The sequence below is a fragment of the Oncorhynchus keta genome, chromosome 28, assembly GCF_023373465.1.
Source record: "Oncorhynchus keta strain PuntledgeMale-10-30-2019 chromosome 28, Oket_V2, whole genome shotgun sequence".
Lineage (NCBI taxonomy): Eukaryota > Metazoa > Chordata > Actinopteri > Salmoniformes > Salmonidae > Oncorhynchus > Oncorhynchus keta.
Window position 1 is genome coordinate 57,678,640 of NC_068448.1, and position 122,257 is coordinate 57,800,896.

Here is a 122,257-nt window from a genome sequence, read left to right on the forward strand (position 1 = left end):
AGTGTTCACATTAAATTGCACTGTCCCTTTGTTCTCAACGCACGGTGCTAGGCAAATGGCTTATGTGGATGTGCAAGCGATCATTTAATGTTGATATGGCGCATATGGCTAAATCTTCCTGTTGACCACACCCACCATGATGTGTGTTCAAGATGGAGGCTCACTGCCTAACTCAAGCCTTTAGACCTTAGGCCCCTGCACTTAGGGTTTACAAACTACTGAATTATTAATATTTGATTTATACAAGCGGTGGGTGAGCTTTGAATCTCACTCCCAAGTTTTGTTGATAATTTTACTCTCATCCTCATCTGATAGGTGACTTGCTAAAGATAGCATTGTTTTTTAATTCATCTTTGAATATGATTTTGTCAGGTTTGAAATAAATTTTGCTGCATACGACAGCTGTCTGCAGAGACAGAATAGGGATTTAGTCACATACCATTTAATCCATGTTTAAAGACGCAGTCCTTTCTATAATTCCTTATTGGGTCTAAACACATTTACTTGGCAAACCTCTGCCGGTTTAGAAACCAGTTTGACATTGCAATTACTCTTATAAAGGTGGAGAACATAGAGATAATTTTGCGACCAAACAGATTCGTTTTTAAAATTCTTATATTGATTGATGGTAATTCTCACTACACATAGACATACTGTATGTGTCACCTTTAATTTTGTTATCTGTTTTAGAGAAAATTCTATTGCTTTTAACATGATGAGTTTATTTCATTGTCATGTTCTATTTGTATTCAACAACAGAAATTGGTCTTGAGATGATTTGTAATGGTTTTCATATTTTCAAGGTAAACCTCCTCCGGGGGAGGGGGAGCAATTTCAATCTGAACTTTCTCTCTTTCTCAAAGGAAAGTACAATTTAACACTTCTGATAGAGTGTAACATTAATTATGCATTCATTGGTCTTGCATTCCATTCATATCCATCTGATTCATACTTGATAAACTTCTAGGTTATCTTTGACCAGATCAACCGATCTGACCAACACACAACGCCAAACAGTGACTGGAAACTCTTAACCGTAATTATGTTCAACCAAATGTTGAGAACTGATTGATCTGATGTAATTTCTCTGCCCTCATCAAAGAATAACTTTTTCTTTGGCTTGGTTGAAGTAATATGTACCTAGGGACATGTGCATGTCTGAAGCGCATTGTCAAATCTCCCCCAGAAAAATAAACGGCTCGAAGACTATAGAGGTTGGGTTCCAAAAGCTGGACTTAGAACTCAAGAAAGTAAAACTCTCATGTGGTGTGAGCCGTTTCTTCATGTATTGGACACAGGCTGCTCATGTACAATAACATACAGCTTCTGTCTAGGGGGGATTTTGTAGGCTTGGCCCTAAACTGTGCTCTCTGTCACCTCTGAATGGCAAATGGCCCAAGACATTTAAGAGGTAGTCAGCCCTCCCCATGGAGGGGACAAAATGCCTTTCTCTCCCTCTCTGATCATGCCTAGAATAATGCCTTGTTAAGCTAGTATTGTTTTGTAACTTAACATTATACAAAGGCATAAAGCTTATCATTAATTTTACAATGCTAATTAAATACACTTGCATTTAGAATTCCATTCTCAGACCTCTTGATAGCCAATTCCTTTAACTCCACTATAGTCTCTTGCATATTGCTAAATCATCTTTAAGGAGTCAGATATTCATTTTAAGTGCCTTGCTCAAGGACACCAACAGATTTTTCCATCTCACAAATCAGAAGGACTTGGCCAAATGCACAATGTGCATAGGAACAGAAACTACTAAGAATCACCCACAGAAATCTAACAACTGACTACCACACAAGATTAAAAGGGTTAATGTTATAAACATATGTTAGAGACTACATTGTCGCAGCCTACCTGGCTATGTTAGAATTACAGTTAGTCCAGATGCTCCAGACAACTGCATATTGAGTTTAAAACATTGGGGTAGAGCAGCAGCGTACACTGACAAGTGACATGCTGACCAGACGCCCCTTGTTGCGTGCACAAGCGTTGTGTGCGCAAGCTTTGCAAAACAAATGTACACATACATGTTCTGCAATCATTTCATCCAAACTGCTCGCGGGTGTCTGCTTAGCCAGGCACTAAAACAAAACTAGGATCTATTTCAGACGCATGACACGCTGCAAGTCCTGCCTCTCCCATATACTCATTGGTTTTTACAAGCATATACCTATGTGGGCAAATTGAAAGATGAATGAGGTTCATACTCCAGTCCAGTTGGTGGTAATTCACCTTAACCCTCTACAGACCAAACCCTGTCTAAGCCATGATCTTTTAGCTATTTGATTTAGAATTTTAAGACCCCTTGAAGTACACTACATGACCATAAGTATGTGGACACCTGCTCTTCGAACGCCTCATTCCAATATTATGAGCATTAACATGCAATTTGTGCCCCCTTTGCTGCTATGACAGCCTCCATTTTTCTGGGAAAGCTTTCCACTAGAATTTGGTACATTGCTGCAGGGACTTGCTTCCATTCAGCCACAACTTTTTCCCCCTCAGGAGACTGAAAAGATTTGCCATGGGCCACCAGATCCTCAAAAGGTTCTACAGCTGCAACATCGAGAGCATCCTGACCGGTTGCATCCCTGCCTGGTATGGCAGCTGCTCGGCATCTGACCGTAAGGCACTACAGAGGGTAGTGCCAACGGCCCAATACATCACTGTGGCCAAGCTTCCTGCCATCCAGGACCTATGTAATAGGTGGTGTCAGAGGAAAGCCCATAAAATTGTCAGAGACTCCAGTCACCCAAGCTATAGACTGTTTTCTCTGCTACCGCATGGCAAGCGGTACTGGAGCACCAAGTCTAGGACCAAAAGGCTCCTCAGCAGCTTCTACCCCAAAGCCATTAGACTGCTGAACAATTCAGAAATATCGCCACCTGACAATTTACAATGACCCCCTCTTGTGCACTGCTGCTACTCGCTGTTTGTTTGTTACCTATGCAAAGTCACTTCGCCCCCACCTACATGTACAGATTACCTCAACTAGCCTGTACCTCCGTACACTGACTCGGTACCGGTGCCTTCTGTATATAGCCTCATTATTGTTATTCTTATTGTGTTACTATTCATTATTACTTTTTATTTTAGCCTACTTTGTATTGTCATGCAGAAACACACTGGGCTTTCCCCAAACTGTTGCCACAAAGTTGGAAGCACAGAATCGTCTAGAATTTCACTGTATGTTGTAGCGTTAAGATTTCCCTTCACTGGAACTAAGGGGCCTAGTCCAAATACATGAAAAACATCCCAAATCATTATACCTCCTTCACCAAACTTTATAGTTTGCACTATGCATTGGGGCAGGTAGCGTTCTCCTGGCATCCGCCACACCCAGATTTGTCAGTCGGACTGCCAGATGGTGAAGCGTGATTCATCACTATCGAGAACACGTTTCCACTGCTCCAGCGGCTTACACCACTCCAGACGACGCATGGCACTGCGCATGGTGATCTTAGGCTTGTGTGCATGCGGCTGCTCGGTCATGGAAATCCATTTCATGAAGCTCCTGACAAACAGTTATTGTGCTGACATTCCTCCAAGAGGCAGTTTGGAACTTAGTAGTGAGTGTTGTAACTGAGGACAGACTCAGTGGTCCCGTTCTGTGAACCTGTGTTGCCTACCACTTCGTGACCAAGCAGTTGTTGCTCCTAGAAATTTCCATTTCACAATAACAGCACTTACAGTTGACCGGGGCAGCTTGAGGGGAAAGAAATTTTAAGAACAACCTTGTTGGAACCGGGGCAGCTTGAGCAGGAAAGACATTTTAAGAACGACCTTGTTGGAAAGGTGGCATCCTATGACAGTGGCACATTGAAAGTCACTGAGCTCAGTAAGGCCATTCTACTGCCAATGTTTGTCTATGGAGATTGCATGGCTGTGTGCTCTATTTTATATACCTGTCAGCAACGGGTGTGGCTGATATAGCCGAATCCACTAATTTGAAGGTGTGTCCACATACTTTTGTATATATAGTGTATTTCTAGTCAATGTAAATATCCTATAATTTTATAGAATTTAATTTAATTTGAAGTACAACTTTGCTCTGTGCTTCTCCACCCATGCACTACAGTTAGGCCCTATAGCAGGCCTGGGCAACTATTTTCCATGGAGGGCCACATTAGAATATATTTATGCCATCGCAGGCCAGAATCATATTACAGGATTATATCATGTGTTGACAGATACATCTACTGTAAATCCTGTCCAGATATGCTACTTATTTTACTTTTTTAACATGCACAGAAATAAACCACATCCATGTTCTCCTTTTGGTAGGTATTTTCATTATTAAACATGCAATGAACTACACGGAGGGAAAAGTACACTGTGCATTCAGCACCACGGACAGAACTCTTGTTAATGGGTATGCACAAAAACACAAGAAAGAGAGAGAGCTCAACATTACATTTAAACTATTCAATCCGTGTGAGGAGTGAAGTCTCTGATGGGCGTTGACTAGAGCAGTGAAGTCAGGTATAGTTTCTGATGTCACTATGGGCAATGCTTTTTCCTGTCAAGTTTGGGCACCCATCAGTTGTCACACTGGAAAACTCCAAACTCAGTCCCAGCTTTGCCACACACGTATTAACCTCCTCCAATAAATCTTTCCCTGTTGTTGTGCTCTTCATTTGCTGCACTGAAGCAAGCTCCTCTGTAATTTCAATGTCTGGGGTTATGCCTTTTAAGAATATCAACTTCTGCGTTGTGTCACGTGCATCACTGCTTCCGTTGTTTGCTGAATGCATGTGTTTGTGAAAAGTCAACTAAGAAAGCAACTATTTCGATGCACTCAAAATACATAGTCCTATACTTCTCTGCATGCTTTGTCTGGAAGTGTCGGGACAAGTTGTAGTCTTTCAAGACAGCGATGCTCGCTAAGCACACAGTTTCCTTGAACACGCTACATTCATTATCTACTTTCCTTTTCTTTGAAAAACATTTTTTTTTAGCAATTTCTAGAAGCTACTATTTGTAACTGTAACGTGTGTGTCAGCCTGTCAGTCCTCGTGCAGTTGTTATTTATACGTGCCTTCAAAATAAATGTCCCACACGCGGTGGGAGTTAAGTCATTACACAAAGGTGAGTATTCATCTGGCTTTTAATTTGAATAACAACCCATTTTTAAAAACCTTACTATCGCAAATTCTTTGATCTGAGCATGATTCCGTGGGCCGTATTCTGAAATGGATTAGAAATTTCAGCAAGTTTATTAAAAATAAAAAACTGAAATAATACATTTGCTTAAGTATTCAGACCCTTTATTCAGTACTTTGTTGAAGCATCTTTGGCAGCGATTACAACCTCGATTATTCTTGGGTATGACGCTACAAGCTTGGCACACCTGTATTTGGAGAGTTTCTCCCATTCTTCTCTGCAGATCCGCTCAAGTTCTATCAGGTTGGATGGTGAGCGTCGCTGCTCAGCTATTCTCAGGTCTCTGAAGAGATGTTTGTTCAGTTTAAATTCCTGGCTCTGGCTGGGCCACTCAAGGACATTCAGAGACTTGTCCAGAAGCCACTCCTGCATTATCTTGGCTGTGTACTTAGGGTTGTTGTCCTGTTGGAAGGTGAACCATCTCCCCAGTCTGAGGTCCTGAGCGCTATGGAGCAGGTGTTCATCTTGGATCTCTCTGTACTTTGCTCTGTTCATCTATCCCTTGATCCTGACTGGTCTCCCAGTCCCTGCCCCAGAAAAAAAAACATCCCCACAGCATGATGCTGCCACCACCATACTTCAATCTCGGTTTCATCAAACCAGAGTCTGGTTTCTTATGGTCTGAGAGTCTTTTAGGTGCCTTTTGGCAAACTCCAAGCAGGCAGTCATGTACATTTTACTGAGGAGTGCCTTCTGTCTGGCCAATCTATTATAAAGGCATGATTAGTGGAGTGCTGCAGAGATTGTTGTCCTTCTGGATGGTTACCCCATCTCCACAGAGGAACTTTGAAGCGCTGTCAGAATGACCATCGGGATCTTGGTCACCTCCCTGACCAAGGCCCTTCTCCATTTGCTCAGTTTGATCAGGCGGTCAGCTCTAGGAAGAGTCTTGGTGGTTCCAAACATCTCCAATTTAAGAATGATGGACACCACTGTATTCTTGGGGACCTTGAATGCTGCAGACATGTTTTGATACCCTTCCCCAGATCTGTGCCTCGACACAATCCTGTCTCAGAGATCTACGTATAATTCCTTCGACCTCATGGCTTGGTTTTTGCTCTGACATGCACTGTCAACTGTGGGAAATTTTATAGACAGGTGTGTGCCTTTCCAAATCATGTCCAATCCATTTCATTTAGCACAGGTGGACTCCAATCAAGTTGTAGAAACATTTAAAAAATGATCAATGGAAACAGGATGCACCTGAGCCCAATTTCGAGTCTCATAGCAAAGGGTCTGAATGGTTATCTAAATAATGTAATGTCTGTCTTTATTTTTTATAAAATTGCAACAAAAAAAATTGTCGCTTTATCATTATGGGGTATTGTGTGTAGGTTGATGAGGAAACCATTTATTTAATCCATTTTAGAATAAGGCTGTAATGTAACAAAATGTGGAAAAAGTGAAGGGGTCTGAATACTTTCATAATGCACTGTATGTGTAAGCAAAGTTAGCTATGCAAAGTACCAGATAGGTAACCATTTACAGTAACTGCTGTTCATTTTACTCAGTCAATAAGCATCATCAGCTGGCAGAACATTTAGCTAAGTTAGGGACAGAAAAGCGATGGAGAAATCTAACCTTTCTGCAGCAGGTAGCTCTGGCTGGGCAGCTTCATCTTGTATCAATCAGGTTGATGGACTAACTTACTTCCACTAGCTAGCATGAATATAGCCAGTAACCAGTTAGGGCTAGCTAGTTCACTAGTGCAAGCCAACTTTGTTAAGTTGTTGTTGAGTTTGTTCTATTAACATGCTAACTTCATATTAAGTTCTGCATCTTAGCTAACACAAGTATTTTTTTTCTCCCTGTCACACAGTCTAATAATTTCTTTGTGGTGCTAACATAGGCTGTAAATACACCCCCTAAGCTCATTAATATTCTATGAGTGGGGTGTGCACTTCCACATATAAAAACCCCCAACTAAAATCCAAAATGTTATAAATGTTCTATTATACCATGTCCAATTTTGTCACATATTAAAAAACAAATCGATTCATGAATTTCATGACTTTCATTTATACCAGATCTGACTTGTTAATTTTCAAAATAAATTGTTGACCAATTCACAGACCAAACTAAAGATAAATTAGATATCCAATCAAATTGAACCAGCCAACATCCTCTAGAAAGAGGATTACATCTTTTTTATTTTCTTTATTTCACCTTTATTTAACCAGTTAGGCAAGTTGAGAACAAGCTCTCATTTACAACTGCGACCTGGCCAAGATAAAGCAAAGCAGTTCGACACACATAACAACACAGAGTTGGAGTAAAACAAACATTCAGTCAATGTTGTGTATTTATATTCTAGTTTGTCCCTTTAGGGCACCTGTAACCCCCCTTGCTTACTTACGTTGAAATGCTTGGAATGTTCTTCCTGTAAAACGCATTTAACAATGCCAACGTTAATTTCTACTCTGGTCTCATGTCATGTCCTTATATTAGTTGTATAAGTAATACAGTGTGCTATACAACAAAACTGGCGACGAGGAAGAAAGGTTCTCACGTTTGTGCTCATCATCTTCGGCAGAAAGTCTGAGTTAAATTCGTTATCTTTTTTCTCTCTGTAGAAAGACGCAAACAAAACGTGGAGCTAGCCAGTCGAGTGATGCTAGCTAGCCTTTGATGTCACGGCAACGAGAGCCTCGAGGGATAGGAAGAGTTTCGCTGCGGGAGGAAGTGAAGTCACCGTGACTTAAAAGAAAGAAAAAAAGGGCCTGGGAGTAAGGGACCATCTAAAAAGTGTGAGATAGAAAAATAAACCAAAAATGTCTGCATTGATTGAAAATATAGGAACATTTGATGAATCTGTGGAACAATGGAGTTCTTACACAGAACGTTTTGAGTAATTTGTGTTGACAAATGGAATTAAAGCAGAAGTCGTTGTGCCAACATTTTTGACTGTTATGGGAGGAAAAACCATGATATCGCTGTGGGAAACCAGGGCACCAAGCAAAGGAGTGTTGGTGCAAAGACTTACACTGGAGAAGTTGTGGGGAAAAGGGTCACATCGAACGTGCATGTAAAATCAAAAAGACACAATCAAACAAAAGTACTGAACAAAGGAAAAGCGACTTCAGGAAGTACAAAAAGAAAGTGCATAAAATGGAGCACACAGATGATGAACAAAGTGTCTGAAGGGAAAGAATCTTTGCATGTTATGTCAATTTCAGACAATGGATACGGGTTCTGGGTGACACCACTACTGGATGGAAACGCAGTACGGATGCAAGTGGGCACTGGAGCAGCCATTTCTTTGCTGTCTGAGGCTGTATACAAGGAGAAACTACAGCACCTCACACTACAGCCCACAAAGATGACACTGAAAACATACACCGGTGAGATTGTTCCAGTGAGAGGAAGTGTGATTGTTACAGTGGAGCTCAACAAACAGAAGATAAAGATACCACTCTACATAGTGAAAGGCAACTATCCAGCATTGCTAGGACGCACATGGCTGGAAAAGATCAAACTAAACTGGCAGGAAATTCACATGGTTGCAAACGAGGACACAAACCTACGAGGGATATTGAGGAAACATGCGGATGTGTTCAAAGGAGACCTTGGCAGTATGAAGGACATAACAGTTAAACTGACAGTGAAAACAGACAGCAAGCCAAAATGCTTCAAAGCTAGACCTGTCCCATACGCCATAAAACCAAAGTTGAAATTGAGCTAAACAGACTAGTCGAGAGTGGAGTATTGGATCCAGTGAATGTTAGTGAATGGGCTACACCCGTTGTTCCAGTCGTGAAAAAAAGATGGATCACTCAGACTCTGTGGTGATTTCAAAGTCACCATTAACCCAGTCTTGACTGCTGAAAAATATCCACTACCCCTCATTGACGACCTCTTTTCTGGTTTAGCTGGGGGACAAAAATTCAGTAAGATAGGCCTGACGTAAGTCTATCTACAGATGCATGTGTACCAAGAGTCACAAGAACTGTTGACCATAGTGACTCACAAAGGACTCCGGTACAGGTACCGGAGGCTTCCTTTTGGAATCACCTCAGCTCCGGTCTTGTTTCAGAGAGCTATGGACCAGATACTGAGCGGACTCACTGGGGTCCAATGTTACCTCAATGATCTACTCATCACCGGCAAAGACGAGCTGGAGCACCTGAGAAACCTGAACGCTACACTACAGAGATTGGAGGAGTACGGTCTGAGGGTCCGGAAGGACAAATGCGAGTTTTTCCGGCCCTCTGTTGAGTACCTGGGCCACGTCATCGACAGTTTGGTGCTTAACAAGGCGCCATCGAAGGTGAAGGCCGTTGCGGAAGCTCAATCCCCACAGAACGTGAGTCAGCTGAGATCATTCTTAGGACTACTGACATACTACGCAAAGTTTGTGCCAAACCTAGCTAACATGTTAAAGCCACTGCATGAACTTTTGAACAAAACCAAACAGTGGAAGTGGACAGACAGATGTGAGGAGGCCTTCAAGAAACTGAAAACAGCCTTTGCTCAGTCAGAGGCCCTAACCCACTTCAAACCCAACTTGCCATTACAGTTGGCATGTGATGCATCGCCTTATGGCGTTGGTGCGGTTGTCTCACACAACATGCCATCAGGTGAAGAAAGGCCAATTGCTTTCGCATCACAGACCTTAAATAAAGTCGAGAGCAATTATGCACAGATAGAGGGTGAAACACTCGCCATTGTGTTTGGAGTTAAGAAATTTCATCAGTTTCTGTTTGGCCAACGATTCACACTGCTGACGGACCATAGACCCCTAACCTCCATCTTTGGTCCCCACACCGGCATTCCGTCGCTTGCAGCCAGCCGCATGCAGCGATGGCCATTATTGTTATCTGCTCACCAGTACGAGATCAAGTACAGAAGGTCTGAGCAGCACTGCAATGTAGACGGCCTCTCAAGGCTTCCCTTACCTGTCGCACACACTGAGCACTCCCAGGCTGAAATCTTCTACTTCAAGGAAGTGATGAACGCCCCAGTTACATCTGTCCAAGTGAAAAAGTTCACCCACTCTGATCCAGTGATGTCTGAGGTCGTGGACATTGTCACTCGTGGAAAAGGAGAGATGTCGGACAGCCTACAACCTTACCTAGTGAGGAGAAACGAGCTCACAGTTCAGTTTGGATGCTTGCTATGGGGTTTTCGAGTCATCATACCGCCGCCGCCACTGAGGTGGCAGGTGCTTGTAAGAACTCTATTCAGGGCACTGTGACATGGTGCGAATGAAGGAGATTGCTAGCAGCTATTTTTGGTGGCCAGGCCTGGACGCAGCTATCGAAGACAAGGTCAAGTCATGTTCTGCATGTCAAAAGATGAGGAACATGCCTCAGCTAGCGCCACTACACCCACGGGACTTCCCAGAGGAGCCTTGGCAGCGAGTCCACATGGACTATGCAGGCCCACTGGAGGATTGTATGTTCTTAGTCGTAGTTGACGCACACAGCAAATGGCCTGAGGTCACAGTGATGAAGAGCACCTCAGCGGAGAGAACCATCGAAGAGCTACGGTCAATCTTCAGTCGCTTCGGCTTGCCAACACAACTCATTAGTGATAATGGCCCCCAAATGGTGTCTGAAGAGTTCCGGTCATTCATGGAAGCAAATGGAATTCAGCACATGAAGTCAGCGCCCTATCACCCTGCAACGAACGACCTCGCTGAAAGGTTTGTCCAAACGATGAAGCAAGCTTTAAAATCACCACAAGGGACCGGCTCCCTCAATAGGCGTCTAAACACCTTCCTGTTAACCTACAGAAACACTCCCCACGCTACAACCAAAGTGGCACCCGCGTCAGCCATGATGAAAAGACAGCTTCGCACGCGACTCGACCTCCTAAGACCTCCAAAGACGAGACCGGTTGTACAGACACAACAGAGAGCACAGGTGGAGAGACGGAGCAAAGAAAAAGACAGAAGCTTCATAGCTGGAGAGAGAGTTCTTGCTCGGAACTACTGCAAAGGTACAAAGTGGATACCAGCCACAGTGGTTGCACAAGCAGGGCCTGTGTCCTATACATTTCACACACCAGAAAACATCATCTGGAAGAGACACATGGATCAACTGTTGCCAGGAACCAACCTCAGAGATGACTCATGTCAAGTGACAAATCAAGATCAGCAACTGGAGACCTACGATGACGATGAGCTATCACCTGAACATCCACTGCAGCAACCTACAAATGTGGAAAGTGCTCCAGGGTGCCTACTCAGGGTACTGTTGCACCCCAGTCTGGGCATACACCATCACCACTCAGACTCAGCGATAATGTGACTGTAGACTCACCTGTACGTCGTCATTACCCTGCAAGAGAAAGACGACCCCCTGACAGGTTGACTATTTAGTTCAGACTAACCTCCGACATTGGGGAAGAATACACCCCTGGGTTAAGTCGGGGGACTGAGGCAGTCTACCCTCTATCCCTAGTTTAGAAAAGGTTATTCTGAAAAATTAATTAAATTACATTTAGAGAATTTATATTAAAAATAAAACAATAGGCAAAACAATGAATATTTACTTTTTCCTTATGAGTCATCAAAGGTAAAGGGGGAGGAATATGTTGTGTATTGATATTCTAGTTTTGTCCCTTTAGGGCACCTGTAACCCCCCCTTGCTTACCTACGTTGAAATGCTTGGAATGTCCTTCCTGTAAAAAGCATTAAACAATGCCCACGTTAATTTCTACTCCCGTCTCATGTCCTGTCCTTATATTAGTTGTATAAGTAATACAGTGTGCTATACAACAGTCAATAATACAATAGAAAAATAAGTATATATACAATGTGAGCAAATGAGGTGAGATAAGGGAGGTAAAAGGCAATAAATAGGCCATGGTGGCGAAGTAAATACAATATAGGTGCAGTGATCTGTGAGCTGCTCTGACAGCTGGTGCTTAAAGCTAGTGAGGGAGATAAGTGTTTCCAGTTTCAGAGATTTTTGTAGTTTGTTCCAGTCATTGGCAGCAGAGAACTGGGAGGAGAGGCGGCCAAAGGAGGAATTGGCTTTGGGGGTGACAAGTGAGATATACCTGCTGGAACGTGGGCTACGGGTGGGTGCAGCTATGGTGACCAGCGAGCAGAGGTAAGGCGGGACTTTACCTAGCAGGGTCTTGTAGATGACCTGGAGCCAGTGAGTTTGGCGACGAGTATGTAGCGAGGGCCAGCCAACGAGAGCGTACAGGTCGCAGTGGTGGGTAGTATATGGGGCTTTGGTGACAAAACAGTGGCACTGTGATAGACTGCATCCAATTTGTTGAGTAGGATGTTGGAGGCTATTTTGTAAATGACATTGCCAAAGTCCAGGATCGGTAAGATGGTCAGTTTTACGAGGGTATGTTTGGCAGCATGAGTGAAGGATGATTTGTTGCGAAATAGGAAGCCAAGATTTATCTTTGGATGTTTTATGTGAGTCTGGAAGGAGAGTTTACAGTCTAACCAGACACCTAGGTATTTGTAGTTGTCCACATATTCTAAGTCAGAACTGTCCAGAGTAGTGATGATGGATCGGCTGGCAGGTGCAGGCAGCGATCGGTTGAATTTAAGAGCAGTTGGAGGCCACGGAACGAGAGTTGTATGGCATTGAAGCTCGTCTGGAGTGTTGTTAACACAGTGTCCAAAGAAGGGCCAGAAGTATACAGAATGGTGTCGTCTGCGGAGAGGTGGATCAGAGACTCACCAGCAGCAAGGGCAACATCCTTGTTATATACAGAGAAGAGAGTCGGCCCAAGAATTTTAACCCTGTGGCACCCCCATAGAGACTGCCAGAGGCCCGGACAACAGGCCCTCAGATTTGACACACTGAACTCTGTCGGAGAAGTAGTTGGTGAACCAGGCGAGGCAATCACTTGAGAAACCAAGGCTGTTGAGTCTGCCTATGAGGATGTGGTGATTGACAGAGTCTAAAGCCTTGGCCAGGTCAATGAATACGGCTGCACATCGATGGCGGTTAAGATATCGTTTAGAACCTTGAGCGTGGCTGAGGGTCACCCATGACCAGCTCTGAAACCAGATTGCATAGCGGAGAAGGTACGGTGCGTTTCAAAATGGTCGGTGATCTGTTTGTTAACTTGGCTTTCGAAGACTTTAGAAAGGCAGGGTAGGATACAGTGGGGCAAAAAGTATTTAGTCAGCCACCAATTGTGCAAGTTCTCCCACTTAAAAAGACGAGAGAGGCCTGTAATTTTCATCATAGGTACACTTGAACTAAGACAGACAACAACAACAAAAGAAAATCCAGAAAATCACATTGTAGGATTTTTAATGAATTTATTTGCAAATTATGGTGGAAAATAAGTATTTGGTCAATATCAAAAGTTTATCTCAATATTTTGTTATATACCCTTTGTTGGCAATATTGGTATTTTGGCCCATTCCTCCATGCAGATCTCCTCTAGAGCAGTGATGTTTTGGGGCTGTTGCTGGGCAACAAAGACTTTCAACTCCCTCCAAAGATTTTCTATGGGGTGGAGATCTGGAGACTGGCTAGGCCACTCCAGGACCTTGAAATGCTTCTTACGAAGCCACTCCTTCGTTGTGAAATGCTTCTTACGAAGCCACTCCTTCGTTGCCCGGGTGGTGTGTTTGGGATTATTGCCATGCTGAAAGACCCAGCCACGTTTCATCTTCAATGCCCTTGCTGATGGAAGGAGGTTTTCACTCAAAATCTCACGATACATGGCCCCATTCATTCTTTCCTTTACACGGATCAGTCGTCCTGGTCCCTTTGCAGAAAAACCGCTCCAAAGCATGATGTTTCCACCCCATGCTTCACAGTAGGTATGGTGTTCTTTGGATACAACTCAGCATTCTTTGTCCTCCAAACACGACGAGTTGAGTTTTTACCAAGTAGTTATATTTTGGTTTCATTTGACCATATGACATTCTCCCAATCTTCTTCTGGATCATCCAAATGCTCTCTAGCAAACTTCAGACGGGCCTGGACATGTACTGGCTTAGGCAGGGGGACACGTCTGGCACTGCAGGATTTGAGTCCCTGGCGGCGTAGTGTGTTACTGATGGCAGGCTTTGTTACTTTGGTCCCAGCTCTCTGCAGGTCATTCACTAGGTCCCCCGTGTGGTTCTGTGATTTTTGCTCACCGTTCTTGTGATCATTTTGACCCCACGGGTGAGATCTTGCGTGGAGCCCCAGATCGAGGGAGATTATCAGTGGTCTTGTATGTCTTCCATTTCCTAATAATTGCTCCCACAGTTGATTTCTTCAAACCAGGCTGCTTACTTATTGCAGATGCAGTCTTCCCAGCCTGGTGCAGGTCTACAATTTTGTTTCTGGTGTCCTTTGACAGCTCTTTGGTCTTGGCCATAGTGGAGTTTGGATTGTGACTGTTTGAGGTTGTGGACAGGTGTCTTTTATACTGATAACAAGTTCAAACAGGTGCCATTAATACAGGTAACGAGTGGAGGACAGAGGAGCCTGTTAAAGAAGAAGTTACAAGTATGTGAGAGCCAGAAATCTTGATTGTAGGTGACCAAATACTTATTTTCCACCTTAATTTGCAAATAAATTCATTAAAAATCCTACAATGTGATTTTCTGGATTTTTTTTCTCTCATTTTGACTGTCATAGTTGATGTGTACCTGTGATGACAATTACAGGCCTCCCTCATCTTTTTAAGTGGGAGAACTTGCACAATTGGTGGCTGACTAAATACTTGTTTGCCCCACTGTATATATAGGTCAGTATCAGTTTGGGTCAAGAGTGTCCCCCCTTTTGAAGAGGGGGATGACCACAGCTGCTTTGCAATCTTTGGGAATCTGACGACACGAAAGAGGGGTTGATCAGGCTAGTAATAGGGGTTGCAACAATTTCGGCAGATCATTTTAGAAAGAAAGGGTCCAGAATGTCTAGCCCGGCTGATTTGTGGGGTCCAGATTTTGCAGCTCTTTCAGAACATCAGCTGACTGGATTTGGGAGAAGGGGAAATGGGGAAGGCTTGGGCAAGTTGCTGTGGGAGGTGCAGTGCTGTTGACCGGGGAAGGGGTTGCCAGGTGGAAAGCATCGCCAGCCGTGGAGAAATGCTTATTGAAATTCTCAATTATAGTGGATTTATTGGTGGTGACAGAGTTTCCTATCCTCAGTTCAGTGGGCAGCTGGAAGGAGGTGCTCTTATTCTCCATGGACTTTACAATGTCCCAGAACTGTTTGGAGTTTGTGTTGCAGGAAGCAAATTTCTGCTGGACTGCCTGTGTATATTGGTTTCTAACTTCCCTAAAAAGTTGCATTTAACAATGGCTGATCGATGCAAATGCAGAACGCCACAGGATGTTTTCGTGTTGGTTAAGGGCAGTCAGGTCTGGAGAGAACCAAGGGCTAGATCTGTTCCTGGTTCTAAATTTCTTGAACGGGGCATGCTTATTTAAGATGGTGAGGAAGGTATTTAAAAAAAATAACCAGGCATCCTCTACTGACGGGATGAGGTCGATTTAGAAATCTCACTAGGATAAAGACCTCCATTCCTGTCATTATTGAAAGAGATTGTGATACCTCACATCTCAAAATAGGGCTACTTAATGTTAGATCCCTAACTTCAAAGGCAATTATAGTCAATGAACTAATCACTGATCATAATCTTGATGTGATTGGCCTAACTGAAATATGGCTTAAGCCTGATGAATTTACTGTGTTAAATGAGGCCTCACCTCCTGGCTACACTCGTGACCATATCCCCCGTGCATCCCGCAAAGGCGGAGGTGTTGCTAACATTTATGTCAGAAAATTTCAATTTACAAAAAAAAATGCAGTTTTCGTCTTTTGAGCTTCTAGTCATGAAATCTATGAGCCTACTCAATCACCTTTTTTATAGCTATAGTTTACAGGCCTCCTGGGCCACATACAGCGTTCCTCATTGTGTTCCCTGAATTCCTATCGGACTTTGTAGTCCTTATAGACCTTATAGCAGATAATATTCAAATATTTGGTGACTTTAATATTCACATGGAAAAGTCCACAGACTCACTCCAAAAGGCTTTCGGAGCCATCATCGACTCAGTCGGTTGTGTCCAACATGTCTCTGGACCTACTCACTGTCACAGTCATACTCTGGACCTAGTTATGTCCCATGGAATAAAAGTTGTGGCTCTTAATGTTTTTCCTCATAATCCTGGACTATCGGACCACCATATTATTAAGTTTGCAATTGCAACAAATAATCTGCTCAGACCCTAACCAAGGAGCATCAAAAGTCGTGCTTTAAATTCACAGACAACACAAAGATTCCTTGATGCCCTTCCCGACTCCCTCTGCCTACCCAAGGACGCCAGAGGACAAAAATCAGTTAACCACCTAACTGAGGAACTCACTTTAACCTTGTCCGCAATACCCTAGATGCAGTTGCACCCCTAAAAACTAAAAACATTTCTCATAAGTAACTAGCTCCCTGGTATACAGAAAATACCCGTGCTCTGAAGCAAACTTCCAGAAAATTGGAACGGAAATGGCGCCACACCAAACTGGAAGTCATCCGACGAGCTTGGAAAGACAGTAGCGTGCAGTATCGAAGAGCCCTTATTGCTGCTCGATCATCCTATTTTTCCAACTTAATTGAGGAAAATCAGAACATTCTGAAATTTATTTTTGATACTGTCGCAAAGCTAACTACAAAGCAGCATTCCCCAAATGAGGATGGCTTTCACTTCAGCAGTAATAAATTCATGAACTTCTTTGAGGAAAGATCATGATTATTAGAAAGCAAATTACGGACTAGTCTTTAAATCTGCGTATTCCTTCAAAGCTCAGTTGTCCTGAGTATGCACAACTCTGCCAGGACCTAGGATCAAGAGAGACACTCAAGTGTTTTAGTACTATATCTCTTGACACAATGATGAAAATAATCATGGCCTCTAAACCTTCAAGCTGCATACTGGACCCTATTCCAACTAAACTACTGAAAGAGCTGCTTCCTGTGCTTGGCCCTCCTATGTTGAACATAATAAATGTCTCTCTATCCACCGGATGTGTACCAAACTCACTAAAAGTGGCAGTAATAAAGCCTCTCTTGAAAAAAGCCAAACCTTGACCGAGAAAATATAAAAAACTATCGGCCTATATCGAATCTTCCATTCCTCTCAGAAATTTTAGTTGCGCTGCAACTCACTGCCTTCCTGAAGACAAACAATGTATACGAAATGCTTCAGTCTGGTTTTAGACCCCATCATTGCACTGAGACTGCACTTGTGAAGGTGGTAAATTACCTTTTAATGGCATCAGACCGAGGCTCTGCATCTATCCTTGTGCTCCTAGACCTTAGTGCTGCTTTTGGTATCATCGATCACCACATTCTTTTGGAGAGATTGGAAACCCAAATTGGTCTACACGGACAAGTACTGGCCTGGTTTAGATCTTATCTGTCGAAAAGATATCAGTTTGTCTCTGTCAATGGTTTGTCCTCTGACAAATCAAATGTAAATTTCGGTGTTCCTCAAGGTTTCTGTTTTAGGACCACTATTGTTTTCACTATATATTTTACCTCTTGGGGATGTCATTCGAAAACATAATGTTAACTTTCACTGCTATGCGGATGACACACAGCTGTACATTTCAATGAAACATGGTGAAACCCCAAAATTGCCCTCGCTACAAGCCTGTGTTTCAGACATAAGGAAGTGGATGATTGCAAACCTTTTCATTTTAAACTCGGACAAAACAGAGATGCTTGTTCTAGGTCCCAAGAAACAAAGAGATCTTCTGTTGAATCTGACAATTAATCTTAATGGTTGTACAGTCGTCTCAAATAAAACTGTGAAGGACCTCTGCATTACTCTGGACCCTGATCTCTCTTTTGAGGAACATATCAAGACTGTTTCAAGGACAGCTTTTTTACATCTACGTAACATTGCAAAAATCAGAACATTTCTGTCTAAAAATGATGCATAAAAATGTATCTATGCTTTTGTTACTTCTAGGTTAGACTACTGCAATGCTCAACTTTCCAGTTACCCAGATAAAGCACTAAATAAACTTTAGTTAGTGCTAAATACGGCTGCTAGAATCCTGACTAGAACCAAAAAAAATTATCATATTACTCCAGTGCTAGCCTCCCTACACTGGCTTCCTGTCAAGGCAAGGGCTGATTTCAAGGTTTTACTGCTAACCTACAAAGCATTACATGGGCTTGCTCCTACCTATCTCTCTGATTTGGTCCTGCCGTACAAACCTACACATACGCTACGGTCACAAGACGCAGGCCACCTAATTGTCCCTAGAATTTCTAAGCAAACAGCTGGAGGCAGGGCTTTCTCCTATAGAGCTCCATTTATATGGAATGGTCTGCCTACCCATGTGAGAGACGCAAACTCGGTCGCAACCTTTAAGTCTTTACTGAAGACTCACCTCTGCAGTGGGTCATATGATTGAGTGTAGTCTGGCCCAGGAGTGTGAAGGTGAACGGAAAGGCTCTGGAGCAACGAACCGCCCTTGCTGTCTCTGCCTGGCCGGTTCCCCTCTTTCCACTGGGATTCTCTGCCTCTAACCCTATTACAGGGGCTGAGTAACTGGCTTACTGGTGGTCTTTCATGCCGTCCCTAGGAGGAGTGGGTTGAGTCACTGATGTGATCTTCCTGTCTGGGTTGGCGCCCCCCTTGGGTTGTGCCGTGGCGGAGATCTTTGTGGGCTATACTCGGCCTTGTCTCAGAATGGTAAGTTGGTGGTTGAAGATATCCCTCTAGTGGTGTGGGGGCTGTGCTTTGGCAAAGTGGGTGGGGTTATATCCTTCCTGATTGGCCCTGTCTTCGGGTATCATCGGATGGGGCCACAGTGTCTCCTGACCCCTCCTGTCTCAGCCTCCAGTATTTATGCTGATTGAGGGCATCAAGTTTAGATTGTAGTATGGACGGGGTGTTAAGCATGTCACAGTTTAGGGCACCTAGCAGCACGAGCTCTGAAGATATTTGGGGGGCAATCAGTTCACATATGGTATCCGGAGCACAGCTGGGGGCAGAGGGTGGTCTATAGCAGGCGGCAACGGTGAGAGACTTGTTTTTAGAGAGGTGGATTCTTAAAAGTAGAAGTTCACATTGTTTGGGTACAGACCTGGATAGTAGGACAGAACTCTGCAGTAGATTGCAACACCGCCACCTTTGGCTGTTCTATCTTGTCTGAAAATGTTGTAGTTAGGGATGGAGATTTCAGAGTTATTGGTGGTCTTCCTAAGCCAGGATTTAGACACGGCTAAGACATCCGGGTTAGCAGAGTGTGCTAAAGCAGTGAATAAAACAAACTTAGGGAGGAGGCTTCTAATGTTAACATGCATGAAACCAAGGCTTTTAGGGTTACAGAAGTCATCAAGAGAGAGCGCCTGGGGAATAGGAGTGGAGCTAGGCACTGCAGGGCCTGGATTCACCTCTACATCGCCAGAGAAACAGAGGAGGAGTAGGATAAGGGTACGGCTAAAAGCCATGAGAATTGGACGTCTAGGACGTCCGGAACCGAGAGTAAAAGGAGCAGGTTTCTGGGGGCGATAAAATATTGTACAGACAAAGGTATGGTAGGATGTGAATACAGTGGAGGTAAACATAGGCATTGAGTGATGATGAAAGAGATATTGTCTCTAGAAACATCATTGAAACCAGGTGATGTCATCGTATGTGTGGGTGGTGGAACTGAAGGGTTGGATAAGGTTTAATGAGCAGAGCTAGAGGCTCTACAGTGAAATAAGCCAATGAACACTAACCAGAACAGCAATGGAAAAGGCATATTGACATTAACACTTCTTGGTGACAGGGGACAGTATTTTCACGTCTGGATGAAATGCATGCCCAAATTCAACTGCCTGCTACTCATCCTCAGAAGATAAGATATGCATATTATTAGTAGATGTGGATAGAAAACACTCTGAAGTTTCTAAAACTGTTTGAATCATATCTGTGAGTATAACAGAACTTATGTAACAGGCGAAACCCCGAGGACAAACCATTCAGAATATTTTCTTTGAGATCACTCTCTTTTCAATGAGTTTTCATTGGGAATCCAGATTTCTAAGGGACCTTCTTGCAGATCCTGCTGCTTCCACCGGATGTCACCAGTCTTTAGAAATTAGTTGAGCTTTTTCCTTTGTGTAATGAAGAAGTAGCCCTGTTCAAAACGAGGGTCACTTCAAGTGTACTGTTAGATGGAGGCGCGTGACCAGAAAGGTAGCGTCAGTTTGTTTTCTTCCTGTATTGAACACAGATCATCCTGTCTTCAATTTTATTGATTATTTACTTTTAAAAATACCAAAAGTTATATTACAAAAGTAGTTTGAAATGTTTTGGCAAAGTTTACAGGTAACTTTTGAGATATTTTGTAGTCACGTTGCTCAAGTTGGAACCGGTGTTTTTCTGGATCAAACGTGCAAAATAAATTGACATTTTGGATACATATCGACAGAATTAATCGAACAAAAGGACTATTTGTGATGTTTATGGGACATATTGGAGTGCCACCAAAAGAAGCTCGTCAAAGGTAAGGCATGATTTATATTTTTATTTCTGCGTTTTGTGTCGTGCCTGCAGGGTTGAAATATGTTTTCTCTCTTTATTTACGGAGGTGCTACCCTCAGATGATAGCATCGTTTGCTTTCGACAAAAAGCCTTTTTGAAATCTGACATGTTGGCTCGATTCACAACAAGTGTGGCTTTAATTTGGTATCTTACATGTGTGATTTCATGAAAGTTTGATTTTTATAGTAATTTATTTGAATTTGGCGCTCTGCATTTTCACTGGCTTTTGGCCAGGTGGGACGCTAGCAGAAGATGGAGGTCTGTTTTTAGCCACTATGTGGGATGTCCTGAAGGGTTGAGCCTGATACAATAGAGATGAGAGAATTCCTGAGAGAACAAAAGAGATCCTTGCATAAGGTGTCATCAGTGTTCACTCTGAACAACTACAAGTAACCACAGAGATCATACATCCATATAGATGGCATCGAAGTTCTCCCCAGACAACAAGTTTTAGATAGATAACAAACATGAATGCAACAGCATCACTAACACACAAGCATTTCACTGCACCCGCAATGACATCTGCTAATCACGTGTATGTGACCAATACAGTTTCATTTGATTTAATTTCAGTAATCAGTCTGCTGGATATTGTAACAGAGAGAGAGAGTGTATCTCATCACGGCAGGTCAGTAACAAAGAGAAAGAGACAATGAATCTGAGTCCCTTTTATAACATCTAGGTTGTTTAGATATAAAATCTGAGTTGTTTACCAATAGCATTACTTTTAAATTAACTTCCAATCAGATATCAGACCTACAGGATGTAAAGACAACTGCATCTCTGCTTCAAAGAACTGTGAGTCAATGGGGTTTGGCGAGCAGCACAGAGAAGGCTGAATTCCTGAGAAGATAATAACATCTTCAGCATGCAGTTAATAAGAGTCACTTTGGTGGCTGGGTTACCTACCCTGTACATGAAGTTTCACATGTGAATATTAATTTTGACATTCATATTTTTCATTTGAGATTTCACAGAATACATACACAAACAGTGCTTTTAACATACAGTGTTTTAAACATACATATTTTACATGCTTTGACATACATGATTACATTGTATGTTTATTTATACAGTAATTATTATTCAACGTCCTCACCTTGGATTTACACTCACAATCTCTTGGTTCACGGCATTCTGATCTTCCTGCTCTGCCACTATGTCTGTGTCAATGACTGATTTCACCAGTATTCCTACACTTTCGACTTAAGTAAAGTAAATCTCAGCTTTGTTAAAAATACACAACAAACAAAAAACGATTATATTTATCATAGTGATTCAGGAGTAACATTAAAACAAAATAATATGCCCCACCAACATTAAACAACTATACAGTCAGATTAAGTGGTAACTAAAATAGCAGTGCAGATGGCACTCTTGTGAAGTGCGGAGATGTATTAAAGGTAATGAATGTGTAGAAAGGAATCTTACAGACTTTGCGTCGCAGTAGAAAGATCAGCGTACCCCAGATGGGGTCATATTGAAAAGTCAGTACAAAGTGATCATGTCAAATGTAATCATACTGTCATTAATTAAGGAAGTTGATATTTTGCATGTTATCACATTAACTTCACATAAAGATCACATGTAAATCCGATTTTCACATGTGAAGGTTTTTCCCAGGTGAAAATGCTTTTCCACATGTGAGAGTTCGATTTTCACATGTGAATCTGAAATTCACATAAGGTGAAAACATGTTGTTCTCACATATGAAAAGGCGGTGGTAACATGTGAACTCAAAATGTACTATAATACAGGTTTCACATGTGAACTACTGACCTCATGTGTCTTTTTTTGATGTGAAATTTTCAGCTCAACATTTGAAAACAGCTATTTCACATGTGAAACTGCAAATTTCACGTGTATTTTGTTTGTGAAAAGCGTACCACTTACCCCCCATATCATTTCATTCACATACAAACAAACAAACATGTGAAAAATGTTGCATACCCGTGTTACATGGGATCATGTATTCACATGTGTAGTTTCGTGTTATCACATGTTGCTTTTACATGTTGTGATATTACCACATTAACTTCACATAAGATCACATGGGGGTGTAGAAAATAAACGCCACATTGCTGGTTGCTACTCTTTGTTATATCACTTAATCACGTTAATGTATATGAAATACGACTCCATATTATGGGCCGGGGTAGGCCGTCGTTGTAAATAAGAATTTGTTCTTAACTGACTTGCCTAGTAAATAAAGGTTAAATAAATAAATAAAATACATATTTATGTATGATCAATATATAACTTCCTGTCAAACTGTTCCTCTAATGCATATAACACATTTTCACTGTTTCCACCCATCCATCGTTCATTCATTCATTAATAAATACAATATATGACATATGAATAGCCTTCTGTATCTTATGTGCCTTCACCTAAGATTTTACTATGTTGTAATTCATGTGGGAAGAATAAATCGTACTTAAATACGTTACCATGACTAAAATGCATAACAATATTAATTCAGCCTGGTTGGTGGGAACAGTACAGGGAATACATACAGACAACTGCTGATGCTGCAACCTGGATCTGCCTGCGTTGTTGTTGAATAATGACATCAATTTTCTGAGAGGAAAGGGATCAGCACCACCAAATACACATCTCTTATTTTACCCTACACAAAACTGAATAATTAACAGGAAATGCCACTTTCAATTCCTATGTGTTATTCTCTACAATCCAAAGCTGTCAAACCATCTGTAAGATTTTCAACTACTTAAAGCTGCAATATGTAACTTTTTGGGCGACCAGGCCAAATTCACATAGAAATGTTAGTCATAGATATGTCATTCTCAATGAAAGCAAGTGTAAGAAGTGGTAGATCTGTTCTATTTCTATGCTTCATGTGCTTACATTTAATTTGTGCATCTTTTACTTTCGATTTTGTACACCATCTTCAAACAGCTGAAAATACTATCTTTTTGGTTATGGAAAAGTTATATCACAGCGGTTTAGATGGTACAATGATTCTCTACACTACTTTTAGCAACCAGGAAATGGAGGAGCGATTTCTGCATAGTACATCTTTAAAGACACCCCTCTTTATTCAGGAAAATCATGTCTGTATTTTTGGGGGCATACAAAATGAAAGGTTTTAAAGTGCCAAAGTGCATGTAGTAGGGTAGGAGAGAGAGAGTAATATCTGAAGCAATCTATAACATTGTGGTAGTAAGCCTTGTCCAAGCCAGTGGACAAGGGCAGGAGCCTATTTCCTGTGTCTGTAGCATGTGGTAGCTTAATGCACAAGTACACCACAGGATGCTAGTTTATTGCAGGGCATTTTTCACTGTTTATATAACTATTGTTTATTATCTATTTCACTTGCTTTGGAAATGAAAACATATGTTCTCATGCCAATAAAGCCCTTTGAATTTAATTAAATTGAGAGAGAGAGAGATTAGTCTGAGCACAGCTCAGCACGTGGGTGATTTACGTTATTGGTGAAGGTAAGGAAGTGGAGCGAGGCAGGCCTGGGAACAGTTTTTCCCCTAAATAAATGGGGAGCCACAAGCTAATGATAACATCTTGCAGGTTTTAAAATAAACAAACTGGTGTAAACTTGCATCTTTAAAATCCTTGTTTATCATAAGTTTGTAGGAAGATTTGCCTCTTCATAATTGGAATATATCTGTTTCAACTTGAAACAAAACACTGCAGACAAGTTTAGAGAGTGGAGTCTTACAACGTAAATATTGCTAGAGCTTATCTGTACTATATCAAAAGATAAATTCTAATAACACTATTTAGGAACGCACAGCTTGTATTAGCTAAAGACGCTCTGGTACTTTGGTGACCACTAAGTATTTTTTAAACCTCCTGCTTTGGAATGGATGTGTCAATGCGTAGTTCATACGTGCATAATCTATGAGCAGAATTACTGCTTAAACTCAAGTAGCCATGAAATCCCTAGTTTAAAAGCAACTGTATTTCTGGAAGATTTAGAATTTGTTTGTAAATGCTATTTAACCTTTATTTAAATAGGCAAGTCAGTTAAGAACACATTCTTACACCAAAAAGGCAAAATGCCTCCTACGGGGATGGGGCCCCGGGATTTTTAAAAATTAAAATAAAAATATAGGACAAAACACATATCACGACAAGAGAGATACAACACTACATAAAGAGAGACCTAAGACAACAACACAGCATGGTAGCAACACAACATGACAACAACATGGTAGCAACATGAAACAGGGTACAAACATTGTTGGGCACAGAGAACTGCACAAATGGCAAGAAGGAGACAACAATACATCACGCCGAGCAGACACAACTGTCAGTAAGTTTATTGAGTTTATTTATTTTTACAGGGACAGTGCACAATAATCAACGTTTCAGTAAAAGTGCCGGTTTTAGCCAGCCGTCCCAGTGCAGGCTATTAAAAACAATTACAATACAGACAATCATTGAGCAGTGAGCACATGCTGAGCAACATAAGACAAGCAATATGTAGCATACAGACAGAGCAACATAGAACAAAAAGCAACAAGACAAAATCCATAAAAGCAACTAAGTGTTTCTACACCTCACAAGCTACAGACAACATGGCAAGAGGCAATACACAGCTAGGGATTATGTTCACAAATCTGATTGACCTTTAACCATGTCTACATGTTTTTTTGTGAAAGTGTGATAGGTGGTGCAGTTATGTGTGTCTGATGGCAATATATTCCAGATATGGGAAGCTCTCACAGAGAAAGCGGATTTACAAAAGGTGCTTTTTCATACAGTCACCTCTCATGGCAGACCTTGTGGATCTGTTGCCATATGTTTGGGTGTTCTGTTTAGCAAAAATACTGAGTGGAGGGGGAGCCAGGCCGTTTAGGATCTTGAATACAAGACATGTGTCGGTGTATTGCACAAGATTTTCCCAACTCAGGAGCTCATGCTTTCTGAGGATGTAACAGTGATGATGGCTATTGGGCTTTCTATCAAGCACTTTGAGAGCCTGTTTGTAGACAGACTGAATGGGTTTTAATGTTGTACAACAAGCTTGGGCCCAACTAGTCAAGCAGTATGTTAAGTAGGGGAGGATCATAGATTTGAAGTACAATTTCATATAAATTGTACATTAGCTAGGTTGAATTTGGTTATTTGAATGACCTTTTTCACCTTTTTTTTTTAAAAGAGAGGTTGGAATCAAGTATGATGCCAAGGTACTTAAAATCAGATACCACCTGGAGCTTCTCCCTTGACACATAGACATCTGGCTCAGTAGCATCTGTTGCCCTCTTTGTGAAGAACATGCAGACAGTTTGTTCACATTGAGATGCAAACACGAGTCACTGAGTCACTTTGTAACCTGGACCATTACAGTAGTGAGTTCTTGTGCAGCTTGTTGTTTGCTCTTTGCATGCACATATAACACTGTATCATCTGCATACATTTGAACTTCAGACCCAGTACAGACAGAAGGCAGATCATTAATGTACAGGCTGAACAGGAGGGGCCCCAGTATTGACCCTTGGGGCACGCCCACATCATAGCTAAGAGTGGGCGACAGCTCATTGCTCACTCTGACACACTGAGTTCTGCTTTTAATCCAGAACGCCGCAGCCCGTCTGGTGTTCAACCTTCCCAAGTTCTCTCACGTCACCCCGCTCCTCCGCTCTCTCCACTGGCTTCCAGTTGAAGCTCGCATCCGCTACAAGACCATGGTGCTTGCCTACGGAGCTGTGAGGGGAACGGCACCTCAGTACCTCCAGGCTCTGATCAGGCCCTACACCCAAACAAGGGCACTGCGTTCATCCACCTCTGGCCTGCTCGCCTCCCTACCACTGAGGAAGTACAGTTCCCGCTCAGCCCAGTCAAAACTGTTCGCTGCTCTGGCCCCCAATGGTGGAACAAACTCCCTCACGACACCAGGACAGCGGAGTCAATCACCACCTTCCGGAGACACCTGAAACCCCACCTCTTTAAGGAATACCTAGGATAGGATAAAGTAATCCTTCTCACCCCCCTTAAAAGATTTATATGCACTATTGTAAAGTGGCTGTTCCACTGGATGTCATAAGGTGAATGCACCAATTTGTAAGTCGCTCTGGATAAGAGCGTCTGCTAAATGACTTAAATGTAAATGTAAGGTATGATTTCATCCGTCTCAAGGCATTGGGGGAAAAGTTGAGTGTTGAAAGTTAAGAGTGTCCATGATTGAGTCTTTGAATGAAGAGATTGAGATAAATCTGTCCAGTTTGGGTGTTTGTTGCAGCTCGTTCCACTCGCTAGATGCAGCGAACTGAAAAGACGAGCGCCTCAGGAATATGTGTGCTTGGGGACCTTTAACAGAATATGACTGGCATAACGGGTGTTGTATGTGGAGGATGAGGGCTGCAGTAGGTATCTCAGATGAGGGGGGGTTAAGAGGGTTTTATAAATAAGCAACAACAAGTGGGTCTTGCGACAGGTATACAGAGAATGCAATGATGTGTCCTCTAAGCCAGCAGCATACCACCCTACATCCCACTGCTGGCTTGCTTCTGAAGCTAAGCAGGGTTGGTCATGTTTGGTCCCTGGATGGGAGACCAGATGCTGCTCCAAGTTGTGTTGGAGAGCCAGTAGGAGGCACTCTTTCCTCTGGTCTAAAAAATATTCTAATACCCCAGGGTAGTGATTGAGGACACTGCTCTGTGCAGGGGGCTGTCTTTTGGATGGGACCCATGGCACTTATCGCAAGAGTAGGGGTGTTAACCCTGTTGTCCTGCCTACATTTCCAAGCTGTCCCTCATACCATCATGGTCACCTAATCATCCCACCATGGTTGCCTTATGATCCCCAGCTTACAATTGTCTCATTCATCCTCTTCCCTGTAACTATTCTCCAGGTCATTGCTGTAAATGAGAATGTGTTCTCAGTCAACTTACCTGGTTAAATAAAACGTCTGAATTGTAAAGAACATCTAGCGGCTTGAGAGCACCCTTACTTGCCGATCTAGAAGTTACTAGTCTCCATAATCTAGCTTTATTAGGATGGTCATCTGAATCAGGGTTAGTTTGGCAGCTGGGGTGAAAGAGGAACGATTACAATAGAGGAAACCTTTCCCTTTATAGTTTTAACTTTAGCCTGCAGGTTTGATATGTGCTGAGAGAAGGACAGTGTACCATCTAGCCATACTCCCAAGTACTTGTATGAGGTGACTATCTCAAGCTCTAAACCCTCTGAGGTAGTAATAACACCTGTGGTGAGAGGGGCTGTCACGTCCTGACCTTAGAGAGCCTTTTTATTTCTCTATTTGGTTAGGTCAGGGTGTGATTTGGGTGGGCAATTCTATGTTTTCTATTTCTTTGTTTTTGGCCCTGTTTCTGGTTCCCAATCAGAGGCAGCTGTCTATCGTTGTCTCTGATTGGGGATCATACTTTGGCAGCCCTTTTTCCCACAGTTAGATTGTGGGATCTTGTCTTTGTTTTTTGCATGTTTTGCTCTACGAAGCTTGTTGTGTTGTTGTTTATTGTTTTTTTGGTGGTACATTAATAAAGAAAATATACGCCTACAGAGCTGCACCTTGGTCCGGTCATTTACAAACGAGGAGCGTAACAGGGGCATTCTTCTTACCAAACCACATGACCTTAGTTTTGGAGGTGTTCAGAACAAGGTTAAGGGCAGAGAAAGCTTGTTGGACACAAAGAAAGCTTTGTTGTAGAGTGTTTAACACAAACTCCCGGGAGGGGCCAGTTGAGTATAAGACTGTCTCATCTGCTATAAGCTCGAGAGAGCTTTCTACTGCCTGAGCTATGTTGTTGATGTAAATTGAGAAGAGCGTGGGGCCTTGGGGTACACTCTTGGTGACGGGTAGTGGCTGAGACAGCAGATGTTCTGACTTTATACACTGCAATCTTTGAGAGAGGTAGTTAGCAAACCAGGCCAAAAACCCCTCAGAGACACCAATACTCCTTAGCCTGCCCACAAGAATGGAATGGTCTACCTTATCAAAGGCTTTGGCCAAGTCAATAGAAATAGCAGCACAACATTGCTTAGAATCAAAGGCAATGGTAACATCATTGAGGACTTTTAAGGTTGCAGTGACACATCCATAACCTGAGCAGAAACCAGATTTCATACCAGAGAGAATATCAAGAAAGCCAGTCAGTTGATTACTGGCAAGATTTTCCAACACTTCTGATAGACAGGGCAAAATAGAAATAGGCCTATAACAGTTAGGATCAGCTTGATCTCTCCTTTAAATAAAGGACTAAGCGTGGCTGCCTTCCAAGCAATGGGAACCTCCCCAGAGAGGAGAGACAGGTTAAAAAGGTCAGAGATAGGCTTGGCGATTATAAGGGCAGCAACCTTAAAGAGGAAAGGGTCTTAACCCTTTGGGGTCAAGTTTAAGGAGCTCCTTTAGCACCTCGGACTCAGTGACTGCCTGCAGGGAGAGACTTTGTAGTGGGGCAGAGGAAAAAGAGGGAGGAGCATCGGGGCTTGTCGCATTAGAAGGGGTGAGAGATGAGGAAATGTTGGACAGGCATGGCTGAGTCAAATAGGAATCCTGACTTAATGATGTGGTAATTAAAGAACTCAGCCATGTGCTTCTTGTCAGTAACAACCACATCAACTTTAAGGGACATGGGCAGCTGTGAGGAGGAGAGTTCATTTTCCAGGGCTAACCATTTTCCAGAACTTCTTGAGGTTAGACCCACAGAGAGTGAACTGCTCCTTAAAGTAACTAACTTTGGCCTTCTGGATAGCCTGAGTGCACTTATTTCTCATTTTCCCGAACGAGAACCAGTCAGCCCGGAGTATGCGTGTGCCGAGCCTTTCTCCAAATACAATTCTTGAGGTGGAGTAACTCTGCAAGATTACGGTCGAACCAGTGGCTGAACCTGTTTTTAATTATAATTTTCTTTATGGGGGCGTGTTTGTTAACAATATCACTGAAGATATCAAAAAAGAAGGTCCAAGCTTCTTCGACAGAGGGGATCAAGCTGATTCTATACCAATTTACAGAGGTCAGGTCATGGAGGAAGGCTTGCTCATGAAAGTTTTTAACCTACGTCTATGACAAATCAGAACAGAACGCTTCACTGAGCAGCCATTACAAATACAGACTGTAAAACAGTGATCACTAAGGTCATTACAGAAAACACCAGACTGGTACCTATCAGGATTATTTGTGAGGATAACATCGAGGAGAGTACCCTTTTCTGGGTGTTTGGAGTCCTATCTTGTGGGATTGGTCATAATCTGAGAAAGATTTAGGGAGTCCCATTGCTTTAGGACTTGGTCAGGTGGTTTAAGCATGTCCCAGTTTAAGTCACCTAGCAGGACAAATTAAGACTTAGTGTAAGGGGTCAGGAGAGAGTTTAGGGCAGGTAGGGTACAGGCCAGTGCTGATGGAGGACGATAACACCCAACAACAGTCAACAAAGCGCTATTTGAAAGTTTAATGCTTAAAACCAGCAAATCAAATTGTTTGGAGACAGACTTTGTGGAGACAACTGAACATCCTTGGTAAAGATTGTCACTCCCCCACCTTTGGAAGATCCGTCTTGCCGAAAAAAGGTTATATCCAGGAAGGTTAACATCAGTAATCAAAACACTCTTTCTTAATCCGCCAATCCTTCTACTGGGGACAATGTAGACCGGATGTGGCGGATAACTGCCATTGCTGTGATTCATGCACAACCAAAAAAGGCCCCCAAGGTCGATTTCAAGCCCCCTTGCAGCAACACGGAGTTGGTGCTCCCATGGACCAGATCACCGTGGATGTGCTGGGACAAATCCACCAATGGTAATCGCTTCATCCCTGTGGCGATCAACTACTTCCCAAAGTGGCCAGAGGCCTATGTACTACCAAACCAGGAAGCAGAGACGGTGGCTGACACCTTGGTGGGGGACATATTCAGCCCTCAGTCATTCATCTGAACCAAGGGCGGAACTTCGAGTCCAAGGTCTTCGCTGAAATGTGTCCGATACTCAGGATTCATAAAATCAGAACCACCTCCATTCACCCGCAAAGTGACGGACTGGTAGAGGGGTTAATGCGCACCCTGGGTGCACAGCTGGACCTCATCACCACCTGAGACCAAAAGGACTAGGATGTCCAGCTGTCATTAGTCCTCCTGGCATGTTGTAGTGTGGTGCAAGATACGGGATGCACTCCTGCGCTTTTCATGTTGGGTCAGGAGCTTAGAACCCCTAAAGAACTGGCCTATGGATGAGCCCCTGACCCATTGAACCCCCCCAGTCACCAAAGTCCCGGATGGCCTCAACAGCTGTTCCCCGGCAACATCAGAGCCACTTCCGGGTGAAGTGGTAACCCTGATGGGGGGCACTGGTGCCCCTCTCTCACTCAGAGCTGGGCACCGTTGACCACTTACCCCCATTGCTCCAACCTGGAGGCCACGGCGTTCAAAGAGACCCCTGGTCAGTTCGGAGACTTTATCCTTGGGGACGAGGACTTGAGAGGGGAGCAATGTAATGACCCTCAGGGAGTTAGGGTGGGCAGACCCTGCCCCAACCTGGCAGCACCAGCCACGTTCATTGTTTATGGGGTTGTCATGGTAACAGAGAGTGGGGGCTACTCATTGGTTTTGTGAGGATATAACTAGTGGGGAGAGCCACATTTTGTCTCTCATGTTTATCTCTCGGGGAGATACCTCCTGCTGGACTGTGGATTATGGCTAGCTAGTTCAGGCTAGGTTGGTTGTTTTGTTGGTTGTTTTGTTCAGCTCCCTGTTACCCAGTTTTTTATTTAAGCTATCAAAGTTATACGATCGTGAAACCAGCAAAAGTCAGAATATCATAGGCCTGCAGTAGCTAAAGCTTAATAATAGCCACACATACCAAACCTTCACAAACATTTCTAAACTTTATTAGGGTAATATCAAAAGTAAGTCAATCAGTTGTATATAAGTAAAATACAACCATAAGAGCAAATGTAAACCAGGGAAAAAAACGCACTACCCTCCCCTGTGCGACCCCCCCCACCCCAAAAAACACACAACCCTCCCCATAGAATTTTTTTTTTTAAACACAACCCTCCCCTATTTTGGATTTTGCTGAGTTACAGTTCATATAAGGAAATCAGTCAATTGAAATAAATTCATTAGGCCCTAATATATGGATTTCAAATGACTGGGCAGGGGCACAGCCATAGGTGGGCCTGGGAGGGCATAGGCCCACCCACTTGGGACCAGGCCGACCCATAGAGGAGCCAGGCCCAACCAATCAGAATGATAAAAGGGCTTTATTACAGACATAATTACTCCTCCACACCCCCCACCCCCCTGACGATCTCGCAGGTGAGGAAGCCGGGAGTGTAGGTCCTGGGCTGGCGTGGTTACACGTGGTCTGCGGTTGTGAGGCCGGTTTGACGTACTTCTAAAGCGACGTTGGAGGCGGCTCATGGTAGAGAAGGAACATTAAATTATCTGGCAACAGCTCTGGTGGACATTCCTGCAGTCAGCATGCCAATTGCACACACTCTCAAAACTTGAGACATCTGTGGCATTGTGTTGTGTGACAAAACTGCATATTTTAGAGTGGCCTTTTATTGTCCCCAGCACAAGGTGGGGTGGCAGGTAGCCTAGTGGTTAGAATGTTGGAATAGTAACCGGAAGGTTGCAAGATCAAATCCCTGAACTGACAAGGTAAAAATCTGCTCTTCTGCCCCTGAACAAGGCAGTTGTTCCTAGGCTGTCATTGAACATAAGAATGTGTTCTTAACTGACTTGCCTAGTTAAATAAAGGTATGTTAAAAAAGGTGCTCCTGTTTAATCAGCTTCTTGATATGCCACACATGTCAGGTTCCTAGGCTGTCATTGAAAATAAGAATGTATTATTATTAAGCTTCAGCTACTGCAGGCCTATGATATTGTGACGTTTGCTGGTTTCACGATTATCTTGACTAAAGGATAAAATGCTCACTACAGGATGTGTGCTGAAAAGTTGAGAGATATTTCTGGAATCATGGACCAGCAATTTACACGTTGTGTTTATATTTTTGTTCAGTGAATATCCAGAATAAAACTGCCTCTGAATATCCTCAGGTGGCTACTTTACTATGATCATTGAGCCAAGATTTCAGTCTCCAGATGGTCTCTTGCTCTCACTTATGGAAATACGAAGGAGGTGGGCGGGTGCGGGAACAAGATTCCGGTTTATAAAGTGTTACTTTTGTCTCGAAGGACCAAATAATGTTGACAACGAGACTATATGTCCGAGAGTGAGGAGCGATATTTTGCTGTTTTATCGCGTCGACATTTCTGCAGTCTTAATTGATCTAATAACGCTAATTTTTGTTTCTCCCCACATTAGCAATATTTGAGTGGAATCGAAATGAAGCCTGCGATATTATGTATTTGCCTTCTTCAATTTGCAGCTGTCAACTGTAGGCTTGCAGCGCGTGACAAGACACATCTTGTTAAAATTAAAAGGACCGACAATAATTTGTCATCAAATTATTTTACGGCCAAGGAAATAGGTGAGTAGTCTATCCTAGTTTCATTCCCCTTAATTCGTCATCCAAAAATCCAATTGTCTTATTTCTCTTCAGTTGTACATTTATTGTATTAGCTAAATGATAAATATAGACGGATGATGAGAAAAGCATGTTATCATGCTATGAACTTTGCACAATGTATGGTTCAAGTCATTGCCATACATTGCCACTCTTCTTGTGTACATGCTGTATATATTTATTTTGTGTGTATGTATTGTCAATGTGACCACCACTGGAAGTCGGGAATCACACTTTGGAGATAATATATAGGAATGGAAAATATAATAATTAATATGCTATTAACATGCATGTGGGCACTTAGTTGGCTAAGATTTTGTTCTTCATATTTGTCTGAACTGGTAAAAAAAAATATTTTATTCAAAACATTAGAAATTGTAACCTGAATTAATTACTAAACATGTTTAATTCAGTACACTGTTCAGTAGCCTACCAAATCATCCTGTCAATAATTTACATGCAAGGTATTTTCATTTAGAAAATTAATATTGCTGTTGCTGGAGCGCTACCAAACTCTAGGTTTTCACTCCAACACAAATCTTGCACACCTCTTTCTAATAATTAGCTGGTGGATAAACTGAATTGGGTTCGTTACAACTGGGGTTGGAGGGAAAACCTACTGGAGGAGAGCTCTCCAGGAACAGGTTTGGAGAGCCCTGGACTTGATTTATTGCAGTACCTTATGTATTTGTAATGGAGACTGTTTTGCACTGGGGTAACAAATGTCACGTTTATTGTAAATGTGACTAATAAAAACCCTTGTATAGCAATACACCCCCCAGAGTCTACACATATCCCTCCTGCTCTGATCAGCTTTGACCTAAGCACGTTCTTAGGTCACAGCATGTCATGACCATCTTAGTGGAAGGTCGCCTAATCATCCAAAGCCACAATGCACCAGACATGGCTTCAAATACTATTCAAAATCGCATTAAAAAAATACATCTTTGCCTGGTGTAATGGACCAATAGAATAGTCCCAAATTGTAAAACCAATTTGCCACTCATGGTAGGCTAAACTCAACATATTTAAATGTTATTTGAACCCAGGTCTGCCACCTCAACACAGAGTTGCCATCTCAAGCAGTTTTTCTCTCCGATACTCTGCTGCTGCTCACTCACTCCGTTACATTCAGAGATGAGCAACGATACTATCGTGTTACTATTACAAAATATTTGGAAGATCAATGTATAAAAATAAATACCAAATACTTTTGTAAAGTATTGTATTTAATCTAAATAGTTATTTTTATTAAATACAATACTTTTTTGAAAGTACACACTTTCACTACAACAACATTCTCAGTAACGGTACAATTTTTTCTAAAAACTTGCTATAGCTAAGTTTCCATCCAATTGGTGACAGATTTTAATACAAATATTCTCAAATCTGCATAAAAACAATATGTGCATTTTCCCACCAGAGATGTGTTTCCATCAAATGTACTTGTTGCAGAAAAAAATGCTGTGTGATCACGTAGTGCATGCACTATACACACAGAGTTTGTGTTGTAGATATGTGGCAGTGGAGTATGGGACTGAGGGCACACACTGAGTGCCTTGGCAGCAGCTAATGGGGATCCATAATAAATACAAATACGATGTAGAGTTGAAAATGCGATGGAAACTCACTTAACGTGTATTTTTTATTTGGTACATGGGAATTTAACCGCAAAAAGTAATGTCGTGTGTGTGTGTGTGTGTGTGTGTGTGTGTGTGTGTGTGTGTGTGTGTGTGTGTGTGTGTGTGTGTGTGTGTGTGTGTGTGTGTGTGTGTGTGTGTGTGTGTGTGCACGTGTTTGTGTTGCTTCACAGGCCCCGCTGTTCCATAAGGTGTATTTGTATCTGTTTTTTAAATCTGATTGTACTGCTTGCATCATTTACCTGATGTGGAATAGAGTTCCATGTAGTCATGGCTCTATGTAGTAATGTGCGCCTCCTCATAGTCTGTTCTGGAATTGGGGACTGTGAAGAGACCTCTGGTGGCATGCCTTGTGGTGTATGCATGGGTGTCTGAGTTGTGTTTTAGTCGCTTAAACAGACAGCTGGGTGCTTTCAACATGTCAATACCTCTCACAAATACAAGTAGTGATTAAGTCAATCTCTCCTCTACACTGAGCCAGGAGAGATTGACATGCATATTATTAATGTTTGCTCTCCGTGTACATACAAGGGCCAGCCGTGCTGCCCTGTTCTGAGCCAATTGCAATTTTCCTAAGTCCCTCTTTGTGGCACCTGACCACATGACTGAACAGTAGTCCAGGTGCAACAAAACTAGAGCCTGTAGGATAGTGCTGTGAGGAAGGTACAGCAGCCCTTTGTTATGGTCAGACTTTTCCCCAAACTTATATCTCCCTCACTAACTTCAAGTATCGGCTGTCAGAGCAGCTTACCGATCGCTGCAGCTGTAACCAGCCCATCTGTAAATAGCCCATCCAATCAACTACCTACCTCATCCCCATATTTTTTTGCACACCTGTATTCCTACTTGCACATCCTCATCTATTACTCCAGTGTTAATTGCTAAATTGTAATTACCTCGCCACTGTGGCCTATTTATTGCCTTACCTCTTAACTGAATTTGCACACATTGTATACAGATTTTCTATTGTGTTATTGGCTGTTTTTTTTGTTGTTTTTTTGTCCCATGTGTAAGTCTGTGTTGTTTTTGTCGCACTGCTTTATCTTGGCCAGGTCGCAGTTGTAAATGAGAACTTGTTCTCAACTGGCCTACCTGGTTAAATAAAGGTGAAATAAAACATCTTAGCTACTGTTGTATCAATATGTTTTGACCATGACAGTTTACAATCCAGGGTACTCCAAGCAGTTTAGTCATCTCAACTTGCTCAATTTACACATTATTTATTACAAGATTTAGTTGAGGTTTAGTGAATGTGTCCCAAATACAATGTTTTCAGTTTTTGAATAGTTAGTCCTAACTTATTCATTGCCAGCCATTCTGAAACTAACTGCAGCTCTTTAAGTGTTGCAGTCATTTCAGTTCCTGTGGTAGCTGATGTGTATAGTGTTGAATCATCCACATACATAGACACACTGGCTTTACTCAAAGCATGGCATGTCGTTAGTAAATATTTTAAAAAGTAAGGGGCCTAGACCGCTGCCCTGGAGAATTCCTGATTCTACCTGGATTGTGTTGGAGAGACTTCCATTTGAGAACACCCTCTGTGTTCTGTTGGACCGGTAACTCTTTATCCACAACATAGCAGGGGGTGTAAAGCCATAACACATGTTTTTCTGGCAGCAGACTATGATCAATAATGTCAAAAGCTGCACTGAAGTGTAACAAAACAGCCCCACAATCTTTTATCATCAATTTCTCTCAGCCAATCATCAGTTATTTGTGTAAGTGCTGTGCTTGTTGAATGGCCTTCCCTATAAGCATGCTGAAAGTCTGTCAATTTGTTTACTGTAAAATAGCATTGATCTGGTCAGACACAATTTTTTCCAAAACTTTACTAAGGGTTTGGCAACATGCTATTTGAGCCAGTAAAGGGGGCTTTACTATTCTTAGGGAACGGAATGACTTTAGCTTCCCCCCAGGCCTGAGGGTACACACTTTCTAGTAGGCTTAAATTGAAGATATGGCAAATAGGAGTGGCAATATCGTCCACTATTATCCTCAGTAAATTTCCATCCAAGTCGTCAGACCCCGTTGCCTTGTCGTTGTTGATAAACAGTATTTTTTTTCACCTCTTCCACACTCACTTTATGAAAATTACAATTCTTGTCTTTCATAATTTGGTCAGATATATTTGGATGTGTAGTGTCAGCGTTTGTTGCTGGCATGTCATGCCTAAATTTGCTAATCTTGCCAATAAAAAGTCATTAAAGTAGTTGACAATATCCATCGTTTTTGTGATGAATGAGCCATTAGATTCAATGAATGATGGAGCTGAGTTTGCCTTTTTTCCAAAAATGTAATTGAAGGTGCTCCAAAGCTTTTTACTATCCTTCTTTGTCATTTATTTTTGTTTCATAGTGTAGTTTCTTCTTTTCATTCAGTTTAGTCACATGATTTCTCAATTTGCAGTAAGTTTGCCAATCGGAAGTGCAGCCAGACTTATTTGCCATTCCTTTTGCATCATCCCTCTAAACCACACAATCTTTCAATTCCTCATCAATCCACTGGGATTTAACCATTTTTACAGTAATTTTCTTAATGGGTGCATTCTTATTAGTAATTGGAATAAGCAATTTCATAAGTGTGTCAAGTGCAACTATCATGTATACCCCCTCTCCGGCCTCTGGGTCATCAGGCTGCTGATTATCCCGCACACCTGTCACCATCGTCTCGCACACCTGCACCTCATGACAATCACCTGGACTCCACCTCCTTGACTATCTTCCCTATATCTGTTACTCCTCTTGGTTCTTTCCTCAGGTGTTATTGACTCTGTTTTCATGTCGGTTCGTTTATTTCGTGTTCATTGTTTATTTTATTTATTTAAACACTCACTCCCTGAACTTGCTTCCTGACTCTCAGCACACTCGTTACAGCAACATCTGTTTGCTCGTCATTACACACCTTCGAACAACAAATATTATTTAAATCCCCAACATAGGAATTCCTATAAAATGTATTGTATGACCTCTTATACACTATAATAGGCCCAGCCTTTATAACTTTGATTTTCCTAGATATGGCTACTATATTGTGATCACTACATCTGATGGATCTGGATACTGCTTTCAAGCACATTTTTGCAGCATTGGTAAAGATGTGATCAATACATGTTGATTTCAATTCCTGTGCTGTTTGTAACTACCCTGGTAGGCTGACTGATAACCTGAACCAGGTTGCAGGCACTGGTTACAGTTTGAAGCTTTTTCTTGAGTGGGCAGCTTTGATGAAAGTCAGCCAATATTTAAATCACACAGAAAATATACCTCTCTGTTGATATCACATACATTATCAAGCATTTCACACATGTTATTCAGATACTGACTGTTAGCACTTTGTGGTATATAGCTGCTTCCCATAAGAATGGGCTTTATGTGAGACAGATTAACCTATAACCATATTACTTCAACAGTATTTAACTCTAATCTTTACAGGAATGTGGTTCTGAATATTAACATCAGCTCGACTGATGGTTTTCTCACCAAAAAATTGTGTTATTTAGCAAGTGTGCCCACTCTTGGTATTGGCACCTGTTCTCTAGCCAACAGCGAGCAGATAGCCAGCTGGATTGCTAGAGTGCACGTAAAGCCTACATATATTTTTTATTTGTCAAACAGCTGCCAAGCATCAATGATCATGTCACCAGAATAAGACCCTCAATATGTATTGGAAAGGAGCATCAAGCTCATCACCTTGCACTTTCACCACTCTTTGAAGTTCATAATTTATTTAATCTGTAGCCTAATAAACTGCATGGTTTCCGAAGTCATAGTGGGAGGACCACAGATCATATCATTGTGTAACTCAATTTACTTCGATATGATGGTTATTGTATCAATATCTGCGCATAAAGGCATTTCCACCACAATTTCCTGCATAATACATTTTACAGACACAAAAAGATCCCACCATTTCGAACAAACAAATGATCTGTCTGCATTTATGAAATTACACCGAAACATCGTATTTCCATCACAGCTGTTTTTTATTTTGACTTTACTTGCATAAAAACTGTGAATGGAAACAGGGTTTATGACTGTGGTATGTAGTTGTTTATTTAGTTTACTTTATGTAGTTGTTTATTTAGTTTACTTTACTTTTGACTTTTGAAACATATCTTGTTACAAAATACATTGCATTATAAGTCAGGCCAGTGAAAAACAAAATACTCAAAAATCTTTGAAATAGGTATTTCAAATGCATGTAACAGAAATCTCTGGTTACACCCTGCTACATTTAAATAGCCCTGATTTGTGACAGGGGTGATGAAGATGTACAAAAGTTCTGCTAATTATTGGTGATAGACACACACGACAAATGCATACAGTTTCCATTTGTTAACCTTGCTGCCATGGCTGACAACTTATATACAGTAAGTGAAGTGAACATGGGGTTTTGATATTCAGATCAATAATAGCAATAACATCTGTTTCCTATTATGCTGTTTGGCGTTTCACTATATTTTTGGACGGTTATTCTTGTTATTCGATTTACTTCAACCCCAGAATGTTGTAATCTCTAATCGGAATTAAGGAGGTGTCTTATGACTATTCCTTCTTTCTTTCCAACAGAGCTGTGGAACCAGGCGAAACCCAGAAGGTTGTTTGCCAGAAGAGGAATCCAGGAACACCAGAGATTGCATGTGACGGTAAACTGCTGGGGATTATGTTGGGATCATTTCTGAGTTACAGTACTCTACTGCTTTTTGATAACATCATACCCCCCCCCCCCTTTTTATTTCACATTTATTTAACCAGGTAGGCTAGTTGAGAACAAGTTCTCATTTACAACTGCGACCTGGCCAAGATAAAGCAAAGCAGTGCAACACAAACAACAACACAGTTACACATGGAATAAACAAACATACAGTCAATCATACAATAGAGAAAGTCTATATACAGTGTGTGCAAATGAGGTAGGACAAGGGGGGCGAGGCAATAAATAGGCCATAATGGCAAAATTCTTACAGTATGGCAAATTAAACACTGGGGTGATAGATGTGCAGAAGATGAGTGTGCAAGTAGCGGTACTGGGGTGCAAAGGAGCAAAATAAATAACAATATGGTGATTAAGTAGTTGGATGGGCTACTTATTGGCTATGTACAGATGCAGTGATCTGTGAGCTGCTCTAACAGCTGGTGCTTAAATCTAGTAGTATCTGGAGATATGAGTCTCCAGCTTCAGTGATTTTTGCAGTTTGTTCCAGTCATTGGCAGCAGAGAACTGGAAGGAAAGGCGGCCAAAGTAGGAATTGGCTTTGGGGGTGACCAGTGAAATATACCTGCTGGAGAGAGTGCTGTGGGTGGGTGCTGCTATGGTGACCAGTGAGCTGAGATAAGGCGGGACTTTACCTAGCAATGACTTATAGATGACCTGGAGCCAGTGGGTTTGGTGATGGATATGAAGCGAGGGCCAGCCAACGAGAGCATACAGGTCGCAGTGGTGGGTAGTATATGGGACTTTGGTGACAAAACGGATGGCACTGTGATAGACTGCATACAATTTGCTGAGTAGAGTGTTGGATGCTATTTTGTAAATTATATCGCAGAAGTCAAGGATCGGTAGGATAGTCAATTTTACGTGGGTATGTTTGGCAGCATGAGTGAAGGATACTATGTTGCAAAATAGGAAGCCGATTCTAGATTTCATTTTGGAGATGCTTAATGTGAGTCTGGAAGCAGTTTACAGTCTAACCAGACACCTAGGTATTTGTAGTTGTCCATATATTCTAAGTCAGTACCGTCCAGAGTAGTGATGCTGGACAGGTGGGTAGGCGTGGGTAAGTAGTTGGTGAACCAGGCGAGGCAGTCATTTGAGAAACCAAGGATGTTGAGTCTGCCGATAAGAATGTGGTGATTGACAGAGTCGAAAGCCTTGGCCAGGTCGATGAATACAGCTGCACAGTATTGTCTCTTATCGATGGCGGTTATGATGTCGTTTAGGACCTTGAGCGTGGCTAAGGTGCACCCATGACCAGCTTGGAAACCATATTGCGTAGCGGAGAAGGTACGGTGGGATTTGAAATGTGGCACCATCATAGGGTGCCACCTTTCCAAAAAGTAATGATCAAATTTCTGCCCTACTACAGCTGCCCCGGTCAACTGTAAGTGCCATTATTGTGAAGTAGAAACGTCTAGGAGCAACAACGTCTCAGCCGTGAAGTGGTAGGCCACACAAGCTCACAGAATGGGGCCGCTGAAGCGTGTAGTGCGTAAAAATTGTCTGTCCTCAGTTGCAACACTCAGTACCGAGTTCCAAACTGCCTTAGGAAGCAACGACAGCACAAGAACGTCGGGAGCTTCATGAAATGGATTTACATGGCCGAGCAGCTGCAGACAAACCTAAGATCACCAATGCGCAATGCCAAGCGTCGGCTGGAGTGGTGTAAAGCTTGCCGCCATTGGATTCTGGAGCAGTGGAAATGTGTTCTCTGGAGTGATGAGAGAGAACACATCCTATGGACGAATCTGGGTTTGGCGGATGCCAGGAGAACACTACCTGCCACAAAGCATAGTGTCAGCTGTAAAGTTTGCTGGAGGAGGAATAATGGTCTGTGGCTGTTTTTCATGATTTGGGATAGTCCCCTTAGTTCCAGTGAAGCGAAATCTTAACGCTACAGCATACATTGACATTTCTAGACGATTCGGTGCTTCCAACTTTGAGGCAACATTTTGGGGAAAGCCCTTTCCTGATCCAGCATGACAATGCCTCCGTGCACAAAGCGAGGTCCATACATAAATGGTTTGTCGAGATTGGTGTGGAAAAACTTGACTGGCCTGTACAGAGCCCTGCCCACAAACCCATCGAACACCTTTGGGATGAATTGGAACACCAACTGCGAGACAGGCCTAATCGCCCAACATCAGTGCCCGATCTCACTAATGCTCTTGTGGCTGGATGGAATCCCTGCAGGAATGTGCCAACATCTAGTGGAAAGCCTTACCAGAAGAGTAGAGGCTGTTATGGCAGCAAAGGGGGAACCAACTCGATACTAATTCCCATGATTTTGGAATGAGATGTTTGATGAGCAGGGGTCCTTAATAAGCTCAGGAAAAAAAGAAACAGCCCTTTTTCAGTACGCTGTCTTGAAAAGATAATTAGTACAAATTCAAATAACTTCACAGAACTTCATTGTGAAGGCTATAAACACTGTTTCCCATGCTTGTTCAATTAGCCATAAACAATTAATGAACATGCACATGTGGAACGGTCGTTAAGACACTAACAGCTTACAGACAGTAGGCAATTAAGGTCATAGTGATGAAAACTTAGGACACTAAAGAGGCCTTTCTACTGACTCTGAAAAACACCAAAAGAAAGATGCCCAGGCTCCCTGCTCATCTGTGTGAACATGCCTTAGGCATGCTGCAAGGAGGCATGAGGACTGCAGATGTGGCCAGGGCAATAAATTGCAATGTCCGTACTGTGAGACGCCTAAGACAGCGCTACAGGGAGACATGACAGAGCGTTGATCGTCCTCGCCGTGGCAGACCACGTGTAACAACATCTGCACAGGATTGGTACATCCGAACATCACACCTTGCGGGACAGGTACAGGATGGCAACATCAACTGCCCAAGTTACACCAGGAACGCACAATCCCTCCATCAGTGCTCAGACTGTCCGCAATAGGCTGAGAGAGGCTGGACTGAGGGCTTGTAGGCCTGTTGTAATGCAGGTCCTCACCAGTCATCACCGGCAACAACGTCACCTATGGGCACAAACCCACCGTTGCTGGACCAGACAGGACTGGCAAAGGGCTCTTCACTGACGAGTTGCGGTTTTGTCTCACCAGGGGTGATGGTTGGATTTGCGTTTATCGTTGAAGGAATGAGCGTTACACCGAGGCCTGTACTCTGGAGCGGGATTGATTTGGAGGTGGAAGGTCCGTCATGGTCTGTGGCGGTGTTTCACAGCATCATTGGACTGAGCTTATTGTCATTGCAGGCAATCTCAACGCTGTGCGTTACAGGGAAGACATCCTCCTCCCTCATGTGGTACCCTTCCTGCAGACCCATCCTGACATGACCCTCCAGCATGACAATGCCACCAGCCATACTGCTCGTTCTGTGTGTGATTTCCTGCAAGACAGGAATGTCAGTGTTCTTTCATGGCCAGCGACGAGCCCGGATCTCAATCCCATTCAGCACGTCTGGGACCTGTTGGATCGGAGGGTGAGGGCTAGGGCCATTCCCTCTAGAAAAGTCTGGAAACTTGCAGGTGCCTTGGTGGAAGAGTGAGGTAACACCTCAGCGAGAACTGGCAAATCTGGTGCAGTCCATGAGGAGGAGAAACACTGCAGTACTTAATGTAGCTGGTGGCCATACCAGATACTGACTGTTACTTTTGATTTTGACCCCCCTCCCCTTTGTTCAGGGACACATTATTCCATTTCTGTTAGTCACATGTCTGTGGAACTTGTCCTGTTTATGTCTCAGTTGTTGAATCTTATGTTAATACAAATAGACCTGACCTTTACAGTGTAATATCGATATGATTCCACATCCCACGCAACCTGTTCTCTATATCCATATGTGCCTCAAACCTATGTGATGGGCACCGTTTTCTTTCCAATCTGTCCCACACAACAGATGGCATGGGATGTGTACTCGTCTGCTAAATGGCATTTATTATTATTATCTTTCTAGACATTAGACCACAAATATCCCATTGACATCAATGCAAGATGAATGTGTTAGATTTGTCTACAAACCCGTATTGCGTAGTAAGACCTCAACAATTTTGAACCATATCTAATTATATTCCTATTTCTCATACAGTATGATGATTACTAGCTTACAGAACATCAACAAAATGTATTTTGCACAGCTGGAGGCGAGGCTGCTGGGGAAATGGAGTGTACTTAGTTCTGAGTGGTTGACAGTCCAATATAGTATTGGCTATAATGTGTTGGCATAATGATTGCATGTCTGCATCCCAAATGGAACTATATTCTGTATATGGTGCACTGACTTATGACCAGGATCCATAGGGCACCCTATTTCTATAGTAGGGAATAGGATGCCATTTCGAACGCAGTTGCATGAGTGCTCAGTTAGGTCATACATCTTGAAACAGTCAGAGGGTAAGGGCTTGTCAGTTAATCACTTTTCCCTTGTGTGTGTGTGTGTGTGTGTGTGTGTGTGTGTGTGTGTGTGTGTGTGTGTGTGTGTGTGTGTGTGTGTGTGTGTGTGTGTGTGTGTGTGTGTTATAAAATCCCAAGGTGAAGCCTGCCCCACCAACCCCTCATTGTTCCAAGGTGATGGAGAGCTGTATTCCCCACTCTCGCTGCTGTGATCCCTGTGCCTCCTGTCACTGTCGCTTCTTCAATTCCATCTGCTACTGCTGGAAACTGGGATGCCACTGCCAGAAGAAATCTTAAACATACTGACACACACACACACACACACACACACAAAACATTCCACTGTACTACTGGGCACTGGGCTGTCATACCTGAAGATCTGAAGACATACGTTTACATACACTCACACGTGCACACTCACACACCACGGGACACACAATCACTTATCCTCTAGTGCTGCCTGGAAGTAGCCCACCTACCTCCCTTTCAACACCTGTACCACCTTACACACTCATCGTGTGCTACAATATTATACAATATTTGTAGACTACATTATGTTTACATGTATTTACTGTATATGTCAACACTATCTACATGTAAAGTCAGATATTTGTGGGGTATAATATAATTAGGATATACCTGACTGTGAAACTGCAATTAAGCTTGTTTGGACTGCCCAAATATCTTAATAAGCAGTAGTTTTTACAAGGGCTAAGGATATACTTTCCATGTATTTTCTCTCCATTGTGTAATTGGTTTGAATTGGTTTTTACTGTCGGTTTGAGAGCAGACAAAAACCCACAAGTGGAATAATGGTGGCATAGTTTTACATTATGTATGCTAATGAATGGCAATACACATTTTATATTCATGATATGCCAAAATTACTCAACATTTATTTAGGTAGCTGTAAAGACATAATGCATTATGTTGCAGGCTTCAAGCAAATATTTGCAGAAAATAGCACGTGTTACGTTGATGTTTAGGTGACTTAGTGGCAAGCTCCACTAGCCTTACTAGTGAGAAACTAGCAAATGTAGGATGGCCTGAGTGCCAGTATGTTTTTGCTATCATGCCAACTCCTTGTCATTCTGTGCGTTTGGCTTGACAAGGACAGCAATAGAGTTGGATGGACAGCTAAAAAATATCTAGGTTAAGAGTGATACAGTAGTTTGCTTCTGGTATCGCCAATGTTGCAGACTATTTTACCTCTTCTTTTCAATAAAAGGACTGCTTGTCAGCACAAACTTTACCCAATACAAACCAATACTGCCTTACAAAGGCAAAACACAGTAACTACACTATTGATCAAAATTGAGTTAAGACTGAAATCAGGCTTTGTAGTATCTGTTTTATCTTGTGACAAAGTTTTCTGGTTCAATTATGTTCCGTTTCAGAGAAAGTGGTGTGTGAAATTTTGCATTAACTGCAGAATCCAAGTAAAAACCAAGGGAAAACCTGGTGATCTGAAAATAATATTTGAGTTCCGGAAAATCGTTGGAAATAGAGAGAAGTGGAAGGAACTGGTACCACCGTGTTTTGACAACAGTTACCCGCTCTGCCATACGAAGCCAAAGAGCAGTAACTACAAAAACAGTGAAACTGAGAAAAATGGCTTTAAAGTTGATTTTCTTTCCAGACAAGTATGTTGTGGGTAGATAAGTGAAGTATTTTTTTTTACGCATATCAACCATGACCACTGATTTAACCTATGGACCTTATGTCAAATATATTACCATACAGCGTCAAACAGGAAAAACAACAAGAAAGTTGGATAAACACATTTAGATTGTATATACTGCACGAAGTCAAAACATTTTTTAAGTATAAACATTCTGCGTGGTGAAGTAGTCCTAACCTTATGGTGAAAAAATGCTTGAGGGTTGCTGCGATACAACATTCAAAAGATGAAAACATAACTACATAACACCCTTAAATACAGTTGGAATGTAGTTAGAATTATCGAACTGCAGAACTGTCAAACTGTTTCTATCAAACATAAAAACAAGATAGTTGGATGAAAACGTTTAGATTGTAGATGCTGCACTTTGCATTACCCATATAGTTGTTTAAAGTCATACAAAGGCAGAGTGTAGTATCTGCATAGGTAAAATCAGTGGTCATGGTTGATATGCATAAAAATTACTTCATAATAAAATTATACATCAGTGCATTGTCACTTATCTACCTACAACATATTTGGCTGGTTATCCCAAAAACTTTAAAGCCATTTTTCTCAGTTTAACTGTTTCCATAGTTAATGCGTTTTGCCTTTGTAGGGCAGAATACATCGGTACTCTTTTGGCTCATATTGATCCCACACTCGTACAATCCACTTGATGATAATCAATGTCCCGTTGCCATTAAAAGAATGGTGTGTTAAACAGGTACTTTTTATAAAAACAGAATCTTACTGTTATAAAAGTAAGCGAGATCTTACTATTTTTGATAACCAAACACTGAATGAATGTTTTTAACCAAGCTGCATGGTCTAAATAAAGCTCTATAATAAAACAAACTTCATGATTAACTCATTGTACTTCGTTCATTTTCAACAACTGTGTGAAATGATTTCAACAAGAAAAGTTCAAAAACAGATTGTCACGACCTGACCGTAGAGAGCTTTTTATGTCTCTATTTTGGTTTGGTCAGGGTGTGATTTGGGTGGGCATTCTCTGTCCTTTTTCTATGATTTGTATTTCTTTGTTTTGGCCGGGTATGGTTCTCAATTAGGGACAGCTGTCTATCGTTGTCTCTGATTGGGAACCATACTTAGGTAGCTTTTTCCCACATGGGTTTTGTGGGTAGGTATTTTCTGTTTAGTGTTTGCACCTTACGGGACTGTTTCGGTTTAATTTATTCTCTTGTTATGTATCAGTGTTCAGTTCAATAAATAAATAAATAAACAAACAAACAAACAAACAAACGTGAACACTTACCACGCTGCGCTTTGGTCCGACTACTCTTCCTCATCCGACGACGAAAGCCTGTTACACAGATGGAGTGAGTCTTTAAATACAGTGCATTGTCCGTTTAAGAATGTTGTTGTTAACTTGCCATAAGTTACATATGTGAGGGGAAAATATGCAGAGTGGGAAGGAGGCTGTGCTAAGACTGAAATGAATTAGGCTGTATTTTAAAATCCATACCTATAGTTGAACTAATCAATTCAAAAGGAATATCTTAAGTGAGACATGCGAGTAACTATATTTGAACAACATTTGCCAGGCGTGTGGCACTGTTTAACATTATATAAATATTTTTTCAGTTTTGTATGTCACAACAGCGTGAAAGATTTCCATAATGCATGCATTTCACCAAGACCAAAACATCAGTACAAACATTTAACAAATCGCACATCTCAGAGAGATCATTATCTATCTTACTCTACACATTTAAAGATGAACCTGTGTTTAAAGAAGAATCTGGAGAGCTATGGGTTTGAGTTCCTTACAATGACTGCATTATGTTTTTTATTATGTGAACCCAGCTAGAATTGAACTCACAATTGAACCCACAACCAATTGGACCACACAAATCAATTCTATATAGCATTTCACAGAACCTATTCATGCAAAATAACTGAAAGGCACATGTAAAGGCATGCAGGTTACAGTGACCCTTGAACATACCTCACTGGGCGCACACTGGTTGAATCGACATTGTTTCCACGTCATTTCAATGAAATGACATTGAAACAACGTGGAATAGACGTTGAATTATGTCTGTGCCCAGTGGAACAGTACATTCAACTCCAATGAGGCCTCAGACAATCTTGCCCATTGTGGTTTCTTTTTTTCTGGACCATATGTTTTAGATCTGTTCCATGCAGAGAGGTAATACTGTAACGCAGCGGGACAGAAAATATTATTTTGGGCGACACAGAGAAATGTGTTAAACTAAATTCCACGAAATGTGTTATTTTTTTGTAGAAAACTACTACTGCCTGCTATAGATGTCTCCTATAGTACACGGATAAAAATGAATCAATGCAAAAGTTTAAATATGGTCAAATGTAACATGTTTGGAGTGAGTTGGTGGGTCCCCCCCACTCTTCACCATTACAAGAACTCTGTCAGTTGGATCACTATCTACAATTTGGCCCCAGTTCCGCATGTACACTGCTCAAAAAAATAAAGGGAACACTTAAACAACACAATATAACTCCAAGTCAATCACACTTCTGTGAAATCAAACTGTCCACTTAGGAAGCAACACTGATTGACAATAAATTTCACATGCTGTTGTGCAAATGGAATAGACAACAGGTGGAAATTATAGGCAATTAGCAAAACCACAGACCACTTCTCAGTTCCTATGCTTTCTGGCTGATGTTTTGGTCACTTTTGAATGCTGGCGGTGCTTTCACTCTAGTGGTAGCATGAGACGGAGTCTACAACCCACACAAGTGGCTCAGGTAGTGCAGCTCATCCAGGATGGCACATCAATGCGAGCTGTGGCAAGAAGGTTTGCTGTGTCTGTCAGCGTAGTGTCCAGAGCATGGAGGCGCTACCAGGAGACAGGCCAGTACATCAGGAGACGTGGAGGAGGCCGTAGGAAGGCAACAACCCAGCAGCAGGACCGCTACCTCCGCCTTTGTGCAAGGAGGAGCAGGAGGAGCACTGCCAGAGCCCTGCAAAATGACCTCTAGCAGGCCACAAATGTGCATGTGTCTGCTCAAACGGTCAGAAACAGACTCCATGAGGGTGGTATGAGGGCCCGACATCCACAGGTGGGGGTTGTGCTTACAGCCCAACACCGTACAGGACGTTTGGCATTTGCCAGAGAACACCAAGATTGGCAAATTCACCACTGGCGCCCTGTGCTCTTCGCAGATGAAAGCAGGTTCACACTGAGCACATGTAACAGACGTGACAGAGTCTGGAGACGCTGTGGAGAACGTTCTGCTGCCTGCAACATCCTCCAGCGTGACCGGTTTGGCAGTGGGTCAGTCATGGTGTGGGGTGGCATTTCTTTGGGGGCCCGCACAGCCCTCCATATGCTCGCCAGAGGTAGCCTGACTGCCATTAGGTACCGAGATGCGATCCTCAGACCCCTTGTGAGACCATATGCTGGTGCAGTTGGCCCTGGGTTCCTCCTAATGCAAGACAATGCTGCTGGAGTGTGTCAGCAGTTCCTGCAAGAGGAAGGCATTGATGCTATGGACTGGCCCACCCGTTCCCCAGACCTGAATCCAATTGAGCACATCTGGGACATCATGTCTCGCTCCATCCACCAACGTCACGTTGCACCACAGACTGTCCAGGAGTTGGCGGATGCTTCAGTCCAGGTCTGGGAGGAGATCCCTCAGGAGAACATCCGCCACCTCATCAGGAGCATGCCCAGGCGTTGTAGGGAGGTCATACAGGCACGTACTGAGCCTCATTTTGACTTGTTTTAAGGACATTACATCAAAGTTGGATCAGACTGTAGTGTGGTTTTCCACTTTCATTTTGAGTGTGACTCCAAATCCAGACCTCCATGGGTTGATAAATTTAATTTCCATTGATAATTTTTGTGTGATTTTGTTGTCAGCACATTCAACTATGTAAAGAAAAAAGTATTTAATAAGAATATTTCATTCATTTAGATCTAGGATGTGTTATTTTAGTGTTCCCTTTATTTTTTTGAGCAGTGTATATAACTTCCATGGCGAGCTCTTTAATTTTTTTTGTTTTTTGAAAAAGCTGTTGCGCAGCAACTCACTGCCTTCCTGAAGGCAAACAATGTATATGAAATGGTTCGCCCTGTTTTAGACCCCATCATACCACTGAGATGGCACTTGTGAAGGTGGTAAATAACCTTTTTAATGACATCAGTCCGAGGTTCTGCATCTGTCTTCGTGCTCCTAGACCTTGTGCTGCTTTTGATACCATCGATCACATTCTTTTGAAGAGATTGGAAACCCAAATTGGTCTATACGGACAAGTTCCGGCCTGGTTTAGATCTTACCTGTCGGAAAGATATCAGTTTGTCTCTGTGAATGGTTTGTCCTCTGACAAATCAACTGTAAATTTCGGTGTTCCTCAAGGCTCCGTATGAGGACTACAGTTTTCACTATATACAGTATTTTACCTCTTGGTGATGTCATTCAGAAACTTAATGTTAACTTTCACTGCTATGCAGACGACACACAGCTGTACATTTCAATGAAACTTGCCCTCCCTGGAAGCCTGTTTCAGACCTAAGGAAGTGGATGGAGGCAAATGTTCTACTTTTAACCTCGGACAAAACAGAGATGCTTGTTTTTGGTCCCAAGAAACAAAGATTTTCTGTTGAATTTGACAATTAATCTTGATTAATTGGTTGTACAGTCGTCTCTAATAAAACTGAAGAAAATTATGCAGACAAATGTATCCATGCTTTTGTCACTTCTAGGCTACCCAGATAAAGCACTAAATAGACTTCAGTTAATGCTAAACACGGCTGCTAGAATCTTGAATAGAACCCCAAAATGTGATTTATTTTACTCCAGTGCTAGCCTACACTGGCTTCCTGTTAAGGCTAGGGCTGATTTCAAGGTTTTACTGCTAACCTACAAAGCATTACATGGGCTTGCTCCTACCTATCTTTCGACTTGGTTCTGCCGTACATACCTACATTGTACGCTACGGTCACAAGACGCAGGCCTCCTTACTGTCCCTAGAATTTCTAAGCAAACAGCTGGAGGCAGGGCTTTCTCCATTTTTATGGAATGGTCTGCCTATCCATATGACAGACGCAGACTCTGTCTCGATCTTTAAGTCTTTATTGAAGACTCATCTCTCCAGGAGGTCCTTTGAGTGTCGTCTGGCCCAGGATTGTGAAGGTGAACGGAAAGGCACTGGAGCAACGAACCGCCCTTGCTGTCTCTAACTGGCCAGTTCCCCTCTCTCCACTGGGATTCTCCGCCTCAAACCCTATTACGGGGGCTGAGTCACTGGCTTACTGGTGCCCTTCCATGCCGTCCATAGGAGGGGTGCGTCACTTGAGTGGGTTGAGTCACTGACTTGATCTTCACCCCCATCCCCCTTGGGTTCGCGCCGTGGGGGAGATCTTCGTGGGTTATACTCGGCCTTGTCTCAGGATAGTAAGTTGGTGGTTGACGATATCAATCTAGTGGTGTGGGGGCTGTGTGTTGGCAAAGTGGGTGGGGTTATATCCTGCCTGTTTGGCCCTGTATTGTCGGATGGAGCCACAGTGTCTCCCGACCCCTCCTGTCTCAGCCTCCAGTATTTATGCTGCAATAGTTTGTGTCCGGGGGCTAGGGTCAGTCTGTTATATCTGGAGTATTTATCCTGTCTAATCTGGTGTCCTGTGAATTTAAATATTCTCTCTGTCTCTCTCAGGGCCTGAGCCCTAGGACCATGCCTCAGGACTACCTGGCCTGATGACTCCTTGCAGTCCCCAGTCCACCAAGTCGTGCTGCTCCAGTTTCAACTGTTCTGCCTGTGGCTATGGAACCCTGACCTGTTCACCGGACGTGCTACCTTGTCCCAGACCTGCTGTTTTCAACTCTCTAGAGACAGATGGACTGGAAGAGATACTCTGAATGATTTGCTATGAAAAGCCAACTGACATTTACTCTTGAGGTGATGACCTGTTGCACCCTCAACAACCACTGTGATTTTTATTTTGACCCTGCTGGTCATCTATGAACATTTGAACATCTTGGACATGTTCTGTTATAATCTCCATCTTGGACAGCCAGAAGAGGACTGACCACGCCTCAGCCTGGTTCCTTTCTAGGTTTCTTTCTTTTCTTTCTAGAGTTTTTCCTAGCCACCGTGCTTCTACACCTGCATTGCTTGCTGTTTGTGGTTTTAGGCTGGGTTTCTGTACAGCACTTTGTGGCATCAGCTGACTATAAATACATTTGACTGAGAGGGAGATCTTGCGTTAAATGAAATAAAACAACATTTACATTCCTGCCGTTTCATGGACTTTACATGCACCTTAGCCAAATGCATTTAAACTCCGTTTGTCACCATTCCTGACATTTAATCCAAGTAAAAATGCCCTGTCTTAGGTCAGTTAGGATCACCACTTTAATTTAAGAATGTGAATTGACAGAATAATAGTAGAGAATGATTTATTTAAGCTTTTATTTCAGCCAGTGGGTCAGAAGTTTACATTTACTCAAGTAGTATTTGTTAGCATTGCCTTTAAATTGTTTAACTTGGGTCAAACATTTCAGGTAGCCTTCCACAAGCTTCCCACAATAAATTGGGTGAATTTTGGCCCATTCCACCTGACAGAGCTGGTGTAACTGAGTCAGGTTTGTAGGCCTCCTTACTCGCACATGCTTTTTCAGTTCTGCCCACAAATGTTCTATAGGATTGAGGTCAGGGCTTTGTGATGGCCACTCCAATACCTTGACTTTATTTTCCTTAAGCCATTTTCATTGTCCATTTGGATGACTCATTTGCGACCAAGCTTTAACTTCCTGACTGATGTCTTGAGATGTTCCTTCAATACATTCACATAATTTTCCTGCCTCGAGATGCCATCTATTTTGTGAAGTGCACCAGTCCCTCCTGTAATAAAGCACCCCCACAACATGATGCCACCCCCATGCTTCACAGTTGGGATGGTTCTTCTTCAGTTCTTCGGCTTGCAAGCCTCCCCCTTTTTCCTCCAAACACAACGATGGTCATTTTGGCACACATTTTTGTTTCATCAGACCAAAGGACATTTCTCCAAAAAGTACAATCTTTTTCCCCATGTGCAGTTGCCAACCGTAATCTTTTTTATTTTTTTATGGCAGTTTAGGAGCAGTGGCTTCTTCCTTGCTGAGCTGCCTTTCAGGTCATATAGGACTAATTTTACTGTGGATGTAGAGATAGTGTTTTACCTGTTTCCTCCAGCATCTTCGCAAGGTCCTTTGCTGTTCTGGGATTGATTTACACTTTTCCCACCAAAGTACTTTCACCTCTAGGAGACGGAACGAGTCTCCTTCCTGAAAGGTATGACGGCTGCGTGGTCCCATGGTGTTTATACTTGCTTACTATTGTTTGTACAGATGAACGTGGTACCTTCAGGTGTTTGGCAATTGCTCCCAAGGATGAACCAGACTTGTGGAGGACTACAGTTTTTTTTGAGGTCTTGATTTTCTCAAGTCAAGCAAGGAAGAACTGAATTTGAAAGTAGGCCTTGAAATACATTGTAAGGGGTGCGTACTGGCGGAAGTGAAGTCAGGCACAGGAGAGCAAAAACTGGGTTTACCACAGAGCAGTTCAATACATAAAACCACCGGCATCCAGAAAAAACAATTAATGGGTACAAAACCCGTCTTACACCAGATAAGTGTACATGCACGTACAAAAAACAATTTCGGACAAGGACATGGAGGGAACAGAGGGTTAAATACGCAACATGTAATGAGCAAATTGAAACCAGGTGTGTGGGAAGACGAGACAAAACAAATGGAAAATGAAAAGCGCATCGATGATGGCCAGAAGACCGGCGCCGCCGAACAAGGAGAGGAACCGACTTCGGTGGAAGTCGTGACATACATCCACAGATACATCTCCAATTGACTCAAATGATGTCAATTAGCCTATCAGAAGCTTCTAAAGCCATTACATAATATTCTGGAATTTTCCAAGCTGTTTAAAGGCACAGTCAACTTAGTGTATGTGAAATTCTGACCCACTGGAATTGTGATACAGTGAAATATTCTGTCTGTAAACAATTGTTGGAAATATTACTTGTGTCATGCACAAAATAAATGTCCTAACCGACTTGCTTTAACAATACTTTGTTAACAAGACATTTGTAGAGTGGTTGAAAAACAAGTGTTAATGACTCTGACCAAAGTGTATGTAAAGCTCCGACTTCAACTGTACATAAGAGTTGGGGGGAAAACCCTTTAAGTTCCAGGACTAACAAATCAGGGAGTGGACCCCAACACCCGAAGGGTGAGCTTGAATTCCTTGACTTTCGTCTCAAGCCTCCTGGTCGTAAAATCTTGGGGGGCCTTGAGTGCACACTGCAGAAGGATAAAAGCACAGCCTGTTCAGTAACCCAGACATGCTATCATGTTGTCTTCATGATGGCAAGGCATATTCCCTCAAAGGAAATTCTCAGTATTTCTCAGTATTTCTGCTCCCAAAGTGATGGAAACTCACCCGTGTTATGCAGACAACTGTAACACCCACATCTCCCCAATATAAATAAACCATAAGACCATGTTGGTCAAGTGTTTGTCTATTTGGAGCAGTAGAAAGTGAGCAGACGTTTACCTTTAGATGTAACAAAATATGGACATCGCCTGTGCCTCATGTGGATGAGTTTCAACACTCTCTTTCATTCTTATATTACAGGGCTGGTTTTGTGGAGTTGTGTAAACTGAGCAATCTTACACTCTTCTTTAGATGTTACTTCAAAGACAACATACAGTTACAGTTCATATAAGGAAAGCAGTCTGTTGAAATAAATTCATTAGGCCCCAATCTATGGATTTCACATGACTGGGAATACACATATGCATCTGTTAGTCAAAGATACGTAAAACAAAAGTAGGGGCGTGGATCAGAAAACCTGTCAGTATCTGGTGTGACCACCATTTGCCTCATGCAGTGCGATAAATCTCCTTTGCATAGAGTTGATCAGGCTGTTGATTGTGGAAAGTTGTCCCACTCCTCTTCAATGGCTGTGCGAAGTTGCTGGATATTGGCACGAACTGAAACACGGTGTTGTACATGTCGATGCAGATCATCCCAACATGCTCAAATGGTGACATGTCTGGTGCGTATGCAATGCAAGAAACGGGTACATTTTCAGTTTCCAGAGATTGTGTACAGATCCTTGCGATATGGGGCCGTGCATTATCATGCTAAAACATGGGGTGATGGCAGCGGATGAATGGCACAACAATGGGCATCAGGATCTTGTCACGGTATCTCTGTGCATTCAAATTTCCATCAATTAAATGCATTTGTGTTCGTTGTCCTGTCCGTAGCTTATGCCACCATGGGCCACCCCGATTCATAACATTGAAATCAGCAAACCGCTCACCCACACAACACCAAACATGCTGTCTGCCATCTTCCCGGTACAGTTGAATCCAGCATTCATCCATGAACAGCACACTTCTCCAGCATGCCAGTGGCATTCGACAGTGAGCATTTGCCCACTGAAGTCGGTTACGACACCGAACTGCAGTCAGGTCAGTACCCTGGTGAGGCCGATGAGCTGGTGAGGCCGATGAGCTTCCCTGAGACGTTTTCTGACAGTTTGTTCAGAAATTCTTTGGTTGTGCAAACCCACAGTTTCATCAGCTGTCCGGGTGGCTGGTCTCAGACGATCCCTCAGGGGAAGAAACTGGATGTGGAGGTCCTGGACTGACGTGATTACACATGGTCTGCGGCCGGTTGGAAGCTCTGCCAAATTCTCTAAAACAACATTTGATGCGGCTTATGGTAGAGATATTCAGTTCTCTGCAAACACCTCTGGTGGACATTCCTACAGTCAGCATGCCAATTGCACGCTCCCTCAAAACTTGAGACATCTGTGGCATTGTGTTGTGTGAAAAAACTGCACATTTTAAAGTTTCCTTTTATTGTCCCCAGTACAAGGTGCACCTGTGTAATGATCATGATGTTTAATCAGCTTCTTGATATGCCACTCCTGTCAGGTGGATGGATTACCTTGGCAAAGGAGAAATGCTCAGTAAGAGTGATGTAAACAATTTAGGGCTGTCAGTGTTAATCAGTTAACTCAGGTTAACTTTTTGAAATTGGGTCGTTCGACCAATTCGGTGCCTTTTGGGGAGTGTTACTTGGTCAAAAATGACTTTACATTTGACCTAATGCTAACATTCTGTCATAAAGAGCACACATTCAACTTCAGAAAGAACATGTTTTCCCATCTCAAGAGGTTAACACGTTATTAAAGTTGTTGCAAATGTATGAAAAATAAAAAGCTAAAATTTCACAATTACATAATTATTCAGACCCTTTATTCAGTACTTTGTTGAAGCACCTTTGGCAGCAATTACAGCCTAGAGTCTTCTTGGGTATGACACTACAAGCTTTGTACACCTTTATTTGGGGAGTTTCGCCCATTCTTCTCTGCAGATCCTCTCAAGCTCTGTCAGGTTGGATGGAGAGCATTTCTGCACAGCTATTGCCAGGTCTATCCAGAGATGTTCGGTCAGTTTTAATTCCGGGCTCTGGCTGGGCCACTCGAGGACATTCAGAGATGTGTCCCAAAGCCAGTCCTGCGTTGTATTGGCTGTGTGCTTAGGGTTATTGTTCTGATGGAAGGTCAACCTTCGCCCCCAGTCTGCAGTCCTGAATGCTCTGGAGCAGGTTTTCATCAAGGATCTCTCTGTATTTTGCTCCGTTCATCTTTCCCTTGATCCCGACTAGTCTCCCAGTCCCTGCAGCTGAAAAACATCCCCACATTATGATGCTGCCACCACCATGCTTCACCGTAGGGATGGTGCCAGGTTTCCTCCAGATGTGAAGCTTGGCATTCCGGCCAAAGAGTTAAATCTTGGTTACATCAGACCAGAACATTTTGTTTCTCATGATCGGAGAGTCCTTTAGGTGCCTTTTGGCAAACTCCTTGTACTGTGGAGTGGTTTCCGTCTGGCCACTGTCATGACGTTGGCCTGTGGGTGAGGTTTACGACCCCCCCCCCCCCCAGAGGGTCTGGGAACATCAAAAGGTGGGGGGAAAGGAACCATATTTCGGTAATCCAACCAGCTGAAAATATGCGTTGGTACTAAATAAATATGATGCCAGATCTGTTGGTGTCTGAGACATTATTACTGATGATAGGACAACATAAACTGTATCTTGGAAAGTCTACACATTATAGTTATCAGATTCACATGGAATTGTTGTGCAATTTAAATGTTTAAATATGAAACTATTTGTGAAAAGATTAAATGTAATTTGGGCTCTTAAGGAATGATGGAGGACACTGTGTTCTTGGGGACCTTCAATGCTGCAAAAAAATGTGCCACTCTTCCCCAGATCTGTGCCTCAACACAATCCTGTCTCGGAGCTCTACGGACAATTCCTTCTACCTCATGGCTTGGTTTTTGCTCTGACATGCACTGTCAACCCTGGGACCAAATATAGACCAAAAATAGACCTTTCCAAATGATGTCCTATCAATTGAGTTTACTACAGGTGGACTTCAATCAAGTTGTAATGGAAACAGGATGCAGTTTCAAGTCTCATAGAAAAGGGTATGAATACTTATGTAAATAGGGTATATCAGTTTTTTATTTTAATACATTTGCCTAAATTTCTAAAAATCTGTTTTCAGTTTGTCATAATGGGGTATTTTGTATAGAATGATGAGGATTATTTAAAAAAAAAACAATTTTATAATAAGGCTGTAACGTAAAAATGTGGAACAATTCAAGGTGTTTGAATACACTGTACATATTTTCATTGATAAATCAGCGCCATACTATATTATATTTTGTTCATTTTTTAAAATTATTTTTTACAATTGTTATGTATAGTGGTAAGAAAAAGTATGTGAACCCTTTGAAATTACCTGCATAAATTGGTCATCAAATTTGATCGATCTTCCTCTAAGTCACAACAATAGACAAACATAGTGTGCTTAAAATAATAACACACACATTATTGTATTTTTCTTGCCTATATTGAATACATCATTTCAACATTCACAGTGTTGGTTGGAAAAAGTATGTGAACCCCTAGGCTAATGACTTCTGTCGTGGAAATGTCCTTAATTACCAAATGATGAGAGAGCAAATCACACACGAGTCAGAGTTATGCTTAATCTTCACCTTTAATAATAATTAAGCTTTTGCAATAGCATTTTGACTTTCAACAGTTCAGTATCTCTAATGAAAAGTTGAGAGTCTCCAACATAATGGCAAATTGGTTCCTTTATAGCAAAGATCCACCCCCTCCGAGACGACATGACAAAACACAGGTCTTAGGAACTTACACAAAGAAAAAACCTTACTTCAGAGAGAATATCCCCTAGTCAGACAGAGTGGGCTATAAATTATCATTCAGTTTGGTCTCCTAAACAAAGCTCTTATCTCGTCCTTGGTACAAAATGGTACCAAGACATTACCCCCACCCTATGATATATATCAAATTGTCATTTAGGTAGAACCAATTCTAAATACAACCAATCCTGGACAAACTCACGGAGAGAAGAGTGACCCTATAGGTCAACAAAGAGGAAGCATAGAATGATTCCAGACACTGCCATCCTCCTTTCCCCGATGAGAAAAGTAGGGAGTGACTGGCACACACACACAGTGGAGCAAAAAAGCAAAAGATATGTTTACACATGATGACCCCTTGACCTCTCCCCTCTCTGCGGCCCATGCAACTTAGTCTTGACATAGAACAGATAACTGACAATGGCCACCACTATAGTACAACAAAATACATTCTTATGAGAAATAACTCATAAGTGTCAGGATTTGGCCAGGGTTGTTCCGGTTTTTGGTCACTAGATGCCCCCATTGTGCCTTTTGACCTTTTGTTTTCCCTTGATCCCCATTATTATTTGCACCTGTGCCTCGTTTCCCCTGATTGTATTTAAACCCTTTGTTTTCCTCAGTTCTGTGCTCTGTGTTTGTATGTTAGCACCCAGCCCTAGTACTCTGTGACCTCTTGTAGATCCCGGTGGACTTTCTTGTGGAATTCTGTTTTTTTTGTTCTTGTTTGTTTGTTTTTTGAGTATCTTTTAAGGCTTTTTGTGCTATTCCTTCCACCTTGTGGATTTACCTTTTTGTCTTGGAGGATTACCTTAGTTCTTGTGGAATTCCTTTTGAGTTTGTGGAGTTACATGTTTTCCTGAAGAACTAACCCTAACCCACTTTTTACTTCATTAAATACACCGTCTCAAGTACTGCTGTGTCTGCCTCATCTTCTGGGTTCTGCCGACTATTCGTGGCTCAGTTGGTTAAGTGACTGTTTCTCACTCCGGAGACCCGGGTTCGTAACCGGGTCCTGACAATAAGCATATGATGAATATAAAACATCTTATCTATGTTACCCACCAATTCTGATACTTCTCCAAAAGCTAGTTGGAGTCAGGAGTCAGCTAACCTGGAGTCCAATCAATGAGACGGGATTGGAGATGTTGGTTAGAGCTGCCTTGCCCTGTAAAAAACACTCACAAAATGTGAGTTTGCTATTCACAAGAAGCATTGCCTGATGTGAACCATGCCTCGAACGAAAGAGATCTCAGAAGACCTAAGATTAAGAATTGTTGACTCGCATTCAGCTGGAAAGGGTTACATAAGTATCTCTAAAAGCCTTGATGTTCATCAGTCCACGGTAAGACAAATTGTCTATAAATAGAGAAAGTTCAGTAATGTTGCTACTCTCCCTAGGAGTGGCCGTCCTGCAAAGATGACTGCAAGAGCACAAGCGCAGAATGCTCAATGAGGTTAAGAAGAATCTTAGAGTGTCAGCTAAAGACTTACAGAAATCTCTATAACATGCTAACATCTCTGTTGACTAGTCTACGATACGTAAAACACTACAAAAGAACTGTGTTCATGGGAGCACACCACGGAAGAAGCCACTGCTGCACTTCTGAAGTTTGGGAAAGTGCACCTGGATGTTCTACAGCGCTACTGGCAAAGTATTCTGTGGTCAGATGAAACAATGGTTGAGTTGTTTGGAAGGAACACAACACTATGTGTGGAGAAAAAAAGGCACAGCACACCAACATCAAAACCTCATCCCGACTGTAAAGTATGGTGGAGGGAGCACCATGGTTTGGCGTTGCTTTGCTGCATCAGGGCCTGGACAGTTTGCTATCATTGAGGGAAAAATGTATTCCCAAGTTTATAAAAACATTTTGCAGAAGAATGTTAGGCTATCTGTCTGCCAATTGAAGCTCATCGGAAGTTGGGTGATGCAACAGGACAACGACCCAAAACACGGAAGTATAATATCAACAGAAGAAAATATGGCTTCTGGAGTGGCCCAGTCAGAGTCCTGACCTCAACCCGATTGAGATGCTGTGGCATAAGCTCAAGAGAGCGGTTCACACCAGACATCCCAAGAATATTGCTGAACTGAAAAAGAGAGGAATAGAGGAATGAAGAGGAATAGTCCAAAATTCCTCCTGACCGTTGTGCAGGTTTGATCCACAACTACAGAAAACGTAAGGTCGAGGTTATTGAATACAAGGGTTCACATTCTGTTTCCACCCTGCACTGTGAATGTTCTGTGCATGTTCAATAAATACAAGAAAACATATAATTGTTTGTGTGTTGTCAGTTTAAGCAGACTGTGTTTGTTTATTGTTGTGACCTAGATGAAGATCAGATAGAATTTTATGACCAATTTATGCAGAAATCCAGGTTTTCCAAAGGGTTCACATACTTTTTCTTGCCAATATATATATTCTGTGCATGCCAACAAACAACTCAATTCCCCCCAGGGAACAGGTAGGATCCCTTGATCCTCACAGGGAGCAGAGGTGTAGTCTCCCCATTGGTCCTATGTATCATAGGGCAGGGACACATACTATAATATTTGGGGTCCCACTGCTTTTAATGGGAATAGTTCAATCCACTGCACAGGGGGAAGCAGCCCGAGTCCTCAGAGATGAGACACAGTCTCTGTTGGCCAAGGGAGCCTTACGTGTGGTGCCAGTGAGAGGAAGCTCACCAGAAGCTATTTCTCTCCCCCATCCTGGTTTACTGCACCTTAACAAGCAGCTGAGGAAGTTGGAAGAAGTTAAGCTACAGTAAAACTACCCATAAGAAAAATATAGTTTACTCGACTCAAGTTACTTTGAAAAAGTAGTTCACTCACTACATCTACGTAAACTATTTTGTGATAAATGATCATATCTGAAATATTTTATTTTCAATCTTTCTGTGATTGTACAGTCGTGGCCAAACGTTTTGAGAATGACACATTTGAATTTCCACCAAATTTGCTGCTTCAGTGTCTTTAGATATTTTTGTCAGATGTTACTATGGAATACTGAAGTATAATTACAAGCATTTCATAAGCGTCAAAGGATTTTATTGACAATTACATGAAGTTGATTCAAAGAGTCAATATTTGCAGTGTGGACCCTTCTTTTTCAAGACCTCTGCAATCTGCAATTCTTGCATAATAAATGCTTGGAGTTTGTCAGAATTTGTGGGTTTTTGTTTGTGTACCCACCCGCCTCTTGAGGATTGACCACAAGTTCTCAATGGTCTGGGGAGTTTCATGGCCATGGACCCAAAATATTGATGTTTTGTCCCCCGAGCCACTTAGTTATCACTTTTGCCTTATGGCAAGTTGCTCCATCATGCTGGAAAAGGCATTGTTAATCACCAAACTGTTCCTGGGTGGTTGGGAGAAGATGCTCTTGGAGAATGTGTTGGTACCATTTTTTATTCATGGCTGTGTTCTTAGGCAAAATTATGATTGAGCCCACTCCCTTGGCTGAGAAGCAACCCCACACATGAATGGTCTCAGGATGCTTTACTGTTGGCATGGCACAGGACTGATGGTAGCGCTCACCTTGTCTTCTCCAGACAAGCTTTTTTCCGGATGCCCCAAACAATCGGAAACGGGATTCATCAGAGAAAATTACTTTACCACAGTCCTCAGCAGTCCAATCCCTGTACCGTTTGTAGAATATCAGTCTGTCCCTGATGTTTTTCCTGGAGAGAAGTGGCTTCTTTGCAGCCCTTCTTGACACCAGGCCATTCTCCAAAAGTCTTCGCCTCACTGTGCGTGCAGATGCACTCACACCTGCCTGCTGCCAATCCTGAGCAAGCTCTGTACTGGTGGTGCCCCAATCCCGCAGCTGAATCAACTTTAGGAGATGGTCCTGGCGCTTGCTGGACTTTCTTGGGTGCTCTGAAGCCTTCTTCACAACAATTGAACCGCTCTGATTAATGGTTGATTTAGGTGCAATCTAATCTTACTGGCAGCAATATCCTTGCCTGTGAAGCCCTTTTTGTGCAAAGCAATGATGACGGCACGTGTTTCCTTGCAGGTAACTATGATTGACAGAGGAAGAACAATGATTCCAAACACCACCCTCCTTTTGAAGCTTCCAGTCTGTTATTCAAACTCAATCAGCATGACAGAGCGATCTCCAACCTTGTCCTCATCAACACTCACACCTGTGTTAACGAGAGAATCACTGACATGATGTCAGACGGTCCTTTTGTGGCAGGGCTGAAATGCAGCGGAAATGTTTTTGGGGGGATTCAGTTCATTTGCATGGCAAAGAGGGACTTTGCAAGTAAATGCATTTCACCTGATCACTCTTCATAACATTCTGGAGTATATGCAAATTGCCATCATACAAACTGAGGCAGCAGACTTTGTGAAAATTAACATTTGTGTCATTCTCTAAACTTTTGGCCACGACTGTAGCTGATCCCCAAAACCGTTTTTTTTTACATTTAGTTTCATTACAGAGAACTGGTCAACACATTTTTTTTAGTAATCGCTTGTCACTAAATATAATGCATTATGCTCATGTGTCTCAAGCATGTTAAAGAATGTTACAAAACACTCCTAACCAAATCATGTTACATCAGAATCCCATTCTGAATGATGTGTCTGGTATATTTTTTTATTGCACTGTCCCATAAATTCATATTTGCATATTTTTGTTGTTGTGTACAGCATCAGTCAAACATGGATTTATATTCATACATAAACAACACTCAGCAAGATCACTGAATAATTTTAACAATGGCCCATGTTTATATGCATACACACATCATCTACTCGCAAAGAAGTTGGTTATTGGACTAGTTGTACTATGATTAATTCTATTCTACTGAGCCATTTACTTTATGTTCGTATTCTTATTTTTATTTATTATTACTCTTCTGTGGCATTGAGAAGGAACCTGCAAGTAAGCATTTGTTGGACGGTGTATACCATGTGTATCCTGTACAACTAATAAAACTTGAAACTTGTTTACATTCAACGAGGAGGTTTAATAAAGTGCTCACATGATAAACAGCTCACATGTGCACTGCACCTGTAAATGGTGAGAATCAGAGAGAGCAGCAGCACACACATACTGTAGCCAAAGCCCCTTCCAAGACTTCATCCAACTCTTAGAACCAAGCTTCACTTATCACAAAAGAATTTACGAAACACATCCATGAATGATCTACTGCAGAATACCAAGGCACATTTTTGGAACACCCAACAACTTGTTTTTTTTGTATGGATGAAACAGTATTTTTGTTTCTGCTGTCTAAATTTAGATCAAGGTCTAATTGGAATGATGAAGTAACTGTGAGAAACTTAGAGGTTCCTGGGAGAATTCAATCTGGATATAATTACACAGAGTTTAGGTCTCCTTCATTAATCAAATCTATAGTCTGTGTAATTCTTAAGTAATTAATGAGAATATTGGTGTATTGTAAATTAATGGAGCTTTATTTCATAGATGTGATTGAATCCTTTCTTTCTCTCTCCCTCTCTCTGCCTTTGTCTCTCTCTCTGCCTTTGTCTCTAATTCTCTTTCGGGTTGAGTCCACAGACACAGCTTTCATGGGAAAGATTGTAAACATTATGGCTCGAGTCAACACTAAAAGAAAGACTTTGGCGTCCTCTGCTGGCCCGGGCGCACGCACACACACACACACACACTTTCAAGGAAAACTATGATATTGTTATTTAAGTTTCAGTTCAAATTACAGTATACACGCTGTCTTATTGTCAGTTATTCACTGATTGCATTATAAAACCTCAGATCTTTGTCTCAAAATGCTTTCAATACTTGTGCAATGTCAAATCAAATCGTTATTTGTCACATGCGCTGAATACAACAGGTGGTACAGGTACACCTTACAGTGAAATGCTTACTTACAATCCCTTAATCAACAATGCAGTTAAGAAAGATAAGTGTTAAGAAAGTATTTACTAAAAAATGTAAAAATAGAAAAATAACAAATAATTAAAGAGCAACAATAAAATAACAGTAGCAAGGTTATATACAGGGGATACAAGTACAGAGTCAATGTGCAGGGGTACAAGTTAGCTGAGGTAATTGAGGTAATATGCACATGTAGGTCGAGGTAAAGTGACTATGCATAGATAATCAACATAGAGTAGCAGCAGTTTAATTGATTGTTAATTGATTGGAGAATGAGGCCTTGGCCTCTTGAATAAGCAACACAAGTGGCTGAATGGCCCAACAATATTTATCTCTGGGGGGGTTGGGTGCAGGGAGCCAATGACTCCTGACTGCTTGTTTTTGTTCATTCTGCTGTGGCCGGTCTTCACACTTGCACACAACAAAAGGGCAAAGGGGTGGCCACAAGCAGGCCATCATACACCTGCCAATAAACCGAAAAGTGCTTAGAGACATAATATGTATACAGGGAGGAAGCACAGTGACTTTGCAAAGACTATAACCACTACATAGCCTATATCTGTCTGGAGGAGCCAAAGGGGAGGCAACAATAATCTTAGTGCCTGTAACAATAAGATTATATACTCATAGTACCTATTTGTTGTCTCAGGAACAAACAATCTCATTTTCAGGTGTTTCAGTGATATATGAAGTTTGTTTGAATAGTGTTAAAATTACTTTTAGAGAGCCTATTGACAAATCTAGCCATAACAGCACCAAAAACGATGACAATGCAATCTCTACAACAGACTGAGATAATCCAGCACGCATTATTTTATTTTTTACAAATTCTTCTTATTGTGGTCACTGGTTGAAATGTACATTTATTTTCGTAGCCATCAAAGTATTCGGTCCAGGCCAGCTACGAGCCTGCGTTTCCACAGGAAGCCCAAATCTGATATATTTTTTTCACGAATTGGTCTTTTGACCAATCAGATGAGATCTGAAAAAGATCAGAAGTGAAAAGACATGAAACAAAGACGTGATTGGTCAAAAGACTAATTAGTGGGAATTGGGCTGTCTGTCAATTGACGTAGACGTAGTGACATATTGGGGTGGCGTCAGACGTCGCCGTCTGCGTCTGTTTTTGCTGCAGGGTGTCTTTGCCACCAGAGAGGGAGAGGCAAAAGCGAGAGGATTTACTCTGCTCAAAATCTGTTTACGTGAGATAAGCCCCTTTTTGTATGGAGATCTATTAGAAAGTCTCGAATTACTTGAGGCTTATTTGATTGAACATAGTTTAGTCATGTATAAGCTGTTACAAATGTACTGTGATAAGTGGATTCCGGTGGCATTCCGTAAACGTTGAGAAAAACAACGTATTGTGCCTGTTGTTTATGGGTATCTGCCCCTCTCATTGGCTAAGAACGGTCCCATCTGCGCTCTTCTGCCTTCACTAATTGTGAGGACATATTTTCCATTGTTAGAGCGGTCACTCTGTTATCTTGTCAATATAATGCAGGACTCATCAACTAGATTCAGCCAATGCCCGATTTTTTTTTTTTCATGAGCGGATGGTCAGGTTACCGGAACCTAATTACTAATACTTTGTAGACTGGAAATTGACCACAATAAGCACATAAATATATAATATTTGACTAAAGCATAATCACTTCAAACTTTGCTTACATTTGTATATGATAATATATATATATATATATATACTCTATTATACTCTATATATACACTCTATTATACTCTATATATATACTCTATTATACTTTATATATATATACTCTATTATACTTTATATATATATATATATATATATATATATATATATATATATATATATATATATATATATATATATATATATATATATATATATATATATACTCTATTATGCGTGGGAATACTTTGGAACAGATTTCTAAAATACATATATTTTTTACAGTTTATGTCCAACAATAAAACATGTCCGGTGGAGTTGAGCGATGACCAGTGTGGACGGACTGGAGCACCGACATCACATAAAATGACGTTTTTATTCAAAACGCCTGATTTCCGGGCCCACAGAATAGCCCTTATTACACATTACATTGTTATATGTGGGCTATTCGTTGGCTGCGGAAATCAGTCGTTATGGATAAAAACGTCATTTTATTAAAATAAAATATGTGTATGTGACGTTGGAGCTTCAGTCCGCACACGCAAATTGTCGCACAACTCCTTCATAAATCGTGGAGTTGAGTTTAGTAGGCTACTACGGTGTATGCGAGAACCTGTTTGTGACGAGAGACGGCAATCGTAGCTGGACGCTCGGCCTGAGAGGTTAATGCCTGGCTGTTTATCGAGAGAACATAGCTACAGGGAGTTTATAACACCGGGTTGGAGCTACAGGCACGGTAAACCACCCAAACTTAGAGACATTGGATGTCTGTCCTATACAATTGTACATTCCTGCTTCAAGCTGAGTTTGCTTGTATTTCAGCTATCTAACATTAGCTAGGCTAGCTACGTTCCTCCAACTCAACTGACTTGAGATCTTTGCTTGAGGTAGCATAGGATCTTGTTTAGCGAACTAGATAGTAGCTAGCTAATTAACTGAAATAACAGATTAAATAGTTTAACTAGATACTAAGTGATTGGTTACTACTAGCGAGCTGGTAACGTTAGCAAGCTACAATATACTTGTTTGAAATGGCTAGCTAACTTTAGCTAACGTTAACTGGTAATGGACCGTGCTATCATCAGTAAGTAATGCCAGCAAAAGATGGCGGACACCTAACCAAGCTACTAGCTAGCTATCCAACTGCTGCTATGGCCTCGCTAAGTAGCTAGCTAACTTAGCTGTGTCTAACCACACGATTGTTTGTTTTCGTCCGTTGTGGTCAGTGTGCCCGGTCTAATACACTCCCAAATGATTGCGAGACATGTAACTTAAAGTTAACTATCTGGCTAGCCATCTAGTTAACTAAACTTAGCTAGCTGGTTAGCTAAAATACACGGAATCACCCAATATTTCTCATGGTCATTAATGCCAACGTCCTTGCAATTTTACTAAAGATTAGCAAACGTTAGCTAGATAAGTTGGGGATAAACTAACGTTAGCTTATTAGCACCTTTACCATTTCATAAAACTAGTTACACTTGACTTGTAGCTAATAATGTTGTCGGTGTTTTGTGTACTCTGGGTAACTTTTCATGGTTCTTGCCCTAGGGAACTCCATCTAGGGTTAAAGAAATAAAGCTAGCTAACGCTAGTTCCACGGTTGTTTTTTTGCCACACGAATTGAACTATTGATGTAATGTTATAGCTAGCTAACGTTACGTTTAACTGGCTAGTGTCCGTGATGATGCAGGTCTGCCAATGTGGCCTAGAAATTGCTATGGTACTTTACAGAGACTAACTAACCTGTTTGGACACTATTTTGAGAAAATATGACGATTTTCTAATAACAGACACTTCCCTCAGATACGTCAATTTTTTTATTTATTTATATCCTATAGATTTGGCTGCCTTCATTATTCTCTCACATTTGTGTGAGGATTTGATGACGAACCTAGATTAAATTATTTGTCCTCTGTAACCCTATAGAGGCCTAAGCTATTTGGAGACCAAGCCTGTGACTTGGGAGAGATTGAAACAAATAAAGGCCTTCAGTTTTTTTCTAAGTGCTCTTCCACACATGTTGGGCTTTTGTGATTGCAGGCCTGTGGGTAGCATCCTCCCATTGACAGTAGTATTGTATGCTTTGGCTGTCACAGTGTGAAGGCATTAGTTACATGATGCTGTCACTTGAGCAGCTCCTTTGGCAGGCTCTGTCCATAATGCTTATTTTGCCTCTGTTTCCTCCTCTGTTTCACAAGGAAACTGCCATGTGTGGAAATTCTTGAGTTGTTGTCTCTTGCACCCAACTGTGTGAGGCTAGTGGCTCATGCCAAGGTAAATAAATGTTGCAAGTGTAAAAAGGCAATGCTCCTGTTTTTGGTAGATATGTCTGGGTGGGTGTTGTAACGTCAGTTTGTCAATCATTCCTGTGTATGTGTATATATATATATACCTACAAACACCAGTTTGTGTAGAGTCTGGTCCTGGACAAGTTTATTTCCTGAAGTGTCTATTAGTTGTCCAAACGCACGGCGGCTTTCCCAATCTATATTGCTATAGTCATTTTCAAGTTTTCATATTTTAATTCTAAGTGCTCGCTTGTCAGAATAAAAAATAAAAAAACATGCGCCATTCTTCCTGAGGCTGTATATGAACACTTAAAAAAAACATTTACTGTTGCTAAAACACTCAGTTCCACTTTAAATGGCAGCTATAGAATTTATAGTGGACATGTTATTACTCACTGTATGTGTGCAGTTTGTCCATGTGTTGTTTTCCCAAGCAGCTGTACAGAGATTTGGGCATGTCTGTCTAAATATAAAATGAATGTCAGCACATACTTTTCCTGTGATTATTAGAATTTGGGTTCCAAATCCAACCATGCTTTTTACTTGTTTACACCAAGGATAGTGTTGTCATGATAGCAGAATTTTGACTTCAATTCAAAAACAATACAATTGCCAAAAAAAGGCGTATTAGCCAAAGTCACAGACTGGAACTTGATCCAGACGGCTCTCTTAAGTTCAATATCATTTATTATTGAAATGTTTGATTTTTGGATGTATGCATTAATTAATCAATTATACAACTCATTTGACTTTGGTAAACTGACTACCTACATAATGGTCATTTCATTTGAATGGTAAATCTGTAGACTATTGATAAACTGGGTAAATCAAGTACAGGTGACTGCCTATTCAATAGGAGTGTGCACATTCATTGAGTTACTGAGCTTGTTTTGGCTGATTTCATGGGGCTACAGATGATAAACAATTAGTCTTCCATTTGGGACTTATTGTCCTGATCAACATTTGTGTAGAAGAAGCAACCACGTCTTTTTATGAAAGTGTGCGTTGTCTTTTTAAGACCCATGACCTCATTCACAGTCAGCTCCAGCAAAGATGATATTGATGGGGAGAGGAAGTGAATTAATAAAGTTTTGGTGACTATTTTGAAATCAGCAATATTTAGCATTTTGGTTTGAATATCACAAGCAAAGTACTAGGGTAGTTAATTAATGTTAGGTTCAGCTGTACGCTAGCAAGGAAAGTTGGCCTACAAAGTTGGAAGCTACCATTGTCGTCTAATGGACATTGTTGTGAACAGTAAATAAATCAACATTTCTGCATGCCGTGTTGCTTTATTCGAGTGTGTTAACATCTGTGCAGCGTAAGTGGTGACGCAACCAGACTCCCAGTGGGGGTACAGTGGTTCCTCAGGACAGGCTAGACTGGAGCTAGCAGTGAGCAAGTGGAGCAGGCACGGTGCTCTCAAACTACAAAGGAGACATCGGCTGCACTGCTAGACTTGATTCTCTCTGTCGATGACGTGTGATATATTTGACAGAAGTACAGAAAGTTCTAGTATTGGCAAAGTACTAAAGTTTTGGTATACCGTGCAACACTACAAGAGTATTGAGCACATGGTCTTTCTTTTACTGTGTCTGTGTAGCCTAGTTCTAGCCTAGGCCTATAATGGTAGCACTGGAAAGCTACTCACATGCACTATGAATACCAAATATCACACAACCCAAATAACACAAGTCTGATCCATTCCTGAGTCAGAGAGCCACTAGTTATAATGATATCCAATTCAGTGATGCTAGCTGCATGGGCTGTTGATCGGACCCCCAACACTCTCTGATCTAGTGAGTCTGATCCATTCCTGAGTCAGAGAGCCATTAGCTGTAATGATATCCAATTCAGTGATGCTAGCTGCATGGGCTGTTGACGTCCCCAATGGTGTGCCTGCGCAGAGGCCAGCTCTCAGCAAACTGACTGGGAGAGCAGTGTTCCTCAGCCTTCACGTTTATCTAGCAGCTTTACAAGCAATGACGTGACTCGGAACATATAACAATACTTTGATTCAAGCATATTTTTGAGTTATTCATCCCATAAGTGAGACAATGTTGCTTCTAGACAGTGTTGCACATCTTTGATGGCTTCCAAGAAAGCAAAACGGTATCTCAGAATTCTAATAGAGAAATGTCTTGGTGTTGCAACTGCTCTGAAACACTGTACGATTAGATGCCTCAGTCTCTCTGTCACAACCAATGATGTCACTTACCTGACTGACTGGCCCTTAGTCAGGCTTTGTCAACCAGCCTAAATGACTAAACACACCTCATCCTCCCTCTCTCTGTCCTTAGTTTTCCCTCACCTAAGGACAAAAGAAGTAACCAACTGTACGAGGCTATAAACTAGCAGGAAACTTTGCACCCGGAAGCTGCTTTTCTTATTGGCGGCGATTTTTAATTCCGCCTCCTTTAAGACACGTGATACCCAACTTCCATCTACACGTCTCCCTCGCCACTAAGGGCGATAGAGTCCTAGACCTTTGTTACTCTACCCAGAAGCAAGCATACAAGGCTCACCCTCGTCCCCCATTCGGCAAATAGATCATGACTCCATACTCCTGCTTCCTGTATACAAGTAAAAGCTCAAACAGGAAGTACTCGTGACTTGCTCTGTTGAGAAATGGTCCTCAGAAATTATGCTACAGGACTGCTTTCTTAATGCTGACTGGAACATGTCCCATTCTCCACTGATAGCATCGACGAGCTAACCACCTCCGTCACCGGCTTCGTTAGGAAATGATTCAGAGATGTTGCCCCAATCAAAAGCCCTGGATTAACAGAGGTTGGTGTTAAGCGAAAGGACATGGCTACCGCACACAACAGCCAAACCTGAGGCCAAGGCTGAGGAAAGGAACAAGTACAAGAAGTCCTGCTACGACCTCCGCAGAGCCTTTTAACAAGAAAAATAACAATATAGGGCCCTACGAAATCCATTTTCTTTTCTTCCCAAATTCCCTTTTTTAGCTTTATTTTTCTGAACTCTGTTTTATGATTTAAGCTAATTTTATCATCATAAAGTGTCTAATAATGTGAATGAATAAAACCATTTAATAAGAAACATTAATGGTGCAACACATTGCACTTTTTTCTTTTACCAAGGCAAGTGCTTCAATACAGTTCTACAAAGTGTTTCATGATAAATAATAAAAAGTAATGCAATAATATAGGCAACAATGCAATTGGAAAAACGGTTATTCTTGTGTAACAACTTTGCATTCATTTTTTTTTGTGTGAAATTAAGTGTTTCACATAAGTTTATCACAAATAAAGATTCATGCAATAGGCAACCTATGGAACTACCCTATGAACTCCTATGTCTGTCCATTGTAGGTTTTTCATCTATCACATACCTCTCCATTTGAAGTACATGATTGTCAGCCTCTTTGTTGAGCTCTGTGAGTACCTCTCACTTGTCTGTGAGTAGTCTTGTATTTGCTGAAACTCCTCTCAGTCGACAGGGAAGTAGATGTTGGGCACTGCCACTTCTGCAGCTCTTGGGAATCTCGCACTCAGGCCCCTCCAGTAATCAGCAAGCTCCAAAGCAGTTGAGGGCTTCCTGGACACAGTTCTGGTAGGCAATCCTTTCTTCACTGAGCTCTGTTGATGGTTTTCAGGTGTGTGTGTAGGCTTCAATCTGCTTTTCCATGGCTGGAGCCTGCCTGGGATCGAACACCCTAGCCAGCCTGTAGAGACCTCTGGCTGGATGTGTGTCCCAGTGCTTTGACAATTTTGGAGTCCAAGTGGAATGCATCATGGAGATGGTCAAGCACCTCCCTTCTCTCTCTCTCTCCAATCTCCATCTTTCTCAATAGCTCATCGGTCTCTGCACTATACCCACATGTTTTTGCCGTTCCGTTCACTAGGTAAGAGCCCAGATCTTCCATGACATTGAATGCAGACACTGCTGTGGGACGGCGGGTTCCTTTCAGGATTGACAGAGCTGTTATCAGTTTGGCGCAGCCCTCCGAGATGGTTACCCTAACAGTGATGGCCTGCACCTTCTCTGTTTCCAGCTGGCTGAGGATGTTTGACTGCTTGGGATGGTGACTTTTCTGCCAACAAAAACTCTGTACTGATGAACATGCTCTGCATGATACTTCACTGCCTCAAACCAGCTATTCCATCGGGGCTCACTGCTTCAGGAGGTGCCTTGGCCTGCACAAACTCCTTCATAATGAGGAAGCTCCCCCATCTCTTTCTGGCAGGCTTCTTGACGAAGACAGATCTCATCCATGTTACAAGTGATGCAACTTCAGAGAAGTGTTTGTTGTAATGCCAGGTCTCACCCACCAGATTGATGACATGGCAGAGACTGGTTACATGGACACTGTATCACTCCTTTCAGAACCTCCTTGTATGTCTTCAGGCAGTACGGGCTATTATCTGTGACCATTGCCCAGGCACTGTTCAGTTTGTTGCTGTGGAGCGAGGCTAGTATAACTTGGGAAGTTGTTGAGTAGTTGCATCTCTGTGGAAATGACATCCACCAGAAAGTATTGGTTTTCAGTAACTGCAATGAAAGTTGAGGAAACGTTTTAATTATGTTTTAACACAAAATACAAGTGTAAAAACAATATAGAGATAGTTAGCTAGATGTAGAGACAGCTGCTGACATTATGCATCGCTATATGATAGCTCGTCGTTTGGAATATCACAATTTGCGTGTGGACAATTCACACTGCGGAATGTAAATGTAGGCTATTGCAACGGTATATTAATAGGCTGTTAACTCGCCAATGATTAGAATGCTGCAATCCCTTGCATCTGTCTCGTCAACAACCACCGCAAACTTCTTCCATCGGATCTTCTGTAGAACGGCAGTCATGTTGGTCGAACACACGGGGCAGGTGAATTTGAGAGGGGCTGCTCTCATTTTCGGGCAACGGTCCTCCCTGTTTGCAATGCTTCACTAGAAACGTTCTTAGCTTTTCTAAGGGGATGTCGGACTCGGCGCGCACAGCCACAAAGTCTTGAATAAATTCTTGTCTTGAATCTGCTGATGCGCTTGCACTAGTAATGGTTGTTTTGAAGAGGCATGCTCTGGCTAACACGGTACTTTTCTTTGTTTTTCACATGGGCTTTAGACTGTGTTCACACATTTTTACGGGTCTAATCAATAGTATGTTGACTGAATTTTAAAACTGCTTATCGCCTGATGACTCCTAGTCCTTTGGGTATTGCTATGCTCTGAATTTAGGGTCGTGTGTGTGTGTGTGTGTGTATATATCTTTTTTGTTTTTTGACGATGACGTCTTGGTTGACATGTTTCTCAAAGTAAATGCCAAGTTGTTGGGTGACGTACGTAAGGGACCCACGCCCCTCTCAAAACACAATTATTTCTTTAGGCCTACTCATCTGTAATTTTTACAATTATGAAATCATTTAGGTTACTACAATTAGGCCCTTTTTTTGGTATCGATTTCAGCCAAATTATGGAATAAGCTGCATATTCCACGTTTTAGTTGATTCCATTTTTCTGACCAAATTCTGATATTGTCTACATTTTCTGCATAGCGGAAATCATAGGGCCCTAGAAAAAGGTGGAATCCTATCACACAGGCCCCGCCGCATGTGGCAGGGCCATTACGGATTACTAAGGAAGACCCAGCCTTGATCTGCCCAACAATGCTTCTACCAGACTAACTCCATGCATTTTATGCACACCTCGACAAAAACATCGCCGTGCGTGAGTGCTCCCACTAACAAGAAGACTGGCTGATCTCTCATAGGCCAACGTAAGCTTATTTTAATCAGGTCAACAATTGCAAGGTCGCTGGGCCGGACGGTATTCCAGGGCATGTTCCGAGAGCATGCACTGGACGACAGGCATGTTCACAGTAAATTTCAACCGCTCCTTGTCCCGGTCTGTAATCCCACATGTCCCAAGCTGACCACCAATCAGTCCTGTTCCCAAGAACTCTAAGGCTACATACCTAAATGACTACCGCCCTGTAGCACTCACCTTTTTATATAGGGAGCCAATTCGATTTCAGGACTTTGCATGACTTTGGAGGACTTTGCATGACTGATCAAAACTCGTTTTCTGATGGCTCTCGTCCCTCTGCAGTAGACTTATGGTGAGCAATATGGTTGAAACATCAAATCGCAATAAAATCACAGTATCAAATTGCAATACATATGGTATCTGCTCGTAATTAGCGTGATGGTATGGTGAGGTCCCTGGCAAGTGTACCTGCCCTATTAGTGTTCATTAAAAATTACGGTTACATTGTCATGTACCGAATACAAAGAAATTCAATGGGTTTAAACTCTTAATTGTTTTAAAAATGGGTTTGTCAACTGTTTATAGAGCAAATATGCCCATTCTGGTCTTGGCACATGCCAATAAAGGTGCTTCCACTGCCGTTCTTGCATAATTAATTTTGCAAACACAAAAGTTCCCACCATGGCAAACTTTTTAATGAATAATTATAAAAAATAAATCAAACATCAGTTAATTTCTGAGTAAATAATTTAATTCTTGCTGACCTCTCGGTCAAACCAATGCCTATGTGCCAGGAGTTTCTCCCGGTCTTTCTGTATAGGCTAACGAAGGCCAAGTTCTTTGCGTTAGTCCACCATTTGGGGTGGGAAAGTGCCTGGGAATGAGATTACCTGTGCTCTTGCCCTCCAACCCCAGACAGACTTCCAGGGCTGAGGGGATTATAAGCTGCTCCCTGGCCTGTCTGGCTGGCAGTATCCATTTTTCATTAGTCAGCCTTCTGAATTAGAGACTGATGGCAGCTTACTGTTGGCCTCTGCTCTGCCCCAGTCCTATGTCGCTCTACTCCTATTCTCTCTCTACTCCTAGTCTGAGAGGCCAGGGTACTCTTGAGGAGATATTGCTATAGGTCTCTGCTATGCTGTCAGATTAAGCAGAACATCACTCTTTTTATCCACAGAGGAAAAAATGAAATTTCCTTTGCAATCTGCACATTTAGGATGGACAGCTATGATGCTCTTTTTCTTTTTTTTAATGCAGCCTGTTCATTCAGCGCCAGACCGGCTGAGCACTTCGGTCTTTGAGGCACGACATCACTGTAATGGTCATGACATTTTTGCTGACCATAATTGGCCAGTCAAATGACCGCGGTCACCTTAATAACTGTTTTTGAAAGCAATATTTGACGCACATTTTCTCCTCTACTTCTGACTGCATGTGCTGCCATAGAAATATAATGAATTGTCGTGTCTTTGGCTATGCCGGATTAAGTGATATGACATGCTATTCTATAAAATAATTTCTCTGTAATTAATATTATCTGATTGAGCTAATCATGTAAATGTAATTAACTAGTCGGGGCACCATGAAATAATATTTATAGAGCTGTTATCTTCCGAATAAAATCTTAAAGACCTAGTAATATTTTACATCAATAGCAGTCAATATTAATTGTCACCTTAATTCAGTCTCATCTGAAAGTTGTAAATTCTTGGTTATCTGCACGAACTCTGGCTAACAAGTTGAATCAGCAATACAAAATTGAGTTTATTTATTTACTAAATGCCTAACTAATTACACATTAATCATAACTTGATTACAAATTACGTCATAAAGGAAAACGTCCCTAGCGGGCGGAACAGATATGACGGCTTGTTACACAAGGGTCTGGGTTTGAGTGAAAGAGCGGGAAGACTGAGGAAGAAAGGGCGACGCTGTGTTATCGTAAATACAGTTTCTTATGCATTCTAAATTACCGCCCATTTGGAAAATGCAATACATATTTTCTCTGAGCTGCGCTTCGGTAGGTTGGTGGTAGATGGAAGGCTGTGTTGCCCAACCAAGTCCTTTGTCCTTTGAAGAATGTCTGGTGGTCAATTGGATACGTTGTAGTAACGCCGTTGTGTGGTAGACGGGATACTCTGTCTGTTCCTTCCTAACCTGCGTTTGCAGCTGCTGTTGCTAACTCAACAGCTAGGAGGTATCACTTCTGTAGTGAATAAGAGTTCAAAGTTCATACCATTTGCAACCAAAGCTCATGCTGATGTTGGCTTCGTTCTGTAGTTCTCTGAACCATTCTGACATCGGACCGTCGTCCTCACATCCTCTGAACAGGAGGTTATATTGTCGCCAAGGCTTTATATAGGAAGGGAGAGGAGGGCGTGTTTGAAAAGTTTTATAGCCCATGTCCCTTCACAGGGCTCTGCTCAATCAGTGGCCCGTCCCTATCTTATCTTTTTAGGGAGTTGGTTCCGCTGTCGGGATCAAATCAGCGGAAATTTCAAGAGTGCCACGTATAGTTTTTGATAAAAATCAAACTTTAATTAAAACACACATACAAGGTACTGAATTAAAGCTACACTCGTTGTGAATCTAGCCACCAAGTCAGATTTGTATAATGCTTTTCGGCGAAAGCATGAGAAGCTATTATCTGATAGCATGCACCCCCAAAGTACTGGAACGTCATCTAAAACGACAGATTTTGCGGTAGCCGGCGCTACCCAAAACGCAGAAATAAAATATAAAACATTCATTACCTTTGACGAGCTTCTTTCTTGGCACTCCTATATATCCCATAAACATCACAATTGGGTCTTTTTTCCGATTTAAATCCGTCATTGTATAGCCAAAATGTTGTTTTCTGAAGACCGCTCTGATCCAGGAATATTCCCTTTTACAAGACGCAACATCACTTTTTAAAATGACAAAAGTTGCCTATATACTTTTACAAAACACTTCAAACTACTTTTCTAAACCAACTTTAGGTATTAATAAACGTTAATAATCTATACAATTCATCACGGGACAATCTGTATTCGATAGCAGCTAGTCTTGAAATCAGCGGCCATCTTTTCCATTTTAATAACATCCTGTTGAGAGATTTAAACAGGAAAGGGCAAAACGTCATACAACGAAGGATTAAGTCTGCTCAAAATTCCAGCACTGGCGACATCGTGTGGAAGCTGTAGGTGTTTACAGAACATCTTCATGTATTTGCAGTCGCCTTAAACAATACATTGACTGGCGGATTAATATATTTTGTGTTTTTGGAGAACAGTTTGAGGGATTTTTACTCCTAAACACGTTGTGTTATAGCCACAGACACGATTTAACCAGTTTTAGAGACTTCAGAGTTTTCTATACACTCATATCATTTGCATATACTATATTCCTGGCATGAGTAGCAGGACTTTGAAATGTTGTACGATTTTTAACAAAAAGCTGTGAAAATTCGCATGATCCTTAATTAAGAAAGCCCAAATCTCACATTTTAGAAGCTAAAATCACATTTCATCCCATTACGAATAATTTCATATTCAAACATTTAAATTGAACAACAATTCCATGTGAATTCAATAACTCTGTAGACTTTCGACTGTAGAGTTTGTCATCTGATCATTGATGAATGTCTCCGATGACAACCGAACTGACATCATATTCATTACGTACCACCGCATATGTTCCATTGGTCGGATTACCAGAACCCAGAATCTCTATGTTAACCAAGGTGTTTGCAAATGTAACATCAGTAGGGTAGAGAGAGGAAAAAGGGGGAAAGAGGTATTTATGACTGTCATAAACCTACCCCCAGGCCAACGTCTTGACAGAATATTGCGAGTGTACCCATAGGAGCAAAGCGGGAAGTAAACGTCTTATTTAAAGTGTTATTTTTTTTTAATGGTTATCATGACTGTCTTCATCCATAGCCTTCGGTTATACAGTAATTGTGCCAGCCCTAGATATCACACCGGTTCACCTTTTTAAGGTTATGCCAACTATCTGTTCCCCTGTCATGTCGCTGTTACAGCTGGAGGCGTAATGAATCTGCGAGTCTCTTGGTTGTTCGTTCAGCTGGTCAGAGGTTGTTAATCTCAGACATTGGTTGGTTTCCATGGCAGATGTACTCCGTAATGCTGTGTCATTGGTTCTGATGCCAACATCCCCACTCTCCCCTGTACTTCGCTTCCCACATCCTCCCCTAGTCTCCTATCCTCCTCTGGTTGGGCTGCTCTGTGTCTCAAGACTGAGGCTTGGAGGGGATCAGGGAAAGGTTTTTATCTTGCCTGCCTGCCGGTAGTCTCTGTGCCACTCAGCTGAGCTGGAGCTAATGCAGGGCAGACGCATACCGTCCGTCCCCCTATGCCAGCCAGACGGGTACAGGAGAGCAGTGGTGTGAAGGAGAGGACAGGAGTTAAAAGGTGAGTAAAGGACTGAGAGGCGTTTTGCAGAGGATTGATAAAGTGCCGTGTAGAAGTGAGGGAAGGGGACGAGTGCAGTGTGTTGGGATAGGGTGAAGTGCCCTTCAAGGTCTTCTGGATTCTGCTCCCTCTCTAATGACTTCCATGAGATGTTTGGATGAAGCCCCGGGGCCATCTATATCAGGCATCTCACAGTTGGAGTGTTGATCTCGGATTAGTTTGGGCCTGAAGATCATAATACATAGCCTATTGATTATATGGAAAAGCGGGACCTGATCCCCCTGGTCTAAAGACAATGGAGGCTTTCTCCTGTCCTGATGAACAGCACTTCACCCATAGTCAGCTGGGAGTCCTCTGGCGCCACTCATCTCAGCCTTTAATGCTCTGAGATGATGGCCTTGCTTGCCCTGTTTACTCGAGAGTATTTTACACTTTGAGGCAGTCTGAGACAATTGGTGTGCATATCTGCACTTTAATAATAATGGTTTATGGCTGTTTTCATGTCCTTTTGCTTTGCCAGTGAGTAACATGATTTTCCTGTGTTTTTTGTTTGTAGCAATATCAGATGGCTATGTCTGTGTGGTGTTATTCCCTCAGAATTGAGTGGTGGTGGTGTATGTATGCTGACAAAGGATAATTTTCTTAGCCCGCGCTCCATCTCTCGTCTCCATCTGCACCGTTATCAGTTTGGAGCTGCCTGGGTCTGTGGCTCTCAGCTTTCTGAGTACACGACTCCTAGCACCCCATCTGTGTTTGGACAGGAAGGGAAGGGATCTTGTGGTAACCATTTTATCTTGGCAGTTTAAGGACATTCATATGTTGTCACTCTTCTTCACCAAACAAACCATACATCAGCACTTAGTTCAGATAAAGAAAGTTCCCCCTTTTTTCTTTTCCCTGTGACTGGTTCTGTTAGGTTAAAGCCTTCTTTGCACAACCCAGATCAGTGTTAATATAACAGCTGACAGTGCATGACTAACTACTCCCGGTCTCCTGTTACAGGGCAATCATGGGCCACGGAGTCGGCTGAGGATCCGGAGGGTTCTGCAAAACGCACTAATCGTGAGTAGGCATGTAAATGTGCCATTCTATGACTTTTTACCCCCCTGGATGTGAGCTCGAGCTCATGTTAGCCAAGGATACGAAAGGTACTGTGCCTTCAGAATGTACCCACACCCCTTGACTTTTTCCACATTTTGTTGTTACAAAAGTGGGATTAAAATGGATTTAATTGCCATTTTTTGGCAACTCAAAATACTCTGTCAAAGTGGAACAAACATTCCAAAATTTGTATAAAAAATAAATAAATATGAAAGAAAAATATTGGATAAGTATTCAACCCCCCCTGAGTCTATACATTTTAGAATCACCGTTGCCAGCGATTACAGCTGTGAGTCTGGCTAATAAGAGCTTTGCACACTTGGATTGTGCAATATTTGCACATTCTTTTAAAAATTCTTCAAGCTCTGTCAAGTTGGTTGTTGATCATTGCTAGACAGCCCTTTTCAAGTCTGGCTATAGATTTTCAAGCTGAATTTAAGTCAAACCGAGTCACAGAACATTTCAATGTCATCTTGGTAAGCAACTCCACTGTTCTATTTGGCCTTGTGTTTTAGGTTATTGTCCTGCTGAAAGGTTCATTTGTCTCCCAGTGTCTGTTGGAAAGCAGACGAAACATGGGTTTTCCTCAATGATTTTTGCCTGTGCTTTGCCCCCCCCAAAAAATCCCTAGTCCTTGCCGATGACAGTCATACCTATGACAGTCATACCTATAACCAATGTTCCCTCAAATTTTTTACAGATCAGTTCTGGTCTGCTGAGCGCAAGCTTGAACGTTGTGAAAATTCGGTGCAATGCTTCCAGCGCATGTTTACTGTGAACAGAGCCTGTACCCTCCTTTTAAGTTAGCCACAGTAGCCTTCTTAGCCACAGTAGCCTTCTTGGCCACTTAACTATTTGATCATAATGTAGGCCTCGCAGATTGGCCTACCCATCAAAAACAATGAAGAAAATGAGTGCCTTAACATTTTAACATGTTAAAATAGCTGTTCTATCATTCAGCCTACAATACATTCTGTGAGATTTAAAAAAACATGCAGGGCTTGACAGTAACCTGTTTTTATCCACTTGTCCAGTAGACAAGGTGACAGTGTTTGATGCAAGAAACCACTTTACAAAATAAAAATTAATTATTATTCCCATATCATGATTACAGAGAATCTGACAGATTATGCCACCCACCATCCAAAGTGTAATTAGTGACTTCACCATGCTCAAAGTTTATTTTTATTTTTCTTTCTCTCACCCACCTACCAATAGGTGCACTTCGTTGCGAGACATTGGAAAACCTCTCTGGTCTTTGTGGTTAAATCTGTTTGAAATTCACTGCTCGACTGAGGGACCTTACAGATAATTGTGTGTGGGGTACAGAGATGAGGTAGTTAATCCAAAATCATGTTAAACACTATTATTGCAACTTATGTGACTTAAGCACAATTTTACTCAACTTATTTAGCCTTGCATAACAAAATGGTTGAATACTTATTGACTGAAGAAGTTTCAACTTTTAATTTTGTACAAATTTAGAGATCATAATTCCACTTTGACATTATTGGGTATTTATTGTGTGTGGTAAGCCAGTGACGACAACCTACATTTTTAGGTTGTATTGTTCCGCCGGTTGCCATTTCTGTCAAATGTCTCACGGCTCAACTCTGTATATCAGCGCAGCCGATGTCCCCCTTGTGAGATTATATTGCCCAAAGATTTGGCGAATATACCTTCATTTTTTTTGTTGCTGTGGTGTCATGCTTGGTATTGTGATATCCAGTATGAAAGTCTAAAGTTATTGCAGGGGCAAGTCATTAATGGATAAGGAGTTCAATGTCCGAATACAGTTCATTGTATTATAATTGGAAGCCCATATTCATGCATTCGGAAAGTCTTCAGACCCCTTGAATTTTCCACATTTTATGTTAGCCTTATTCTAAAATTGAGTGATTAAATTGTTTTTTTTTTCCATCTACACACAATACCCATAATGACAAGGCAAAAACATTGTTTTATGTTTGCAAATTTTAAATAATAAACAGTATTACATTTAAGTATTCAGACCCTTTACTCAGTACTTTGATGTGCCTTTGGCAGAGATTACAAGTCTTCTTGGGTATGATGCTACAAGCTTGGCTCTGTCAGGTTGGATGGGGAGCGTCACTGCACGTCTGTTTTCAGGCCTCTCCAGAGATGTTAGAGTCTGGGCTCTGGCTGGGCCACTCAAGGACATTAAGAGACTTGTCCCGAAGCCAGTCCTGCGTTGCCTTGGCTGTGTGCTTAGGGTTGTTGTCCTGTTGGAAGCTGAACCTTCGCCCCAGTCTGAGGTCCTGAGCAGGTTTTCGTCAAGGATCTCTTTTCTCTGTTCATCTTTGCCTCGATCTTGAGTAGTCTCCCAGTCCCTGCTGCTGAGAAACATCCCCACAGCATGATACTGCCACCACCATGCAGTGACCCGTAGGGATGGTGCCAGGTTTCCTCCAGACTTGGCATTCAGACCAAAGAGTGGTTTCGTCAGACCAGAGAATCTTGTTTCGGCAAACTCTCAGTGGGCTGTCATGTGCCTTTTTACTGAGAAGTGGCTTCCGTCTGGCCACTCTACTGTAAATGCCAGATTGGTGGAATGATGCAGAGATGGTTGTCCTTCTGGAAGGTTCTCCCACTTTCACAGAGGATCTCTGGAACTCTGTCAGTGACCATCGGGTTCTTGGTCACCTCCCTGAACAAGGCCCTATTCCTCTGATTGTGTTGTTTGACCGGGTGGCCAGCTCTAGGAAGAGTCTCGGTGGTTCCAAACTTCTTCCATTTGAGAATGGAGGCCGCTGTATCCTCGAACCTTCAATGCGGCTGATTTTTGTTTTTGTTGGTACCCTTCCCCAGATCTGTGCCTCGATACAGTCCTGCCTCGGAGCTCTATGGACAATTACTTCGACCTCATGGCTTGGTTTTTGTTCTGACATGCACTGTCAACAGTGGCACCGTATCCAGAGGTGTATGCCTTTCCAAATCATGTCCAATCAATTGAGTTTACCACAAGTGGACTCCAATCAAGTTGTAGAAACATCTTAAGGATGATCAATGGAAACAGGATGCACCTGAGCTCAATTTCGAGCCTCGTAGTAAAGGGTCTGGATACTTATGTAAGTGAGGTATTTCTGTTATGGTCAATTTAGCAGAATTGTCTTAACCTATTTTCTCATTGTCATTATGGGGTGTGTGTGTATTGATGTTTTTATTTAATACATTTTAGAATAAGCCTGTAACAAAGGCGATGAAGTCATGGGGTCTGAATACTTTCCGACGACACTCAGTGTTTCAGATTGCTGGTGACTTTTCTTAGTGCCACGTACCCTAGAGGTTAACGTCCCACCTGACCAACGTCCAGTGAAAGTGCAGGGCGCCAAATTCAAACAACAGAAATCTCATAATTAAAATTCCTCAACCATACATGTATTATACACCATTTTAAAGAAACTTGTTAATCCCACCAGTCTTCGATTTCAAAAAGGCTTTACGACAAAAGCATACCTTGCGAGTTATGTCAGTTCAGTACCTAGTCACAAAAAAACAGACATTTTTCCAGCCAAATAGAGGAAAAATGAATCACTAACCTTTGCTCTTCATAAGATGGCACTCATAGGACTTCATGTTACACAATACATGTATGTTTTGTTAGATAAAGTTAATATTTATATCCAAAAATCAACGTTTACATTGGCGAGTTATGTTTTGCCTCCAAAACATCCGGTGGAAGTGCAATGTCAATTTACAGAAATAATCATCATAAATGTTGATGAAAATACAACTGTTATACGTGGAATTAAATAAATACCTTAATGCAAACGCTGTGTCATATTTTCAAAAAAGCACACCATGGAATAATCTGAGTACACTGCTCAGAGACCAAAACAAGCAATACAGATACCCGCCATGTTATGGAGTCAACAAGTCAGAAATAACATTATAAATATTCACGTACCTTTGATCTCCATCAGAATGCACTCCCAGGAATCCCAGTTCCACAATAAATGTTAGTTTTGTTCGATAAAGTCAATAATTTGTCCAAATACCTCCTTTTCGTTCGCATTTAGTACAGTAATCCAAATGCGAAGGCACTAGGTCCAGACAAAGTCAGTTATATTGCAGTTCGTAGAAACATGTCAAATGATGTGTGTGTATATAATCAATTTTTAGGATGTTTTTATCAAATTTTCAATAACGTTTCCACCGGAGAATTCTTTTGTCTTTAGAAATTAAAGGGAACAGAGCTAACTCTCACGAGCGTGCCTGACTGAGCACATGGCCTCTCTGGCAGACCTCTGACGCATTCCATTCTCATTCACCCCCACTTCACAGTAGAAGTATCAAACAAGGTTCTAAAGACTGTTGACATCTAGTGGAAGCCTTAGGAAGTGCAATATGATCCCACAGACACTGTATATTGGATAGGCTAAGACTTAACCTACAAACCTCAGATTTCCCACTTCCTGTTTTGTTTTTTTTGTTTTTGCCTGCCTTATGAGTTCTGTTTATACTCGCAGACATTCAAACAGTTTTAGAAACTTCAGTGTTTTCTATCCAAATCTACTAATAATATGCATATCCTAGCATCTGGGCCCGAGGAGCAGGCAGGTATACTCTGTGCACGCTTTTCATCCGGATGTGAAAATACAGCCCCCTACCCCAAAGAAGTTAAGGTTGTCCTCGTTTTGACCACCTTTGTTTTGTGTGTCTTCAGGCTTCCACTGTGGTGTATGACATGGCCACGGCCTCTTCCAGAACGGAGTGTAGCTATAACCACGGACCGACGTCGCAGCTACATGCTGTCGTTGCCTGTGCCAAACTCAAGCGGAAGAAGAGCTTGTTTGGGACGTCCATCTATGTGGAGGTGACAGCGGAAGGGGAGTCGCGCCGCACGGCAAAGTCCCACAGCTCCTCCAACCCCAAGTGGGATGAGCTGCTCACTCTGTAAGGAACCCTACCTTCTGTGTGTGTTCTTAATGTGTGTCGTGAGTAGCCCATTTAATTCGCTCACCACCTTAATCACTTACTGTGGTCTGTTTGGTATGCTCTAGCAACGTTGTATTCCTTTCTGAATCAAGTCTCACTCTTTTTAGAGTTAGACCAATGGTGTGTTAATTCAGTATGAATCGTTTTCTGTAGTGCTTCTTCAACCTAACTGGTTCTGTACTGGAATAGGAAGACGAGAGAGAGAGAAGGAATCTAGACGTTTTTTTTTTATATTTAGCAGGATCCAGGCTACACATGATGTCTGAGCATTTGTGGTTAAACACAAAAGATGAATTTTCGCAAAGGTCTTACTTTTCTGGGGGTGGTTCTGAGATGGGAACAGTGTGGATTAATTGGAACACTTAGTGGGCTTGTGGGAGAGCTGACTAACTACTAGAAGTCTGAGCAGTCTGAATATCTCAAATACTTAGTCATCCAATCTGGGCAGATGGCCTACAGCACAAGGAAATGACGATGATTGAAAAACCAAAGCAGACATACTGTATCTTTCCTCTGAACACTCTGTTCCCAAAAAGAGCCTGTTGGGTTTATTGTTTTATTTCCCTTGTTGGTGCGGAGGTTTGAACTCTGCTGAAAAGATCCTTCTGTATCTGTTCAGTTGCAACTCCAGCAGAGCTGCCTGTAACCTAGCAGCTTTTATGGTTCTCTGGCTTTAATGAGTCAAAGCCAAATGTCAGGTTGTGTTCCAAATGACACCTTATCCCGTATGAATAGTGTACTAGTTTTGACCAGAGCCCTATGGGCCTGCTCAAGTAGTGCACTATTAATGCAAAAGGATGTCATTTCAAACTTGCCCTCAAACTCATTAACCAGGCCACTAATTGCCATGATGGGGTAATTTTATCTCAGACATGCACCAGGGCTCTGTTTGTTTGGTTTGTTTTTGTGTATGTTACATGTTATAGGAGTAGCTAGCTACTTGTCTGAAGCTCAGCTGTGGCCTTCAAGTCAAAGTCCACTGGTTCTTAAACAAGCTCTATTATGGTGGCCTCTAGTACATTCTAATGCTAGATTGTATTTTCAACCAGCAACTGTCAGGAAATAACACTGATACAGTTTCAGTGTTGGTTTCATCAGCTGTTGTAAGATATGAAACAGGACAAAAATAATTTTGAATGCAAAGGGCCTTTAAAGCATCCTGTAATAGTCTCCTGACTTAATTTAACAGCAGGTAATTGGTAAAAAGCCTACCAGTATGCAAATTATGGAGCCAAATGAAAAGCTCTCTTAACAATGCAATTCGATCGGCTACTGACGAGTCACTCACTTTAATGTCTTGCAAGTCCTTATGGACTTCATATCGAAAATACAAACGGGATCTTTAGTTTACTTGAATTGATACCATGGAGATATAACTACGTTGTATGATTTATGAATGGTAAGGATTTATGAGGGACTTTATTCAGTCATTTTGACACCTTTTTAAATAAAATAAAAGTCCAGCTTGCTGTTCGTCAATCAAAGCACAGTCAGCCTATGTGCCACCACTCTGTGGCTGCCTATGAAACACACCATGTTCCAACGTTGACTTTTTTTCTCTCTGGCACGGTCGACATTTTACCAAAAATCTACTGGTCCCAACAGAATTTTTGCTGGCCCTGGCATGGTGTAGTTCTTAAATGCATTGGGGTCATGCAGGGCCTATATAGGTTTGTATGCTTTCGCTCTGCTAACATATGGAATTGTTTTAAGATTGTTGTACCATGGATCATTTAGCTATTTTATATAGAATTGGCAGTAGAATGGCCTTACTGAGCTCAGTAACTTTCAACATGGCACAGTCTTAGTATCCCACCTTTCCAACAAGTCAGTTTGTCAAATTTCTCCTCTGCTAGAGCTACCCCGGTCAACTGTAAGTGCTGTTATTGTGAAGTGGAAATGTCTAGGAGCAACAATGGCCACACAAGCTCAAAGCAGCACTGCCGAGTGCTGAAGCGAGTAGTGCGTAAAAATAAGCTGTAACTCTCATTACTAAGTTTCAAACTGCCTCTGGTTGAAACGTCAGCACAAGAACTGTTCGACGGGAGCTTCAGTTATTTTGCTGACATTTCTTCCAGAGGCAGTTTGAAACTTGGTAATGAGTGTTGCAACCGAGGGCAGATTATTTTTAAGTGCTTCAGCACTCGGCGGTGCTGTTCTGTGAGCTTGTGTGACCTACCACTTTGCGGCTGAGCCATTGTTTCTCCTAGACGGTTCCACTTCACAATAACAGCACAAGCTAAGATCACCATGCATAATGACAAGTGTCGGCCAGAGCGGTGTAAGCTCGCCGCCTTTGGACTTCTCTAGAGTGATGAATCACACTTCACCAGCTTGCAGTCCGACGGCCGAATATGGGTTTTGCGGATGCCAGGAGAACACTACCTGCCCGACTACATAGTGCCAACTGTAAAGTTTGGTGGAGGAGGTGTAATGGTCTGGGGCTGGTTTGAGCTAGGCCCCTTAATTCCAGTGAAGGGAAATTGTAACGCTACATCATACTATGACATTCTAGACGATTCTGTGCTTCCAACTTTGTGGGAACAGTTTGGGGAAGGCCCTTTCCTGTTTCAGCATGACAATTCCCCTATCCACAAAGCGAGGTCCATCCAGAAATGGTTTGTTGAGATTGGTGTGGAAGAACTTGACTGGTGCCCAACCTCACTAATGCAATTGCTGGGGGGACTTGCTTCCATTCAGGCACAATGTTCCAACATCTAGTGGAAAGCCTTCCCAGGAGAGTAGAGTCTGTTAAAGCAGCAAATGGGGGACCAACTCCATATTAATGCCCATGATTTTGGATTGATATGTTCGACGTGCAGGTGTATACATACTTTTGGTCATGTAGTGTATGTATACTTTAACATTGCAAGTCATTACTCTGTTCTTTGTTGTATTAATTGCATTCATTTTTGTTTCTAAATTGGTATGTGATTTGAGAATAGGATGCTTCCCCTTTAAGACAGACGTTCCAAAAAGAGATATCGACATGGCTATAATCGGCTAGCCAAGAGGAATGCTAGGCAGGGTTGCCATGTCCTTGATTTTCCTGCAAAATTAGGCTACTTTATGAAAAGAATGTTGCGGGTGAAAATGTATTGGTTGCAGGTTTTTGAGCTACTTCGAAGTTGCACGGTGAATGCCATGGCATTTCTCTTCCAATATATTTCACGATCAGGTAGTGAGTGCAGGAGTGTTTGAGAGTGCTGCAGCTGAGTCATGTGAGAGGAGACCGAGCAGACAGGACTTACCAGTTGTAGATTGTCATTTATGGAGACTTACTTTCCAACCTATTTTCCATTAAACATATTAACACGCTAGAACTGATGCGCATCAAGAAATAACGGTGGTATTGTACTGGAAAACTACTAGGGGTGCACTAGAGCACATTAGAAAAAGTCGCTTGGAGGTGGTTTAAATGGCATTTTAATGTCTACTTTGCTCATGGAAAGCCTCATCAAGCGGAGTGTTTTACACATGCTCAGAACTCCTTTGCGTGCTCCTATTATAGGGAACATTTTATTGCGGGGGGGGGATTCCTCTGAAATTCCATTAAACGTGGCCAATAATACATTTGCATCTGTTGGCCATCGCAAGTAGCCTATTAAATGATATGCCATTGTAGCCTACCATTTGATGAATATGTTAAAGTCCTCGCAAATCAATTTGTGCCACTTGTGTAGCCTAACTGGAGCTAGTAAACATATTTAATAAATAGCCTAACTCTATGCATATTAATGGACTTGTTTAATTAAATTGATGATAAGTCAGAATAGGCTACAGAAGAAACACTGTTGTTGACAAACATATTCAGTTCATATTATTTGATTCATTGATTTGAAATTACAACCCCATCCTCTGTAGCCTTTTCCTGCAGGCTATTAGGCAACACAATCACTTCTTTCTTAGAAATCGCCTCACTATTCATGTTAAATGAATTAGTTTGTCAATTTGAACTAAGCAAGCTGCTAAATCGTTTAGCCTACGCAACATGTTGGCAATCTGAAATTAGATGTAGGGCTATAAACCATGGCAAATTTGAATTGCAGTCATTTTAGTCTTTATTCCAGCATTTCTCAAGCTCTGTCATCAGGACCCCAAGGTGTGCACGTTTTTGTTTTTTGTCTTAATTTGAAATCCGCTTTGTAGTGTTAAGACAACCAAAACGTGAACCCCTTGGGTACTGAGGACTGAGTTTAGGAAACCCTGCTGTAGCCTATGACAATAGAGCCCCACAAGTGGAGATGTCAACCTAGCGGTCAAACACGGAAATGGTTACATTCATTTTAAAAAACACTTCAAATAAGGGTTGCTTTGTGCGGGATGTTTTGATGACTATGTACATCTCTCGGGCAAGTTGACTTTTATCAATATTTTTGTCTCTTTATTCGAAAATGCTAATTGTTGTCAAAGTTAGACATCACGCAAGACTACAATTTCCTACAAGCACCTGCACATCTCTAGCTGGCACCTTTGCTAACATGTAAATAAATGTTGCCAATTTATTAATTACTACATTTAGCTAACATTTGATAGTTAATCCAGAGATGTTTTTCTTAACCTTTTACCCCTTTTTCTCCCCAATTTGTCCCATCGCTGCAACTCCCGTACGGACTCGGGAGAGGCGACGGTCGAGAGCCATGCGTCCTCCACAACACAACCACGCCGCACTGCTTCTTGACACAATGTCCGCTTAACCCAGAAGCCAGCCACCAATGTGTCAGAGGAAACACTATACACCTGGTGACTGTCAGCTTGCATTGGCCTGGCCCGTCACAGGAGTTGCTAGAGCGCGACGGGACAAGAAAATCCCTGCCGGCCAAACCCTCCCCTAACCCGGACGATGCTGGGCCAGTTGTGCTCCGCCCCATAGGTCTCCCTGTTGCAGCTGGCTGCGACAGATCCTGGACTCAACCAGGATCTCGAGTGGCACAACTAGCAGTGCAGTGCCTTAGACCACTGCGTCACTCGGGAGGCCGATCCAAAGATTCTTACCTTTGCCTTGATTCGGTAGTCTCGTCCAGATCATCATTGCGTTTGTATTTCTTTATGATAGCCACATTAGCAGCTAATTAGCATTTCATTTGTTGGGGTAAATACAGGCAAACATATTGGTTTTAAAGTCACCTCGTCTAAGAGGGAGTACTCATACTGTTGTGCTCTGACTTGTAATTTCTATAATCTCACAAATGGGCCATTTTATAATGGTTTGTCGTCTTAATATCTGGCACAAAGTAACGGCACTATTGCCAGAAAATAGCGTACATTTTTTATTCAACTTAAATAAAAGAAAAGAAGCTCGTCCAAGTATTTATTCTGCAGAGATTGATATCCTCTGTTCAACTTTCATCACTAACATTCTCCTGTTGGATTTATCTGTAGTTTATCAAGTTTGCAGACGACACAACAGTAGTAGGCCTGATTAACAACCATGACGAGATGGCCTACAGGGAGGAGGTGAGGGCCCTGGGAGAGTGGCACCAGGAAAATAACCTCTCACTCAATGTCAGGAAACAGCAGAGGGAGCACGCCCCTATCCACATCAACGGAACCGCAGTGGAGAAGGTGAAAAGCTTCAAGTTCCTCGGCGTACACATCACTGACGATCTGAAATGGTCCACCCAAACAGACAGTGTGGTGAAGGAGCAACAGCGCCTCTTCAACCTCAGGCGGATGAAGAAATTTGTCTTGGCCCCTAAAGCCCTCCGTTTTACAGATGCACAATTGAGCGCATCCTGTCAGGATGTATCACCGCCTCATACGGCAACTGCACCGCCCGCAACCGCAGGGCTCTCAAGACGCCCTCTATTACACCTACAGCACCTGATGTTACAGGAAGGCCAAAAATAAGATTAAGATCAAAGACCTCAACCACCCGAGCCATGGCCTGTTCACCCTGCTATCATCCAGAAAGTGAGGTCAGTACAGGTGCATCAATGCTGGGACAGAACAGAGCTGGGACAAAACTGCTTCTATCTCAAGGCCATCAGACTGTTAAATAGCCGGCTTCCACCCAGTTACTCACCCTACACCTTATAGACTGCTGCCCCATATACATAGACTTGGATTCATTGGCCACTTTAATGGAACACAAGTCACTTTAATAATGTTTACATACTGCTTTACTCATCTCATACAGTGGGGCAAAAAGGTATTTAGTCAGCCACCAATTGTGCAAGTTCTCCCACTTAAAAAGATGAGAGGCCTGTAATTTTCATGATAGGTACACTTCAACTATGAAAGAAAAAATGGGGGAATCCAGAAAATCACATTGTAGGATTTTTAATGAATGACGAGATGTTAATGTCGGACCGTGCACAGGAAAATTACTAAATTAATGTGCCAGCGAACAATGGGCTAAGTGGATTTTGACTCGTCGTTGCCACACTCCATGTGAAGAAATTCCGATGCAACCAACCCCAGCGCACACAACACACACACCCCTGTACCAAGAGGTGGGGCAGACTGTTAAACCAGGAGTGTTTCTCTTCATCACCAGTTCTATCAATGGGTACTTTAAGTGGGAAAAAGTACCTGGCTGAAAGTGAGTCTGTAGACAGCCGACACTAGTGCAAAACACTGCTGGTATATTTTGCACTGTATTTTCTGAATGCAGGTAGAGGGCCACCATTTGCATTGGCGTTAAACACACTTGGTTAGCTATCAGCTTTTTCATTTATCAAACTGCTTCTAGAAGGATTTACTGAAATTTGTCCTAAATGGCACTCTATTCCCTATATAGTGCACTACTTTTGACCTAAACGACTAGGCCAGGGGATGCCATTTGGGGCACAATCTGGATGTGTTTACTACCTTGTCTTTTTTGTTGTTGTTTACTTCCGTCTGCCTCTGCACGCTTTCTGGTCGTCTCTGTTTTCTTAATGCTCATCTCTCATTCTTGCACTCTCTCTCTTCTTGGTTGCCTGTGTTTCTATAGACCAGGGTAGTTCTTTATTCTGCAGTCAGAGGCAGCCCTCGGTCGCTCTCTGAGGGGGAAGGGACCCGTGCGAGGAATACTAACCAGTCTGATCTGCAGAGGAGGAAAAGAGGTCTGGGAGAGGGAGTGTGACCAAAAACAAGCGTTTGCGAAAGGCTCAAGAAATTGTAATTGTCAAGGGAAATGGCCAATGCAATAGTCCTAGTATATCATGGAGGTGTGATTTGAAATCAATGACTAAACACAACTCTTTGAAGTCTTAGCAGGGTAACGACAAGGCGGACTCCTGAGTCTCCCTTCCCTTCAGATGTGTATGCCACAGACAGACCGCTGAGACCTCTCCCTGTTAAAGCGTGTCCTGTGTATAGAGCTGATTTGGATTAGAGCGCTGTCAGTGGCTGTGCCCAGACGACGGGAGACGTGTTCAGATTGACGAGGGAGCCCTTCTAAGGATTGCTGAACACAATGACAATTATTATCAAATGCTGCATATCACCCCAGGTTGTGACACCTTGCTAGTCACAAGAAGATGTCTGGCTGGCTGTCTGTAGCTAGGTTTTCCTCCAGTTGGTGACACGTTTTCAAGCGAATATTCAAAAATCTGGATAACACTGCACATTTTCCCACCAGACATGTTTCCATCAAACTGATTTATTGGGAATAAAGTGTGTGTGTTAACGTAGTACACATAAAAATAATGAATAACTTATTTTACAGGCACAAAAAAATCCCACCCTGTCGAATGATTAAATTGTCTGTCCACATTTTATAAAATTGTTCCGGCATTCCCTGTTTCCTTAAGCCTAGTTGTGACTTTTTTTTCCACGTCGGGTAATTAATCTGCATGACATGGTTGGATGGAAACCTGGTTTTGTCTGCCCATTGACTTCAGTGGAGCCACTTAAAGTTTAATTAGTGGGGTAACAGGCCCTACAGTCATTGCATTGAGTCATGGTGATGTTGTGACTGTTTGTAATGCATGCTGTGCATCCTGAAAAGCATATCAGCACTGAATGCGCTTTAATAGTGCTAGTAGTTTATTTCTATATCAGAAGAATTGGATAAAGAAACCACTAGTTAGTTGGTGTAAGATATAAGTAAAACATGCTTGCTCCCAAGGGGAAAATTGGCTTGGATGCACATTACTGCTTTATAAGGAATGAACACTTGAGTAGTCTAACAGGTGTCCAGGTCACTTTCTGTGCGTGTGCATGCGGTATAGTTGATGTGTGACCTCTGTGCTGTGTTACAGAAATGTCAGGCCACACACGCAGGTGGACTTTAAGGTGTGGAGTCACCACACCCTGAAGGCTGATGCTCTGCTGGGGAAAGCCACTCTGGACCTCCTCCAGGCCTTGGAGCAGCACGACAGGAAATGTACGTAGTTGGCAACCCGCCTCATCTCTTATTCCTCCTTTTTATGTTCCAACCTTGACAAGAACAATGTCAATAGGCAACAGGATATCAGCTCTATTATTTCCCCTGAAATAATTTGTTCTTACTCTTCAGGATGAACTGCAGTATGCCTTTCTGCTGTTGGGCACAGTATTCCACAGTAAATGGTTTAGAAAGAATGCTGTTATTTTCAAGTAGGGCCTCAAATACTGTATCAGACATTTTCTCGCTAATGAGTTACTAATAGCTGTGTTCTCTTCCATCCTGTCTCTGCCATGCCCTGTCCCCATCTCCTCCTTTCTCTCCCGTCTCTGCCATGTCTCCCCTCCCTCCTCAGTGGAGAACGTGAGGGAGGTGTTGAAGCTGGTGCTGGACAATAAGGGGGCCGTGGTTGCTACGGGAGAGCTGACCGTGTTCCTCGACGGTCTGACCGTCAACCAGGAACAACTGCTCAACGGCAACGCTGCCACCTCTACCAGTGAGTACCGCTGTGTGTCTGGCTGTCTGTTTTAGTATGCATGTGGCTTGTCGTCATACCTTTTGGATTTATTTATAGTATGTATGCGTGTTTAGTTGTAGAATATTGTTTAGGATAACAGTGCCTTCACCTCCCTTTCAGAAGTCCAGCAGAACGGTGATGCCATTCATGAAAATGGAGGGGACACTCCATCAAGGGCTCCCAGCGGGTAAGATAAGAACTCCTGGCAGAAAACCATGTTGTGAATGAATGGGCACTGAGTCAGCAGAGACGTTTGGTTTAGATGGCGGCGGAAATAATTTTATCAGCAGAAAATGTGGTGCTGCTTATATTGGAGGCAACCATAAACCAATGCTGAAAGGCAATGCGGTCTTCACACACACACACCGATAGAGCCCCAGTTTTTCTGCCTTACATCATTGTGGTAGGGACTATATTTGTCCGGCTCTTGGCGCGTTCTCAGAAGCCTGGGATAGTAGAACTCTCACCTTGTAATTTATCAGAGCTCCGACTGCACATGTTCTGTCCCTCTGTCTCCCTCTGTCCCTAAATCAGGACAGCTTGCATGCAGGCCTTGCCACAACCCTGATCTTGATCTCACTCACTCTGTCGAAGTGCAGTTAACAGGGCTAATATGTGTTTTATTAGAATACTCAAAAAGTGGATGTTGGCAATTTATTCAGACCGAGAGGTGAAGGAGATGGCAGACAGACAGACTTCATCTGCATTGCAGTTACTGCTGCGTCCAGCCTGTGACGACTGCATACGCTGCCTTTGCACTTGCTTTGTCCCTCTCTCCGTCTCCCCCCTTTCGCCCTCTCTCCTACACTTCCTATAGCCCCTGTGCCCCATCTCCAAGCTGTTAAAACACATCCACTGTCCCACTAGGCCTGACTGTCACAGTATACACAACCTACTGTGGATAGTGTGTGTGTGCCCACCTCCAGCAAAAACACTGCCCAGACTCTGTGTTAGTGGTGTGTTTGTGTTGTCCACATTGTGGCGCAATATACTGTATGTGCTGCCTGCCTCATGTAGGCTAGTTACATCTGTCCCTGGGGTCTGTCTGTCTGTGGCAATGAGTGCAGAGACGAAACCTTGTGAACCAACACAAAGGCTCTCCTTCAGTCTTGCCTGTTTCATCACCATAACACCCTGCCCCCTCCTCTCTCCCTCGTCCTCTGCCCTGCATGACAATAGCCTCAATGTCACAAAGCGTTGCCTCTTCTCAGAACAAGGACTGCGTCACTAGTGCCCCGTACAGAACAGGACATACGCAGGGTGGAGCGCCCAAGCTCCATTTACTCCCACTCTGAAAGACTGGCATCAAAAGTCCTTCCCTCACACACAGACGCACGCACACTCACATAGACGCATTCACATACCCTCTGTACTCTGAAGTGCCACAGAAGCATTGTTACAGAGGAAGTGGAGTTGGCTGCATGTGCGTGGCCTGCCTGAAAAACAGGAAGAGGGTTAGTGGAGGTGGTAACGTTTCTGCTTGCTGCTCTGAGGTACTGTGGTGTTGCTGTTATCCTGGCCAGAAAACAGATATGGACAATTTTAGAACCGACTCAAAACAACACACACTAGTCTACAGAGAGAGTGCTGTCAGGCACGCTCCATCATTAGTAGTGCTTTCAGACAGTGATTCATCACCCCCATTGTGTTGTGGGAAGACGTGTCATGTCTCAAGGTGGTTTGTCTAAACGAGGGGCCTCCTGACACATGATGGGGAGTCTAGCCTACTGCCCCATGTTTAACCCCCCCATCACATAGGTCATAGGATCTGTCTCTGCATATGTGGATGATAACTCGGCATAACATCCTTATTTGCCATGTCCTATTTGTAGGGCTGGGCGATATGGATATATCCATTGAAAATCAGTTTTCTCCATTTGTTTTATTTATTTTCTACTGTTCAATTCAACTCCAAACAGAAATAATCAAGTAGACTCTGCCACGCAGTATGATGTGTAACTCTGTGTTGTCTGTTCACACTGCTATGCTTTATCTTGGCCAGGTCGCAGTTGCAAATGAGAACTTGTTCTCAACTAGCCTACCTGGTTAAATAAAGGTGAAATAAAAAAATAACAAATAAATAAAAAAATTATATGGGCAAAACATCTAGGCCTAGTTAATTGAACTGTTGAAATCATGAAAATATAGTGATTCCAAATGTAATATAGTGGCAGCACCTTGCTAAGAAAAGACGAACTAACAGAAAAGACAACGAGCAGACAGTAGTTTGCTGACCGTAGGATACACTGTTAGTTTGTGTAATTTTTGAACGCTTGTTGAAAGCAGCATGTTACCAACATCGTTGCATTCATCTGACCATGCTAAGTGAATGGCAGTGCCCCTGGCTCTGTGGTCACGCAACTGCTTTCTCCTTGAGTAACGGGGTACGGCTTGGTGTGTTTAGCGGCATGCAGGAGGAGAGGGAGAGGACTCCAGTATCAAATGGGGTAAACTCTAAACGGCGGAGTTGTGTATCACATTTAACAAACCAAACATTGAAATGCCATTTTAAAGGTTAAGTAAAAACTCAAACTGGTCCATTTATCAATACTGGTATACAGTATAGTAAAATACGGTATACTGCCCAGCCCTATCTATTTGTACTGATATTTTACTTGATATTTATTTGACGGTTTATTGAAAAAGTTTCAGTCTTTGTACCTTCAGTGCATTCAAAGTTTTCAGGCCCCTTGACTTTCTCCATTTTATTTCATTACAGCCTTATTCTAAAATGGTATAGTTTTTAAAAATCTATCTAGGCACAATCCCTATAATGATAAAGCAAAAACAAGTTTTTATAAAACTTGCAAAAAATATAAAACTGAAATACCCTATTTTTACACAAGTATTTAGAAACTTTGCTGTGCGACTTGAAATTGAGCTCAGGTGCATCCTGTTTCCATAGATCATCATTGAGATGTTTCTACAACTTGATTGGAGTCCACCTGTGGTAAATAAAATGTATTGGACATGATTTGGAAAGGTGTGCGTGCCTGTGGATAAGGTCCCAGAGGTGACAGTACACGTCAGAGCAAAATTCAAAGAAATTGTCCGTAGAGCTCCGAGACGTGATTGTGTTGATGTACAGATCTGGGGAAGGGTACCAAAGTTTCTGCAGCATTGAAGGTTCCCTAGAACACAGTGGCCTCCATCAATCTTAAATGGAAGAAGTTTGGAACCACCAACACTCTTCCTAGAGCTGGCCGCCAGGCCAAACTCGGCAATCTGGGGGAGAAGGGAGGTGACCGAGAACCCAATGGTCACTCTGACAAGAGCTCCAGAGTTCCTCTGAGATGGGAGAACCTTTCAGAAGGACAAATTTGTTTGGAACTACCAAAACTCATCCTAGAGCTGGCCACTGGCCATTCGGGTGAGAAGGGCCTTGGACAGGGAGGTGACCAAGAACCCGATGGTCACTGACAGAGCTCTAGAGTTCCTCTGTGGAGATGGGAGAACCTTCCAGAAGGACAACCATCTCTGCAGCACTCCACCAATCAGGCCATTTATGGTAGTGGCCAGACGGAAGCCATTCCTCAGTAAAAGGCACATGACAGCCTGCTTGGAATTGAACAAAAAGTACTTAAAGGACACTCGGACCATGAGGAACAAGATTCTCTAGTCTGAAACCAAAATTTAAGTCTTTGGCCTGAATGCCAAGCATCGCGTCTGGAGGAAACCTGGCACCATCCCTACGTTGAAGCATGGTGGTGGCAGCATCATGCTGTGTGGATGTTTTTCAGCGGCAGGGACTAAGAGACCAGTCAGGATCGAGGGAAAAGATTAACGAAGTGAAGTACATAGCGATCCTTGATGAAAACCTTCTCAGGACCTCAGACTGCGGTGAAGGTTCACCTTCCAACAGGACAACGACCATAAGCACACAGACAAGACCACGCAGGAGTGGCTTCAGAACAAGTCCTTGAGTGACCCAACCAGAGCCCGGACTTGAACCTAACCGAACATCTCTGGAGAGACCTGAAAATAGCTGTGCAGCAACATTCCCCATCCATCCTGACAGAGCTTGAGGAGATCTGCAGAGAAGAAAGGGAGAAACTCACCAAATAGAGGTGTACCAAGCTAGTAGCATCATACCGAAGTATGTAACTATGTTCTGAGTAAAGGATCTGAATACTTATGTAATATTATTATTTATTTGCAAAAAATGTCTAAATCTGATTTTTCTTTGTCATTATGGGGTATTGTGTTTAGATTGAGGGGCTAAAAAGAATGCGGTAATGTAAACAAATGTGGAAACTCGAGTGGTCTGAATACTTTCCAAATGCACTGTATACAATACATTACCTTCATATCAAATATTCTATTCACATGCAGAGATTACAATTGTAAACTTCTAATCCTACAGCTCAGTGAATGGTACGGGGTGTGCTCCCACCTATAACGGGGTGGACAGTGAGGGTCCCTCCACCTCCTCTGCCCACAGCGACTCCAGCCCTGGCCCCGCCCCTGTTGTCAACGGTGACGCAGCATCTTCCCCGACCCACCAGACGGCCAAGCCCACGCCAAACCTCGCCCCCACCGACAGTGACGTAGCCAATAGTACTGGTGAGAGTAGCACCTCATTTGAATATTGAAGTTCTGAAGTTATCCATAGTTTTTCTACCAATGGGTTATGTTCACTCACCCACATGTCATGCTGAGGAAAAACACGTTGTCACAGTTGTAGTAAGACTAAAAATAAAGCCTGCTTAATAGAGATTCTCCATTGAAGTGACTTTTAGTTTAAGAAACTGTCCCATATTGATTTTGACTACCAAAAAAATTCAAACTTCTCTATATGGGTTGGTCCACAAATTTAGTTCTGTTTGGGTACTGTAACTTAGTGAAAATGAACTTTATTTCACAGAATTTTAACATGGTCATAAAGCGCAAATCTTCAACTTAATAGGTACTTATTATACATTTTTTTTATTAGGTGCCAAATAAACTAGTCTGTCTGCAGATCTTACTTTTTTAGTAAGCTCCTGCGCATGTGTATATCACCTTCTGCAAATGTGTATATGCTCTACTTTACGCGTAGAGAACAGGCTACTCTGCAATGGCTGCATGATCTCACATAATGATCCACTATTGTACTTTACAGAACCTAATATAATGGCATAGTATAACGTTACTGTAAGACAAAAACACAACGTTTTACAGGTGAAATGTCTGCGGTATATGCATACCAACCATTTGATCTCAATCAGTTTTCATGGGAATAAGCTGAAGCACGCATGAGTTCACCAGCTGTTCTGGATGACTGATCACTTTCTCCGTAGCCGATGTGAGTAAGTCCTTTTAAACAGGTCAAAATTCACAAGGCTGTGGTGCCGCCACGTCGGTTGCGATTAACGTCTTATGGTATAGGGGACGCTTGCGTCCCACCTGGCCAAAAACCAGGGAAAATGCAGCGCGGCAAATTCAAATAAATTGATATAAAAATCTAACTTGTAAGATACTCAATTAAAGCTACACTCGTTGTGAATCCAGCCAACATGTCATATTTTAAAAAGCCTTTTTGGCGAAAGCATAAGAAGCTATTATCTGATGATAGCACAACAGTACACAGAGGGTAGCATATTTCAACCCTGCAGGCGCTACACAACGCAGAAATAAAATATAAAGCATGCCTTGCCTTTGACGAGCTTCTTTTGTTGGCACTCCAATATGTCCCATAAATATCACAATTGGTCCTTTTGTTTGATTAATTCCGTCCATATATATCCAAAATGTCAATTTATTTGGCGCATTTGATCCAGAAAATAACAGCTTCCAAAATGCGCAACGACTACATGGCCAAGCACGACTCCAACACCATCATTAAGTTTGCTGACGGCACAACAGTGGTAGGCCTGATCACTGACAATGAGACAGTCTACAGGGAGAAGATGAGGGCCCTGGCAGAGTAATGCCAGGAAAATAATCTCCCTCAACGTCAACAAAACAAAGTAGCTGATTGTGGACTTCAATAAACCGCAGAGGGAGCACACCCCCATCCACATCAACGGGAAGGTGAAAAGCTTCAAGTTCCTCGGCGTACACATCACTGACGATCTGAAATGGTCTACCCAAACAGACAGTGTGGTGAAGAAGGGCCTGGCCCCCAAGACCCTCACAATGTTTTTGACGCACAATTGAGAGCATCCTGTTGGCCTGTATCACTGCCTGGTATGGCAACTGCGCTGCCCGCAACCACAGGGTGGCTCGTGTGGCGCAGGCAGTCTGCCCAACGCATCACCAGGGGTACACTGCCTGCCTTCTCAGGACACCTAAAGCACCTGACGTCACAGGAAGGCCAAAAAGATCAAGGACATCAACCACCCGAGCCATGGCCTGTTCACCCCGCTACCATCCAGAAGACGAGGTCAGTACAAGTGCATCAAAGCTGGGATAGAGAGACTGAAAAACAGCTATAGACTAGGCCATAGACATGGAATCACTGGTCACTTTAATGTTTAAGTACTGCTTATTAGATGTTCAATGTTTCTTTAAAAAATGCAAAACCATATTAGTGAGATTTCAGTTCATGTAACAGAATTGACCTGTTTATTTTACATTAAAATTAATCACATGAAGTAAATATTAATCTCTAGGAATGATTAAGGCTTTACAATGATGGTGAAAATGTACTCTTCCTAGAAGTCACAGAGGGTGCCCAGTGGGACATAGCAAAATACAGATTTTTTGCCCTTTAGCAAGTCTTTATTCATATTAAATATCCTGACGTTTGCAGTGTACATAGCTGGCCTACTGCAGAGCTAATTTCCCTACTGTTTTATTCTAGCCTTGTTCATGGTTGAGTTGATCCGAGGGAACAGAATGGATTCATTTAGATCAGCCTGTAATCCCTCTCTGCTGCTGTCCTGTCAGCACCTCTGGCTCTAAGAAAGCCCCTCTGAGGGATCAGCCAGACACCGAGGAGAGCAGTGACTAAGTTTACATATTTCGGCAAGCCACAGTGGAGGGGGAATATGGTTAGCTAGGCTCTCAGACAATGGTTGGAGTAAGGTTTGAACCATAGCAAGGTAGTTCATTGGAATCATTGTTTAACCCCTTAGAGTCTATGTCCACGCCCCGACGTCCTTCATTTTAAGCTAGAGATGTTTTTTTGCATGGGCTGCGTCTCAATCACTGCATCCGCCAATGTCGCCCTTCCACATCTGCAGTGAAAGGTGTCTTTAGCGTCCGAACAGTTTGTTCTACAAACCTCACTGAAAATAAATATCATAGCAACATGTAAAGTGCTGGTCCCAGGTTTCATGAGCTGAAATAAAATATCCCAGAAATGGTTCCATATACACAAAAAGCTTATTTCTACCACATTTTGTGCCAAATTTGTTTACATCCCTGTTAGTGAGCATTTATCCCTTTGCCAAGATAATCCATCCACCTGACAGGTGTGGCATTTCAGGAAACTGATTAAACAGCATGATCATTACACAGGTGCACCTTCTGCTGGGGACAATAAAAGGCCACTTTGAAATTTGCAGTTTTGTCACACAATGCAACAGATGTTTTGAGGGAGTGTGCAATTTGCATGTTGACTGCAGGAATGTACCCCAGAGCTTTTACCAGATATTTGAATGTAAATTTCTCTACCATAAGCTGCCTTCAACATCATTTTAGAGAATTTGGCCGTAGGTCAAACCTGCCTCACAACCGCAGACCACGTGTATGGTGTTATGTGGGCGGGCGGTTTGCTTATGTCAACGTGAACCGAGAACCCCACCACGGGGCAATGGTATGGGCAAGCGTAGACCACAGATCACAAACCCAATTTGCATTTTATCGATGGCAATTTGAATGCACAAAAATACTGTGAAGAGATCCTGAGGCCCATTTTTTTGTTTGTCGTTGTTTTGTTTAAGGTATCTGTGACCAACCAATGCACATACCTGTATTCCCAGTCGTGAAATCCATACATTAGGGCCTAATGAATGTATTTAAATTGACAGATTTCCTCATGAACTTTAACTCTGTAAAATCAATGAAAGTTTTGCATGTTGTGTTTTTCTTTTCTTTTTGAGACTCGTGAACATGATGGGGTTCTCTGCTTTGCTAGACGACCCCCACAAGCATCACGGGATTCGTCTGAAGTCTGTATAGCCGATCTGACACACTTTTATAAGACTCTCATGAGCATGTACATATCGGTTGTTTTGTTCAAGGACGCCCACAAGACTAATCTGAAGGTAGCCGGGTACCAGTTTAAAAAAAAAAAATGAATGGAAATGTATATTATTGCTTAAAATAAAGGGTTAAATACATCTAAAAAATCTAATGGAAACTGCAGTAGTTTCCTGGTATTTTATTTCAGGAGGTAGATCAGCTTTAATATTGCAGATTGATGGAAGCTACAATCTAATTGTCTGCATCACTTCTAATCCCCCACATATGTTTTAGCATATACACACTGTGTGTTGTGTGTGTACTTTTTTTTTTTTTTTTTTTTTTCCTTTACTCCAATTGGCATAAACTAGTAGTTTGGTCTTTTTTTCTATTTCTCAGATATAGGATTCAATGCGTTTCTATGGGCTAATAGCCATAAGGCCAAATTCAATGTTTCATCAAAACAAATGTTTATTATTTTTGATACCTTTAACACTGCTGTCGAATCTCTTTTCTTCACCGATTGTTGTCCTTTCCCCTTGCTCTTTTTCACACCTTTTCAATTGTCTTTCCCTCAATAGTTGTAGTTAGAGGTGAGGCCGCTGCTCCTGCCCCCACCACAGACGAGACCCTGCCCCCTGCAGACGGCCCTGAGGACTGCAGCGAAGCCACCTCTGGCCCTGCCCCAGCCACCAACCCAGCCTTCACTTCCACAACTGGTCCCTCTCCCCCTCAACCCAACACAGAGGCTCCCTCCACTGAGCATGACAGTACTGCTGCTCCCCCCTTCTCCTCCTCCTCCTCTTCAGCCTCGGGCCAGGCAGCCCCAGCCTCCTCCACCCCCAGTTCCACTGTGGAGGCAGCAGGGGGCTCCAGTGGGGCAGAAGCAGATGAGGCCAAGCCCAGACAACAGGCCCCCAATGCAGGCACTTCAGACCCCCTCCCCCCTGGGTAAGTGACATCTCACTGGATTTTTAACTGTTTGTGCTGTACCTGTGTCAGTCGTGTTTAATATCTGTGAGTGTTTGTCATCCGGTCTTGTGACCATGTGTATTGCTCTGTAGGTGGGAACAGAGGAAGGATCCCCATGGCAGAACCTACTATGTGGATCACAACACTAAAACCACAACATGGGAGAGACCACAGCCACTCCCGCCAGGGTCAGTAAGATGGCTATTTGTGCTGTGTTGACTAACACAATGTCAGCATGTTACCAGGATCTGCTCTCTGCCATCTGTTATTTTTCGATCCCTTGTAGTAGGACATTGTCTTCTGTCTCCATCTGTGAAAAATGTATGTACGCATAACTAAGCCGCTGCTAAATGGCATATAGTAAATATACTTTCTCTCGCTCTCTCAGTTGGGAAAGGCGTGTGGATGACCGAGGCAGGATCTACTATGTGGACCACAACACCAGAACCACCACGTGGCAGAGGCCCACCATGGAGTCGGTGCGTAATTTTGAGGCATGGCAGTCCCAGCGCAGCCAGCTCCAGGGGGCAATGCACCAGTTCAACCAGAGATACCTCTACTCGGTAGGGACCTCGTCTTCCTCCTGCCCCCAGAAACCAATGTGTTGGTTATGTCAGAGAACGTGGCGGATAGGAAATATTAGTGCTTTCAAAAAGTATTCAAACCCATTCTTTTCCCACATTTTGTTGTTACAAAGTGGGATTAAATGTCGGTGGAAGAACAATTCTAACATTTGTAAAAAATGTATGAAAAATAAAACTCTAATAGATCTTGATTTAGATAAGTATTCAAACCCCAGAGTCAATATACGTGGCTACAGCTATGAGCCTTTCTGGGTAGTTCTTTAAGCTCTGTTCAGTTGGTTGTTGCTAGACGGCCATTTTTAAAGTCTTGCTGTATATTTTAGTGCCACATTTAAGTCGAGTGTAACTAGGCCACTCAGGAACATGTAATGTTGTCTTCGTAAGCAACAGTTATGCTTCACACAGTTATGTCAAGTTGGCTGGATGTTCTTTAGGTGGTGGACCATTCTTGAGACGCAGAGGAAACGGTTGAGTGTGGAAAAACCCAGCAGCATGGCAGTTCTTGACACACTCAAACCGGTGCGCCTGGCACCTACTACCATACCCTGTTTAAAGGCACTTAAGTATTTTGTCTTGCCTGCTCGCAGTCTGAATGGCACACATACAATCCATGTCTGAGTTAGGGTTCCGCTAGTGGAACCCCTCGCCAGCAGCCAATGAAATTGCAGGGCGCCAAATACAAATCAACAAATCTCATAAATCAAATTTCTCAAACATATACAAGTATTAGGCACCATTTTTAAAGATAAAATTCTCGTTAATCCAGCCACAGTGTCTGATTTAAAAAAATGCTTTCCAGTGAAAGCTCCACAAACGATTGTTAGGTCACCACCAACTCACAGAAAAACCCTGCCATTTTTCCAGATTGTGTTACAAACAAACCAGTTGATTGCAGTGAAACCAAACATGACTGGAAAAGTCACGTTCTGTGTGGGATATTTACCTGGAATGTGTCGTCGAAAATGGAATGAGACGGAATTCACGACACAAGCGGTTCACAAAATGTTTTGTTAGGCTATAAAAACTGATTTTATCAAACAAAAGATCATTCATTGTGTAACAATGAGCATTGGAATTGCAAACAGACGAAGATCGTCAAAGGTAAACAATTTATTTTAATGCAGTTTGTGATTATGTTACGCCTGTGCTGGTTATTTTATTTTTGAGGCTCTATGCTCTGATAATCGCATCATAACCTTTCGCAGTAAATCCTTTTTTAAATCTGACAACGCAGTTGGATTAGCAAGAGTCTAGGCTTTCGATACATGTGAGACACTTGTATTTTCATGAATGTTTAATATGTAGCGATCACCGTATGTTGTGGAATTTCAGCCCGCTTGCGGGTTCCGTGCGCAGAGAGGTTAATGCAACCTGAAAAAGCATAATCTGAGAACTGCGCTCAGAGCCCAAACCAGCCAGAGAAATATCCGCGATGTTGGGTAGTCAACATTAGTGATAAATAGCATTAAATATTCACTTACCTTTGATCTTCAACAGAATGCACTCCCAGGAATCGCAGTTCCACAATAAATGCTTATTTTGTTTGATTATGTCCATTTATGTCCAAAAAGCTTCTTGTGTGTTAAGGTGCTTGGTAAACAAATCCAAAAGCGCGTTCTTGTCCAGTCGGACGAAAAGTTTAAAAAATTATATTACAGGTCGAAAAAACTTGACAAACTAAGTATAGAATCAATCTTTAGGATGTTTTTATCATAAATGTTCAATAACGTTCCAACCGGAGAATTCCATTGTCTTTAGAAAAGCCATGGAACGAGAGCTAACTCTCGTGACCGCGCGTCATGAGCCTGTGACACTCTGCCAGACCACTGACTCAAAGAGCTCTCATCCGGTACCACTTCACAGTAGAAGCCTGAAACAACGTTCTAAAGATGGTTGACATCTAGTGGAAGCTGTAGGAAGTGCAACTTGACCCATATCTCACTGTGTATTTGATAGGGCTGAGTTCAAAAACAACAAACCTCCCACTTCCTGTTTGGATTTTTTTCTCTGGTTTTTGCCTGCCATGTGAGTTCTGTTATACTCACAGACATCATTCAAACAGTTTTAGAAACTTCAGAGTTTTCTATCTAATACTAATATGCATATATTAGCATCTGGGACTGAGTAGGAGGCAGTTTGCTCTGGGCATGCTATTCATCCAAAAGTGAAAATGCTGCCCCCTATCCCAATGAAGTTAACCTGAGTGATACTCATTGATGTGTTGGATTTGCCCAAAACGTAATGCTTTTTATTCCGGATATATATATATTTTTTTAATTTACTGCCTTATTGCAAAATTAATTAATTTTATTCTATACAGGGGTTCCTTCGTATTACTCTGTCAATTAGTTTATTATTGTGGAGTAACTACAATGTTGATCCAGCCTCAGTTTTCTCCTATCACAGCGATTAAACTAACTGTATTTAAGTCACTATTGGCCTCATGGTGAAATCCCTGAGTGGTTTCCTTCCTCTCTGGCAACTGAGGTGGGAAGGACACCTTGATCAATCTTTGTAGTGATACACCATCCAAAGTGTAATAACTTCACCATGCTCAAAGAGCTATTCAATGTTTTCTTACTACTTTTTTTTAACCCATCTACCAATGGTTGCGCTTTGAGTCTTTGGAAAACCTCCTTCGTCTTTGTGGGGTTAAAGAGATGAGGTAATCATGTTAAAGTCTATTGTACACAGTGAGTCCATGCAACTTATTATGTGACTTGTTAAGCACATTTATAGTCTTGCCATAACAAAGGGATTGAATACTTATTGACTCAAGACATTTCAGTTTTCATTAATTAATTTGTAAACATTTCTAAAAAATAAATAAACATAAGTACCCTTTGACATTATGGGGTCTTGCGTGTAGGCCAGTGACTACAAATCTCAATTGAATCCGTTTTTAATGTAAATGTAATGTAAATGTTTTTAAATTCAGGCTGTAACACAACCAAAAAGTGAATACTTCATGTACTGTATGTTAGCTACATTGAAGATACCTTTGTATTTTAAGAGGAAATCAAATTATCAATTGTAGGCAACCGATACACCTCTGTTTTGTGAAGAGCAAATGTCAGTTCAGTGTAACATATTGCATATTCATTTGACCTTTCTGGCCCATCGACTAAACCCAGGGTCCCTGCCAACAGCTAAACGTTAATCTGCCAATCAAATTATAGAATGTGTTTTCACATTATTCTCAGAATGATCATCAACCAATTACTCAGCAGCATAAACAAACCAGAAAGGCCTCTGGTCTGAAGCCACAGGAGAACTCCTGGCTTTTATGTCAAACAAATCTATTATATTTCACTTTTTGTATGCATATCCATGTTCATTTAATCAGCCTTTTAAAATAAATTATATCATTGATTGCTTGTTTGTAAAGGCACAGACATGAGTGAATCTTAATCTTACCGATAGACATGTCTGTCTGTAGTCACCCCATGTCCTCACATCACTCAGTGTTAGTGATCACTCAGTCCTGGTCCCTATAGCTAACATTGACACCTCTGATGTAGTGCTTTGAGAGGTTTCACTGGGCTCCCCTAACCCTTTGAACTCTCCTGTAATCTCATCTGCTCTGACGATGATAAGCACACTACACTGACAGACTACCACGGAGGGATCTGATGTAGTCAGCATTTTGCTGATGGCCGGCTAGCTAACTGCTCAGTTACTCACTTTAGTTGGGAAATAATCTCATTTGGACTATTTTCCCTTTGTTCCTTCTCTTCCCTATCGGTGCTTTATGGACGTGTATGTGATCTCTATTCCACGATTCATCCAGGCTTCCATGATGTCGGCAGAAAACGACCCTCTGGGACCGCTGCCTCCTGGTTGGGGTAAGTTCAGTTCTGAATTTGTGATGTTCTCAATTTAGGACTCACTGTGTTCACTATTTGATCTGTAATGAGGTTGTTCCATAGTTGGCTCACTGTCTATCACCTTTTGGATTTCATCATGGTTTATCTTGGCTTGGTTTGTGGCTAGATGTACAAGATTGATACTGAAATGATCTTGTATATTTCTTTCTCCATGCATATTCTGACTATTTTTGTACATTCACCTCTTGTCCTCTTATTTGCAGTTTTGTCTGTTGTAGTTCCTCCTGTTCTCTCTCGGTCTGTTTCTCACAATTCAATTTCGGGCCTTTATTGGCATGTGGAACATATGTTTACATTCCCAAAGCAAGTGAAATAGATAAACATTACACTTGCAAAAGTTCCAAAAGAATATAGACATTTCAAATGTCATTGTGTGTTGTAATAATGTGCAAATAGTTAAAGTACAAAAGGGAAAATAAATAAATGGATTCTTCAATGACATTGAGCTGATTTTCTGATGTGCTGTTCTTTTCCCCGTGGTGTATTGTTGTAGTGATTCACCATAGCGAAGCTGTAGGCTCGGGTTTTCTGTGGCTCTGTTTTTGGTTGGATCTGTTTCTCAACATCCTTAGGTTTTTGCATTCTTCATCAAACCATTTGTCATTGATGTTAATTTTCTTAGGTTGTCTTGACATTTTTTAGATTTGATAAGGAAGCTGAGAGGTCAAATATACTGTTTAGGTTTACTGCCAAGTTACACCTTCACTATTACAGTGAATCATTTTGTCCAGGAAATTGTCTAGAAGGTTTGAATTTGTTGCCCAATTTGTTTTTTGATAGAGTAGTGTAGAAATCTATCTATAGCATTGTTTTTATACACTGCTCAAAAAAAAAGGGAACAGTTAATCACACTTCTGTGAAATCAAACTGTCCACTTAGGAAGCAACACTGATTGACAATAAATGTCACATGCTGTTGTGCAAATGGAATAGACAACAGGTGGCAATTAGCAAGACACCCCCAATAAAGGAGTGGTTCTGCAGGTGGGGACCACAGACCACTTCTCAGTTCCTATGCTTCCTGGCTGATGTTTTGGTCACTTTTGAATGCTGGCGGTGCTTTCACTCTAGTGGTAGCATGAGACTGAGTCTACAACCCACACAAGTGGCTCAGGTAGTGCAGCTCATCCAGGATGGCACATCAATGCGAGCTGTGGCCAGAAGGTTTGCTGTGTCTGTCAGCGTGGAGCATGGAGGCGCTACCAGGAGACAGGCCAGTACATCAGGAGACGTGGAGGAGGCCGTAGGAGGGCAACAACCCAGCAGCAGGACCGCTACCTCCGCCTTTGTGCAAGGAGGAGCACTGCCAGAGCCCTGCAAAATGACTGCCAGCAGGCCACAAATGTGCATGTGTCTGCTCAAACGGTCAGAAACAGACTCCATGAGGGTGGTATGAGGGCCCGACGTCCACAGGTGGGGGTTGTGCTTACAGCCCAACACCGTGCAGGACGTTTGGCATTTGCCAGAGAACACCAAGATTGGCAAATTCGCCACTGGCGCCCTGTGCTCTTCACAGATGAAAGCAGGTTCACACTGAGCACGTGTGACAGTCTGGAGATGCCGTGTAGAACGTTCTTCTGCCTGCAACATCCTCCAGCATGACCGGTTTGGCGGTGGGTCAGTCATGGTGTGGGGTGGCATTTCTTTGGGGGGGCCGCACAGCCCTCTATGTGCTCGCCAGAGGTAGCCTGACTGCCAATAGGTACCGAGATGAGCTCCTCAGACCCCTTGTGAGACCATATGCTGGTGTGGTTGGCCTTGGGTTCCTCCTAATGCAAGACAATGCTAGACCTCATGTGGCTGGAGTATGTCAGCAGTTCCTGCAAGAGGAAGGCATTGATGCTATGGACTGGCCCACCCGTTCCCCAGACCTGAATCCAATTGAGCACATCTGGGACATCATGTCTCGCTCCATCCACCAATGCCACGTTGCACCACAGACTGTCCAGGAGTTGGCGGATTTTTTAGTCCAGGTCTGGGAGGAGATCCCTCAGGAGACCATCCGCCACCTCATCAGGACCATGCCCAAGCGTTGTAGGGAGGTCATACAGGCACATGGAGGCCACACACACTACTGAGTCTCATTTTGACTTGTTTTAAGGACATTACATCAAAGTTGGATCAGCCTGTAGTGTGGTTTTCCACTTGAATTTTGAGTGTGACTCCAAATCCAGACCACCCATGGTTTGATAAATTTGATTTCCATTGATAATTTGTGTGATTTTTGTTGTCAGCACATTCAACTATGTAAAGAAAAAAGTATTTAATAAGAATATTTCATTCATTCAGCTCTAGGATGTGTTATTTTTAGTGTTCCCTTTATGTTTTGAGCAGTGTATTATTTAGCTCCTTTGGCTTTGATGCCTCATGTTTGAGCAAAGCTCTGTTCAAGTAGTGTGATTTTGCTCTGATCTGATGGGGGTGTCAGTGGACTGACAATGCTATTTTTTATTTAACTAGTCAAGTCAGTTTAGAACACATTTTTGTTTAAAATTACGGCCTACCAAAAGGCCTCCTGCAGGGGCTGGGATTAAAAATATAGGACAAAACACACATCACGACAAGCGAGACAACACTCTTGGTTAGGGCGTGTAAGTAGGGAAGGGCTTGTAAGTAAGCATTTCACTAAGTTCTACACCTGTTATATTTGGCGCACGTGACAAATCAAAGTTTGATTTAAAGAGACCTAAGACGACCACATAGCAAGACAGCAACTCATGACAACATGGTAGCAGCACAAAACATGGTACAAACATTATTGGGCACAGACAACAGCATAAAGAGCAAGAAGGTAGTGACAACAATATATCACGCAAAGCAGCCACAACTGTCAGTAAGAGTGTCCATGATTTGAATGATGAGATTGAGAACTCTCCAGTTTGAGTGTTTGTTGCAGCTCGTTCCAGTCGCTAGATGCAGCGAACTGAAACGAGGAGCGACCCAGGGATGTGTGCTTTGGGGACCTTTAACAGAATGTGACTGGCAGAACGGGTGTTGAATGTGGAGGATGAGTGCTGAGTGGAGGATGGGGGAGGGGTTAATAAATAAGCAACAACCAGTGGGTCTTGCGACAGGTATACAGAGATGACCAGTTTACAGAGGAGTGCAGTGATGTGTCCTATAAGGAGCACTGGTGGTAAATCAGATGGCCGAATGGTAAAGAACATCTATCCGCTCGCGAGCATCCTTACCCGCTGATCTATGAATTATGTCTTCGTAATCTAGCATGGGTAAGATAGTCATCTGAATCGGGGTTAGTTTGGCAGCTGGTGTGAAAGAGGAGCGATTACAATAGAGGAAACCAAGTCTAGCTTTAACTTTAGCCTGCAGCTTTGATATGTACTGAGAGAAGGACAGTGTACTGTCTAGCCATACTCCCAAGTACTTGTATGAGGTGACTACCTCAAGGTATAACCCTCTGAGGTAGTAAACACACCTGTGGGGAGAGGGGTGTTCTTCTTGCCAAACCACATGACCTTCTGTTTTGGAGGTGTTCAAAACAAGGTTAAGGGCAGAGAAAGCTTGTTGGACACTAAGAAAGCTATTGTTGTAGAGCGTTTAACATAAAGTCCGGGGTGGGGTCAGTAGCGTATGAGACTATCATCCGCATATAAATTGATGTGAGAGCTTCCTACTGCCTTAGCTATGTTGATGTAAATTGAGAAGCGCCTTGGGGTACACCCTTGGTGACAGGCAGTGGCTGAGACCGCAGATGTTCTGACTTTATACACTGCACTCTTTGAGAGAGGTAGTTAGCAAACCAGGCCAAAGGCTCTGAGAGACTCTGGGTTGAGATCAGTGATAAAGTTGTCTACAATACTACTGCCAAGAGATGAGCTATATGTGTACCTACCATAGGAGTCCCCTCGCCGCCTACCATTGACTACGTACATTCCCAGTGTCCAACAGAGCTGCAGGAGTTATGACACGTTTAGTTGGTTATGTTGCGTCTAGGGGGCATATGTGGGTGGGAATGCTGTCACCTCCAGGTAGGTGTTTGTCCCCCCCGTGTGCTGAGGGTATCAGGTTCTGGGTTTTAGGTCGCCACGGACTAGTACATGTCCTTGGGCCTGGAAATGGTTGATTTCCCCCTCCAGGATGGAGAAGCTGTCATTGTTAAAGTATGGAGATTCTATTGGGGGGATATAGTTGGCACACATGAGGACATTTTTCTCTGAGATCATTTCCTTATTTTAATTTTCCAGATGTAAAATGTTGATGTTTTGACTAATTTAATAGTGGGTTAGGTCTGCTCTATACCAAATTAGCATACCCCCAATCTCTTTCCGTTTCCACACCTGGTAGTTTGGTGGATGGGACTACCAGCTCTCTTTCTCTCTCTACTTGCATGTTGATGTGTGAGCTAAACCCGTTCTGCCCCCCCTCCAGAGCGACGTGTGGACTCCAACGACCGGGTGTACTTTGTCAACCACAGCACCAAGACAACACAGTGGGAAGATCCCCGCACACAAGGGTGAGCACAGCTAGCTCTGTGGCAACGCCATGTCCTGCCATATTGATCTGATAGTATCTAACAAAAACAGAATTTAGTAGTCTCTCTCTCTCTCTCCCTTTTAATATTCTCGCTCTGTCTCTCACCCCCCTCTCTCCAGGCTCCAGAATGAGGACCCTCTTCCTCAGGGTTGGGAGATCCGGTATACGCGGGAGGGCGTCCGCTACTTCGTAGATCACAACACTCGGACCACCACCTTCAGTGATCCGCGCACAGGGAAGTCCTCTGTGTAAGTAGTGGACTGAACTTTTTTTTGGGGGGCTGTACTTATGACAGACTGGGCCTGTTTAAGAGCAGCTGCTCATAAAACGGTCATTAGTTACGGTGTCTTGTGATGCAATGAGCAGCAAACCTCTCTGCTTGTTATTGTTTAATTTACATATTCAAGAAAACCACAATCTCCGAATCACTAAGATCTTTTTGGATATTTTTCCAGTTAATTATGGCTTCATCAAACAATTCTTCTGGGCACATGACGATGATCAGTTATATCCTGTTACTGTGTCCCTGACCTCTGACCTCTGCCACTCCCTCCTCAGCACCAAAGGCCCACAGATCGCGTACGAGCGCAGCTTCAGGTGGAAACTAGCACACTTCCGCTACCTCTGTCAGGTATTACTATGCTCCCTATGTTCTTCTTTTTGGATTGTTTTAGTTTGGATGAAGGGACGGTTGTTTTGCACATTCCAGTCACGTTTTGATTTCACAGCCACTTTTTCTTTCTTTCTCCAGTCCAACGCACTCCCCAGCCATGTTAAGATCACCGTGTCTAGGCAGACGTTGTTCGAAGACTCTTTCCAACAAGTAAGAGTTGGTCTTTGTCTGTGTGGAACCGGTTGTAAGAACATAATATACAGGAGACGCAGACGGCAACACACAAACACACGTACAGTTCCTTATGGCATGTCACATTGTTCCTCACTGACTATATCATTTGTGCAACTCAAAGTAAGACAATTGTATGATGACATGTGTGAAGTTGCAGGATGATGATTGTGTTTTAATATTATGGACTATGTTACCCCTGCCTGCAAATTTCACTCTGAGTAAAATGTTTTTACAGTGGCCGGTTCTCTGTAGGCTAATGCTAGTATTTGTGTTTCCAGATTATGGCCCTGAAGCCTTACGACTTGAGGAGGAGACTGTACGTCATCTTCAGAGGAGAAGAGGGACTGGACTACGGTGGCCTAGCCAGGTTTGTCACAACCACTCACATCGCAGTTGCACACACTGATAATCACCCTTTAGTATTTTCTGCCATTTCTGTAACCATATGCCTGTCAGTAAGATTATTCCAGACTTGTTGTTTGAAAGAAACATGCATAGTAAAATTATATGTCCCAGATCTTCTTTTTTTTTTCCATTGCAAGTCTTCTGACTCCCTCACTCTCGCGTTGTTCCCACAGAGAGTGGTTCTTCCTGTTATCCCACGAGGTGCTCAACCCCATGTACTGCCTCTTTGAGTACGCTGGCAAGAGTAACTACTGTCTGCAGATAAACCCAGCCTCCACCATCAACCCTGACCACCTCTCCTACTTCTGCTTTATAGGACGATTCATAGCCATGGTACAACACACACACACACACACACACACACACACACACACACACACACACACACACACACAGATCATGTACATAGTCTTGCATACACAAACACTCCTTCAGCAGAATCATGTGAACATTCCTGGCCTCTCTCTCCTGTCCACAGGCCCTCTTCCACGGGAAGTTCATTGACACAGGCTTCTCTCTGCCGTTCTATAAACGCATGTTGAACAAGAAGCTCATCATCAAAGACCTGGAGTCCATCGACCCTGAGTTCTACAACTCTCTGATCTGGATCAGGTAGGCAGACCTACTGCTCTCGTCACCCGTCCTGGCCAGGAACCACAAGGTTGTGGGTTCCATTCGCACAGGGATAAAAGCATCTGCTAACTGGCATTCGTAAAGTATTCAGACCCCTTGACCTTTTACACATTTTGTTACGTTACAGCCTTATTCTAAAATTGATACCCCCCCCCCCCCCATCAATCTATACACAATACCCCATAATGACAAAGCAAAAACTAAAATATCACATTTACATAATTATTCAGACCCTTTATACAGTACTTTGTTGAAGCACCTTTGGTAGTGATTACATCCCTACTGCATGATGCTGCCACCACCATGCTTCACCGTAGGGATGGTGCCAGGTTTCCTCCAGATGTGACGCTTGGCATTCAGGCCAAAGACTTCAATCTTGATTTCAAAAGACCAAAGAATCTTGTTTCTCATGTTCTGAGAGTCTTTAGGTTCCTTTTGGCAAACTCCAAGTGGGCTGCCATGTGCCTTTTACTGAGGAGTAGCTTCCGCCTGGCCACTCTACCATAAAGGCCTGATTGGTGGATTGCTGCAGAGATGGTTGTCCTTCTGGAAGGTTCTCCCATCTCCACAGAGGAACTCTAGAGCTCTGTCAGTGACCATCGGGTTCTTGGTCACCTCCCTGTCCAAGGCCCTTCTCACCCGAATGGCCAGTGGCCAGCTCTAGGATGAGTTTTGGTAGTTCCAAACTTCTTCCATTTAAGAATGATGGAGGCCACTGTTCTTGGTTATTTAAATGCTGCAGTGATGTTTTAATAACTTTCCCCAGATACGTGCCTCGACACAGTCCTGTTTTGGAGCTCGACAGACAATTCTTTCAACCTCATGGCTTGATTTTTGCTATGACATGCACTGTCAACTGTGGGATCTTATATAGACAGGTGTGTGCCCTTCCAAATCATGTCCAATCAATTGAATGTACCACAGGTGGATTCCAATCAAGTTGTAGAAACATCTTAAGGATGATAAATGGAAACAGGATGCACCTGAGCTCAATTTCAAGTCTCATGGCAAAGTGTCTGAATGCTTATGCAAATAAAGCATTTCAGTTTTTAATTTTACTTTGTCATTATGGTGCATTGTGTGTAGAATGCTGAGAAATGTTTTTATTTAATACATTTTAGACTAAGACTGGAGCGTAACAAAATGTGTAAATAGTCACGGTCGGAATACTTTCTGAATGCACTGAACACTGAGTGTACAAAACATAAGACTCTGCTCTGTCCGTGACATGGACTGAACAGGTGAATCCAGGTGAAAGCTACGATCCCACTTGTTAAATCCATTTCAATCGGTGTAGATGAACGGGAGGAGACGGGTTAAAGAAGAATTTAAGCCGAGGCATGGGTTGTGTATGCGTGCCCTTCAGGGGGTGAACAGACCAGACAAAATATTTAAGTGCCTTTGAACGGGTTATGGTAGTAGGTGCCAGGCGCACCGGTTCAAGTGTGTCAAGAACTGCAACACCGGTGGGTTTTTCATGCTCAACAGTTTCCTTTGTGTGTCAAGGATGGTCCATCATCCATAGCACAGCCAGCCAACTTGACATAACTGTTGGAAGCATTGGAGTCAACATGGGTCAGCATCCGTGTGGAAAGCTTTCGACACCTTGTAGTCCATGCCCTGATAAATTGAGGCTGTTCTGAGGGCAAAAGGGGGTGCAACTCAATATGAGGAAGGTGATTACCCATTTTAATCATTGACTACCAAACCCCTAAGCAATTCTCTCCTGTGTAGGGGTAACAACCGTGTGGTCTAGAGATGTACTTAGTTTATTCCTGAGCCACCCTTAGCGGGTCAGAAGAAACCGTAAAACATCCAGTTTTCAGGGATACAGCATCACCTTGATAGTATTTTTCCATGAAAACCGGATGTGGGGGCCCAGGTTAGGCGTTTTATTTTACGCCTGCTTACTACATTGTTAGTCCATAACGTTCTCCCTGTCTCTCCAAAGATAACAACATCGAGGAAATCAACATTGGTCCTGTGCTAGCCATCGTACACTGGTGCTCTCATCTCCAGGGATAACAATATAGACAAATGTGGGGCTAGAGATTTATTTCTCTCTTAACATTGGACCTGAGAGCCTTGAGTCTGTGGTCCTTCACTTCAGGGATAATAACTTCCTGCAGTGTGGTCTAGAGATGTGCTATATATAATGGTGCTTGTCCTTCATGACAGGGATAACAACATTGAGGAGTGTAGCCTAGAGATGTACTTCTCTGTGGACATGGAGATCCTGGGGAAGCTCACGTCACATGACCTGAAGCCTGACGGCAGCGACCTCTTGGTGACGGAGGAGAACAAAGAGGAGTACATCGGGTAAGGAAGTGACGGACCGATCACAGAGCAGCTTGTTCACGGCGACGCAGAGGCATCCAATGATATGCGATGAGCAATTTTGCCCATGTATTTTAGTATGATGTTAACATGGTGATAATAGTGCTGCCGCTTAGTGATGTACATCCTCATTTTGCTAATCTTACTGCTGTTATAATGGATGTTTTTGCTTCAAGGTACTTGCAATAGATATTCTCCATTGAACAAGCTTTTGAATCCAGGACTGTGCTAAATCTGTGTCCTAAACTGGCCTGATATCAACTAGCTAAATATTTGTCGTCTTTGCATTCCTTACATTGCTCAAACCTGAGGCTGCTTATGATTATAAGGATGAGACCCTAACTGTCACTACATCATGTTTCCTACAGGTTGATGGCAGAGTGGCGGTTCTCCCGCGGCGTGGAGGGCCAGACCAAAGCTTTTCTGGACGGCTTCAACGAGGTGGTGCCTCTGCAGTGGCTCCAGTACTTTGATGAGAAGGAGCTTGAGGTGATGCTTTGTGGCATGCAGGAGGTGGACCTACAGGATTGGCAGAGAAACACTGTGTATCGCCACTACACCAGGAACAGTAAGCAGATCATCTGGTTCTGGCAGGTAGGTACATCCAATCCCCCAAGGTCATGGGTCCAATCTCCGCGACAGCCTTTCCTTTCAGTGAAATGTCTTTCTTGCAAACTCTAAACCCAACATGCAGTAATCAATAACAATGTCATGCAAGAAAATAACAAGGTAATACAAAAACACAAGATGAATAAAAATAACAACATGAGAAAGTAGGCAAGCATACTATTTACAATGAGCAGGGATACTGGAGTGCCAGAGGTAGATGTGTATTGAGGTAAGGTGACCAGGCATCAGGATATATGATAAACAGAGTAGCAGCAGCATATATGATTGTGTGTAGAGTCAGTATAAATGTGTGTTTTTAAGCAAATGATGGATTGTGTGTGTGCTGGAGTGTCTTAGTGTAGGGCCCTGTGGGTGTGTTTACAGTCTAAAAATAAAATATAATCGTCAACTCTCATAATCCGTGTAGCCATTTTGTTAGCTATTTAGCAGACTTATGGCTTGGGGATAGAAGCTGTTCAGGAGCCTGTTGGTGTCAGACTTGATGCACCGGTACCACTTGCTGTGCAGAAGCAGAACAGTCTGGCTTGGGCCTTCCTTTCACACCGCCTGATATAGAGGTCCTGAATGGCAGGGAGCTCGGCCCCAGTGATGTACTGGGCTGTCCGCGCCACCCTCTGTAGTGCCATGCAATCAAGGGTGGGGCTGTTTCCATACCAGGCAGGAACGCAGCCAGTCAAGATGCTCTCAATGGTGCAGCTGTAGGACCTTTTGCCAAACTTTTCCAACCTGCTGAAGGGGAAAAGGTGCTGTCACGCCACCTTCACGACTGTGTGTGTGGAGCATTTTAAGTCCTTAGTGATTTGGACACTACCTGCCCTGAATTCCCATGTGTTTCTGTACAGGTATGTTGGTAAGGATGTGTTATGTTGTATGTTGTCGCAGTGTTAATCGTCTGTCTGTGTGGCGTGTGTCTGTGTGTGTGTACAGCTGGTGAAGGAGGTGGACAACGAGGTGCGTCTGAGACTCATGCAATTTGTTACGGGGACCTGCAGACTGCCTCTAGGGGGCTTCGCTGAGCTCATGGGTTAGTGACACACCCACGACTAACCTTCATGTTCACCGATTATGGGGTTGAACAATTAGTCAGGATTTATCTATGTGCCGTTCTGGCTCGGAGAAGGCTTGCTTGTTAATTACCCTCTTCTGTGGAGAACGTAGGTAGTACTGGGGGAAAGGGCTATTTAGTTCAAGTATTTGCAGTGATTTATTTTGTTCACCATCTTTCTCTGTCTCTGTAGGTAGTAACGGGCCCCAGAAGTTCTGCATTGAGAAGGTCGGAAAAGACACTTGGCTCCCTCGGAGTCACACTTGGTGAGTGGTCCAGCTCCACGGCAATATCCTGCTTGTAAATCAAATCAATGAATGATGTTTCAATGTCAAATAATAATGTGTTGGGTGTAAATCATGTCATACTTGAATACACTGACTGTTTCTTGTTTTGCTTTCAAACTCAATTACTGGATTTTTGCTTATTTTCTTTAGCTTTAACAGGCTGGACTTGCCCCCGTACAAAAGCTTTGAACAGCTGAAGGAGAAGCTGCTCTTTGCTATCGAGGAAACCGAAGGATTTGGCCAAGAGTAGAGAAAGATGTCTCGCTCTCTACCACAGTGTATCCAGCCATGTAAAACAACAAATGAAACATTGCACACAACTACCAATGTACATAAGCTATTTTGTCATTTTAAAAACCAAATCTTGATTCACAACCTCATTTTAGCAATCCCCCTTATACTATACCCCATAAAATATGCAAGAATTTCAGCTTTTCCTCCGCTTTTAAAAACTGAAAAATCTATGTATGATTATTATTTTTCTCCCCCTTTTGGCTGGTTTTTAAAAGGAGACTGAAAACGTGGAGAGGATTTTATAGTTGAACCATAACTTATGGCTCTAGTTTTATAGAGCTTTTAAGGGTGATTGTAGTGTTTGGTCCGGTGCCTGGGTTTTTTTGGACCTGTAGTTGTGATTGTGCTGCGCTTGCATGGCTGCCTCCAGAAAAGAGGAAGACTGCCTCCAACCCCAACTGCACATCCACTCCTATCAACTTAAGCCAGCTACCCATCAGCCTGTCAGTATTGTCGTTGAATAAAAACCCGTATTCAGTAGCCCTGACTCGAGTCCCCTCCAACTCTGCACCAAGATAAGCGTATGGTGATTAAAGGTCCAATGCAGCTGTTTTTATCTCTATCAAATAATTTCTGGGTAACAATTAAGTACCTTACTGTGATATTGTTTTAATCATTTTGAATTTAAAACAAAACTAATAGCTTCTTAGCAAAGAGCAATTTCGCAAGGAAGAATTTCACTAGGACTGTCTGGGCGTGGTTCGAGATGGGTGGGGGTAACTGTAAAAATGGCTGTTATTGGCAGAGGGGTTTGGAACTTAGTGGTCTATTAACCCATTTACAGCAGGGTGACGTCACCATGGAATGCCAAAACCCTCCCACCAAAACAGGCAGAAATTTCAGGCCGTTCTTTTCAAACAGCCCTTACACTAAAAGGGCATTATGATTTTCACAATATTATTCCAACCTGCTAGTGTGGAGATGTATATTCATAAAAACAAGAATCACATTTTTGACTGCACTGGGCCTTTAAAGTCTGGATGAGTGGATGGTACCTTCACGTGAGATTATCCAGTCGTGTTGTACCTTGGATTATGTGTCAACTTGGCGCTGTCGACTAAAAGGAAACGCTTACTTTTTTCTGGGCTCGAGTCAAGAACCAACAGCCTTTACTGTCGAGATTTGTGAGAACATGACTCAAGGAGAGGACGGTCATCAGTTTTTACTCCATGGTTGTGTGTAGCCTACACGGGTTTGTTGCTTCAGAAGAGGACATGGATCAAATAAGTGGTTCCATTTTATGAATGAGTTAATGGGACCCCCCCTTTATTTTTTGTAGTAGTAGTTGCCTGATAGACTGATACTTGCATAGAGATCCTATACTTTTGAATTCTAGGACCCCGATGGGTGGTTGTTACTGTCAGTTTGTGTACACCAGCTCTGAGAGACATGTTGTGGCAGTGGTTTGGGGTTGGGGGCTTCTAGGTCTCTGCTGCAGTGGCAGGTTTATCACTGGCGCTCATAGCTTTGCTTTGCCATGGCACTGCACCTTGCTACTCTTATATCATTTACCTGCCTATTTAATTTATTAAGTCATGTTATTTTTTCTTTTTTGAGAGAGAGATTATTTAGCCTTTGTCTCAAATGCTGTATGTTCACCCGAAGCAAAGCTGTTGCTACTAATGGAGAGAAATAAACTCAAAATGAAAAGACATTTAGTTACGGATGTATCTATCTCCTGTGGCCATTTTTTTATTTCATTTTTTTGCAAGTGTGTGTGGTGCACGAACTCCCTTTCTGGGATAGTAAATTGATTAGTTACTTGACTTTCCCTGCTAAGAATGTTGATCTGTATGTCACATGCATACAACAGAAATGTCAGTACCAGAAGTGCTTCCTCGTGCTAGTTGCTACCCACTAAATTAATGCTCATGTATTCAGCAAAAGATGTCCAAAAATGCTGTAAAATCACAATGTTTCCTTGCCATTAACTTTTTTCTTACTCATAGACTTAGTAGCTAAGTAACTGAGCAGCCTTCTGAAGGGACAATGATTGTTAGTGTTACGCAGTGGATATCCCACCTTGAAACCCTACAAGGTCATATGCATCATCTCTGTGCAAGGATGCATAGGTGTTCCAGCTCCCTTGAGCTATAGTGTGGTATTGTGCCATTGACGGTCAAATAGAATAACCTGCGATAACCTTCTGCAGTGCAAACCCCCTAAACCCCACCCCAGTGCAAGTTCTTCCATTGATGGCAAACCCCACACCATGCCAGTCCACATTCTCCTATAGGTAGTAAACCCCACACCATGCCAGTCCAAGTTCTATTAGTATGTCAGCAACACATTACCTGCCATGCCAACCTTGATGCTTTAGGCTGTCCTTTTCTTATTTTTGCAGATGTTTATTTTTTTTGTTGACATTTTTCTCTCTTGAAATGTGAAATCTCTACCAACACCTCTGGTGCTTTTTTTGTTTTGATTGTCTGGTGAGGGAGGGACGAGGGACAAGCCCTAGCCCATCAGCTGTGACAAAGCAGTCTGCGTTGAAATCTGTCCTGACCACTGCAAAGCATCATTTAGATTAGTTAGAACTTCACCATGAACCTATGTCATGTGTGTATATAACATCTATTCACTTCCTATTGGTGAGAGGAGGGATGGCAGAGGAAAAGGAGCATTTGTGTAACTACCCTTGTCTGAATGACAGACGGAGATCAACCCGCCACCTAATGACATGCTTCCTTTTGAACGAATCAAAGAAATCAATTGTAAATGAACAATGTAAAAAAGTAAAGTACTTAATAACTATTCTTCAGAGCCTCACCAACATCGACAGACGGGCTCTGTGACGCCTCACTCATATCAGAGATGAACTGTAACATATCGACGTAGATGCACACTGTAAAACACCTAATACTACACTGTACAGAGCGCCCCCCCCCCCTCTACCGGAGACTATAGAAAATGCATTTGTCTGCTTTAACCCTAGTCAATGAATGACTAGAAGATGGATTTATGAGACAAAGAAATAAACCCATACCCCTCATGCTTTTCTGTTTTGAGAGACGTGGGGGTGTCTGAGGCCTTCTGCTCAGGATTCAAACCTGTCACCTATTTTTGTTCTTAAAAACATGTATTTTTTTTTTTTTTGGTTGGGTCTTGCCTGTGGAAAGAACCATATTTAATAAATATATCTGACCATCTTTACAACTGGGTTTGAGTTCATTCAAATTATTGTGAGTGAAACTGCATAGATTTAAGGCCATGGTTGGGACTGAATACCATTTCAACAATGACTTGACTACAACTGACTTAGTTTTCCACAATTGTTTGAATCTTTAGGCTATTTTCCCAAAAACACAAAATGCAAAACTCTACAAATCTCTAGCAAAAGCAAACATTGCATTCAAAACTATTATTGCAAAAAAATGTCAAAATGACAGGTCATTTGAATACAATTGAGGTCGGAAGTTTACATACACTTAGGGTAGTGTCATTAAACTTTTTTCATTTTTATTTCAACCTCCACAAATTTCTTGTTAACTATAGTTTTGGAAGTCTGTTAGGACATCTACTTTGTGCATGACACAAGTACTTTTTCCAACAATTGTTTAGACATACTATTTCACTTATCATTCACTGTCTCACAATTCTACATACACTAAATTGACTACCTTTTTAAACAGCTTGGGAAATTACAGAAAATGTCATGGCATTAGAAGCTTCTGATGGGCTAATTGCCATTTGAGTCAACTGGAGGTGTACCTGTGGATGTATTTCAAGGCCTACCTTCAAACTCAGTGCCTCTGCGCTTGACATCATGGGAAAATCAAAATAAATCAGCCAAGACCTCAAAAAAAAAAAATCGTACACCACAAGTCTGGTTCATACTTGGGAGCAATTTCCAAATGCCTGACGGTGCCACGTTCATCTGTACAAACAATTGTACGCAAGTATAAACTCCATTGGACCACGCAGCCGTCATACCGATTCAGGAAGGAGATGCGTTCTGTCTCAGAGATGAATGTACTGTGTGAAAAGTGCAAATCAATTCCAGAACAAAAGCAAAGGACCTTGTGAAGATGCTGGAGGAAACTGGTACAAAAGTATCTTTATCCACAGTAAAACGAGTCCTATATTGACAACCTGAAAGCCATTATGTTTGGGGGAAAAGGGGGGCATCTTGCAAGCCGAAGAACACCAGCACGGGGGTGGCACCATCATGTTGTGGGGGGTGCTTAGGAGGGACTGGTGCACTTCACAAAATAGATGGCATCATGAGGTCGGAAATTATGTGAATATATTGAAGAAACATCTCAAGACATCCAGTCAGGAAGTTAAAGCTTGGTCGCATGGGTCTTCCAAATGGAGAATGACCCTAAGCATACTTCCAAAGTCATGGCAAAATGGCTTAAGGACAACAAAGTCAAGGTATTGGAGTGGCCATCACATAGCCCTGACCTCAATCCTATTTGTGGACAGAACTGAAAAAGCGTGTGCGAGCAAGGATGCCTACAAACCTGACTCAGTTACACCAGCTCTGTCAGGGGGAATGGTCCAAAATTCACCCAACTTATTGTGGGAAGCTTGTGGAAGGCTACCCAAAATGTTTGACCCAAGTTAAACAATTTAAAGGCAATGCTAACAAATACTAATTTGTGTGTATGTAAACTTCTGACACACTGCGAATGTGATGAAATAAATAAAAGCTGAAATCATTCTCTGCTATTATTCTGACATTTCACATTCTTAAAATAAAGTGGTGATCTGACTGACTTAAGACATGGAATTTTTACTAGTATTAAATGTCAGGGATTTTGAAAAACTGAGTTGAAATGTATTTGGCTATGGTGTATGTAAACTTCTGACTTCAACTGAAGATCTGTCTACCAACCAACACCATACTGATGTGCTCAACACAAAACACTACTATGAATAGCCTATCAGTATGTTTATGCATTTTCAGTGTTGCACTGTAGCCGGTTGAAAAAGATTGTTACAGTAATGTATACCTACTCAAATGTAGACAAAACAAAAGCAATACAGTGAGACACACTTATTTCCTAAATGTATTATTTTTGAACACTTGTTTTGTTTAACACTTTCCATACCCAACAGCGGAAAAACATTCAGTCAAAGGGTTTTCTGTACAAAAATAAATGA

At 42.4% G+C, this 122,257-nt stretch overlaps 2 protein-coding genes across 3 annotated transcripts; both read left to right on the forward strand.

Annotated features, from left to right (window-relative positions):
• The first annotated feature begins 32,613 nt into the window (after positions 1 to 32,613).
• LOC118360500 (agouti-signaling protein-like) lies at positions 32,614 to 46,362 on the forward strand. Its single transcript, XM_035739746.2, has 3 exons — positions 32,614 to 33,077; positions 39,325 to 39,401; positions 43,977 to 46,362. The coding sequence occupies exons 1-3, from the start codon at positions 32,933 to 32,935 to the stop codon at positions 44,133 to 44,135; spliced, it is 381 nt and encodes a 126-aa protein (XP_035595639.1). The 5' UTR covers positions 32,614 to 32,932; the 3' UTR covers positions 44,136 to 46,362.
• A 19,372-nt stretch (positions 46,363 to 65,734) lies between these two features.
• LOC118361588 (NEDD4-like E3 ubiquitin-protein ligase WWP1) lies at positions 65,735 to 120,297 on the forward strand. 2 transcript variants are annotated; one of them, XM_035741631.2, is made up of 23 exons: positions 65,735 to 66,031; positions 78,737 to 78,796; positions 83,523 to 83,752; positions 91,984 to 92,108; positions 92,464 to 92,604; positions 92,746 to 92,812; positions 96,989 to 97,188; positions 101,316 to 101,685; positions 101,799 to 101,894; positions 102,095 to 102,269; positions 106,081 to 106,135; positions 110,566 to 110,650; positions 110,790 to 110,918; positions 111,229 to 111,301; positions 111,422 to 111,493; positions 111,796 to 111,884; positions 112,096 to 112,255; positions 112,401 to 112,534; positions 114,734 to 114,874; positions 115,261 to 115,486; positions 116,450 to 116,546; positions 116,761 to 116,833; positions 117,005 to 120,297. In XM_035741631.2, the coding sequence occupies exons 3-23, from the start codon at positions 83,544 to 83,546 to the stop codon at positions 117,102 to 117,104; spliced, it is 2,817 nt and encodes a 938-aa protein (XP_035597524.1). In that variant the 5' UTR covers positions 65,735 to 66,031; positions 78,737 to 78,796; positions 83,523 to 83,543; the 3' UTR covers positions 117,105 to 120,297. The 2 variants fall into 2 exon arrangements, with proteins under 2 accessions (XP_035597524.1, XP_035597525.1); XM_035741632.2 differs by lacking the exon at positions 65,735 to 66,031 and adding an exon at positions 77,582 to 77,734.
• The last annotated feature ends 1,960 nt before the right edge of the window (positions 120,298 to 122,257 follow it).

Bases quoted from the DNA above. Each gene is read 5' to 3' on its own strand.
- LOC118360500 (XM_035739746.2), top strand. From the start codon at position 32,933: ATGAAGCCTGCGATATTATGTATTTGCCTTCTTCAATTTGCAGCTGTC. The intron at 33,078-39,324 runs GTGAGTAGTCTA...TCTTTCCAACAG, and splicing joins TTTTACGGCCAAGGAAATAG to AGCTGTGGAACCAGGCGAAA. The intron at 39,402-43,976 runs GTAAACTGCTGG...TAAAATCCCAAG, and splicing joins ACCAGAGATTGCATGTGACG to GTGAAGCCTGCCCCACCAAC.
- LOC118361588 (XM_035741631.2), top strand. From the start codon at position 83,544: ATGGCCACGGCCTCTTCCAGAACGGAGTGTAGCTATAACCACGGACCG. The intron at 101,895-102,094 runs GTCAGTAAGATG...TCGCTCTCTCAG, and splicing joins CCACAGCCACTCCCGCCAGG to TTGGGAAAGGCGTGTGGATG. The intron at 106,136-110,565 runs GTAAGTTCAGTT...CCCCCCCTCCAG, and splicing joins ACCGCTGCCTCCTGGTTGGG to AGCGACGTGTGGACTCCAAC.